We start from the raw sequence: 144179 nt of genomic DNA, 5'->3' as shown, positions 1-144179 counted from the left end.
AAAAGGGTAATTTGTGAGGCAATGTCTGTTGGCCTTGGCATAAATATTTATTTATTTATTTATTTATTTATTTATTTATTTATTTATTTAATTATATTTCTATACCGCCCTTCTCCTGCGGACTCAGGGCGGTGTACAGCCAGGATAAAACATAGCATATAAAATTTAAAAACATTTTAAAAACAATTAAATAAATTTTGGCCTGAATTTAAAACAACCCAATTAAAACCAAAATTCGATTAAAAAACTGAGAGGATGGGATCAAGCCAGCCCAGCTAGATGGAACAAGTTCGTCTTCAGGGCCCGACTAAAAGTCCGGAGGTCTGATATCGTGCGTATCTCAGGGGGCAGGTCATTCCAGAGGGCAGGTGCTGCCACAGAGAAGGGTCTCCCCCTGGGGGTCGACAGCCGGCACTGCCTGGCCGACGGCACCCTGAGGAGGCCCTCTCTGTGTGAGCGAACCGGTCGGTGGGAGGCTATTGGCGGCAGAAGGCGGTCTTGCAAATCTTTGAGTGTCTCATTCAAAAAAATGGGTGAGACCAAGAGAGTTCAGGAATTTTGGGAGGTGAAATAGTGTCTGCCTTAAGCATCTGCTTAGAACTAGTTTCTCTCCTGATGAAATTACCCCGGATAAACAATCAGCTTGCCAATTCAAGCCATAATGGGAAAACCATCCATTTATGGTATTTAATGCATAATTTCTTTTGAGCTTAGAGATACCCTAGTCTTTTGGGAGCATGCTAGGAAAAGCATTGTCCAACAAGCAAATGGCAACAAGCAGACAAGGTCAGCAACAAAAAGTACAATCTTCCCCATGCAACTATGGTACATTCTGGTTTATTTCGTCTCCTGGATATACAGGAGGAGTGCGAGAACTTCAGTTTGGACCTTGGTGCTGAAAAGTCCTCCTTAGGACTTTCATGATAAATCCTGCCTCCCTTACTGTTCTCCTGGAAATTTTAGTATCCACTTCTTTTAAAGATGTCTCACACAGCATAACTGTAATACCTCAAGAGGACAACTCATTAGCAGTGGAAAAGATTTATCTTATGTAAAAGAAACAAATGTGCGTCTAATGTCAAACGAAACGACATCCTGGATAAACTCATAATAGGTCTTTGTCCTAAAGTGATGTCATGAAAGTGGAGGCTTATACTTGCCTTTGATAGCAAAGGATAGCTTTACTCCTCTGGCAGTCTGACCGATCATTACTAATCCACTTCCTGCTTTGTATGACATTCAGTGCTGCCTATGGGGGAGAGCTGATATCACCTTTTCATTTAGGTAGGGCTTTCTCTCCCCCCAGAGTTTCTTAAGAAACAGTATCTACTACACCAGCTGTAACCAGGTCCATGTATTTTAAAAGGCAATTCCTGTAATATTGAGGATACAGGTAGATTCTCAGAAACTCTTCCCATCCTGCTTACAATCTTTGTGAACTGCTGTCTTCTGGCAGAAGATACAGAACAATTAAAACTCGGACCACACGTTTTCTGAATAGTTTTTATCCCAGAGCTATAATTGCACTCAACAATGAACTAAAGGGCCACCATCAGTGAGCTGTTGGACAGCATTACTTGGTCTGTTGTGTGGATGTTTCGGTGGTTTAGGGGTGGAGAATTGTGGTGGGAGTGTGTTTGGGGATTATTATGTGTGTTGGACCTGTCTTTGGGTGTTAAGTGAATTTCGTTGTATGGGTATACTGTGTATACACGTACAATGACAATAAAGTTGTTATTGTTATTAAACATGAAACTCAGTCAACTGAATATTCAAAAATGCATCACAAATACCATTGACTGGTGCTAATGGTTGATACGGGTTGCTATATTATTATTATTATTTATTGGTTAATCTTTAGTGAGATTCACAGCCTTTGAGGCTGGTTAATAGCTCAGCAGCTCGAGTCCTAACCAAGGACCTAGGAACTGTTAAGGTATCGTCGGAGGATGTAAGCTGTTCCGAGTAAAGTGGTTTTTTGTAGAGTCAAAATGTTCAAGTCCGGCAAATTTAGAATTTCTAAATAGCGGGGTAGCCCTTTGGGTATTATTATTATTATTATTATTATTATTATTATTATTATTATTATATCTTGAGTTATTCATTTAGAAACTATTTAGTTATCATGGTGCAAAAAAAAAAGTGACTTACAATTGGTCCTTGCACTTATGACCATCATAGCATCCCTGCAATCATATGATCAAAATTTGAGCCTTTACCAAACAGCATAGATTTATGATGGTTGCAGGATCCTGAAGTCACATGACTGCCATTCATGATCTTCCCTGCTGGCTTCCAACAAGCCAAGTCAATGGGAAAAACCCAGATTTGCTTAATGACTGCAATGCTTCACTTAATAACCATGGTGCTTTGCTTAACGAGGATGGCAAAAAAAAGGTTATAAAATGGGGTGTGACTCGCTTAACAACTGCTTCACTTAGCAATAGAAGCTGCAATCCCAAATGGGAGTCTAAGTCAGTAGTGAAATCTAAAATTTGTTACTACCGGTTCTGTGGGTGTGGCTTGGGGGAGTAATGTGACTGGGTGGGCGTCGCCAATTTTTTTTTAAAACTTTTAAAACCATTTTTTCTACAACCTCTTCAGCGAAGACATTGTAAAAAAATGCTTTCAAAAGGCTCTGACGATCCCAGCTGACTTGCCTGATCGGCAGCGGCTTTTTTTCTTTTAAATGCCTCTGACGATCCAAGCTGAACCGCGCGATCATCAGAGGCTTTTTTTTTTTTTTTTTACTTTTAAAAGCATTTTTTCCGTGGAAGAGGTTGTAGAAAAAATGCTTTTAAAAGTAAAAAAAAAAAAGCCTCTTGATGATTGTGCGGCTCAGCTGGGCATGGTGGGGGGGGTGGGCGCAGGAATTTTTGCTACCGGTTCTCCGAACCATCCGCCTCCATTGCTACCGGATTGGATGATCCAGTCCGAACCAGGAGCATTTCATTCCTGGTCTAAGTCAAGGAATGCCTGTACAATATACAATAATTAAAGGATGGAAATAATGCATTCGTCTCTAGTAAATTCGCTTTTCTGCATGCATGGGGACTCACACAGCTGAGAAATGTGTAAGTCTTCTGAAGCTTGCCCTGAATGCACACTGAAATGCAAAAAATGTGCACATTCATTCAAAAATAATAGACCGATTCACATATTTTTAAGGGGAAATTACTGGCACAAAGATGTAGAGTCAGCAGTTACCCACAAGAAGGCATCTATTGAAAGAGAAGGGTATAAATATATCTATAAATTTTCATGAGAAGGCTTTTGTTTAAAAATGCTCTCAAATGAAGAATGAGAATGGAGCAACCCAGTTTAAGGTTGGCAAAACGATGGACAATTGAGGGATTCATTCATTCAGAGCACTTTTGAACATTATGGATCCCGGATCTGCGTACCTTCCGTCGCGCGCTTAAGACGTTCCTATTTCATCAAGCTGGCCTGACCTAAATTTTCCTCTTTTAAATGGGAATTTTAAGTTTGGTTTTAAATTATTGGGGTTTTAAAATGGTTCAGCCAAATTTATTTAATTTGTTTTATCTCTATTTTAAATTTTGTATCTATATGTTTTATTTTACAGCTGTTCACCGCCCTGAGTCCTTTGGGAGTACGGTGATATACAAATTTAATTAATACTACTACTACTACTACTACTACTACTACTACTACTAATAATAATAATAATAATAATAATAATAATAATAATAATAATAATCGGAACAGCTTACATCCTCCGACGATACCTTAACAGTTCCTAGGTCCTTGGTTAGGACTCGAGCTGCTGAGCTATTAACCAGCCTCAAAAGCTGTGAATCTCACTAAAGATTAACTAATAATAATAATAATAATAATAATAATAATAATAATAATAATGGTTTAAACCAGGGGTCTCCAACCTTGGCAACTTTATGACTTGTGGACTTCAACTCCCAGAATTCCTCAGCCAGCATGCGCAAGTCGTAAAGTTGCCAAGGTTGGAGACCCCTGGTTTAAACCATCTCGTGGGCAACAGGATGTCTCTCCTTGTGCTCTACTAAAGTGGTTCAGTGATCCTTTATTTCTTATTTAAAGCTTATATTATGCCACAAACCTATTTGCCTAATGGAATCTTACTAAGCTATTATTTCCCTTCCTGTTAGTCAGCCTAGCTAACTACATTGCCTATTCCTGGCTTCTGTATTTGCATGCCACTAAATTGACTACCTCATGTTCGTTTCTATCTTTCCTACTTAAGCATCTTTTAAATCCATTTAAACTCCAATTAGCCTTGTTTTGTTTTTTTGGAGGGGGCAAGTTGTGCTGTGAATTCTCAGGAGCAAGTCGGTCAGTGTGACAATCAAAATGAGCCAGACAAAACATGTGATCCATCTGAGATCTATGTCAATTATTTATTTTCCCTCTTTTTCTAATCAAGGGAAATGCAGATGTCACACTAACTTTTGATAAAGTCTGCTGAAACTTAAGGTTACTCAGTGACCTGCACCCAGCAGTGCTGCCAAATTGGTTCCTCCTCCCCCTCCTCCTCCTCCTCCTCCTCCTCTTCCCCCTTTTGATAAGGCACTCTGGGGAAATGTATTAGTGTCAAGCTATGATGTTAGCAGCAAGAGTGTTGAATCAGTAGAACATAAGGACAAGGCTGCCATCCTGTGGTTAACCTAAACCTTGCTGCTTTTAATATTACTATTGCTAACTATTAATCATTTGTGGTAGGGATGCGGTGGCTCAGTGGCTAAGGCGCTGAGGTCAATCGAAAGGTCAGCAGTTAAGTGGTTTGAATCCCTAGTGCCGCATAACGGGGTGAGCTCCCGTTACTTGTCCCAGCTTCTGCCAACCTAGCAGTTCAAAAGCACGTAAAAAATGCAAGTAGAAAAATAGGGACCACCTTTGGTGGGAAGGTAACAGTGTTCCATGTGCCTTTGGCATTTAGTAATGCCAGCCACATGACCACGGAGACGTCTTCGGACAGCACTGGCTCTTCGGCTTTGAAATGGAGATGAGCACCGCCCCTAGAGTCAGGAACAACTAGCACATATGTGCGAGGGGAACCTTTACCTTAATCATTTGTGGTAGCTAGCAATATAAATAGAGACACCACATCTGGGCTGCCAAAATCCAGGTAACCACCAGATGATGGGGGAAAAGGAAAAAGAAGGAAAAAGGGGGCAAGCTGTTGCCCCCACCCTGTGGAATATCTAACCCCCAGAGGTGAGCTCCTCCTCCTCCTCCTCTTTGCTTAAATTGGAAAAGTAGACTGAGAGTCACACTCCAAACCTGTGGATGACCGTGGAAAAAGAGTGGCCGGCAGGCAGAAACTGAACTCAATGTGACTTAAAGTTAAATGCACTGGAAGTAAAAGTTCTGCACTAAGATGCATTTAGCCAGAACTGGTGCAGAATTTGGCTTCTGCTTGAAGAGCAGGTGGCAACCATGGCCAAGAGATCACTTACACTTGTGTACCAATTGTCAGCCCCTCTAGGTAGACCAGACCAGGAAAACTTCCAAGGGAAGGTTAGAACTACTTTTATATGGTCATTATAAAAATGTTGTTGAGACTTTGGAAAGAATGAAGAGAAGAGCAACAAAGTTGATTAGGGACCTGGAGACTAAAAGATATGACAAACAGATGCAGGAATTGGGTATGGCTATTCTAGAGAAAAGAAGTCCTAGGGGTGACATGATAGCAGTGTTCCAATATTTGGAGGGCTGCCACGAAGAAGAGAGGTCAACCTATTTTCCAAAGCACCAGAAGGCAAGACAAGAAACAATGGATGGAAACTAATCAAGAAGAGAAGCAACATAAAGCTAAACAGAAATGATCTAACACTGAGAACAATTAACCAGTGGAATGACTTGCCTTCACAAGTTGAAGGGGCATCATCACTGGAGGCTTTTAAGAAGAGACTGGACAGCCACTTCTCTGAAATGGTAGAGGATCTCCTGCTTGAGCAGGGGGTTGGACTAGAAGACCTCCAAGGTCCTTTCCACCTCTATTGTTCTGCATTCTGGTGGGGGTTTGCTAAATCATTTGGGAAAGCCTGTACTATAAGGTAGGGCAGCTACAGTGCTTCTGAGGTCCCATTAAGTGGCAGAATTTAAAGAAAGGGACTTGGACTGTAACTACCCTACAGGGGTGGGTTCTACTTACCTTTATTACTGGTTCGCAATGGGATTGCGTTCGTGCGCTTGTCTATGATGACATCCGGGGCTGTGGGTGGAGCCTCCCAACGGTTTTACTACCAGTTCTTGCGAACCAGTCTGAATCGGGGGCAACCCACCACTGCTACTCTATCCAATCCGGTAGAACAGGTAGGTATTCTCAGAGAGACGCGGCCTCATAAATAACTGCAAGTATGGCATTTACATTGTCAGTACTCTATGATGGCCATCAATGATATAGAGAAGAAGCTATAACGTGACTTTGTAAGAGACAGGTTAAGTGTGTGCAAAAGGGCTTGAATGCAAAGCTAGACTTGAACAGGGAGAAAGGGACTGCTGATACAAATAACCACCACACCATAACCAAAAGCAACAGGAACAATGGGAGATGAAGAAAGTTCAGTGGCAAACATTGCCTGCAAAAATTAAAAACCCCTGGCATCTCCAGCTAAATGGAAATGGGTAGTATATGGAATAAAGTTCTGCTTAAAACTCAGTCTACATATTATGGTACAGAGAGAGAAAGAACTTGATGTGCAGGGAAGCTCCGAGTTGCTCCCAGTGTGGCTTTTTGCTCCAAAGAGGGCTGACTAGCCATCTGCTGGAGATAGTTTAGAGCTGAGATTAGTCTTGATAACCCTTCCAAGTTTATAATTTTGTGACAGCGTGACAAATTCTCTGTGTATACATATGTGTGTGTGTGTTGTGTCAGGCTGACATTTCATATCTTTATAGAGATGATACCCAAATGTTTATCGTATTAGGTCATGTATGTTACTCCTCTAATCTAAATAAATTTAAGTTTAAAAGGAGATGGACACTGTCCAGGAGCAACCACTAAAAAATTAAGATTCTTTTAAAAAAATAAATAGGAAATGATCCTTTGATTGTTTGATCCAAACATCTGACAAAGGCTTCTATAAAAAAAAGTAGAGAGGCCTTCCTAAAGTTAGTTAATTAATTTTCCATATATACATCCAAGTTTCCTTTTTTTAAAAAAAATCTTGCCATCGTTTCTTTTTCTGAAGCAGATAAAGTCCATTTATACCTCCTCAAGTGAAAATACAATCTTTCAAATTCTTTTTTTTAAACTCTACAAATCAAGTTGTCATAAAAGTAATTATATCCCAGATAAAACATTAGGCTGACAAAAAAATATGAATATTTTTTGAATCAAATAATCACATGATTAAACTGATCAGTTTGTATTGGTGCTGAAATAATTAATGAAGCAAGTCTTTTTTTTTTTCCATCTGCCTTCTGAAGGCCAGAATTTATCTCCTGAGTTTTATTCCATCTTAAAATCCTGAATATTTCATTTTTTCCCTCTTAAAGAAATTGCTTTACAGGTACCAAAAAAGCCAAAAAAAAAAAAAAAAAAAGCCAACAACAAAGCAAGGCCACAAGAGGCAAAGCTAACCTTATCCTGCTTTAGCCTTCCCCATGATAGACAGTGTGGTCTTCTCTGGCTTAAATTCTCAGCCAGGTTAGATATTGAAGGTCCCAAAATTCTCAACCAATTTTCTGGAAGGCAATTATCTTCAGAACCATCACCACCCTTGCAAATCCTGCTTGGGGTTTCAATTGATGATTTTGGTTATATAAGTCACACTCATCTCCTTTCTTCTCTTTATATTCATTCACACACACACTCACACACACACACCACACAGATGAGTTAATATAGAAATTATTAAATATTATTATGCCCATTAAAAAAGAAATCATAGGGCTCTGTAGTGAAACGTTCAAGCCCCACAATTTTCTCTGTACAACATGCAGCCTTCACAGTACAGATGCCCTCCGTCTGTTGTGATTTTCTTTGCATCTCTTTCAGATGGCACATTTGTCTATATTTCACACCCTTCTGGACACAGTGACAGCTGCTTACAGACTTTAAGTATCTGCTTTCTTGTTTTAAATTTTTACCCTCATATGGTAGTTTGATTAACCACACCAAAACTTAACAAATGTAATAATAAAAATGCAATTACTACTCTCAGTGGTACTATTTAAAATAGCGCATTTTAAAAGCAATCAGACTGAAAATTTGCAGCCTCGTTTGGATGCGTATGGATTTTTTTCCCTTCAGTTTTCAATCCTTTTTTTTGTCTTTGAAGTGAGCTACTTACCATTAATAGTCAACAAACCTAAGCACCGTAGCAAACTCTAATATGCATTTTTGCACTCTAATATTCTCTGTCAAATCTGTGAAAATCTATGCAACCATTTATTTTTAACAATGTTCTTGGATTTCAATGTCTTTCAGTGTTCGTGATGAATATTTATTCTAGCTTGCCATCAGTTTTCACGGTGTTGTAAAGATAACCAAAGGTCAGATTCCTTATTTTGAGCACTTTATTATCTAAATTCACATGGAAGGAAAGGAAAGGGAACGGTGGAATAATAAAGAAACAAAGTAAAGTTACTTCAGCGACCCATATGGAAGCTGAGAGAGCACAAGAAGAGCTATAGAATATTTTAAATCCCCCAAATTGCAGAAATAACAAACATTTCACACTACCTCTCCCTAAAGACTATGTAAACATCTAAATTTATGTGAATGGGTCAATATGTTCCAAATAAAAGGTTGCTATGAAACTATAAAACAAGCTGGCTGGGAAACTCTGGGATTTGCAGCCCACACATAGAATTATAGAATTATTAGAGAATTCTTTATTGGCCAAGTGTGATTGGACACACAAGGAATTTGTCTTTGGTGCATAGGCTCTCAGTGTATATAAAAAGAGAAGATACATTTGTCAAGAATCATAAGGTACAACACTTAATGATAGTCATAGGGTACAAATAAGCAATCAAATCATAGTAGGAAACAATCAATATAAATCATAAGGCAACAAGTTACAAGCATACAGTCGTAAGTGGGAGGAGATGGGTGATAGGAATGATGAGAAGATTAATAGTAATGCAGACTTAGTGAATAGTTTGACAATGTTGAGGGAATTATTTGTTTGGCAGAGTGATGGCATTCGGGAAAAAACTATTCGTGTGTCTAGTGGTTCTGGTGTGCAGTGCTCTATAGCGTCGTTTTGAGAGTAGAAGTTGAAACAATTTATGTCCAGGATGTGAGGAGTCTGTAGATATTTTCACAGCCCTCTTTTTGACTTGTGCAGGATACAGGTCCTCAATGGAAGGCAGGTTGGTAGCAATTGTTTTTTCTGCAGTTCTAACTATCCTCTGAAGTCTGTGTCTCTCTTGTTGCGTTGCAGAACCAAACCAGACAATTATAGAGGTGCAGATGAACATCTTAAAGTTTTTGAAATTAAGAACGCTATTTTGAAGCATAAGTGACCATCAAGGTGTCCATGGCCACCCACCCACCTAAGTTTTTGCCCTATTTCTCAATAACTTTTGTTTTTTCTGTTTTATTTTTTAGGTTCCTCAATTTAAATTTTTATGAAAAATTATTTCCAAAGCAAACATACAATTTCATATTTACTTCCAAAAATGCCTCTGGGCCTATTGATGTGTTTGGATAGTAAAAAAAATTCTGCATTCCAGAATTTTCTTTCAAACAATGCCTCGCACCTAGAAAAAAGATCTAAATTGGTAGAGAATAATCCATGTGGATTAGAGAAGGTAAGAGGAGCCTTTAGTTACTAACTTCCTTTGTGATAGGAAGGAGTTTGGTGAAATTTTAGTATCTGCGGTTCTATCCATTTGGAAGGCACTGTAGAAAATTTCTCTCATTGACCAGTTACATTGACCAACGGGAAACAAGACTAGGGTCTTATCCTATTTCAGACTCATCAAATATTAGTAACCAGATGTTGTTCTATGGAATTCAAGTCTTCTGCTGGGAATTGAACTCATGGACCACTGCACTTTATATAGTCCATTAGCTTTAGGGGCTATTCTGGTTTTGGCACTTGGTGGTGTTACATGAAGAGGTTTATAAAATACACGAGAAAGGTATATATAGTTCACCTTCCCATATGTTCCCAGAGAAGAAATATATACTTGGTTCCATTATATTATCTCCCCATGTAGTGATGTTTGACATGACTTCCATCTCTCTTGGGGCAGGTCTGTATTTTTATATAATGTATATCTTGTGTGGTGTTTTCAGTTATATGAACCATTCAGAGGGAAGCCCTGCTGTACTTTGCCAGCATCCTAAAACAGGAAAGCTCATTTTGTTGAAAAGGAATCCAGTAGTTGTCAGTCTGGAATGGATGTCCAGAGCATTTGGCATCCTCAAGTCAATTGGCTTACTGCTCTCTCCACCATGAGCTACTTCATGGTCAGAAGCAGGAGTATATTTCACATCATTCCAACAGGCGTCACGTTCAAGTGCCCAGAATAAAACTGGTGCTTGGATACTTTATTACAAGTCCATAGGAAGAAAAAGGTAGACCGCAGAGCTAAATGACTTAGAAAGGATTGAATTAATTACAATACATTAAAGTTAGAATGAAAAAAACAAACACTGAGATTGTTATAGCAATGCTCTACAGCTAAATTAAAAACCTAATGGTGGTGTAAAAGCAATTAGAACTGTGCCTTCAACCCCTGTGGATCTTTGGTTGCAGGAAAATCATTAGATATTTGATCAAGGTAATTTGCTTTCATATTTCCTAATAACTGGATATCAAACCTTGTAGAGGTCAATTAATAGATTGTATTAGCTTGCTTTAGCTAAGGCGGTTAACCAAAATCTTTCCCAAACTTTAATGTTTATTTAATGTTACAAAAAGGAATCTTATTCAGAGCATTCTTCTTCATTGCAATCTAATCAATATAAGAATGTTGGTTTTATTCACATGTTGGTTTTATTTATTTATTAACACCCACTGTAATCCCTAAATGCCCAAGAAATTAGTAGAATATAAGCAAACAAATCAAATAAGCAAAGACCCTTTGCAGGATGTGGGCCTATTATATTGAATGATTAATTTCAGAAATAGTTTTTCTGAAATTTCCTGTATGTTTGTCTGGCCTTCTTAGAGAAAGGGTAAGCTTAAAAAGGTACTTTTTATACATATGAAAGAATGAGTTAATAATTCCAGAGAACCTCTATAGAAATTCTATAGAAATATGGCAAGCAACAGAAGAATCAGCAAAAGTTCTAATCAAACTACCAGTATGTCAGAAAATCAGAAGAATGATTGGCCAACAGATTGGAAGAGGTCCATCTACATATCAGTATCAGGGAAAGGAAGCAATAGAGTATACAAATTATTGCACAATATCCTTAATTTTGCACACTAACAAAACAATGTTTAGGATCATCCCCTGAAGATTACAGCACTACACGGAAAGGGAGATATACCCAAATGTCCAAACTAGCCTTAGAAAAAAGATGAATAATAACTTTGCTCTGTTGATGCTATAATACTAGGCCAGGTGAAAGAAAAAAAAAGGAAAAAACAAAAGGAAAAAAGATGATCAGGAGCAAGGTTGATGGATATAGTAGTAGCAATGAATGTAAGTCTGGAAGATCTGAAGAACCAAGTTGGGGACAGGGCATCCTGGAACATTATCTTTTGATCACTAAAGTTGACTTTGACTTATATAATCAATCAATCAATCAATCAATCAAGACATATATGGCATTGTATACACATTTGTGGTAGATCTGGCCATTTTTACCAACAGTTAAAGAATAGTGACCTGCAGAAATCTAGATTTGAAGGGGAGAAAATGATTCAGAGGGCACACTCTTTGCCCCTGTTGGCACTTCCTCAAAGAAGTTCCTTAAAATAGCCACATGATTCCAGGAAAATATACATTTTATTTAAGAAGATTCTGGTGGGGAGACATGTATACAGGTCCCATGCTCTTAGCTATTCTTCCTTTTCAAATCTGGATCCCTGAACAAGCAATAGAAGAAAATTGCTATTTTCATTTCCTTCCCCACGGGGCCAGGTCTCAAAAAGAATGCTTCTGTGCTAAGAGCCAACCAGCTGTTGCCAGACACTAGTACATGACTGAAACTTTTGTATGCCAGAGCCATATGTGTGTTTACCAGCCTTCTGCTAGCCCATCCTGTCATTAATGAAAGAGTAGCAACCAATTATGCAAAACGTATGCAGCTTTTTAACTCTGTCTGGACTATTTTAATTGGCTCTTTTTGTTGCTGTTGTTTTGTCTTTCTGGTGATTTATAGAGCTATGACTTTGGGCTTCTGATTTATGGTGGAATGTTCTTGCATTCTAAAACCTACAAAATCCTTGATGCCTGGATCGTTTAGACTGAAGAATGGGTTACAGATTCGAAGAACAAATGAGAGCTCCAGCTGATTTGTTTTTCACTTTTGAAAAAAAGAGACGCCCTGATTTTTGTAAGGCAGAACTTGGCGTTTCACAAGAGTCAATTCATCCATTATCAACAGAGACAAAATGGAAACAAGAGACACAACAGGTACAATAAAAAGAAACACAACCTCATAAATTTCTTTTCAAATTTAAAAGGATTTTTTTGTGTGCCAATAACAGGATGAAGAGATCTCAAGTTGTACCATACCTGTCCTGGATTTCACACACATGCACACATGCAAAACACAATGCACACACACTGATCCAGGGCTGGTAACTTAATATATAATATGTAGACTATTTCGTCAATTAAAGTCTGGGTTTAACCTGATCATGTATCATCCTCAGAAAGAAATACATTGTTCAAAGGGTGATTTTCAGCAAAGACTTGAAGTTTATGTTAAATAATCCTCGTGAATGATGACACAAGTGTGCTAGGAATGACTCTTCACCTTGGAATTTCAAAACTGCTTTGAACTTGAAAAAAAAGTCCCAAAAAATTATTGGAAGATGGGCCAGGCACAAATCTAACAGGGCTTCACTCAGTGGTGGCAGTTTGTTTTAAAGCAAAGGTCACAAAAATAGGTAAGGGAAGGGAGCTGTTTTATCCTTGCTGGGGGAAAAAACAACCTGCCTTTTTATTGAAGATGTCTTGATGGCTTCCCTCTTGCTCAATCTTTCCCCCGAGTGACGGGTGCAATTTCATTTTGTAAGGCACTTTTATTTTTCAAAAACAAACAAACAAACAAAGGATGGTTAACCAAGAGGGACACTTACTTCAAATGTTCAGCCTTTGTTGGCTATTGATTCCTAAATATCGGGAGTTGCTTTTTAGCAGGCCACATTACTGGATGCTGAAACAGAAATTCTGGTAAACTGAAGCTACCATCAGTTTGTCTAAAGATATTAAAGAGAGTTTGGCCAGTCATATATTCTTTTCTCATTAGAGAAATATCTCGTAGGCATTAATATTGCAATCATTTTTAAGTGTCCATTAATCTCAGTGTAATATTCATTTTAACTACATTGATTTTACCCAAAGAATCAATAGATGTTTTAATGCCCATTTGTATCTATCGATTTATATCTTGATATGAAATGTATTTATTTATATGAATGGCTCCATTGTTAGGTGCCCATTCCTATCCTCTTTTTACCTAGGGTTGGTATATTTGTTTTTATAATTTTAATTTTAATCTGTATTTCTTATTTTTATATTGCTTGTTTTTATATTCGTTGTTCAATGGTTATATGCCACTCAGAATCATGTTTTGTAAGATGTGATCATTAGGAGTTGAAAATGACCAGATGGCACATCATCATCATCATTTATATCTTAATGTATATCAATATTTAGAAATTTTCAGGCAACATCCATCTCTCTCTCTCCCTCCCTCCCTCCCTCTCTCTCTCTCTCTCTCTGTCTCTGTCTCTGCCCTAGTGCTCTCGCTTTTGCTCTTTCTCTTTTCCCCCCATGTATGTGTTCTCTCTCTCTCTCTCTCTCTCTCTCTCTCTCTCTCTGTGTGTGTGTGTGTGTGTGTGTAAAACATTAATGGATAGCAGCTACTATGCAGTAGAACATATGAGTGTACTTTAGAGAGAAACATATGAGTTAGGAGCATAAGCTTTAAAAGTACTCTGAAGCTTGCATGGGAAAAAAATAATAAAGATAAGCTTTATTTAGGGAATACAGTCCAAGTTCTGTTCTCATAAACATACTCTACTGGAATAGAAGGATTGGCTGGGAATAACTTTACCAGACTTTTGATAAATTGTTTTTGATAAATTGTTGCCATTTTGTGAGAATCTCATAGGACATTTCATAATACCAAATGTGCCCACTGACTCAAGAGTTTTGACTACATCTGAATAGAATCCAGTATAGCTATACCTTTAATGAATACCAACTTCAGCCTGTTTGATTGAGCTAGACTAGTAAGCAATAGCCATGTCTATGGGAAGCTCTTGAGGAAAGAAAGGAAAAAAACTGTTTTAAAGTCTGAGATTTTTAACTGTGTTGAGTTTCAAAAAAATTTACATTTTGAGAAGAGACCAGCATATTAATCCTGATGGATAAACTCTTTAAGAAGATTAAAGGTGTAATCACTGTAAACAAATTTGAGATTTTTCTGCTAAGGGTTTCCATAGGGCTATCAGATCTGGCCTGGAAAATTCAGGACGAGTGAAAGCACACTTTAATGGGCATTCATATGCAGGCCACATCATAGCTTAATTCTGAATTGTGATGCAAGGTAGTATAAGGAAACAAAGTTCTACAAAATGAAAAACAGAAACAGATCCCAGTTGTCTTATTTGAATGGAAAAGGAGTTCTATTTTCACCAGACAATTCAAATATATTTTGACTTCTCCACTAAAGCATTTCCAGCTGCCACACAATTTTAGGTATCTAAATTTTGAAGAACACTTTTTATGTTACCTGAACTTCATGGATGAGGAGACTCTGGAAAACTTCTCTCTACAAAATGGTATTTCCCTAAATATTTTTTGCATCAATCTCCCACACATGAAATAGAGAAGCATATCAAAGGAGAAGTAGGAGAAATCAAAACCTACAATTACTACCGTAGCACCTTTGAAGACCACAAAGAAGTAAATGGGAAGTCTTAACATTACTGTTAAATTTCATAATTTATCCGTTATGAAAGTTAATTAAAGGCTTATTGTAAAATAACGTATAGAACTTTTTGTTTCCCACTGCAACACTATTCTGGTTACTGCAGTAGATGTAGAGCAAAAACTGCCCTATTTTGCACTGATTTTTCTCTCCTAGCATTTTGCCAAGAAGCTCAGCATTCACAGAATTAAATACCTTCCTCTTTATTTTACCCTGGGTTGCAAAAACGGGACAGAAGAAATGCAAGTACAAAAGCTTAAGTGAAAAAGAGCACAAATCCCACTTCTATAGATCTGAATTGTTTAGGAATTCTAGAACAGGGGCTGGTCTCCATTGTCCAGTTGCTGATTCTCTGCCTTCCTGCCAAAACTATCACCAGTTAAAAATAAGAACATTTGACTTGCTCCTCTCTGGCTAGCAGAAACCGCAATGCAGATCTGTTTGAAAAATGTATGCTTCTTCTGCCTCAACTTCATTGTGCTTTTCCTCTTTGAAGGGGCATATACTTTAATAGTGTTAAACGTGATTCATATCATTCACTTTCCCTTGGGATTATATTCCTTCTCAACAGACAAAAAGCTCGACATAGGATTTAAATTAGACAACAGGAACTATCACTTTCCATGCTATTACCCTAATACCCTCCCTCCATCTCTAGCTAATAAACTAAAATTAAGCAAAGGGTCCATTACAATTAGAGCTGGCACACTTGCATTTTATTACTAATAAATTGTAGCTTCCTGCAGGAGAGAAAAAAAAGTTATTTGCATTTGAACACTGATCAGTCATCTTACAATGCTTTGCTATAGTGTATTTGTAAAAGGTGTTTTAGTAATTAGGATAGAAATTATTGAAACCAGATTCCAGACTGGTTTTTTTCTAACTCGTCTAAGTGTTTAAGACAGGCTATTCTGCAAAGCCTACGGTGCACATCAGATTAGTATACTTAAAACATATACAGTGCTTTTAAAACATCCCAATAGTATGGCTTTAGTTTGGGCTCCATCATTTATCATGGTAGAACATTCAGAGTTTTTCAGATTTTGTTCTTTTGGAACATGGAGTGTCCTGGATATTTCTGCAGCACCCAATCTATAGGAATATTCAAACAGAAAGTTCTAAATGTTTTGTCCTTAGCTTTGTATTTTACAAAATGAAATTATTCAAAGATTGCAAAAAAATGGTTTTGCCAGCACATGTAAGTAAAAAGGCTGTATATCAGTGGAAATTCAAAATAGCAGCCAGTTTATATAGTTTTGATCTTTTAATGTGCCTGAATCTCACAGAATTTTTATGGAGCTTTTAAAACAGAGGTCACCAACTTTTCGGACCTCAGGGACCACTGAATTCATAATTTTAAATCCCGCGGACCACTAATATGATCTGTCTAATGATCAGCTGGGTGGGCATGGCTAGGTGGTCATGTGATTGGGTGGTCATGGCCAAATCGATGTCACTCGTGTCGAGGGGCATCTCGCCAGCCTCTACTCACCCCTCCCTTCCCAGCCACTCCTCCCCTCCCCACCTGGGCTCCTTAGGGTCCCAACAGGAAGCAGTTGTTGGAGCTAAGCAGCCACCATGAGAAAGAATTGGCAAAACAGCTGGCTCAGTTCAAATTGGATCTGACCGAAAAGGAGGCTCAGTAGAAGCACCTCACTGAGGACTATGAGCATAGGCTTTCCAAGCAGAGGGAAGGCCTGCAGGAGTGCAAGGCCAGATACCAGCACCTGCAGGCTGAGATGGTCAGCCAGTTCCAGGCCATGATGCAGTCCCACTGGAATGAGGCCCTCTGGCTCTTCACCACCAGCGGCACTTCCCTTCAGCCTTCGTCCAAAGCCCCATACCAGGAGGCTGAAGTACACCCTGAGTTGGAATTTCTTTCCCCCTCTGACCCACACAAAAAGACCCTGAAGGGGGAAACTCTCTGCAGCAACACAAATGTTCATTGCATGTATCCAGTCCAGTGGCCGTAGTTTGAGGACCCCTTGTCAGGGGGGCAATTAATCCCATTCTGCTTTTGGGTAATTGCACCTTGATTAGAGAATGGATTGTGATCTTTCCTTGAAGTATACTTTAAGAAAACCAAGATATATTCTAATAAGCACATTTTATTATAAAGAAGTAAAAACATCTTACTAGCTAATTAATTACATCTTGGTAGCATTCCTGCCGGACCTCTCTTGGCCAGAGAACAAAGAAAGAGAAGGAAGAAAGTGAAGGAATGTGGACATGCGCAGTTAGCTTAGAGATAAGAACTTGGCAAGCTACGGTAAGTCTGAAAGTTCAAAAATAAGAGCTCATCTGGTAAATACAAAAACGCAGTGACACCCCTGATTTAGTGCAATATAAAAAATGCAAATAATTTTTCTACGGACCACCAAAATTTTCTCGTGGACCACCAGTGGTCCACGGACCATTAGTTAGTGACCGCTGTTTTAAAGGTAGGTTTGTGATTGTTTCTCAGCTCAAACCAAAACTAAACCTATCTCTGTGACTTCTTCAAAATCTTAAAAGCCATTTTAAAGTGATACAGAAGTCATGTTCTTCCTAAACATCAATCTTTTCTTAAAATCATTGTCATTCTGCATGTTTAGTGGGCTGAAATGAGGATCCTCAAATGTCTTCAGCAGCTCAGGTAGAACAGCTGCTTGTTAAATGATCTGAACCTAGCAAATCAGAATGTGAAAGAGTCTGGAGTTCAATCCTGTCAGGCTCAAGGTCAGGATTGACTCAGCCTTCCATCCTCTGAAGCTCAGTAAAATGAGGACCTTGGCATATAAATCTGGGTGCTATTATTATTGTTCAATAACAGTGGCTTTTGTGCATGTACAGAAGGCCCTGTGAAATGGATTGTCATTGTGGAACACCAAACCCTTCATACCATGGCAAAGCACAATAGACTTCTGCTAGCCAGAGTGCCTTCTAACAGTCACCCCGAAACTAAGAGCCCCAAGAAATCACAAATTCATTTCCGTAGACAATGAGTGAATGTGTAAGGATTTTGATCCTGACTGCCTAAAATTCATAAATTGTTCAATATATTATTAAATGGAATTAACTTAAACAGCACTGAAAAAGAAAAATAATACCCAGATTTATGGATTGTTTCTTTCAATTTAATCTGTTATGACAGGTCAGTGGAATTAATTTGCAGTTCCTTATTGTAAATCAAGCGAAGAGGAGTGATCATTTAGATCTTTAACACATTAGTCATTATCAAACAAACTGGTCCGTTTTCTTCTTAGGTCATCTTTCAAAGAAACAGAGCAACTGCACTACATTTATCATAGCTTCCCTGAGGGTTTCCCCCCTACCCCCGCCTCAAATTCCACCTTAAATTTGGATCTTGCCAAGATTGTGATTCATCAGAACAGCAAAGCACTTGGCAACTTTGAAAATACAGGTAATCCTTCTCTTATAAACATAATTGAGCCTGGAATTACAGTTATAAGAGGTTAGGCTGCAAGTTGAGACATCAGGAGACTGGATCCAATTTTTTGACATTTTTTGCAGTGGTCATTAAGTGAATACTCCATGGGCATTTTTTTTTTTTGCTGGAAACTGGAATTAAATGCTAGAAACCAGCAAAAAAAAACAAAAAACAAATCAGTCATGTGACTATAGGGCCCTGCGAACAGCAATGAAAGGGAGTTAGTGGCCATATGCCCAAAATCCAATCATGACCATGGGGATGGGGGACGGCCATCATAAAAAACAGGTGCTAAGTAGCTCTGGGGACATGCGCCATAATTTTGAACTGTCATTCAGTGGATGGTTGTAAGATGAGGACTTCTTGTATCATTAATTTGTCCCTAAAACTAACAAGAGATTTCAGTGATTACAATAATAATAATAGATCATTATTGTAATGTTATGTCATGTAACTTAACTTGATTTTTCACAAATTCTTCACTACAGAGTTTTGTGAGGGGATTGTATTCAAGAGAAAGGCTAAAAAGGGATACTACACGTGTACTGTTTACCAGTAAATATTATTTTGCCACTATAAATATTTTATCAAAGGTCAAAAACTACACACTATATGTAACATCCTGTACCTTTACACTAATTTAGAAGAAATATAACTTCCGTCAAGTTTAAATTCTATGTATATTCACATAAATTTTATATTCCCAATATTGTATTCATAATTTGTATGGACATAGGGATGTAAGCAGTATCATGCAAAGTTCAAAAACTTTTAACAATTTTTTAAAAAGTCTTAAAGCAGTTATGAGATGGCAATGATTAATGCCATCCTACAAAGGCATTATTTTTAAAGCAAGAGTTCAGAAATACCCAGGTTTCTTTAAAAAGTAAATAAAGAGTTGTCAGATCATTTTCAATAGATGCCTATAGAAATTAAAATTTCACATTTACTCTAAATAACAAAGGATAGGCTCTGACTTTTAGATGTAATGAAAGCAGATACAACTTATCTCTATAACTTAAAAAAACCCATACTCTTAATGTTAAAATCTGCATAGGCAAACATTATTTTATTACCCTTAAGTCCAGGTTTCCTTAGTAAGCAGATGTTATGGAGAGAGATGAAAAGATTTTTAAAAAATATTTCTTTTTTTTTGCTTTAAAAAAATAGAACCAAAGATAACCCATTTTTTTTTTTAAATAAAAAGATCTGGATAAAATAATTTGATTATGAAGACCCACCTAGGGCATCTTGGATATAAAAGTATTATTTATTTAAAGTATTACTAAACTATTACTTATGAAGCCTTTGGCAAAGCTAAAAAATGATTGAGAAGATACTAAACATAACTATATATTAATACTGTACTATATTGATGGCAGTTATTACAGAACAGAAACAGAACCTAGTTGGGCTTCTTACTGGAATTTAGGAATCCACCTTGGGAACAGAATAATGGCCTAGACCACGGGTGTCAAACTCGCTGCGTCATGTTGCTGTCACGTGACGCATCACAACTTTCTTCCCCTTGCAGAGCTGGGGTGGGCGTGGCCTGCATGTGATGCATCTGGCTCACGGGCCACCAGTTGGACACCCCTGCCCTACATAGAGCTTTATTTATCTTTAAAGTAGCTACATGCATATTTCTGGGCTCAACCATGAACTTTTATTGATCTATGTGACCATAAGTATCTAAATATAAGTGTGGACTTTAAATCCCACTTGTTTAAAAGAAAAGGACAGGGTAGGATGTATAGTGTATATCCAAATAAATTTTGTGGAACATTTTTTCTGGGATTTATTAGATTTAGATTAGATTTATTAGATTTCTATACCGCCCTTCTCCCGAAGGATTCAGGGCGGTGTACAGCAATATTAAAACACATATTTGCTTATAATAAGAGATGAAACAATGAGAAAAGGTGCAGTAGTATCACCATGCACTCTTCAAAAGGCAACATTCCCTTTCCACAGATATTTTCCTGGCAAATGGGAAATTATGGACCAATATCAATAAATAAAATTTGGGTATATAATATGCCTCTCCTAAATATATGCATCCTTTTAGTTCTTGGCCAAAGACCTTAAACATTATTTAGGATTATTTACTTTTCACAAAGGATTCAATGAAAGAACTCGAGAAGCCAGTTAATACATGCTAAATGTTACATTAGTAATAACATTTAACTTGCATTAGGAATTGATCCAGATACACGAAAAGCTCACTCTGCCTGCATTTACATTATCATTATATTAAGGCAAATATTGCAAATGGGCATGGGAAAGTTGCCATGGTAACAAGCATTTAAGTGATATATTTTCTCAACTGTAATATGAAAACTACATAATTAACAATTGCCATCTCAGTTGTTCAATGACTATCTTCAGCATCTCCTTTATTGGAAATAGGTTGCATTGCTAGTTTTGGATTACAGTATCCTATTCTCAGAATTGTCTGCAACAACTGAAGTATGCCCCCTAGTGGTTGAAAGTGAAAATATTTAATTGCTGCACTCAAGGTTTTTTTTAGTTGAGTTTTATTAACAAAGGGACTTCTCAATTATGAATGTAAGTCACATGTTGACCCAAAGTGTGCAAAGAACGTCAATCTCAATTGTGCTGAATAGAAAACAAAGCTAGATGAGAATATTTTTTCTGTAACAATACTGAAAGACCAGTTCAGCTACATACTTTGCTGCTGTTACATTTATCTGTGGGATATTTAAATATCTATGTGCTTAAGAGGGAAGCACATAGTGCTACTCTCTGAGCTTGATTGCTTTTTTGCAGACATTTTATTACCCAAACTAGATAACATCATCAGTAGAGTGAAATGTCTGCAAAAAAAAAAACCCCAACCATGCTCAGAGAGCACAAGCAGTCCTCATTTCAACCATTACATTCTCCTTTTTTGGTGCTTACGAGTCTTTGCATCAGTTTATATATTAGCAATACTTAAAACAGCATAATCGTGTAAGACAACTGCATTATTTAGACCTATATGAATAATCTCTGCTTCATCTGGAGCAGCGTATCCTTTTCTCTTGATCATGTATATATCATAACGTGTCAATCTGACCTGACCGAAGCCATTTTGAAGCTTCAGCGTTGCCAAACTGAAGCTGAGGGATGGGGGGGGGGGAATAGAAATAGCTGGGGTTTTGTAGCCAAAACAAAATACTTTCCCCTGGGAACCAAGGATATTCCCACAGGTGGCCAGAGAGCAGTGAAGTTACCAGGCAATCAGATGGCACCTTGATTGGACCATGTGACTGATTGGGAAAGGGGGAAAACAGGGGTGAAATTAAAAAATTTCCCCTATCGGTTCAGTGGGTGTGGCTTTTTTGGGGGGAGGTCATGTGACTGGGTGGGCATGGCCAACTCAACATCACTCACATCGAGGGGCTCCTCACCGGCCCCTCCCCTCCCAGCCACTCCTTGTCACGAATGGAAGGAAAATGGGAAGAGGAATATTCCTGCCTACCATCCTTCCCTCAGTCTGTGCTGAGATTGCGGAATGGATGACAGGCAGGAAAATCCCCTTCCCCATTTTCCTGCCTTTCACAAAAACGGCTCCATTCCAGCTGCTCCCCCCTCCCCCTCCCGGGGATTGCCTTAAAGGGACAGGCTGCAGCAGCTCCGTTCTGAATGGAGGGAGAAAAGTTAGCATTCTCTCTGCTGCATTTAACATTGAATTCTGTAGAATATTGAGCGGCCGGAAGAGGTGAGCGGCAACCGGCCGGGCATGGGTGGGGCCAAGGAGGGGTAATTACTACCAGTTCAGCGAACTGATGCCCATAATCCCTAGCGGTTTGCCCAAATGGGTAAAAACTGGTAGGATTTCACCCCTGGGGGAAATCTTTTACTTTTAATGAGGTGAAAACTGTGGGAACCTTCAGAGTCGGTTTTCACCAGTCTGTGTGAAAATGATATATCCAATAAAACTATTCTTTGAGGAATCTCCCTGCCTCGTAGTTCTGTTTGCTATGGGTGTATTACTTGGAACCCGGACAGTAAGTTGGACAAGCATTTCACCATGTACCATATTTTTCTGAAGCACAGAATTGATTTATGACACCCCAACACCTCATTTGCTCCCAATACAGAATGTGACAAAAATTATAAACTTTTTTTTTCATTTTTGAGAATAGCTGAAAAGTGTATATTAAGGCTTGAAGATTTTGTGGGTAGGGTTTGGCCAAGGAACAAAACGTATTTTTTAATGATTTCACATGTCTTACAGTATTCATTTCAGCCTACAATTCCCTTCCCACAATACAGCTCCAAAAGGCCCAAAGTGTAGATCTGGCTACTCATCATGCATTCCCAAGGCAGGTCACAAAGTCCAGATATGAACTCCAGGTATAAAAATGTTGCACCAGCAGCAGGCAAACGATTCAGGTGCTACGTGAGCTGACAACTGGCTTCTAGGAGCATTTTAATGATTCCATATAGCTGGCTGAACTGTTTGATCTCAAAACCAGCTTATTTAATTTCTTAAAGGTGATGATCAGAATGTTCTTGTATTGGACTACACTATGAATTTAAATATACCTTATTTAAACACATCTAAAATCTTTTCGTGGGATTGTAAATTTTTGATGATGTAGTCTGATTTTGACTTACCTGTATTCATCTGTATTCAATTCATCTACATATTTTCTTTTAAAGTGTAAAAGCAATTGAAAATTAAGATATATCACATTCTGTTTTCTAATTTAATGGACCTAAAGAACAGTTAAGTACTCATTTGTTCCTAAAGATAATTTCTTCTATTTTGATGGACAGGGGCTTATTCCAATAGAAATTTAGAACTACCATTTTTACAATATAAAGCTGAAGTCTTAAATTAATGAGGTATCATTGGTATTATGAGCTACCAATGATGAGTAATATACTTTAGACACATAAAAATGATTTTGAGAACTAAAAATGAATACCATCACATAAGGCTTACAGAAAATACAAAGCAGCCACAATAAATCTTTAATGACAAAGTTGACCATCAAGATTTTACTCATTTTTTCCAAATGCCAGTCTTCTTTTACCAACATTGAAAAAGAATTAAAAAAAGTCCAAATCTAAGTCTTTCATTTGCCAAGTATTTTCCTTTTCTATTGCTCCACAAATGACGAATAGTGCTGAAATGGGCACAATCCATTCAATTTAAGCAAATGTCACTAATCACTTCTACTAGGATAGAAGTACTAGGATAGTATAACGCCTGGATAAAAAGTAGTCGTTCTTATTTTGTACAGAAATGCAATTTTAAGCACAATTTTTCATTTATTTCCAAAGGGAATCATACTGGCAACCTGCACTTATATAACACCATTTACATATCGCCTTGGATAGTGGTTTTCAGCTCAATAATTTAAGGGTTAGATATCGATGTCTCATCTTGGAATGTGGATCATAAGTCTTCATGGATATCAGATGAACTTGTATTTGCTGATGTTTTCTCTTCTGTCAAAATGAATAAATCTTAATTAAAAGTAATTCCTATGCAGTTACACTACTGCTATTGCCTAGTATTCAGAAGTGCCAATGCTTGTGTGGAAAGTGTATAGATGCGCCCAGGGAGAGCAGTGGTTTATTTTTCTTTACGTTGGCAAGATACCATTCCAGAGAGACCTTGTCTACTCTTGTGCTGGCAGGAGAAATGGAAAGCCCTTAAAAGCACATGGAATATTGTGCATAAGGTGGAGGTCTTGCCATATTTTTTTAAAGCAGCCAGTACATCTACTGTGTTTCTCCAAAAATAATAAGGCCTGGTCTTATTTTCTTTTCGGCCCCCCAAAAAGCACCAGTTCTTATTTTCAAGGGATGTCTTACCTCCTTGCCTTAGGATCACCGCAGCCATGCCTGACATGCCCTGACACCTGTCATGCCACTGCCCGACTTCTGTGGCTGCTCGTGGCCAGATGCTGCGAGGCTCGTAGGAGGCTGCATGGCACATTGTGCTGTTGTGCATGTGAGAGGCGGCATTGGTGCAGCCCTGCTGCATTCTACTGCGAGCAGTGGCACCGGCGTGATGCACCATGTGCCGTCTAGCCATGAGCGGCGGCACCAGTGCGATGCACCACATGGCATCCACCCGCAAGCAGCCGAAAGCGGCTGCAGAAGAAGTTGGGCAATGGTGCGACAGGTGTCGAGGCATAGGCCTGGCTGCGGCAATCCTAAGATAAGTGGGTGCAGGATGCTCCACCCCACCACTCCCGTTCTAGCTTGATTTTTACACCTGCGCCTCATTCCACCTCATACAACCAGATGGTGGGTGGGGATTTATTAGAGTTTATTTTGGAGGTAGGTCTTATATTAGGCACAGACGTGAAAATCGGGCTAAGGCTTGTTTTTTGGGTAGGTTGTATTTTCAGGGAAACACGGTATATATTCTCTTTTTAAAACCATATGAATGTAAACCCAATACATCAGTACTAAGAGAATAATGCAGACAGGAATGTACACTGTCATCATTAAATATTCTGCTATATAATTCACAATGTTGGATCTGCAAGGATGTCTATACTTACAGGTGGTACAGTCTAAGTTTCTGAAATCCTTACTGTGGATTCTTTGCTTGACTTCTAATACACTTCTTAAGCTGAACTTGACCGTACCACAGTTGAGACTCAATCGTGGCTTAAATAAATTTGGGGAGCTGAATCTCTAGCCTACTTTTTGGTAGATACTCGTCTGTTACATTGCATAACACAATCTTCTCAGCCCGACTCTTCCTTTTGTTCTCAACCTTATTTTAGCATTCACCAACCTGTCTTCTTAATGTGATGCCTTCCATGTTGGATAACCAACCTCAGAATTCCCACTCTAGTTGGAGAACAGGCTGGAAACGGTTAACTTAGGTTGACATAATTATTGGTACAAAATTACTATGAGTTTCATGGCAGGATTTGATCTTTATGATTTTGTTCAATACCAGAAAAGATACCAGGAATCAATCAGAAAATATAGTGATCAGCTTAAAATGTAAAAATATATATTTAAAGGGAAATGTAAGAACACTGAAATTTTCTTTGGATCAGTAATTATTACCACACCACTCTCCCCACTAAATCCCACTGGAAAGACAGTCACTCGCCTGCTTTTATGGATGGAACACAGATGCCTTCTTTGTCTTCAAAGCCCTCTGAGCAGATACATTTGTAACCTCCTGGAGTATTAATACAATTTGTATTTTCGCCTGTGCATACTTCTTCAGTGTGTAAGCACTCATCTATATCTACAAAAATGTATGGTAAAATGAAATTTAACAATATGCAGGTGAATTATTAAATAAAATTAACAGTTTCAAAAATGTTGTATATCCACGATGTTATAATAATCTAACCTGTGCATGTTTCTTCTTTCATTTCGTAGCCAGTTACACAGCTTTTACATTTATTAGGCCCTTCTCCTGTACATCCCAAGCAGCTGAGATCACATGCTAAAATGTAAAATAGAAATTCCATTACGATGGAGTCTTGGTCTCTTTGAGTGTAATTATTTGCTCGGAGACATTTCATTACACAACTAGGTAACATAATTGGAGTGAGTGTGGGGTTTGCTGCCTGTTTATATATAGTAACATGTCATTACATTTAACAGGACAGGCATGATTAGCTAGAGAAAATGCAAAATTAATGGACACACAATTAATGAGGCAATAGTTACAATCATGACTAAGGTATTTGTATAAAAATATTTGCATTAAGTTGGGTCCTCAGTCATGTTTCCCCCATTGAAGCGTATTAGGGAAATCTGAAAGTGCACACACAACGCAGTGTCAAGCCTTAAATGTCAAATGCAGTGCCATATCAAACTTTACATTTGAAATTAAAGTGAAGGTCCACTAATTATTTTTAAATTTTCACTTCTAACAATCAATTGGCCCTTTTGTTAGTCAAGAAATAACAAATTAAGCAGTCTATACATATTGTGCTTTATTTAGAAATAGTTAAAAAAAAGACCTTTGCAGGCGAAAGAACCATCTGTGTTCAAACAATATTGATCAGAATTGCAAGGAGATTCTTCTACTGCACATTCATCCACATCTGAAAAAATGAACCCACATTAAAGGTTATAGGCAGAATAATGGAAATGTTCAAAACTTTAAAAGAAATTGGATATGCAAGATAGTATTAAAATATAGATTGCACTGTATTAGTTACATTTAATCAAAAGTTAAATGGTCTTTATGATTTTCACACTTGTCCGCCTTGTTTCTTTTCTAAGAACAAAATGATCCACAAACAGGAATAGTGAAAGAAGAGGCAAAATAAATGAGAAGTACACAGATAAACTGTGAAGACTTCTCTTATACGCAAAACTAGTTCTGGCTGCTTAACAAATTATGGTTACAATATGTGAATGTATCCGTTTCTCAGTATTATTTAATGAATACAACTACAGATCATTTAATTCTCCCATCTTTGCCTTTATTTTAAAACTAAATAGTTAACATTATCTTACAAAGTAAGCACAGAGTTGGAACTTGATATGAACAAGCTAGAGAGCTACAATTTTGCTATATTTGATTGAAATGATTGGCAGCATAAACATCTATAGTGCATATGAGAAAGAGAAGATAATTATTTATCCTTTAGAATAAATTATTAGTAAATTATTTGGCAGATTTTTTTTAAAGAAGTATCACATAGTCATTCTTACCTACACAGGCTTCTTCATGTCTAAGCCAACCTTCTTTACAATCTTTACAGTCCTTGTTGGTTGCCCCAGTACATGTTTTACATGAATAATGACAAGCTATTAAGAGAAGTAACATTTGCAAGATTGTTATGGACATACAGAACTTTAAAAAGTTTGCAACTGAAACAAAAAAGAAAGCAACTGTACAAAAATTGCTTCTTTTTCACATTTTTTTTTTCATTTCTGAGTCATTTCTGGAATAGGAATTTTATAGCTATGTTTAAAGCTCAAAAAATATACAGGGGAAAAAAGGACTACTTTGCTTTTTATTTCCTGCTCACTGTTTTGAAACATTTCTCTGCTTTATGTATGGTATAATTTGCTTTCTTTCCTCCCACTGTATTTCAGTCAGGATTCCTTATTCATATCAAATCAGGACAGACATTCCAGTCACACCTCCAGAACACTTGGTAGAAGCACATGGAAGCTTAGCCATTGTGACTTTTCTCTTCTGCCACTGTCTTGCCTTCCAGTTTTGGGGTTTATTAAACAGGACCAAAACAGGAAAGAAAGAATAAAACACATCCATGTATGTATGTATCTATCTTTTCAGACATATCTGTCTGTTGTGCTACGCTATGTGTGTGTGTGCACAACTGTTTCAAAAAAGGATGACCATGTTATCCTTATTCTTTTTATTGCTAAAAGTTCAGGCCTTCAGCACAAAAAAGAGAAATGTGTGGTCCCAATTATTCATGATGTATGTTACCTGGGACTTATAAACAAGTAGGCTATCTATGAACTATTACCATGTCAATTTGACACTAAATTATTCGTTGGTCAATATTCTTCAAGACAGTGCAGGTCCTTGCTGTTCACAAGTATTTGTGACATATATTCAAATTGATAGGTACAAACCCAACAAAATTAGAACATTTGCCCCCCCCCAAAAAAAACAAAAAAAAAAAAACATGCAGGCAGGACAGTTCTTCTTTACGTTAACTCAGTATTTCGATCTTAATAAAAGTTGGCTAATGATCATGAATGCTCATTTCAATCTAAATAAATACCAGCACACCATAGATAACCTCAAGGAGTAACTGAAACAAGCTACGACCAGAACACACAAAAATTCTGATCTAGCCAAATACACTAAGATTGAAATATCCAGAATCATTGATCTTATCATTCTCTGCCTCATTACCTACTTTTATTTTGGGGACCAGAACACATCACCTCCAGTAGCCAATACCAAGATAAGCATGGATTAACACCAGACAAACTATAGAGCAGAAAATATGGAGATTCTTGGTGGTCTCTGAGTTTACCTTAACTTACCAAGGAGAAAACCACATCCCCATCAACACTGGCAGATATATATATATATATATATATATATATATACATATATACATACATACATACATACATACATACATACATACATATATATATATATATATATATTTTTCTTACTTCTTCGTAGGGTTTATGTGTGTTTTTCTTCTAGCCAGGTTTTCCCTACGTAGCCAAGGTTGCTACAAAAAAACCTTGGCTACGTAGGGAAAACCTGGCTAGAAGAAAAACATATATATATATATATATATATATATATATATGTTTTCTCAGATTTTCGCGGGTGTTTGTATGTAGGTCTTTGGTTATTCGGGTCTTCTCCCACGTAAAATTGGAAGTGTCTTGGCGACGTTTCGACGAAGTCTCATTCGTCATCTTCAGGCTGGTGTTCTCGGCTTCGTGCTTCCAGGAGCAATGTGAGATCGCAGCTGTCTCTTCCTTTTAACTGCTAGTGGGGGTGTGAGCTGATTGGGTGGGAACTTGGCTGTGTTCTGATTGGGTGGAGGTGTGTTCTGATTGGTTAGGGGCTTGGCTGTGCTCTGATTGGATGGGGGGGTTGGTTGTGCTTTGATTGGCTGGGGGTGTGTTCTGTTTGGGTGGGGGCTTGGTTGTGCTCAGCTTAGTCTGAGTTGCAGGGGGATTTGAGCTGGTGAGCTGCGTTGTTGTTGTTTGGCTTCGTGTTTTTGGCCGTGCGAGCTCTTCATGTGGGTGTCAGTCTGCTTCATGTATGGATTGGAGGGGTTTAAAGTGGCTAATGATGCAGCTGCGGTCTGGCTTCTGGTCCTTGGTCATGGCTCATTATCAGTGTGGGTTTGAGTCTGCTTTCTGCATGGATGTGTGGTGGTGACATCCTGTGTGGCTCTCGTGAGTGTGGGTCTGGTGTCATTCGTCGTGTTAGGGACTCGTTTGTCAATCAGGGCGGGTTTCCAAATGGCTGGTAGGCGGGTGGTATCGTCTCGTTTGTTCATGCTGTGTGGGCGTTTTTCTATCTCGATGGCTTCTCTGATTATTCTGTTGTTAAAGTGTTCAGTTTTGGCGATAGTTCTGGTCTTTTTAAAGTCAATATCATGTCCTGTGGCTTTAAGGTGTTGGACCAGGGAAGAAGTTGGTTCCTCTTTTCTGACTGAGTTCTTGTGTTCTTCTATGCGTGCACTTATTCGTCTGTTGGTTTGTCCGATGTATGTGGTGGGGCAGGCGGTGCATGGGATTTCATATACTCCTTGATTTTCTAACTCAATTTTGTCTTTGGGGTTCCTTAGGATGGTGGATATTTTTCGGTTTGTGCAGAATGCTGTCTTGATGTTATGTTTGTGGAGGATTTTGCTTATTCTGTCTGTGGTTCCTTTTATGTATGGGAGGAGGGCCTTGCCATTTTCTTGCTCTCTGTCTTGGATTTTAGTGGGGGTTTCTTTTTGGATTAGGTTGGTGATCTTATTTCTTTGGAATCCATTGGATGTTAGTACGTTAGTGAGAGTGTGTAGTTCGGTTTTTAGGTGTTGTTCGTCAGCTAAGCGTTTTGTTCTGGAAATGAGTGTCTTGGCTACAGAGTTGATCTGGGCAGGGTGGTGGTGTGAGAGTGCGTGCAGATAGCGGTTTGTGTGTGTTTTCTTCTGGTAGATAGTGTGTCCTAGGGAGCCATTGGATTTTCTGTAGACTAAGACATCCAGGAAGGGAAGTTGGTTGTTCACTTCTGTTTCCATGGTGAACTGTATTTTGGGGTGTAGGCTGTTGAGGTGTGTGAGGAAGTTGTCCAGTTTTTCTTTCCCATGTGGCCAGATTATGAAGGTGTCGTCCACATATCTGAGCCAGAGTTTGGGTTTGTGATCAGATTTTTCTAGAGCTTGGGTTTCAAAGTATTCCATATAGAGTTTGGCAATGACAGGTGAGAGGGGTGATCCCATGGGTGCTCCTTCTGTTTGTTTGTATTTCTGTCCATTATAGATGAAGTATGTGTTGGATAGGCAGTGGTTGGTCAGATCTAAGATGTGCTTGGGGGGGGGGGTTATATTTGTTTTGGATAACTGTCAAGGCTTCTTTGATTGGAACTTGGGTGAAGAGGGATATGACATCGAAGCTCACGAGTAGGTCACTGGGCTGTAAGTTTTGTTGCTTTATGATGTCTATGAACTGGAATGAGTTTTTTACATATGAGGCGATGGATTCTGCATAGGGCTGTAGTTGTTTGGCGAGAAATTTGGCTAGGTTTTGTAGAGGTGAGCCAATGGAGCTGACTATGGGTCTAAGTGGGGTTCCTTCTTTGTGTATCTTGGGGAGACCATAAAGCTTAGGGCATCTGGATGATTTCTCTCTGGGTATGATTCTTTGCTGAATCTCTTCGCTGATGGGGGAGGCTTTTATTTTGGATCTGGTGGTTTTTTCCAGGTAGGTGGTGGGGTCTGTGTTTAGGGGTTTGTATATGGAGTCTTGGAGTAGGTTGGTTAATTTGGTTTGGTAGTCAGATGTGTTCATAACCACCGTGGCATTGCCCTTGTCTGCTGGTAGGATTATTATGCTGGTGTCTTCTTTCAGGTTAAGTAGTGCTGTCTGTTCCTCTTTGGGTAAGTTACTTTTGGGTGGCTTGCTGGTGCAGAGGATGTTGGTGATTTCGAGTCTGATTCTGTTTGCGTCGTCGGGGTTGATTTTGGTCAGGCTGGTTTCAACTCCGCATATAATGGTTTCAGTGGGGATGCTTTTGGGAGCGACTGCAAAGTTGAATCCTTTGGAAAGGACATTGGTTTCGGCTTTGGTGAGGATCCTATCTGAGATGTTATGCACTGTTTGTTTCATGTGTGGCTGTGAGGGTGGAGGGGATTGTTTCTGGCGTTCTTGTAGTCTTCGGAGTTTGTTGGTGTGTGTGTCTGTCTTGAGGGTGGTCTGTGTTTCGGCTCTCCAGACGGCAAGTTGTTTGGATTTGTCCCAAAGTGCGGGGTGGATCTTGTTGCTGAGTTTGAGGTGAAGTGTGAGGAGATCCTTGTTGATTCGGTCTAGGAGGAATCTTTTTCTGTGGAGTTCATTTCTGATTAGGGCTAGTTCTGTTCTTTTCAGAATGCGTTTGGTGGCTGCAGAGTTGGAGTGGAATTTCAGTTGGAAGCCTGTGGGGATTAAATTTTGATCTCGGCAGTTGCGTAGGAATGCAAGGTCACATAAAATGGAAGCCCTTATTGACAAACGAGTCCCTAACACGACGAATGACACCAGACCCACACTCACGAGAGCCACACAGGATGTCACCACCACACATCCATGCAGAAAGCAGACTCAAACCCACACTGATAATGAGCCATGACCAAGGACCAGAAGCCAGACCGCAGCTGCATCATTAGCCACTTTAAACCCCTCCAATCCATACATGAAGCAGACTGACACCCACCATAAAGAGCTCGCACGGCCAAAAACACGAAGCCAAACAACAACGCAGCTCACTAGCTCAAATCCCCCTGCAACTCAGACTAAGCTGAGCACAACCAAGCCCCCACCCAAACAGAACACACCCCCAGCCAATCAGAGCACAACCAACCCCCCCATCCAATCAGAGCACAGCCAAGCCCCTAACCAATCAGAACACACCTCCACCCAATCAGAACACAGCCAAGTTCCCACCCAATCAGCTCACACCCCCACTAGCAGTTAAAAGGAAGAGACAGCTGCGATCTCACATTGCTCCTGGAAGCACGAAGCCGAGAACACCAGCCTGAAGATGATGAATGAGACTTCGTCGAAACGTCGCCAAGACACTTCCAATTTTACGTGGGAGAAGACCCGAATAACCAAAGACCTACATATATATATATATATATATATATATATATATATATATATATATATATATATATATATATATATATATATATATCTTTTTTCTTTTTTCATAGGCTTTTATGTGCATATTCTTTCTAGCCAGGTTTTACCTATGTAAACTTAGTTGTTCTTCAGCCCTAGGTTCTGTGAAATCTCATTCACAAGTTCTTGGGCCCTTTTTCTGCTGCCAAACTGCAACTCTGTGTTGCTTCCTGGGAGACCCATTCTGCTGCCAAACTGCAACTCTGTGTTGCTTCCTGGGAGACCCAGATAGCTATTTCTACCTCTTAAGGCGTCATCAGTGGGCCACACCCACTTCCCAATTATCCTCCCTGTAAAAGGCATAATGTATCTTTTTTCTTTTTTCATAGGCTTTTATGTGCATATTCTTTCTAGCCAGGTTTTACCTATGTAAACTTAGTTGTTCTTCAGCCCTAGGTTCTGTGAAATCTCATTCACAAGTTCTTGGGCCCTTTTTCTGCTGCCAAACTGCAACTCTGTGTTGCTTCCTGGGAGACCCATTCTGCTGCCAAACTGCAACTCTGTGTTGCTTCCTGGGAGACCCAGATAGCTATTTCTACCTCTTAAGGCGTCATCAGTGGGCCACACCCACTTCCCAATTATCCTCCCTGTAAAAGGCATAATGTATCTTTTTTCTTTTTTCATAGGCTTTTATGTGCATATTCTTTCTAGCCAGGTTTTACCTATGTAAACTTAGTTGTTCTTCAGCCCTAGGTTCTGTGAAATCTCATTCACAAGTTCTTGGGCCCTTTTTCTGCTGCCAAACTGCAACTCTGTGTTGCTTCCTGGGAGACCCATTCTGCTGCCAAACTGCAACTCTGTGTTGCTTCCTGGGAGACCCAGATAGCTATTTCTACCTCTTAAGGCGTCATCAGTGGGCCACACCCACTTCCCAATTATCCTCCCTGTAAAAGGCATAATGTATCTTTTTTCTTTTTTCATAGGCTTTTATGTGCATATTCTTTCTAGCCAGGTTTTACCTATGTAAACTTAGTTGTTCTTCAGCCCTAGGTTCTGTGAAATCTCATTCACAAGTTCTTGGGCCCTTTTTCTGCTGCCAAACTGCAACTCTGTGTTGCTTCCTGGGAGACCCATTCTGCTGCCAAACTGCAACTCTGTGTTGCTTCCTGGGAGACCCAGATAGCTATTTCTACCTCTTAAGGCGTCATCAGTGGGCCACACCCACTTCCCAATTATCCTCCCTGTAAAAGGCATAATGTATCTTTTTTCTTTTTTCATAGGCTTTTATGTGCATATTCTTTCTAGCCAGGTTTTACCTATGTAAACTTAGTTGTTCTTCAGCCCTAGGTTCTGTGAAATCTCATTCACAAGTTCTTGGGCCCTTTTTCTGCTGCCAAACTGCAACTCTGTGTTGCTTCCTGGGAGACCCATTCTGCTGCCAAACTGCAACTCTGTGTTGCTTCCTGGGAGACCCAGATAGCTATTTCTACCTCTTAAGGCGTCATCAGTGGGCCACACCCACTTCCCAATTATCCTCCCTGTAAAAGGCATAATGTATCTTTTTTCTTTTTTCATAGGCTTTTATGTGCATATTCTTTCTAGCCAGGTTTTACCTATGTAAACTTAGTTGTTCTTCAGCCCTAGGTTCTGTGAAATCTCATTCACAAGTTCTTGGGCCCTTTTTCTGCTGCCAAACTGCAACTCTGTGTTGCTTCCTGGGAGACCCATTCTGCTGCCAAACTGCAACTCTGTGTTGCTTCCTGGGAGACCCAGATAGCTATTTCTACCTCTTAAGGCGTCATCAGTGGGCCACACCCACTTCCCAATTATCCTCCCTGTAAAAGGCATAATGTATCTTTTTTCTTTTTTCATAGGCTTTTATGTGCATATTCTTTCTAGCCAGGTTTTACCTATGTAAACTTAGTTGTTCTTCAGCCCTAGGTTCTGTGAAATCTCATTCACAAGTTCTTGGGCCCTTTTTCTGCTGCCAAACTGCAACTCTGTGTTGCTTCCTGGGAGACCCATTCTGCTGCCAAACTGCAACTCTGTGTTGCTTCCTGGGAGACCCAGATAGCTATTTCTACCTCTTAAGGCGTCATCAGTGGGCCACACCCACTTCCCAATTATCCTCCCTGTAAAAGGCATAATGTATCTTTTTTCTTTTTTCATAGGCTTTTATGTGCATATTCTTTCTAGCCAGGTTTTACCTATGTAAACTTAGTTGTTCTTCAGCCCTAGGTTCTGTGAAATCTCATTCACAAGTTCTTGGGCCCTTTTTCTGCTGCCAAACTGCAACTCTGTGTTGCTTCCTGGGAGACCCATTCTGCTGCCAAACTGCAACTCTGTGTTGCTTCCTGGGAGACCCAGATAGCTATTTCTACCTCTTAAGGCGTCATCAGTGGGCCACACCCACTTCCCAATTATCCTCCCTGTAAAAGGCATAATGTATCTTTTTTCTTTTTTCATAGGCTTTTATGTGCATATTCTTTCTAGCCAGGTTTTACCTATGTAAACTTAGTTGTTCTTCAGCCCTAGGTTCTGTGAAATCTCATTCACAAGTTCTTGGGCCCTTTTTCTGCTGCCAAACTGCAACTCTGTGTTGCTTCCTGGGAGACCCATTCTGCTGCCAAACTGCAACTCTGTGTTGCTTCCTGGGAGACCCAGATAGCTATTTCTACCTCTTAAGGCGTCATCAGTGGGCCACACCCACTTCCCAATTATCCTCCCTGTAAAAGGCATAATGTATCTTTTTTCTTTTTTCATAGGCTTTTATGTGCATATTCTTTCTAGCTTTTATGTGCATATTCTTTCTAATCTTGAATGACATTTCACAGAACCTAGGGCTGAAGAACAACTAAGTTTACATAGGTAAAACCTGGCTAGAAAGAATATGCACATAAAAGCCTATGAAAAAAGAAAAAAGATACATTATGCCTTTTACAGGGAGGATAATTGGGAAGTGGGTGTGGCCCACTGATGACGCCTTAAGAGGTAGAAATAGCTATCTGGGTCTCCCAGGAAGCAACACAGAGTTGCAGTTTGGCAGCAGAATGGGTCTCCCAGGAAGCAACACAGAGTTGCAGTTTGGCAGCAGAAAAAGGGCCCAAGAACTTGTGAATGAGATTTCACAGAACCTAGGGCTGAAGAACAACTAAGTTTACATAGGTAAAACCTGGCTAGAAAGAATATGCACATAAAAGCCTATGAAAAAAGAAAAAAGATACATTATGCCTTTTACAGGGAGGATAATTGGGAAGTGGGTGTGGCCCACTGATGACGCCTTAAGAGGTAGAAATAGCTATCTGGGTCTCCCAGGAAGCAACACAGAGTTGCAGTTTGGCAGCAGAATGGGTCTCCCAGGAAGCAACACAGAGTTGCAGTTTGGCAGCAGAAAAAGGGCCCAAGAACTTGTGAATGAGATTTCACAGAACCTAGGGCTGAAGAACAACTAAGTTTACATAGGTAAAACCTGGCTAGAAAGAATATGCACATAAAAGCCTATGAAAAAAGAAAAAAGATACATTATGCCTTTTACAGGGAGGATAATTGGGAAGTGGGTGTGGCCCACTGATGACGCCTTAAGAGGTAGAAATAGCTATCTGGGTCTCCCAGGAAGCAACACAGAGTTGCAGTTTGGCAGCAGAATGGGTCTCCCAGGAAGCAACACAGAGTTGCAGTTTGGCAGCAGAAAAAGGGCCCAAGAACTTGTGAATGAGATTTCACAGAACCTAGGGCTGAAGAACAACTAAGTTTACATAGGTAAAACCTGGCTAGAAAGAATATGCACATAAAAGCCTATGAAAAAAGAAAAAAGATACATTATGCCTTTTACAGGGAGGATAATTGGGAAGTGGGTGTGGCCCACTGATGACGCCTTAAGAGGTAGAAATAGCTATCTGGGTCTCCCAGGAAGCAACACAGAGTTGCAGTTTGGCAGCAGAATGGGTCTCCCAGGAAGCAACACAGAGTTGCAGTTTGGCAGCAGAAAAAGGGCCCAAGAACTTGTGAATGAGATTTCACAGAACCTAGGGCTGAAGAACAACTAAGTTTACATAGGTAAAACCTGGCAACCAGGTGTATGAGGGCATTTTTAAAATCAAAGGTTATATTTTATAATTAAAAACATTTTATATATATAATAAATCTTCAATGGCACAATTAATTACATTAAATTGATGTATTGCCCCTTTGCCCATTAATACATGGCTCAATCACCATAACATTGTAACCATTTACCTACTATGCTAACTGAAATGATTATTAGGCTGTACAGTACTATACTGCATTTGTTGTGCTCAATAATACAAATTGTTTCCTAAACATAAGGAATTAAAAAAATTGATTTAAATTGAACTGTTGAATTTTACGTACTCACTTCATCTTTTTGTATATTAATTACATGCATATTAATACCCACCAAGTATTTACTACAAAAAAGATATGTATGTATGAAATCTAAGATGCTAATTAATGAATCAATCACCCTGAATAATATAAGCATGTAAACATACCTGTGCAAACAGAATGCGTATCATTTCTGTAAGAGTTGTAGAATCCATCAGAACAATCCAAACAGAATTCTCCTTGATACTCCTTTTTGCACTTGCATGATCCATCACCCCCTCTAGTGCCATCTCCATCACAATTGCCATTTCCATGGCAAGGCTTTTCTGATCCCCCACGACAAGCTTCAAATAAGAACATGTTACATCACAGGTAAAACGAAATGTTTTGTTACTGTTTCTCTTGCTGTAGCTCAAGCTTAGTATTGTTATTTGTACGTTTCATGATGAAACCTATCAAGACATTTTATCTTTGTTTCAACTAAAAGTGTCAGAAATATTCAAACTTGTTTAATAACCACCTGAAAGCTCTGCAACTTATTATCTAGGTTATCTAAGGGACTGCCTCTCACCAATTTCTTCTACTCATCCTAGCAGGTAAGTAGTAGAAGCAGGTTGCAAGTCCTGTCTGCTAAGGAGCTCCATCTGACGGGACCCAGGAGACGAGCCTTTTCTGCTATGGCACCTGCCCTCTGGAACATTATTAAATCTGAGGTGAAGTTACCCCAACCGTTGTGGACTTTTGCAGAGCCCTCAAAAATATTGTTTTAATCAGGCCTGCAGACAATAGAGAAACCACACATTGGTTGTACCATATATGACATTCTAATTAACCCTCTTGCAATTTTGGTTTTACTTATGTTAACTGTTTACTTGGTTTTTATATTTGGCTTTAATAGTTGGCTTTATTGTATGCTGCCCAGAGTCACCTTGTGTGAGATGGTGGCCATATCAATTTGATAAAATAAATAAATATAATATGTGGGATTGAGAAATAAATATAATATGCGGGGTTATTCCCATTGGATAACTCCAATTTTTACTCACTTACCCCATCCCTACCCCTTAACTTATAACGCTTATGTATGAATAATGTATCACTGATATATTGCCTTCTTTTTTTGCACCACAAGCACAGGAAAAATAACAAAATATTTTAAAAACAGCTCCCTCATCTTAATGTAGAAGACAAATATCTGGTGATATATCCAACAAGCATTTGCTCTTAAATAAAGCTATTATTAGAAATCTAGTTGCTTATTGCATTCTTCATAATCCTTCCAAAACTTAAAGTAGTTCATTTAACTGATTCCATTCCATTACTTTCATTGTCTATCATCTCTCTAGACAAAAAAACTGATTTTCAGCAGAATTCACAACACTGAGGGCACAAATAAAGCTTAATTAAAGAGCCTTGATAGTACAGGGGTTTAGTGCACCCTGTTATTAACACAGCTGCCTGCAATTTCTGCTGGTTCGAATCTCTCCAAGGCTCAAGGTTGACTCAGCCTTCCATCCTTTCTAAGGTAGGTGAAATGAGGACCCAGTTTGTGGGGGCAATAAGCTGACTTTGTATAAAATATACAAAAGAATGAAGGCTATTGCTTAACGCATTGTAAGCCGCCCTGAGTCTCCAGAGAAGGGCGGCATATAAATCAAATTAAAAAAAAAATTATCTATATTAAAACTATCATATCATATCATATCATATCATATCATATCATATCATATCATATCATATTAAAACTTCCAGTATTTATCGATTCAACTTTAATTACCAACACAGTCTGGTCCATGTGTTCCAACAGGGCAGCAAACTTCAATTGTTTCAATACAAAGCCACTTAAACAAATCAGGGTGATTCTTCTTCCTGTAAGAATAAAATAATTCATAAATATAACATCTGTTCATGAATTTCATGCTAACCTGTGCAAGTTACATACCAACATAAATTTCTGCAAAAAAGAGATCAAGAGATCAACTACAAATTGCCACTGAATTCCAAAAGCCAATAATGTAAACACTATGCAAGATGTGTATATATTATGAATTGTTAGCCACTTTTGCTCGGCCATTTCAACCTGTAGTATCCTATACACAGCTTGGTCTCCTGATCCAGAACAAAGAAGTGAGCAACTGGCAATTGTACAAGTGAACCAGGGTATTGCAGTATGAATGTTTCCTACCTCATTATAACATTCATTTAAAGTTCATTTGAGAACAATGGGATATTTGTAAAACAACTCTTAACAGTTTGAGAATCTAATGTCTTAAATTATTATGCTAGATCTTTTTAACTGCCTTTTTAACAATACAACCTACTTTTTAAGGGGAACAAAAAGACCAGCTAACTTCCCTTGGTGCAAATAGTATGTTGTACCACAACTACCATACCTGCACTGGCCAGGTCTGCGAAATTGTTTTTGAGAAGTTGCACAACAATTTCCTACCAGAGCATCAGATGCTATAATGATCCACCTGGATGTTAAGCTAGACCCATCATTATTTCCAGCCATACTTTAAAAAAACAAACAGTGGATAGTGAGCTTGAATTTTGTATTGTATTGTCAATTGCTGACTGATCTCTGTTTATATCCATTTGCAACCTACCTGTTGCAGTATTTGGTCTAAGCCCTAACTCTAAGCATCAAAGTTAGGCATAACTCTAACTCTATAAGTACGATGTTAACTATACTATCTATCGTACTTCAAAAATCTTAGAATAAAATCCTGAGAGGTCAGGAAGTGCATCAGATCAGGGGTTCAACAAATGAAATATTGAACAAGATACCCAAGAGAAAACTAACTTAGGACATACTCTTAGAAACACAAGGCATTAATAATTACAATAATAACCTGTGTGAAAAATGGCAGCAAATTAAAAAGGACAAGGGAAGAGCAGAAAGCTGGATTTAGCAGTGAGAAGATCTACCTTGAATTTTAGTATCAACAATAATTTCCTTTATTTATTTATTAAATTTATATATCTCTTTTTTGCTGTTTGGGGTGATTTTAGGTGACTATCTATTTAAACTGAGAACAGAAACCAAATTATGGAAGTTTGACCTAAGAATAGCAAGAAAGTGGGAGAGAATAGAATATTTTCAATATTTACAGCAAAAACAAAAAGGATATTTTTTTTAAAGAATAAAGGGACTTTAAATTGAAGCTACAATCTGGTAATTAGTAACTGCTTCATTTGAGGAGAAAGTCATAATATCTTTTCAGCCCCTCTCATATTTAAGATATTATTAAAGTTTTCAGTAGTTCTGCAGCAACAGCTGGAGACAACTGACAACCTCGATGCATAACACACACACTCAGAGATACCCACATACACACGTATTGGGCATAATAATCTTTAACAGCAGAATTTTACAAAACAAAATAATAGCTACATGGGTAGACCTTTGTCAGTGAAGTCTATGGAAATGCCATTAAGCTCAATTATCAGAAGAGGACAAGGAAGAGGCTTTAACTTAACTTAACCAGGGATCACTAATCAAGGGCAAGATATCATTACAAATGTATAAAAGAATGAATTAGTATGAATGCATGTTCCGCACAAACATACACCAAAACCCTGAACATATGTATTCAATAAAATTTTTTGAGCAAAATGTAGCTGTATCTCAGGACCAAAAACTGGTTTGTAGGATTTGCAGCTAAGTGATGATATACAAGGAAGAACAACTTGCCCTTCTGATCCCAGGTAGTGCTGTCAGGGCTGGTAGTTAGATAAATTCTCTTCTTTAGTTGCAAATGTAGCAGATGCGATCTGGAATTGACAAGAACCTTATCATGGAATCCTAGGAAATAATGTCTAGAATGCTTATCACGTGCATTACTGTAGCATCTAGCAGCCATGTATAGCAACAGTGATGGAAATCTCAATACTAAATGCCATCAATAAAGAATATGCCAGGCTTCTGCAGGATATTGAAGTTTGTTGACAAAACTTTAAGAATGATTATATCCATCCACTGATGATGCAAAAACTCAGGGTAGTCTCCTGTCAATGGATATATCAATTTAATGCAATAAGCCATCATCATTTGCTTTTCCTTATCAGCAGATTGATAAATTACATTGGAAATATATGTCTCAAGGGGACACTTCAATGAATGTGTCTAGGACTTGAATGGCACAGACTTTCACTAGTCTATGCCATTCATAAAGCACCTGCCTTGTTTTGATGTTTGTACCCTAAGTGGATATAGCCAACCGGATACCCTCCAGATGCTTTGGCATGGTCATTGCTGAAGAATTATGGACATAGCTGTCCAAAGGTTCTGTAGGGCACTGAGTAATCTACCACTGTTTAACAAGGTGTGAGGAGAAGGGGGGAAACAGCTGCACTAAATGCAATCTACTTTTATTCTGCACAAGGTCTTTGAAAATAGTTTTAGATATTTTAAAACCATTGGCACAACACAAATGCTGCAGCAAAAACAAATTTATCCTACTCATGTAGGTTTAACTAAAGTATATAGTAAATAAGCATGCCTTATCAATTTAACAACAAAAGGGGAAATATGTTATCAAACTACATCTTAAAATGGGCTTTTAATGCATTTAATATTACTTTAGATTACCTACGTTTTAAAAAATCCCTACCTTTACCATGCACTTCTTACAGCCAATATTTAAAAAGTATTATTGCAGTTTTACTTACCGTTTGAACCACCAAATTTCTATATGTTCTTCATGCTCCTCTACCATATTGTTGCATTCAAAGTTACTACTGTCACACAGATTTTCTATAATTTCTACAAGACGAATTTCACTACATAAAAAAACAAGAAATGAGTTGATTTATTGAATTCTGACACAGTGCTGAAGTGTCCATAACACATATCTAAAAAAAATCAAGTGTTATTAACTTCTATATTATATAATCTACAACTACAATGTTGAGGAATATAGGCTGTCTAGAAAAATGAAATATAAACAAACAAATAAATAATCAATCAATCTACTATTTTAAGATGAAGTAGCTTATAATAATAAAATATTCAGCATCCCAAGACTGCAAAACTTTGAAGAGTTCTCCGCTGAAGGAAACTCCCTGCATGGAAGGTTTTCAGCTACACAGCTAACCTACAATGAAACATCACCATAATGCAACAAGCCACGTTTATCTGCTTTTCCTTATCAGCAGACTAATAAAATTAAAATTAAATTACATTGGAAATACAGATCTTAAGGGGACACTCCAATGGATGTCTTGTATACTTTCCACTGTACTGTGCCATTGGCTGTGACAAAGGTTAAAGAGCTCTTTTAGGCAGTACCCAGAGACAAGAGAGAACCGTTTCAGCAGGCAGCAGCAAGTTGCAACCCTACTGGTTTCCCCATTGATTTTCTGGGGAAGCCAGCAGAGAACATTGCAAATAGCAATCACATGATCGTGGAGCGCCAGTCCTAAGTGCAAACACACAAGCACACAGATCCAAATCACATGACCATAGAGGAAACCTATGTTTTGTAATGGTTGGAACTGCTTACAGGCTATCATATCCTTTCCAAGGGCACAGTTAACACATACTATTGAGCCAGGCTAAGATTCGATATTGGGATAAAACTCAAATATTAGAAATCCAAATCTTTGGTTAAGACAGAAGCGCCTCTTCCGTGCCAAGGTGCTGAATTGACAAACGGTATTTGACGTAGGTACAGAATTGTAAAAGGGCAAACTGACCCTAAACAGATACATCTGGTGTTTAATGTTTATTGCACCCCAAATGTCATGTAGATTTCAGAGAGAAAATATTGTTTCCCTTACTGTCCTCTTTACTGCTTGTGAGGCGTCTTCTAGCCTCTTATCTCCTTTTGTTATGTCTTGAGCTCCGGAGCTGAAAGCCTGAGCCTGTGGGAACAGGGCTGTTATGTCTTTCCTAGAGATAGATTAAAGGGTAGCTTCTACGTGTGAAATGCATCACTCTCTGTAATACTTTTGTCTTTAAACTGTATAAATACATGGCCAGAAGAAGCCATCGGCGTTCAGACTTTTTCGTGGTCTTCGGACTGTTTGAACCTTGCGCAAATAAAAACTCTTTCCTGCACTGAAGAGCTTGTCCTAGTCCGTCATTTTCCTGCAACAGCTGGCGACTCCGCCGGGACTCAAACCCGGAACCTTTGAATTAGAAGTCCAATGCGCTATCCATTTTTCCTGCAACACTATCACTGTTCTGATTGAGAATCACTGATATATATGCTCATTATAACATAATATAGATAGTTCTTAAAGAAGATTTAGGATTGGGATTTGAGAACTATAAGGGCTGGAAAAAATAAGAATTCCAAAAAAGCAATCTTCCTTCTTTTCTTTTCTCACCCGTTTCAATCACAGTCAAGATCAAGGCTAATTTGAAATTAGATTTTAAAATGATTGAATACAAGGATGACATGGAAAAAGATGTTAAACTGGACAGGCAAAAGAAACTAATGGATGTCTTAATAATTAATAGACATGTAGAAATAGCAAATCAAGAAAGTGACCTGGTAATTTTTTAAATATTGGAGTTACAAAAGAGGCTTATAAAAAGATTTAAAGAATTTTGTGAGAAGGGACAAAGAACAAATGAAAAGATTTCTACGACATTATTTGATGGTACTAAAGATCAGGATTGTTAAAAGTAAATGGAAGTTAGCTTATTTGATCTATTAAATTTGGTATGCTTTAACATTAGTGGAGTTTTACCTATATCAGGACTGAAATGGATATATAGGTTTGTTTAGATGTATAAATAAAAGTTGGGATAGGAGAAGAAATATTTATACTTGTGATGAAATCACATATTTATGTATTTCTTTTAATATATTTTTTCTTTCTTTTCTGCATCTTCTATTTTTTTTCTTTAGTTTGTATTAATCTTTGCTGTTATAATTGTAATCTTTAATAAAATTACTATTAAAAATGAACTGGCAAAGAAAACTGATGGAAACAAATGGATTCCTGAAGGAACTGGGGGATATCCAAAGGATTTGCTACAAGGCCCCATGGAAGCCTTAGTAATGCACTGAAACCAAGAGTTTCTGGACAGAATTGCATCTATAAGACCCCTCTCAACCCTTTACATCCATAATTCCCCATGGTTCATGGAGGAACTGAGGGTTCTGAAACAGTTTAAGAGACATCTAGAGCAATGGTCCCCATTTTCCGACTCCATGGACAAGCGGTGGCAGGTGGCAGGGATGGTTTTGTGTGTGCAACCTAATTCTGTGCATGTGCAAATGGTGCTCACCTACTACTTGCATAGACCAGTTCCCAATGAGACCCAGTCCATGGACTCTTGGTTTAGAGCACCGCTGGAGAAAAACAAAGGATGACTCTGATTGGATACAACTTAAAGCCGCTATTAAGGTCTATCTCATGGCAATACAAGTGGCAAAATAACACTATTTCTCCTCCCCTATTGCTTCTATAGAATTTCACCATTAGCCCTGTTTTGGATCACCTCGTCCCTCTGAGGCCAGGGGGGGCTCAGATGATCATGTCCAGGGTCATGAAGAAAAAAAATTGAACACCTGTCGGCTAAAATCACTTGGATTCATTCCCAGTTAGAATCCATGTGCGGAGCAGGTCCTTGTCACATGCTTAGGGAAACATCTTGCCCAGTAATTTGGAAACAGTTTGATCCTGTTGGCCTTAAGGAAGTGGACAGGATTCTATGCACTGTCAATGCAATCACCTATCAATTAGGCCAGTGATGGCTAACCTTTTTTCCCTTGGGTGCCAAAAGCGTGCGCGCACCCATAATGCAATACTCCTCCCACATGCCCCGCCTCTCTGCACATGCGTGCGACCCCCCTGCATGCACATATGACCGCTGCATGCGCGCACGACTCCTGCTCCCCCCGCACATGCAACCCTCCCCCTTTTGGCCTCACATCCCCAAACAGCACTGGGGGTGAAAGCCTTTGCCTCCCAAAACAGCTGGGGGGGGGGCGAAGTTTCCAAATCGGCTGGGAGAGGGAAAAAAGCCTCGCCTCCCAAAACATCGCTGGGAGGGGAATCTCCAGAGATCTGGGAAGGCACAGGCAGCAGAAAGTGAAGAGAAAGATAGGTCTCCCCATGCATGCCGCTTGCAGGGTAGACCCGAAAATCAGCTGGCCGGCGGGAAGCGATTACGCATGCGCAGTGGAGCTAAGCTAGGCGACGTCTCATGTGCCCACAGAGAGGGTTCCGGGTGCCAACTGTGGCGTGCATGCCATAGGTTCGCCATCACGGAATTAGGTTATCCTATTGTCTTTAAACAGAGTCAGGTATTTAACTCTAAATTAACCGCATTTCTGCTTTATACACCGTATTCAGTCCCAGGCATCTTGCTCTTGCTCACTGCAAAGCATATTAGCACACTGAGAAGAAAAATAATATCTGCTATACCTTGATTCATATTTTGATAATGTTTTTTCTTCCCACGCTGTATTGCCACCTCCAAAGTTCTTCTTTGCTGTGTCTGTTAGACCCTTCAGAACACAAGTTTGATAAAATGACATTTTTCAAAATATTGTTTTTACCACCAAAAAGCAGAAACTTTTTCAGAAAAGGTATACCCTAGCCTCAGTACATTATACATTATAATCAATTATATATTTGTAAAAACAAATGTTATTTTTTTGGTTTCCTTGTTTCTGAAGAATAGTTTATAGAGAAATCTGAAAGCAACAGGTTACTTTATTTCTACAGTTTACTCTACCAAGGTCCAGTAAGAAATATTTACAGAAAGTGTACATACAATACAGAAATGTATTATTCTGCAGATGAATTAACTTACTTTTTTGAAAGCTTTTGAAACTTCAAGTCCATACAAAGGGTAAGCTCTATTAATTGATATATTATTGCTTTTTCTACCTTTGCAAATATTAAGCAGCATTTTTGAACGCACTCTTTTATCAACATGTTCTGAAACCAGGAACAACCATTCAAAAATTCACTAGTGTCAGTGCACCTAACAGTACTAATCTTTCCAATAATTAATCCCAATATGGAAGATTTCTAATTTTGTACAGTTCTCAACAAATATGTTCTCAGGTCATAACTTACATGTTTGAGTTTTAAAAAGGTTGGAATCTGATTTTCCCACGTTACTTTCACATGCTATGTAACAGCCTAACTAAAATACATATCCCTATCTGTAACATCATAAAACTGAATTAGCAAGTGTTTTAACAAATACTTTCTGTCACGGTTTAAAATTTAAGGATTTTTTTAAAAAGAAACATTTCTAGTACATGAGAGCCAGTATGGTGGATTGATAAGAGGTGTTAGTACAGGTAGTTCTTGACTTATGACCATAATCGAGTCCAAAATTTCCACTGCGAAGCAAGGCAATTGAATCGTTTTAGTTTTTTTGCCACAGTTGTTAAGTGAATCATGCCATTGTTAAACAAATCTATAATTTCCTACATTGACTTGGCTTATTGGAAGCCGGCAGAGGAATGGTAATCACATGACCGTAGAAAAGTGTCATGTCATAAATACATGCTAGCTACCTGCTCTGATTTTTGATCAAATGACCATGGGGTTGCTGCAACCGGTTGTAAGTGTGAAAAATTGTTATGTCACTTTTCATTTTTTTAAACTTCCAATGGTCACTAAATGAATGGTTATAAGCAGGGGTGAAATCCAGCAGCGGAAATTTTGAGTAATTTGGAGAACCAGCAAATACCACCTCTGGCTGGCCCCAGAGTAGGATGGGAATGGGGATTTTGCAGTATCCTTCCCCTGGAGTGGGGTGGGAATGGGGATTTTGCAGTATCCTTCCCCAGGAGTGGGGAGGGAATGGGGATTTTGCAGTATCCTTCCCCAGGAGTGGGGTGGGAATGGAGATTTTGCAATATCCTTCCCCTGGAGTGGGGAGGGAATGGGGATTTTGCAGTATCCTTCCCCTGGAGTGGGGTGGGAATGGGGATTTTGCAGTATCCTTCCCCTGGAGTGGGGAGGGAATGGGGATTTTGCAGTATCCTTCCCCTGGAGTGGGGTGGGAATGGGGATTTTGCAGTATCCTTCCCCTGGAGTGGGGTGGGAATGGGGATTTTGCAGTATCCTTCCCCTGCCACGCCCACCAAGCCACGCCCATAGAACCGGTAGTAAAATAAATTTGGATTTCACCACTGGTTATAAGTCGAGGACTACCTGTCTAGTTGTGCTTTTTAGGCATGAAAGCCAGCTGGGTCATTTGGGGCCAGTTTCCCCCCCTTCTCTCTCTCAGCCCAGCCCACCTCACAGGGTTGTTGTTACTGCAGGGAAAACAAGGACGAAAGTTCACCTCCTGGAATTAATTTCTGAAACCTCCGTTAACGGACACAACCCTAACTAATAATGCTATTAAAAATAAGCCAGTACACAAGTATTTGTGGACAAGGAATACCAAGTAATTTGTTGGCGTTACCATTTTTTTTTTTAAAAAAAATTAGTTTTAATGAGGGGGCGGGGAAAGCCAACTTTCTCCTACTATGTTGGACCGTTAAGTGGAAGCCAGCTGTGGGCTGGCGGTTAAGGTCACCCTCCGCCCTCCTTCAGCTGCCTCAGCTTCCCTGCCTCTCCCACCTGAGTGAACCGGTCGACGATCCCTCGACAGGTGTTGCAGGCTTGCCGGAGCTTCTCCTCAGGGGAGGCCAGAGCCGGCGACGCGGGCGGGAAGGAGAGGAGGAGGAAGGCCAGGAGGTTGAGGAAAGCAAAAGCTTCCAGCCATCTCCTCCACGCAGCCCGACCGGCTTTCATGGCTTCAAGCAACCCCGCCAGCTTCGAAGGCCGGCTCTGCCACCGGCCCTCATTCAGAACCCTGGTTTTTTTTTTTTTTTATATATATATATAGACCCGCCCAACGTTCACTTCCAGCCAATCGTTGGGCCCACAGCGGAGACCCTCGCGCTGGGAAAGCAGGGCACGTGGCCCAATCGCGGCTCGCCACGCTCTGAGCCAATGAGAAACCCACGTAGGGGGAAAAAAAAAAAAGGAAAGCGAAGACCTACGCAGAGGTCTTCAAGCTTGGCCGCTTTTAAGACTTGTGGACTTCAACTCCCAGAATTCTCCAGCCAGCTATGCTATGCTATGCTATATTGTGTATACTATACAGCCAGTTATGCTGGCTGGAGAATTCTGGGAGTTGAAGTCCACAAGTTTTAAAGAGGCCCAAGCTTGAAGACCTCTGAGCTAAGGAAACCGAACCGTAGACGTACGTACGTACGTTGGGTTCCATTCTTCAGGATTGTGACGTCATCCTTTAGAATTTTTCTTTTTTTTTTTAAAAAAAAAAGCGAGGAATTATGAAGAGATCACCCCCCCTGTGTATATAAATCAGTTCCGTTGCAAGAAGTGGTGTTTGCTCAACCATTCATTTGGATTTTATTACTATTACCAACATCCATCCCAGTTTCTGGGATAACTAAGGCACTAACTAAGGATAACCGCCTATTAAGAAAGGAAATATAAACAGAAACCATCGTCATAATTCTGTAAAAAATAATAATAATAAACGCACAAAGAGAGAGAAGAAGATCCTTCCTACAGGAGATTGATTTGAATGGTGGAGAGGAGCCGTTGTTTTCTTCCTCTATCTCTCTCTTCCAAGGATCTCACCCCCACCCCCCAACCCCACAAGCCGGGGAGTTGCTGCTAGTAATGAGGATCCGTTCAAAAACATTGAAAAGGCCATGACGCTGCAGGGAAGCCGGGCAGGAGAAGGAGGAACAAGCGCTGCAACGTTTTGGCAACGGGAGAGAAAAGATTAAGAAGCAAGGCTCACGAAGAAGAAAGACCCCCCCTTTTTTTTTGGGATGGGAGAAGGGAGGAAGGGATGAGAAAGCCAGGCCAAATTGCAAAAAAAAAATAAAAATAATAATAGCTCCCCGATTCACTGGAGTCGCCTCCTCCCGTGTCAAATCCGGGCAGCGACAGAAGGAAACGCTGCCTCTTCCTATCTGAGAAGGACGCTGCCGAGGTAAAAAAAAAAAAAAGGAAAACGAAATAAAAGGCGGCGGTGAAAAACCTTTTGCGGGTGAACCGCGGAACTCTTTCAAAAAAAAAATGAGACCCCCGAGGAAAAAAAAGAAAAAGGGCGCAGGAGGAGCCTACGGGGACCTTCGGGGCAAGGCGCCGGGCAAGGCGAGTCACGTGACAAAGCCGACCCCGCCCCCGGGCTCCGAAGGGTGTCACGTGACCCCAGGTCGAGAGAATCCACGTGGGCGCCTTCCGGGTGAGTCCCGGCGCTGGAGTGGGAAGGAAGGGAAGGTGGGAGCGCTCGGCTGACGTGGGTCTCGGCGTTATGGGGCTGCTCCGTTTCCTCGGGAAGGAAAGTGGGAAGGGGAAGAGAGCCAGGCGTGGGAGTCTCGCTTCAGCGGGGAGGAATAAATCGGATTATTATTTTTTTTTTAAAAAAATATTTTTATTTATTTATTTATTTATTTTGTTTTAATTTATATGCCGCCCTTCTCCGGAGACTCAGGGCGGCTTACAATGCGTTAAGCAATAGCCTTCATACTTTTGTATATTTACACAAAGTCAGATTATTGCCCCCACAATCTGGGTCCTCATTTTACCTACCTTTGAAAGGATGGAAGCCTGAGTCAACCTTGAGCCTGGTGGGATTTGAACTTGCAGTAATTGCAAGCAGCAGATGTTAATAACAGTGCATTAGTCCACTGTGCTACCAAGGCTCTTTTGTCAAACATACATGATTACAGATATAAGTATAAACATGATTATGAATACAGGAAATGGATACGAATAAAATGGGGACAGTAGGACAGGGACGGTAGGCACGTTATGCATGCCCCTTTCAGACCTGTTAGGAATGGGGTGAGGTCGAAAGTAGATAGTCTAAGACCAGTGTTTCTCAATCTCGGAGTTTAAAACCTGTGGACTTCAACTTCCAGAATTCCCCAGCCAGCTCTGGCTGGGGAATTTTGGGAGTTGAAGTCCACAGGTTTTAAACTCCCTGAGATTGAGAAACACTGGTCTAAGGCAGAGGTCTTCAAACTTGGCAGTTTTAAGACTTACGGACTTCAACTCCCAGAATTCTCCAGCCAGTTTAATTTAAAGACTTAGCTTAAGTCGTAGTTTAAGTCTCTTGGAGTCTTAGCTTAAGACTCCACAAGTTTTCAATTTTCAATTTCAATTTAATTCAATTTATATGCCGCCCCTCTCCGAAGACTCAGGGCGGCTCATAATACATTTAAAATCCTAATAAAAAACATTTAAAAATTAAAAACATTAAAACTTTAAAGTCTTCAAGCTGCCAAGTTTGAAGACCTCTGGTCTAAGGTTAAAGTTTTGGGGGTTTGGGGATGAAACCACAGAGTCAGGTAGTGCATTCCAGGCATTGACCACTCTTGTTTGCTGAAGTCGTATGTTCTGCAATCGAATTTGGAGAGGTTTACCTTGAGTTTGTATCTATTGTGTGTTTGTGTATTGTGGTTGAAGCTGAAGTAGTCATTGACTTGTAGGACGTTGTGGCAGATCATTTTATGTTCTACGCTTAGGTCAGACCGAAGGCGGCGTAGTTCTAAATTGTCTTAAGCCCAAAATTTCAAGCCTGGTGGCATAAGGGATTCTGTTGCGAGCAGAGGAGTGGAGGACTCTTCTATAATTAGTTCTACAAATAGTTCTCATGAAGATGATGTTTGCAGGGAAATGTAAAAGAAAATTTGGAAATGGGATGAAGGTATCGGATCATTCTCAGCCATTGAAGCCCACGGGCTGGGGGTGGGGGGGACTTGAGCCTCTCTCTCTCTCTCTCTCTCTCTCTCTCTCTCTCTCTCTCTCTCCCCCCCCCCCTCTCTCTCTCTCTCTCTCTCTCTCATTCTTGGCCCAGCCTGCCTCCCGGGATGGTTGGGAATAAAACAAATGGAGAAGACTGCTGCAGTTGTCTCACTTTCCAACTGTTGGGGAAAGACAGTAGAAAACTCAATTAAAAAGGATTCCCCCCCTCCTTTCCGCTTTGAATTTAAAATATCTACCTGAAGTTTCCTTCAATTGCTGTCTTGTTTAAGAAATAATGAAGGAATCTTGCCTGCCTGGAGGGAAGGGAATATGCTGGAATGGGGGTTCAGTTTTTCTCCTGGTCCATGGCTTCCTTTATCCTCCCACCCGCTAGTAAAGTGACAGGCTGTTTCACAGGCAGGAGGAGGAAGTGTCTAGTGAGGCTCATGAGAGGAGGAGCCTTCCTTCCTTCCTTCCTTCCTTCCTTCCTTCCTTCCTTCCTTCCTTCCTTCCTTCCTTCCTTCCTCATCTTTAGTACTTTATAAGTAACTCAAGGCAGCAAACATACCCACCAATATTCCTTCTTTCTCTTTTCCCCCACAACAACCATCCTGTGAGATGGGTTGGATTGAGAAAGAGTGACGTCCTCAAAGTCAGACAGCAAGTTTCATAACTAAGCGTAAACTATAAGCTGTGTCTCCCAGCTCCTAAATCTAATACCTTAATCCAGGTTATTCGAAGGCTGGATCAACATTGTAGTTTCCCGCAGGTCAGCGGAGAGGGAGATGGGACAGATGCCTCCTGCTGCACTCTGCCAACCGAAAACTGGCCGTGTGGAGGCCCTGCGAGGCTGGTAGAGGTACTGCGGACTGGTCCTTTCATATTTCCAGGCTGGCACCGCAGGCCAGATTTAAGCACCCTGCTGGCCAGATGCTGCCCGCGGGCCTTGAGTTTGACACCCCTGCCCTATAACCATTCTAGACAAATGGCTGCCCAGCCTCTTAAAAACCTCCAGTGATGGAGCTCTGAAGGCAACCTGTTCCATTCGTTAATTGTTCTCACTGTCAGGAAATTTCCCTTTAGTTTTAGGCTGCTTATCTCCTTGATTAGTTTCCATCCATTGCTTTTTGTCCTGCCTTCTGGTACTTTGGAAAATAGGTTGACCCCTCTTCTTTGAGGAAGCCCCTCAAATATTAGAACAGTGCTATCATGTCACCCCTGTCCTTCTTTTTACTAGAATAGACATCCAATTCCTGCAACCGTTCATGTGTTTTAGCCTCCAGCCCCCTAATAACGGTATCTTTGTTTCTCTTCTCTGCACTCTTAAGTATAGAGAGAAGCTCTGCTTTCCCCCCGCTGGTCATCACTTCCTTGCCATGTTCTCCCATTAGCGCACCAATAGTTTCCTTGACTTTTTTCTTAGTTTTTACATCTTGGAAAAAAAAAACTTTTAAAATTATTTTTGATTTCAACTTTATAGATTTGGGCTATATGCTGGTATTCTGCCTTTGATATGTGTCCCTCTTTCCACTTTTTATACTTACCCTTTAGTCTTCCAGTTTATCAGAGACTTCCTTATGTAGCCATGCTGGTTTCTTCTTGGGTTTCTTATTTTTCTTTTTCAGTGGTATTGTGGTAGACTGAGCTTTAATCACATTTTTTTCAGAGTTTCTCAAGCTTACTGAGTTTTCCCCTTTAAGATTTTCATTCATGAAATCCTTCTCAAGATCTATCTAAGTTTATTGAAATCAGCTTTTTTAATGACTAAGATGCTGCTTTGATTTTGTTCTATGGTTTGTGTTTGTATTACATTGAATTCTAATATGATATGGTCACTCTCCTCCAAAGTTTCTTGCTACTTCAACCCCTTCTCCCTAAGTCTCTCTGGTATAAAATACATATTGAAAAATGGATCAATGGCAAACTAGAATGTTCTGATTTTAAGGTTTCTAAAGCTGAGAAATTTCAGTGTGGTTCCAAGATTTGACCTCTGATTGCTTCTGCACTTGGTAAACCTTGGAGAAGGGGGAGGTCCAAAACAGTGCCTATTTTTTTAATATCAAAAGGGGAATACTTTTACCTCAAAACATGTTTTCTGAAAGAACAAGGTGGTGGTATGATGTTTAAATGCCTTGTGCCTTTTTCAGTCCCTTTTTGCAGATGTAATTGACTAGTACTAGCAATGGGAGAGCAAGGTAGTTTGAAGGCCTAGATTTAAGAACAGAATTGTTGAAGGATAGAATAGCAACCTAGAATTGTTCTAGGCCCTAGAAGGCCGGCACCTTAAACACTCAAAAGAGCCATTTGGACCCATTTCCCAACGAAAAGAAAACACCAGGAGCCACAAAACCCTTCCTGTGCCTGACTATTTCCTGAGCAGCCACAAAACTAACATATGTAGTTGAATGAAATGTTCTATTTTCTTCTGAAACTTTTCTTTTCTTGGATTTATCCACGGTTGGCCTACTGGGAGTTGAAAAGCTCAATAAATCATGTGCCGGTGGGTGTCGCACATTGGCGGTTGTTACACATATTTTGAGCAACAGAGAGCTGCAGCAGAGGGATGAAAGAGCCACACACAGCTCCAGAGCCACAGGTTGCTGACCCCTGCTCTAGAACAATTCTAGATTGCTGTTCTGTCCTTCAGCAGAGGAGAGCAATAGTGTAATTGGAAAGAGCAGCCAGGAAGCTGCTACAGTTAAACCTAGCTTCATTAATCTTCAGGAAATAAGTCAAAGCATTTACTGACAGGTAAAATGTTAGTGCTTATCCAGGTCTGATCTTCGTTTTGCTATATGCTCAATGACTGCCTTATACGTCAGACATTTTTTCTCATTCTGATTTTTTTCTCCCCAAACTAATAATGTAGATGGGAATTTTGGATACAGAATGGCTGAGAAGAAACCTTCGCATGGGCAACCATGGCTGCTACTACTGATAGTTGCTGTTGCCTTCGTTCACTTAGTTGTGTGCCCATTTACAAAAGTAGAGGAGAGCTTTAATCTTCAAGCTATACATGACATTTTGTACGAGAAGCTGGAATTAGATAAGGTAAATCTTGTTACTTTCTGATTGTTCTCTTTTAAATTTAGTTTGCTACAGAGTTATTTTCAAAGCCAGTCGCATCTTAGCATTTGTAATTATACTAATACTCTATTGTGCCCAACATTATTATTGCCTGTCATATATTTTTACATGAATATAGAAGAATAGAAACAATAGCTAATCATTTAGCTGGATTAAAAGAAATTTGTGCCATCGTGGATTATCTGATTGAGGAATTATCCAGGATTAAGTGTTTAATTCTAGTACTTTGTTCACCAACTGTATTAAAAAAAACTGCTGGGTAATCTGCAGGCCATGTGTAGCCTCTACTTACCCATATATGCAGTCCTCAGAGTTCCCCATGCTTTTTGATTTTTGGAGGCATTGTTATCTCCTCATTTATTTTCAGTTAAATCCCCAGGAATTATTCCACTGGTGTCTTCCGTATCAATTTTGGGGCAAACATTGATGACTAATTTGGATTACCTTTGCTCTTTCCTAACTAAAGAAGTATAATAAAATTATAGAATTTCTTTTTGCAGTTATTTCTATATATCTGTGTTATGGATTTTTTTATTGCAGTATGATCATCATGAATTTCCTGGAGTTGTCCCGAGAACATTCATTGGTCCAATTTTTATTGCTCTTCTTTCCAGTCCAGCCATCTATATATTGTCCCTTTTACAAATATCAAAATTCTACTCCCAGCTGATAGGTATGAGATAGAGCCACGTTTCTTTAAGTTTTTTTTTTATTGCATTGTAAATCATTGTAATTTCTAATACTGTTATATATAGCCAAAGTCACATAGACTGTGAACATTACCTGTTATTTCTATTACAGATAATAAACCTGATTTTTCATTGTTATTCATGTTATTTTGCCATCAGTCCGAGGAACCCTAGGCTTGACAGTGATTTATGCCCTATGGCGGCTACACAAAGAAGTGAGAAAGCAGTTTGGTTTTACTGTATCCCTGATTTTCTGCCTAATAACAGCTACTCAATTCCACCTGATGTTTTACTGCACTCGTACCCTCCCCAACGTATTTGCGCTGCCTATTGGTAAGTACTGAGCGTGCTTTTCAAAACCTTCCTTGATGGGTAAATAATGCTAAAGCACTGTTCACAATGACATGTAGCAACAAGGGTTGTGATTGGCTTGAGATGTTGTCTTGCCCACCGCTGAGAAGGCCAGCAGACACAAATGCCCTCCATGTCTGAGGTGCATAAATCAAGAATGGGAGTCGCTAAACCCACCAAGCTATAGGATGGGAGCAGTGGTGAAATGTAAAATTTGTTACTACCGGTTCTTTGGGCGTGGCTTGCTGGGGTGTGTGTGTAATGTGACTGGGTGGGCGTGGCCAACTTTTTTTTTTTTTTACTTTTAAAAGCATTTTTTTTACAACCTCTTCGGCCAAAGAGGTTGTAGAAAAAATGCTTTTAAAAGGCTCTGATGATCAGGCAACTCATCTGGGATCGTCAGAGGCTTTTAAAAGCATTTTTTTCCCCTACAACCTCTTCGGCTGAAGAGATTGTAGGAAAAAATGTTTTTAAAAGGCTCTGACGATCAGGCAACTCATCTGGGATCGTCAGAGGCTTTTAAAAGCATTTTTTTCCCCTACAACCTCTTCGGCTGAAGAGGTTGCAGGAAAAAATGTTTTTAAAAGGCTCTGACGATCAGGCAACTCATCTGGGATCGTCAGAGCCTTTTAAAAGCATTTTTTCTACAACCTCTTTGGCTCTGACGACCCCAGCTGAGCCACACGATCAGAGGACTTTTTTATTATTTTTAAAAGCATTTGTAGAAAAAATGCTTTTAAAAGAAAAAAAAAAGCCTCCAATGATTGCGCGGCTCAGCTGGGCATGGGGGGCGGCCAGGGATTTCTGCTACCGGTTCTCCGAACCACCTGCCGCCATCGCTACCGGATCGGGCTATCCGGTCTGAACCGGGAGCATTTCACCCCTGGATGGGAGACCACACATTTTTGAACTCCCTTCCCACTACAATTATTGAAAATCAGAAACATAAAATACCAGGAAAAAAGAGAACCTAAAATAGGCTTAATATTATTTAGTAACCATCTCCACTCCCAAACACAAAAGGTAAAATAAATCAGGAAGTTCTGGCCCAACTAAATTGAGATCCTTACTTCAACCTGTAGCACTCTCTCTCTTTAGAATGGTATGTGTATCCCCCACCTCCAATCATTCTCTTCCAATGGTGCAATTTATAATCCTACAATATGCTTTAAGTGGAATGAACTTAAAAAATTTATTGGAAGTTTGATTTTGATTATGTAGCAGGCTTGTTACTATATTTTTCAGACTATAAGATGCACCGGAGTATAAGACACACATTAGTTTTTGGGGAGGAAAATAAGGGAAAAAAAATTCTGCCTACCAGCATCCATCTGGCTTGCATCCTTAGCAAACAACCTGGAACAGGTATATTAGCTTGATTCAGCATGAACAGCTGATTGGTGGGTGGACCAGCCTCCCGGAATACCCCCAATCAGCTGTTCCCAGAGATGAATTTTAGCAACAGGTTCACTGGTTGTGAACGCATGCATTTGAGAGGCTGCGTTTTAGCCCTCTGAAAGCTCAGTTTGAGAGGCTGCGTTTTTAGCCCCCGAAAGCTCTGTTTGAGCGGCTGCATTTTAGGCCTCCACATGCCCCGTTTTTGGCATCACATTTTCAGGTGGTGATCGGCGGCGATGTGCTTTGGCAATCACTGCAGCCTTGAATGGGGCTTTTGGAGGCTGAAAATGCAAGCCAAGGAGGGGGCAATGGTCTGTGGCAATGACTGCAGCCTGGAACAGGTATAAAACGCGATGCGCGGAGGCTGGTGGGTGGGGCCGGCAGGTGGGTGGGACTACATTTGGTGTATAAGACACATCCAAATTTTCACCCTCTTTTAGGAGAGGAAAAGTGTGTCTTATACTCCGAAAATACAGTAACTGTTTTGCTATATTTAGATCCTGACAATGACCAATAAGCTAAGTTACTAATACCCAATTTGTCTGTTCATTTGTTAATCAGTTTTACTAGCAGTTACATCTTGGATGCAACAAAAGCACCGCTCGTTTATTTGGTTCTCAGCTTTGGCGATCATTGTCTTCAGAGCAGAGCTTTGCATATTCCTGGGTCTTATGCTACTGATCACTCTATTGAATAAAAAACTCTCCGTTATGAAAATGCTTTTCTATGCTGCTCCTGCAGGGACTTTTTGGCTAGGTGAGTGTGGTTTTGAATTAGTGGGATTTCCTTCAAAAGTGGCTCTTCTAAAACTACATTGCAAAACTTTTAATGACATTACTTCATTAAGTGTTGTACCTTATGATTCTTGATGAATGTATCTTTTCTTTTATGTACACTGAGAGCATATACACCAAAGACAAATTTCTTGTGTGCCCAATCATACTTGGCCAATAAAGAATTCACTTCACTTCTACTCTACTCTACTCTACTCTACTTCTCATTTTAAAAGATGGAAAAATTCTGCACTTGGTTTAGTGTGCAGTTATATAGTCCTTTGTGGGACTCTGCTCTTTGTTCATCAATTGTGCAAGTAGATCATCTTAGTCTGTGGACTTAGTTATCTTATAAGAAGGTTTAACAGTAACAGAGTTGGAAGGGACCTTGGAGGTCATCTAGTCCAACTCCCTGCTCACACAGGAGACCTGTACTAGGGATTCGAACCGCCAAATTTCCAATCTTTCTGATTGACGAGCTCAGTGTCTTAGCCACTGAGCCACATAGTCAGGTCCTACAGTAAATGGCAATGTATTTAATACAAAAGAGAACCAGCCAGTTCTGTTGCACATAGAGGCTCCCTTGCTAATTCGAAGTGGAGCCCTGGGTGTCTCCCAAAGTCCTATCTGAATAGCAGATCTTGCCTCCATGTTTTTAATCCTATGAAATCAAACCAATGTATTTAACCTCAGGCAGAAGGGGCAATAATTACAGCCCCTTTCAAGTCACAGCCTTGTGATTCTGCAGGCTGTGCAGTCAAATCAATATTTCAGGTAATGGGCTGATTTCCATCCAGTTCTGGAATGACAGTCGTATTTATTGGTTCAAGGCATGTTGAACTGACGTTGAAGTGATTTTTGCATAGCTCCTCACTTTTGGCTCTTTTCTCCTTTTAGGACTCACAGTGGCTGTGGATTCTGTGTTTTGGAGGCAGCTCTTGTGGCCTGAGGGAAAAGTACTTTGGTATAACATTGTCTTAAATAAAAGCTCCAACTGGGGAGTATCCTTTTAAACATGGAGGAGATAGAATTCTGTAGCACAATTTAAATGAGTTCAATATTCACAATGTGAGAAGGAATAACTGGAAATAGCTAGATGAGGTAAAAAGTCTTGTCATGAAAATTCTTTATTTTGCATCCTTTCCAAGCCACATCACTTTCTTGTCATAGCAAGAATTGAAATTTGTATGGAACTAAATCTTAAATGTCTTCAGCCATTTTTATTTCTTACACCTGATTCCACATTTCTCATCTTATTCTCCTGATATCTGTGGATACCTTTGGTCGTAGAAAATTGTTGTCATGCAAGGTTCCAGCTCCTATAGAAGGGTGTGAGTATTGGAATGGAGAGAATAGTGATGGGCTCAGTGGCTCAGGCCAGTTAATACTGGTTTTGTTTTGTTTTTCAGCCCAAATTTGTCACTTTCAAAGTGACACGGAAATGATCACTTATAAAAAGGACATGATCATAATTGGTGCTACAAAGTTCACTTCACTTAATAGGAAGATTCATATCAGCCTTAAAACAGACTTTCTCTCTTACTGAATCTGGAGCTTTAAATCCTCAGAAGTTGCACACAAGTGACTGAATTTCAAATGGCTGCTTTCAGTGTTGCAAGCTCGGAACAGTAGTTCAAAAGTTTGAACATCCCAATGTAGCTCATTCTGTGGCTTGATATTGTTTTAATTCTCCAAGCTAGGAAGATTCAGAAAGCACATTGGCTAATACAACAGGAGGCACAGATCCATCTTTGCTGTCATGTGCAATAAAGTGAGGTAAGGGACAGGGTGATAGTGGGGATGAGTTAAGAAAACATACAGTGGTGCTTAAAAGTTTGTGACTTGTTTAATTGCTTTCTATCCACTTTTAGGAATTGTGTAGAGGTTAGATCATGTTTTATGTCGTACTTATATAGAAATAATGACAATTCAAAATGGTTCACAAGCTTAAGCATCATTGTGTACTGTTGTTTACATAATAGGTATACCTTTTTTTACCTTTTCCTAATTGAAAATTAGAGTTCACAGGTTCCAATAAAATCCCCATTATTTTTGCATCTTTTGTTTTTGTTTTTTTAGGCTGGTTATCAAACGAAAGTATGCATTATTCAGTGCATGTACCTTGTGTTATGCTGAGTTTTTTGTTTTGACAAATTTCCAAATGGAAAGGGGTACATAAGGCAGAACAGTACATAACCGATAGCATAATTATAATCTTTTGGATTGCCAAGTCCAAAAGCTATGTTGTCTTGTTCTTCAACCAGCTTTGCAAGCAGATAGCAAAAAGTGTGCATTATGAAAAAGGCTTCAATTTAACAGACGAAACGGTGTTTTTGTTGTTATATTTATAGATTTTGTTAAAGTGAGTGTATTGCCGCTTTTTTTTGCTGGTCTCAATTCTATGCTTGTTGATAGGGGCAGAGTCCACAAAGGGCGAAAAGGGCCTCCCCTGTGCACCAGAGGCCCTATGGAGGGTCCATTTTTCACCCTCCCAGAGCCTCTGCACGCGCCCTGCACTTGGGAGAGGTGGGGCGGGGTGGGTGGGTCAGCCAGTCCTTGGAACAACCGGTTTGGTGAACCAGATTAAAATTAACATCCGGTTTGCCCCAACTGATGCAAACTGGCTGAATCCCACCCCTGGGTATCATATTGATTGGGGAGGTCATATGAGTGAGCAACATAGTTTGGGAAGGGCGTGACTGGGAGTGTAAGAAATGTCACTGCGTTTTTGTATTTACCAGATGAGCTCTTATTTTTGAACTCTAAGACTTACCGTAGCTTGCCAAGTTCTTATCAGTAAGCTAACTGCACATGTCTACATTCTTTCACTTTCTTCTATCTTTCTTTGTTCTCCGGCCAGGAGAGGTGGCCGGGAAAGCTTTGCCAAGATGTAACTAATTAGATTAGTAAGATGTTTTATTTTCTTTATAACAAATAAATGAGTTTTTCTTAGAAAATATATCTTCGGGTTTATTTTCTTAAAGTATGCTTCAAGGGAAAAGCCTCGATCCACTTCTCTAAATCAAGGTGCAATTACCCAAAAGCAGAATGGGATTAATTGCCACCCTGACAAGAAAGGTGCTGTGTGAATCAGGGAGTTGTTGGGAGGTGGCACAGGTAGGGAGAGCGCACATGGTGGGGGGGGCATGATCCAGAAAAAGTGTGTGAAGGCTCCTTTCTCCTTGTTCCTTCATTTCTCCCTTCCTTTCCCTTTGCAGCAGGTGACTGCTGCTGGGTTGGAGAAGGTGTGAGGTGTTGTGGGACTGGCTGGGAAACTGCCACAGAATGTTGAAAATGAAGATTATGTAATCGCAGCAGAAGCCTAGCGGTGTAGCAGCAGCAGCTAGTAGCATTGAGTAACCATTCCCTTTGAAGTCATGGGTCCCAAATTTTGAATGTATTCTTAAGTTAGCCCATTTGAGGTACCTCAGTTCAAAAACTGTTAACCTACGATGCATTGTATCTCAAACAATGGAATTCTGCTAAATCTGTGATTCTCTTCACACAATGTATTGTGTGGTTTTGTTGGTTACATAAAAGTCTAGACTTAGCTCACGAGTTCTTCAGTGACAAATTAGGGGCATCTGAGGTGAGGTAATTGGGAACGGGGATGTTTATGTGTGGGTGCATTAGCATACATGCTTTTTACTTTTTTCATACAAGTACTAAAAGAGGTGATTTTGTATTTCACTGTATATATTTTATAATGTTATGTGTGATAAAGTAGCTTATTTATGCAGCAAAGAAACCAAAACATAAGAAAACATTGAAAAACAGGTATTTTTTCTAGAAAGTTTAAAGTGGCTATACGATGTTCTAGACCAGTGTTTCTCAACCTTGAAAGCTTGAAGATGGGTGGACTTCAACTCCCAGAATCCCCCAGCCAGCGCTGCTGGCTGGGGGATTCTGGGAGTTGAAGTCCACCCATCTTCAAGCTTTCAAGGTTGAGAAACACTGTTCTAGACAATTTTAGAAATGTACAAGATACCACACTGAGAAAATTATTAATTCAAATAGTCATTTTTAATTTAAAAAAAATCCTTAACTGTCTTTTTAAAGACCTCGCCATTTTTATGGTATTTTTATTCTGCCTTGCCTCGCGCTCTGGGTTGCAGTATTGTATTTCTACTACTAGGAGCAGTAGACCGAAGATGTTGGATATTAATTCTACCCTCACTTGGTTTTATTTTCTTGTATTCCTTTCTCCCACACAAAGAGCTGCGGTTTATAATATACACATTTCCAGTTTTGAATATAGTGGCTGCCAAAGGCTGCTCTCGAATGTAAGTATACTTGCACATAATATATTTAATTTCTGTTTCAAGATCTTGACTTCATTATTCACCGCTTGCTAGTTTACCAATCATATTGTTCTCCAAATAACCTTGATAGGAATTCTGGGAGTCTTAATCATCTTGTGGGCCCCGGATTGGGAAAGGCTGACTTGGAATAAAAGATTCTTATTTTGTCATTCCCTCAGGGCACCAGTCACTTAATATTGGCCTTAAGACCTGATGAGAGTGAATAAGATGTAAAATGGATGAAGAGTGACATTTCCCACGACCTTTTGGATTAGAAAATATGCAAGCTGTTTAGTCCTATGAATTTTAAACCACAGCAAACTAACCTCTGCCTTTACAAAGGATGGAAAAAAAAATCCCCATAAAAACAAATCTCATTTTGTTAGTGCATATTATATATAGTAAATTCTGCCCCCCTGTTGCTCTTTAAAGTCCAGTAAAACAGCAGTCCGAAACCTTTCTGGCTCCATGGATTGGGAGGAGGGAAGGGATGGGGGAGGGGGGAGAGGATCGTTTTCCATGCACAACTTAATCCTGCACATTTGCAAATGAAGCTTTGCATACTCGCCTACCACTCGTGTTGCCCGGTCCTCAACAAGATCCGCAGCCGAGGGGTTGGGAACCTCTGCACTAAAAGTTTGAACTTCTTCCAAGATTGCAAAGTTTTACTTTCATTTCTGTCTAATCAGGATTTATTATCAACCTGAATAAATTGACTAGATCAGTGTATAATATTCTAAATCAGGTTGATTTTGACCTGTGTTTTAGAGCTAGGGTTAATTGCAGTTTAGGGTTTGAGTATCATGCTGAAGCACACTTTAACTGAAGACTGACATGCAAATTTCAGAGCAGAATTGTTGTGCATGTAGGACGTAATCCCAGGGCTCTTGCCTCTGACAGTAAACAAGTTCAGTACAATACAAAAATGACATTTACAGTTCATGTCACCTAACGTTCAATGTGATCTTTCAACAGCCGTGTATTGGAGTCGGAAATATTGTGCCCACTAAATACGCTATTTTTCTTTCCTACACAGTCTAAACAATTACAAGAAATCATGGTTATACAAATTAGGCACTCTGTTTGTTATAGCACACCTCTTTGCTAATGCTGCTTACTCAGGAGCATCGCTCTATGTGTCCCACTTCAATTACCCTGGAGGAGTTGCTATGCAAAAACTACACCAGCTGGTACCTCCAACAGCAGGTGAGTAAAACTGGGTTGATAAAAAAAAAGTCACCTGGTGGCTTGGTACCTTTTCAAGCCCCTTCTGCAGATTGAATGAAACTAAACACGCGGGGCATTTTTTTTGTTGCTGCACTCTGTGAGGTTTCAAGAGATAAAAGTGGCAGCTTTAAAGCTTGTTCTTTTAAGCCTTACTCTGCCTTTTCCCATTTTGAGGGTGTGACCTGTGATAGGGTGTGAGGAAGACAACACAGCCCACAAAGCAAAATAAGTTGGAAGGCCCTATGATTTTTTTTTTTTTAATTTGATTTATATGCCGCCCTTCTCCGGAGACTCAGGGCGCCTTACAGTGCATTAAGCAATAGCCTTCATACTTTTGTATATTTTATACAAAGTCAGCTTATTGCCCCCACAAACTGGGTCCTCAATTACACATTTGCGTACATTTTGAACCCCCTGTGGAATTGGAGGAACCGTGCCATGAAGGCAATTCATGGCATGGTGGTGCAGTGGACTAAACTACTGTTAAAGTTCAATTCTCACCAGGCTCAAGGTTGACTCAGCCTTCCAACGGGAGCTCACCCCATTATGCGGCACTAGGGATTCGAACCGCTGAAACTGCCGACCTTTTGATCGACAAGCTCAGCGTCTTAGCCACTGAGCCACCACATCCCTCTATGATGTTGGTACATATTATCAATTAGCTTCTTTAACAATGGTGACAGTACTGGGAATGGAGATTGTTAACTGTGATGTTAAGAAGTACATGCACTTTACTATGAATAATATGGCAATGCCATATATTTTCTTACATTCAGATAGGGATTGCCATATAATTTATATTATAGTGAGGACTCATAAGCAGGCAATAGAGAGCTACCCCTATCCTTCTATTGTTTCTCTGCAAGTGGTACTTGGAGGCATTCTGCACCCACCCAACCCAGAGATGATGCTAAACAATTATCCCTTAATAGACTTGTCCTGCTTGGATTTATCCAATCTGCTTTTAAAGCCATCTAAGTAAGGGGCCATCATTGCTATGTCTTGGCATAACAAATGCCAAGAATTATTTCATTCTGTGCAAGAACTGTTTTCCTGTACCTGTTCTAAGTCTTGCAGCCACTTTCATTTGATGACCCCAGTCCAGATAGTCTTCGACTTACAACAGTTCATTTAGTGACCATTCAAAGTTACAACTGCACTGAAAAAAAGTGACTTGTGACCATTTTTTCACACTTTGCAGCATCCCCATGATCATGTGACCGAATTTCAGATGCTTGGCCATTTTAGTTCATATCTATGACCATTGTTGTGTCCCAAGATCATGTGATCGTCTTTTGCGACCTCCTGACAAGCAAAGTCTATGGGGAAGCCAGATTCACTTAACCACCGGGGTTACTAACCTATCAACTGCAGTGATTCACTTAACAACAGAGGCAAGAAAGGTTGTAAAATGGGGCAAAACCGTAACAAACATCTCACTTAACAACAGAAATTTTGGGCTCAGTTGTGGTCATAAGTCGAGGTCGTATTTGATCTTTGTATTCTGACAGTTGGCAATCAAGTGATGGAAAGTTTGTCATTCTTAGCAGAGCCTTTGCGAAGCTATATAGGAAGGGGTTTGCAAGGGCTATGCAAGTAGCTGCCCTGAGTCTTCGGAGTCTTCGGAGAGGGGTGGCATATAAATTTAATTAATTAAATTAAATTAAGTATACAGTAACAGGCATGTGGTGAGCTCAGCAAAGAATCTTCTCAGACAATACATTGAGGGTTATTTTGAATACTCAATATGGCTGTTTCAGAGCCTCTTTCCAGATATCCAAGCAGTGAAAGAATGAACAGGAGATAACTTCCACAGAAAGTGCTGTTTTCATTTTGTTGAGGCCCAAAGGGATTTCTGTCAGTAAATAAGTCACTAGATGTTGGTGCTTCTCTTTTTTTTTCCTCACGTGAGCTGTTCCTTTAATTCATTTTTTTTTTAAAATGGGCTAAATTCTAGGTTGAGCACCTTATTCATTAATTTTAAGTACGTATATATATTCCACACCTAGCATCTCCAGTACAATAGGCAGGCCAATGTTTTCTACTTCAGTTTTTGGAATTTAGGATTTTTTTTTCAAAGAATACAATAAATACAAATCCGCAAGCTTGCCCATGAGTATAGACTGGAATCTCTCCTTGCTTTCACATATATTGGTTTTGGGTTTTTTTTATTTGTTTTGTTTTGTTTTTCTGCAGATGTTTCTGTCCACATTGATGGGGCTGCGGCACAGACTGGTGTGTCTCGATTTTTAGAAGTCAATTTGGATTGGAAGTAAGTCTATTGTGTGTGTTTGTATGTATAAAGGAAGGTTGGTTTTTTTTTTTTTTTTTTGCAGTTTGTTATATATCAGAGGTGTCCAACCTTGGCAACTTTTAAGAATTTTTGACTTCAACTCCCAGAATTTCCCAGCCAGTCATAGGGGAATTCTGGGCATTGAAGTCCACAAGTCTTAAAAGTTACCAAGGTTGAACGCCTCTGTTATATACAAATGAGATGATCATCGTGATGATCTCTTGCTCTTAAATTTATTTTTGTCTATTCAGGGCTAATATTCTTCAAACTCTTAGTCAGAATGTTGCCTAGGAATTCATCAACACACAAGGAAAGGTCAAGTTGTCTATTCCTTGTCTCCTAATAGTTCTTCTCTTTCCAGTGAAGATGAGGTGCCAAGCATAAAATAGAAACCAACATGCAGATAATCTAAAACTGATACCCTATTACAGTGATGGTGAACCTTTTTGGCACTGAGTGCCAAAAAGGGAGCACGCACACACGTCTGGGCCACAACCCGGAAGAGGAACTGTCCAGGGCGCATGCGTGTGCCCGAAAATGAACATCCAGTTTCAGCTACTGAATTTCCTGTTTCAGCCAGCTATTCTTTCGGGTTTCTGATACGCACGCACGATGATCAGCTGGCTGGCGTGCATGCTCATGCAGGAAGATGGAAGACCAGCTCTCCCAGTTTCCGGCACTGCCACATGCAAAAAAGCCAGCTGATCGTTGCACACGAATGCACACCAGAAACCCAGAAGAAGAACAGGCTACGCTGTGCGTGCCAGGCGACATGGCTCTGTGTGCCACTTCGGGTACGTGTACCATAGGTTCACCATCACGGCCCTATTATATACATCAGAATAAAAGAACCTGTGACCTTCTAAACATAACTACAACTCCCAGGTTATCCTGGTGAGCTTAACCAATAGTGGACGATGGTGGGCATCGATTTTCAGCAACCTCTTTGAAAGGTCACAGATTGTCCACCTCTGATTTCCTAGCAAGGTTGGGTAAGGCTACTTTTTAAATCTCATTAGCTTCTGTGAGGCAGGAGTGTGTAATGAGTGGCCTCCAAACTTAGTTATTGTTCATCTCTGTAGCCCTCTATTACATCACTATTACTCTGACCATTTTGAGGTGGAAAATCACAACCATTGTACTGCAAACCTAGTACAGGGAAAAAGCTCCACTTTTTTCATCACTATCCACCTCTGCCATTCCAAAATATTAAATATATAATATTTATAATAATACCAGACATCAAAATTCTGCCTAGCCTGATGCATGGCCTAATAGCCTCTTGTCCTAGATAAGGACATTTGCTTTCTGTATTCCAGAGTGTTCATTAGACCAAAGGGTATTTATATTTAAACAGATCCCCTTTAATTTGAGAGGTGTGTCAGAAATTACTTTTGTGTGTCTTGGTTATTTAGTTTCAAATGAGGAGCTCCTGCTTTTATACAAGATATGTACCTAAGTTCAAGCTACCTCCTGGCAAACCACCAATTAAAAACAAGCTTTTTATGGTTTCTTTACATTTTGTTCATAACATCAAAGTAATTTTGCAGTTGTAAGCAGATGTCTAAAATTGTTTATTAGATTTTTGCAAACAACAAAGGAATATATTTTTCAATTACTATAAATCTGGGATACTTCTGTGTGCAAAGGTAGAAAAACTTGAAGTTCACCCTAGATGTTGCCAAATTACAGTAATAGAAATCTGGGTAAATAGGTTGCATATTCCAAAATCAGGGTGTACTACTCATTCAAAAATCTCAATCATCAATTAAATATCATTTAAATATATTAAATGTCACAGAGTCTGGTGGCGCAGCAGACTAAAGCACTGTTATTAACATCAAGCTGTCTGCAATTACTGTAAGTTCAAATCTCACCAGGCTCAAGGTTGACTCAGCCTTCCATCCTTTCTAAGGTAGGTAAAATGAGGACCCAGATTGTGGGGGCAATAAGCTGACTTTGTATAAATATACAAAAGTATGAAGGCTATTGCTTAATGCATTGTAAGCCGCCCTGGGTCTCCGGAGAAGGACGGCATATAAATCAAATTTATATATATATATATATATATATATATATATATATATATATATATATATATATATATATATATATATATATATATATATGTTTATGTAAGTTTATATATATGCATATATATATATGCAAATCCACTTATTTGTTTTATAGCTTCTCTTTCTGTTTAGGCAAGCATTTGGGATACCTAAAGAGGTTTAAAAATATTAAAACAAATACTAAACTAATTAAAAGATAAAACCCTGGATAAAAAGATATGCCTTTATTGCCTTTCTGTACACTGAAATCGTGGTGATTAAATGCAGCTCCAGAGGGAGCTTGAAAGAAGTTCAGGAGAAGGCCTTTTCCTACATGCCAGTTAGATGAATCTCTGACAGCAAGGGCATTTTCAGAAGGGCTTTCCATATAGATCCCAATGATTGGTCATGCTTCTCAATGTTAATACCAACAATATTTGCCTTATAAGTAATAGGCTATGTTTTGGCATGGGTACTACATGACCTCCATAATTTGCACAGGTTTGCAGCCTTCTGGCGACATTTTCCATTAATTACAACTAAGTTTCTGGATGATTTTCCATGCTAATCTATGCAAGGTATTTCATAGAACTTAGGATGCCCAAATTTGACTCATTTGGAAGGTCATGAGCCTTACTTGTGCAAATTTTCTCAGTAGAGGTGTCACCTGCAGTTCCACTTGGCAGCAAGGAGCAGGTTGGGCACTCTGGACTCCTTACTTGATCTATAGGGGAAGTGTAGCCTCATCCCCAAAACGTTGAATCTCAGCCATTCAGTTTTCATTTAACCAACCGCATCTTTGCTGTGCCTGGATTTAATTTCAGTTTGGATAATTTCAGTCTGTTAATGAACTTAGGTATCAGAGTTGGATGATAAAAAGCAGTAGAAACAATATCATCAACAGTATCTTGTGAATGGGAAGTACTGACTTTTGGTTAAAGGAGGCTTAAGTGTCTCTTAGAGAGAGCGAATTTGGCATAGTGGTTAAAGCACCACTTTAACCACTTCATATTCCTTGAACCCTACACCTGTGATGGCGAACCTATGGCATGTGTGCCAGAGGTGGCACACAGAGTCCTCTTTGTGGGCACAAGCACTGTCTTCCCAGCTCAGCCAGCTGATCATCAAGTTTCTGATGCATGCATGCACCATCCAGCTGGTCGTTGGGTTTCCAGCACTCGGGGGTGCGTGCGCGGGCGTGCATGTGCGTGCACTCCTTCCAGCTTGGGCGCTTTGTGCCTAAAAGGTTCACCATCACTGCCCTACACCAAAGCTCCAACTGACCTTCCCTAATTATTTTATATAGATATTTGAAGAGCATGACAGATCCCCATGAGACACTAGTCTCTTTCTGCACACGATTCAGCAGAAAGGACCAGAACCACTGCAAAGACAGTGGAGAACAATTCCATTATTGAAGAAATCTGGGAGAACCACTAGGCCAGTATCTTGTAGTTTTTGTTGTGGGTCAAACACTAAGGTGTTCATAACAGTCTCAATTCAATTTCTTGGCTGAAAGTTTGATTGAAATACATATATTTTGTAGGTCAAGAGAGGGTTTTATTGTTTGTTTGTTAAGAGAGTTTTGTTCCTTGCTATTTCTTGGCAAGATTTTTTGGGAAATGGTGCCATGTCCTTCTTTCTAGGGCTGAGAGAGATTGGTCCCAGAATTTGTGCCTAAGATGTGACTAGAAGTCATTGTCTAGCTTGGTGCTTTAACCACTATGCCAAATTCGCTCTCTCTAAGAGACACTTAAGCCTCCTTTAACCAAAAGTCAGTACTTCCCATTCACAAGATACTGTTGATCACTTTTCTTAATCTCTATTCTGGTTTGTTTAATCAGCTAAAAGAGAGCAACACACAAATAAACAATTGTTAGTCCTTATCCATGCACATTCTCCTTGAAGTCAGTAACCAAAAAGAATACAAAATAAGACAAGTAATTGCTAAAGTTACATCCTTACAATCTGATTCAGTGACTGCTATCCAGACCGCTCTATATCCTCAGTAAGTAGTGATATAAATTGTCTAAAATGAGCTACCAATTATTCTGGCCATCCATCCACATTGCCTGAATATTATGGTGAAGGAAATACCTCACAAAATAGAAAATCAGTTGTAGCCTATTCTGTGTAGACACAACCACAAGCAGAGAAGTAAGTAAGCAAGCTGCCTCAGAGGATCTCAAATGGCCTTTCAGGTAGCCTACATTCCATGCTTGATCTGAGGGAGAACCATTCTATTATTTCATTTAAGACTTGATGATCAAAATAAATTCATTGGAACCGGCTGATCTTTAATTCTCTTGCATAACAAAGCCTTAAGAAAATTACAGACATTTTATTGTCTTGCTTTGAAGATGGTCTGCAGTAGGTTTGACATAAAAGTTGATTCTGGCCAAGATTGATGCTCTTAGCATTATAAGCTTTGATTTGGGATGAAAGGATTTATTCGGGTCAGGAATGTTAGAATAATATTTAAGAGAATCTGTATTCTAATAACAGCTTAGTCAAAGGGAAACACTGCCTGAAGCATTGGCCAGTTGTTTAGTTTCACCCAACAGCTAGCATAAAGTTCTTGTTTCAATTAAAAGGTAAAGCTGACATTTCAACCTGGTTACTAATATGAAACTGGAGGAGGAGGAAATTTTTGTAGATGATGGAAGAGAGGCTCCTTGGACTATACTCTTAAGGCCACATTTGCACAACATGTTAAACCACTCCGGTTAGTTAATGTGAATGCATATACTACGTTCTTACCTTAATAATTACATCAGGTTAATCGGAATGCACCACTTCTCTGTTGTTAATTGTAATACAAAAACATTGGATAGTCACCATGTCTGATTAATAGTACTTAGAATGTTAAAACATGGCCATTTGTTGGTTTGTAGATGCTTTTGCACCACACCTTTATCTACTCTAATTTATGTGAATATATAGTTCCTTTAGTAGGAAGTGTGACTTTTGAAGATGGAATGTCGATCACTTCTGGTTGACGGGAAACCCTGGTTTATTAGTTGAGTGCAGATTTTAGTTAGTGTTAATGTTTGCCTAATCACAGGGAGTCATCCACCAAAGCTGAGCTGTGAATGGAACAGGGGAAATGAGATACAGCATGTGTTCACTAGTTTAATGTACTAAACAAATTGTATGACATTTATATGCATGCTCCAGGGACTTGGAGATGCCATGTTATTTTCATTGCATATGTTCTTCAGTGAGACTGGAAGTTGGCAGACAAGAATTTAGCAATCTGGTAGCTCTTAAGCTCATAAATATTAAAAGGAAAAGATGGATGGGAGCAGAACAAATACCAAGCAAGACTGAAGGCATTAATTGGTATGATTAACTGGAGCCAGCCAGTCAGGCTCTCCTATTAGCTCCTTCAGTCTCTGTCCTCTTTCCACAAGAACTATTCTCTTCCATCCTTTTCACTGTTGAAGGATGCTGAGATTGTCAGTGCATGAAGACAGAGAGGTTGATTGGAATAATTTTCCTCCCACTCAAATTATCTTGCCAATGAAGCAGGAAGATATATACAGACACTGAAGGCCTGTAACAGGAGCTTTGTTAGAATGAAAAAGACTAAGGATCTTGAAGTAGCAAAATGTAAGATTCATTCTGGAAATTTATAGAATTGATTGAAGAATCAGTTGGCTTGCAAAATTCTTCTGGAAACAAATGGTAGTGGTGGCTAATAGTTATTTAAATGTTTAGACCTCACTCAAAACCCAAGTGCATGGGTTCATTCCATATTTCCTTTTTGCCAAATTCATCAGCTCTGGGCAGTTGATGCCAAACTCCAGTGATGTGCTTTCTAAATTGTGTACAATTCATAAATTGCTCATTTTTACTTTGTGTGTTCATAGAGAACTAAATCCATTGGATTATATTGTTTACTTATAAAGTCAGATATAAATTATATTCTAAAGCCAATGAAATTCTAGGTTGCATTAACATAGGGATAGAATCAAGGTCATATGAAGTATTAGTACCATTTTATAAAGCCTTAGTAAGACCATACTTAGAATACTACATCCAGTTTTGGTCACCACATTATAAAAAAGATGTTGAGACACTCGAAAGAGTGCAGAAAAAAGCAAGGATGGTTAGGAGGCTAAAACAAATGAAAAACAGTTACAGAAATTGGATATGTCTAGTCTAGTGAAAAGAAGGACTAGGGGTAACATGAGACTTTTATTTTTATTCTGTGGGGAAGTAGCTGGAGAAAGTTTGCTGGTTGTTTCATTTGTCTGAAAATCATACCAGTACCATCAGTTTTCAGCAATTACATTCAGAATAAGCCCTAGGAAATGGTTGGGGGCAGCTTGTAGCCCTAAAACTGCAAGTAGCCATCCCTGATCAAAATAACTCGCTAGACAAAAACTCCCAAAATCCTATCCAATAAGCTGTGTTGCCTCTAGGTGTTGGGAACTTGTTTCAAAGAATAGAGAACTTAGAAGGTAACACAAGAGACATACTTTAACTAGATTTCCTTTGGCCATCACTAGTCTTCCTCTGATTGCCATAGCTACAATTGGGGGTAGCTCTGTCTCATTCTACAGATCTATTTTATTTTTCCTATAGCGTTCCATTACCTATATCGGGTGTCAAACTGGATTTCTTTGAGGGGCAGAACAGCATTGCAGTTCTCCCCATGGGCCAGCTGGGAGAAGGGGGGGGGGAGACGAGAGAGATGCCTCCTGCAGCACCCTGCCAACCAATATGGAGGGGGGTGGACCGTGCGTGCCCACCCAGCCCCCGTGCCTCAATTTCTGCCTCCATGGCCTCCTGCAGCACTCTGCTGGCCAAAAGCAGGCCACACCAAGGCCCTGCGAGGCCCCCCGTGTAGCCCGTTTTTGGCCAGCAGTGTTGCTGGAGCCAGGGAGGCCAAAAGTGGGCCAAGGGGAGGCCACCCCGCAGCCCGTTTTGCCTGGCAGAGGCACCGTGGGCTGGTCCTTTGATATTTGCAGGCTGGGCCCACGGGCCAGATTTAAGCACCCCGCGGGCCATATCTGGCCCGTGGGCCTTGAGTTTTACACCACTGACCTATGTATGGTATGTTGCTTTTTTGTGGCTAATAAATGATTCTGAACCACCAAATTCTTAAACCACCTATTTCTGTGCCCATTCTGTTCTGTATAACCTGTTTGCCATTTATTCCAACAGTGATGGAATTACTTTACGTACAGCTTTAATACTGTATGTACTGCCTTCCCTTCCTGTTTTCTGCCATGGTTGATGTGATCCTATATTAAAAAATTCAGGTTCTTTAACAAAGTAATCTACCATCCAGTTACCAAATGCCCTTTTAAGAATCCTCCCTGCTCTATGTAATTATTTCCTGCTTCATGGTTGTTTCCTATATTGTTTTCATAACGATCCTTCCTCTTGCTTGGCTACAACCTATGTCTCCTGAATGTGGAGTATGGCTCAAGTCTTGACTTACCTTACACTGTTCATTCTCTTACAGATATGACAAAAGGGAAGACCTCAAACCGGGCAACCCACTTATGTTCTCATATACACATGTACTTATGGAGATGAATTCAGCTCAACTGTCACATTACAAGACAACTCACAAAGTTCTTGCGCATATTCCTGGCACCAGTGGAATTGGATTGAATTTTACTGCACTGCCCCCTATTACTTTAAATTTGAAATCCAAACTAGTATTGTTGGAAAAGCACCCTGTTTCTTTTGGAAAATAAAATTTGAACAAGTTTGAAATAGTTTTTGCTAGAATTGTGTTACACGTGAAAGATCAATACTATTTGATCCTATTCATTTCGCTTATGTGAAAAACTTTGATATAGTATATACTGCACGTAATGCCAGCTACATTTCAATCGGGGTGAAATTCAGTAGGTTTTGACAGGTTCTGGAGAACCAGTAGCGGAAATTTTGAGTAGTTCGGAGAACCGGCAAATACCACCTCTGGCTGGCCCCAGTGGGATTGGAATGGAGATTTTGCAATATCCTCCCCCCAGGAGTGGGAGGGAATGGGGATTTTGCAGTATCCTTCCCCTGGAGTGGGGTGGGAATGGAGATTTTGCAGTATCCTTCCCCTGCCACGCCCACCAAGCCACACCACGCCCACAGAATCGATAGTAAAAAAATTTGAACTCCACCATTGATTTCAATACAAAGTACATACATTCAAGACATGTTTTCATATAATTACATAGGAAATATACTAGTTATTTTTATGTAACACTATTGTGTGGTTTAATGTTTTCACATTGTTTTCTACCATGTGGAAAAATAGCACAATGTGCTATTTTGGGCCACAGTATAAAATTCTTATGTTGTCCATAAGCGAAAAAATCTCATATACCTAAACCTGAATGTCATTAGGTTCAACAAAATCTGGAAATCAACGGATGCTATTTATTTTTATCTGTTGGGTGGTTTTGCTCATAGACAATATTTGCATATAAGAGAAGGCCCATCATGTCATCCTGATAACATTTCTTAACCAGGTTTTCTTTTGTCAGTTATCAGCTATGGAGTAACCATAAAACAGTTATGGGAAAGTCAAGCTGGCCTTTAAAGTGTTAAGAGATAGCCAAGCATAAATCAAGAAAAATAAGACTGGATGTCAAAAAAATGCCATGTTTTAATTTCTTACAGGTTTCTAAGTGATAACTTCCAAATGAATAGAGCTAAATCGTCAGCTATACTGACTGTTCTCACTGGCCAGATGAAGCAATGGGTTAGAAAGTATAATTGTGGGATGATCCACAACTTGTAATTGAAGATATGCAAGAAAATATCTTACATAACTCTTAAAATCATTCATTTTTAATCAGTGTATCTTGGCACAGTAGAGTGCAAATTGACTTAGACACAAGAAATACCATCCTGTAAAACTGGTTTAACTACACTGATGTGTTCTCTTGTATGCTATTGTACAAGTTTAATCAATTTTGTTGTTGTTTTACATCAAAGAAAACGACGTCCTCCTTGATGTACAATTTATCTATTCATAGAAGCTGCTATTATTCAGACGGCAAACATTAACTTTTCATAAAAGCCTATGTTTAAAACCTGCAAAACTTATTGGGTATAGTCATCTTGTTTTGTACAACAGGCCCTGCTAAGAGTCAGCTACTGGAAGGTCAAAATACTACTTGGTTCCTTCTGGAAGAAAGTACTACCCTTTCTGCAATTGCCACTTGGCAATTATTTAATGTGAATTGAGGTGTTCCTGATGTCTTATATGTATAATCAGCTATGGTATGAATACAGTCTTGTGGCATCTTAAAAACAAACACATGTTCATTATGAAGGCTACTGCAAAGAAAAAAAAAACATCCACGAAAGCTTATAATAAATGGATTGCCATTCTATAAACTAACACAAGATTGGGGTTTTTTTGGAAGGGGAGAACCAGCATATTTCTATAATTATGGTCATAGCAGTTAAAACTGGTACTCAAAGAAATTATACCTATGAAATGTTAAATAAATGACTAGATATAGGGAATCTATCTTCTAGAATTATATTTTTAGGCCTTAAATGTCACCTTTAGGCATATGAAATAAATAGATGTGTATTTCCTACCGTGTTTTCCTCAAAATAAGACATCCCCTGAAAATAAGCCCCATTCGGCTTTTGAGCACATGCCAATAAGGCCAACTGTGCTTATTTCAGGATTCAAAAAAAAATATAAGGGTCTTATTTTGGGGGAAACACGGTATTACTGAAAATTATTTTTGGCCAAGACTGTTAAAACTATAAGGCTCGATGCAGTATTTTGACCTCATTTTAAGATTGTTTCAGAATATTTAGTTTTCTACACTAACTGAAGTATGTGAAAGTATTGTTTTCTTTATTATTACATTTGAGCTGTGTAGATTTATGTTAACGTTAGTCGAACTCTATCAAAGCAACCCAACATACCTTGTTACAAAGAATGAACTATTGTGGCCATGAGTGCTGTTACCCAATAGCCTTCCATATTTTCAGTTTTCTTACTTTTTAACTAGCCAAAATGTGTAACTGTGTAGCAAGTGTAAAGTTTCATTTTGTTAACCATGTGAGACCCACACATTATATAAATAAGCACGTGAATTCTATAAACCCAAACATTTGTGGCTACTGGTGGTTATCGTTTCCCAAATGTGTAAGCTAAATGGAAGAAAGGAGAGCCAATTTAACCACCAGAGCTATTTGGAACAAGAATCTCTCAATGGCATAACAATAGCTCATAGCTATGTGTACCCACTGACCTTATCTCAAGTTGCTGTCTAAAACATAACACTTTCAGTGTCAATGCACCACTGCTGCCTACAATTCTGACAATTTTAACATGGCCTGGTTTTATCTTAAATTCAGTAGAGGAATATATATAAATAGTTAAATTGAGTAAGATTTACCGTATGCAGTCATTTTTTTTAAAGCTCAATATTGTACTTACTGAAAATATTTCAAATATATTTGGGCCATACTGCATCATTACATCAGACATCTCACTGTATGGGAGACAAATACTACAACGAAATGTTTGATTGAAAGAACTGTAGAAACTTGCCTTCTAATTTTTACTCGAAAAGATATATCCAGATTATTGCCATACACTTTCCAGAATCACTAAATCCCCATTGCATTCTAAGGAGGAGGGTGGGGGGAAATGGCTGATGTAGACTCATTCTCTACAAATTGCAAATAAGATGTTTAATTTCAGAAACTGAATCCATCATTTATAAATACACTAAAACATAATAAATGCAAAAATTAGCCAGAGGTACAGTACAGTATTTTAACAAGACTACATCTTTCCTAAAAGCTGTAGTTAATTTCCCAAAGAATTTTATCAATGCATTGGGTGATGAGAAGAGGATGAGAAATATTCTTTTAAAATGTGGACAGCAAATGCAAATGCTGGCTATTCTTACCTGCTGTCTGAGGATTATTAAAATTCTACAATATCCTACTTGGCTGATAGACACTATCAATTATGGTCAGTTCTACTATATAACATTCTATGCAAGATTCCTGTCTATGGGCTGTGCAAATTCTTCAGGTGCATGTGAAGTGCTTGTGCATGCAAGGACAATCCGATGCAAGTCCTGCGTGTTCTGAAGCACCTTTTCCAAAGTATTTGCACAATCTTAGAAAGGATATTCACTGAAAATCAACTTTGTGTAACAAATAATGGAAGAATGCCATATATAATTTTCAGTTACATGGGAAACCTCAACTATTTTCCCAAGAAGTAATGTTTAATTCATTCAATTGTAAAAGACTTGGCATGATGCCCTTTCTTTATATATTTTTTTTATCTTTCAATGCACTGCATTAAATAACAAACATTAATTGGAAAATTTTGAAAATAAACACCCAAAAACCTTATAAATACTCAAGCTCTAATTCAGTTACAGTGTAAAAAAAACCTGAATAAAGACCATGAATGGCAAATTTATAGATTACTGTATAACTGGTGTTTCTTAATAATTCTAAGTTTAGTCAAATACTAATTCAACCGCCATCTTTAGTACATACATAGTTGAACATAAGTACATTAAGCCTGCAGTTAAAACCTGCTAAATAGGAAGATGGCTTCATTTCCACCTTTATATACAGTTTTTTCTGCAATTAAAGCAATGTTCAGCTAATATACAGTACCTGGTTTCTGTTTTTTTTTTACATAATTGAATAAAAAGCTACATAATAGAAGTTTTTACATCCGTTTTGCCATTCTATTCAAAATGTTTTAAAATTTCATTTACAATATTCAATCAAAAGCTACATTTTTTTTAATAGTTGGGACAAAGACAAGGCTAATTCTAATAGGATTTTTTAAAAAAAGAAAATGTATATACACTATATCTGGCCTGAAGGACTACTGATAAGGCACATGTAGACATAGAACTGAAAAATATAAGTTTCAAACAAGAGGCATTGATTAGCTGTCATACATGACCCCTAAATGGAGCAATTAAGTTACAAATATAGTAATTATCCAGTGAACAACAAGTTTAGACTGGCAGCCTGTTCATTAATTTCAATACTGGAAGTATATCAAAGGAAGATTTACTTTCAAAAATATAAGTTTTTCAAAGTGTTCCATTGTTAGTCTTGATTGACTAAAGCTGATGCTTTCATTGGATGTACTGAATAATCTCTCTGATGGAACGATGCTTGGAGGACAACCTAGGAATCGAACAGCCAATTTTGACAATACTGGCCAAGATGATTTCTTAAAATTCCAGTAAGTGAGGGGGTCATAGTTATGCTCAAGCACTTCTTCCTCCAGGTATAAAAGCACCATTTCCTCTGGCAACTTAGTCTTTTCTTTTGGAAGTTTAGCTTTTTTCATATCTTCCATCAGTGACCAAAGACTATTGCTCCCGAAAGAGATTTTAGATGATGAACCTATACCACAACCATTGGAAACTGGTTTATCATCATCTGAGGTAGCATTTAGTATTTCTAGCTCCCTGATTAAGTCCTGTTTATACTGTTCTGCTTCTTCTTCTGTGAATAAGGAGGTCTTATAACGAGGGTCTAAAAGTGTAGCAAAAATGTATCTTGGATCGTGGAGTATGGAGGATAATCTACTCACCATAGCTTCTTTTAAGGACTTTAGCATAGTATCTATGCCCATTGTTTCCTCAAACAGTAGTTCAATTTTCCGGTTTAGAATATGAATCATTGGAATTACTTGGCTTAAAGTGGACATATGTGTACTCATCTCTCTACTTGCAACTTCAAATGGTTTGAGTGCATGACAGACAGACTGCATCACTTCCCACTGATCACAGCTTATTAATTCCCTGAAGCTACACTCTATAGACATTTCATCAATAGCTCTTTTCTGTTCAATTAGCCTTTCAAGCATATGAAACGATGTATTCCATTTTGATGGGACATCTTGGATTAGCTGGTGCTGTGGCAAATGATATTCTTTCTGCAGCTCTGCCAATTTCTCTTTTGCTTTTGATGAGCGGTGGACACGTTCACATATCTTTCTGGCAATGCTAAGCAGGTTCTGAACCATCCTCTGGCTTTTAATAGCTTCATTCACTATGAGATTCACTGTGTGACAGAAGCATTGCACACTTGAATGTTCCCCTTCATTTAAAGTTTTTCCTATTGTCTGATTATCTGTAACAGTAATCCCAATCTGTAGCCCAATTGATGTTATCCAGGTTTCCCACCAATATTCTAATTGCTTCTGAATGCTGATACCATTATAGTCACAATCGATCTGTGAAACATTTAATAAAGCTGAACAATGGTAATCTTCACACTGAGGCCGAACTCGTGACCCAAACGTTACCCAGTGAGCTGTGAGAGTTAGATATTCCCGAGTTTGATTGCTCATCCATATTCCAGAGGTAAAGTGGACTACACCACTTTCAGCTTCTTTAAGATGCGAAACAATTATTTCTTTCACACTATCATACATATCAGGAATCGCAGTATGAGAAAAATAAGATGGTGAAGGCAATGAATACTGAGGTTGCAAGTATTCAAGCAATCTATTAAAACCAATATTATCTACAAAAGAATATGGCTGAAGATCAAGTGCAATCATTTCAGCAACAAGACTCGTAATTTTTTTGGCAACAGGATGCGTGTCAGAAAACTTGTCAGTGGTTTCATCAAAAGATGAAGATCCCAAAAGATCTGTGCTCAGAGGTACGTGATTATTTGTAGAAGAGGACAATACTGGCTCTGAGGCATCTGGTTTTAGGACATGATTATGAAACCGTTGTAAATGTCTTAAAAGGCAACTGGTACCCAAATTGGTTGGCTTTTTCCCTCGACTTATTGTACGTCCACAGTGCATACATATTACTTTAGTTGAATCTGCAGAACAAATTGAAAAATGGTTCCACAGTTTTGAGGTCTTTTTGCTACTAACAGGAAATATGACTTGAGTTTCATTAGTAACCATTGTGGGCAAGTCAGTCAGTTTTGAAGCTGAACGTTCTGCAGAAGCCAAGGTAGCATAAGGAGAATTTGCTAAACTGGCATCTATAAAGTTCTTTTGGATTCCTATAACTTCAGGATGCCGCCTGTATAAGTGTCTTGTCAAATAACTTGTGCCTAAATCACCTTTTTTCCCATGGTTTAACATACAGCTGCAGTGTCTACATATAACTTTTAAATTATCCCCTGGAGACAAAGAAAAATGATTCCATACTTCAGATTTCAGCTTTCGCATGATGCGTTTATTCTGATGGAAAACAGAGCCATGTTGCAATAACAATGGGCTTTTTTCAGGAGAAGAAACTAAAGAAGCTTCCCCTATATCTTCGGATGATGAAAACAATGAGGAGTCCTCCATCAAAGTATCTCCCAAAGGAAGATTGGAATTATTTTCTTCAGCTATTCTGTCTGGAGAAGAGCAAACAGATGTTGGTTCTTTAGCTAATTTTCCAGATGATACAGAACTTGGGTCTCCATCTGAAGCTAATAAAGGTGGTAATAAAGTTGGAGGAGCAGAGTACAGAGGGGGTATGCTTGAACCTCCTCCATTCTCCTGTAGAACAATAGAACGATGAGCTCTCCACATGTGCCGTATTAAGCAGCTCGTTCCAAGATCTTTTCCATTCTTTCCTCTGCTGAATTCATTCATACAGTGAATGCAGACAGCTTTTGAGTTATCTAGAGGAGATAAATAAAAATGTTTCCATACAGCAGATCGTCTCCTTGAGCCAGATGTAGTCTTAGGAACTTGAACAGTTTTCTCTGCTATATTGTCCACCATTTCTTCACACTGACTGTTGGGCAGATGTAGTGACAATCCAACACCAGCTTCTTCTTTATTGTTCTTTTCACTATGTGACAAATCTGAAGGTATTTCTTCAATAGAAACTACAGGAACAGATTCCTCCATAATTTGATCTGGGGATGGAATCTTAGAACAGGGTTTCTTAATTAATTTTATAGGAGTTAGCACATGAGTTAAATCTCCAGTATCTGCAGGCTGAGGTGGCAATAATAATGTAGGAGATGAAGAAAAGGAAGATATAGCTGGTATATTTCCATTTTCCTGAATGAGTACAGTTGGATGAGCTCTCCTCACATGCCTCATTAGACAACTTGTGCTTAAGTCTTTCTCATTTTTACCTCGGCTAAATTCTTTCATACAGTACATACATATTGCTTTGGTACTGTCTCTAGGAGATATAAAGAAGTGGTTCCAAGCAGGTGACTTTTTCCGGGAGCTTATGTTTCTATTTGAAAGAAGACTCTGTGTTACAGCCTCCATTGCTACATCATAGAGAGTACTGCTATATTGGGAAAAAAGAGAACCATAATCATCCTCATTCTCTGCAGAGATGAATTTATCTGAATTGTTGCGGACAAAATTCTTTTCTCTGTCATCCTGTTCATCACTGCTGTCAATCTGTCTTAGATCTTCTTTTTCAGTTTTTATATCTATTGTTTCTAAAATACAATTACTATCATCTTCTGGTTCCACTTTTAAATTGTTGATTTTATCCATCATCAAATTATCGCTGATTTGTGGAGACTCTGCTATATTTGTATCCATGATGTGAGCTCAGTTATTTCCGCTGTGTATTCATATCTTAATGAAGATTTGGAATTCAAATTAAATGCATTTTAAATCATGTAAAAAGATAAAGGTAAAACAAAAGGTTGTGTTTTAGGCCCTGTTGTCTGACTCCCAGGCTATTTAGATTTCCAGATTATATATCATTCTTTATAGTGCTGGCACTATATCCATTGTGTTGCAAGGTGGGAAGTCAAGAAATAGTTGAGTATACATTCAGTTCTATCATCTGCTCCTATCATCTAGAAATAACAGAAAGAAAGAAAGTTAAATGTCACACTTCCAAGTTTAATTTATTCCCTTAAATAAGTAATAATCTGCTTATTTCTTTAGTTTTAAATTAAGGGAAAACAGCAAGCAACATATTTTGAGACAAAAAAAAAACAAAAAACAGCACTGTAGTTATTTGCATTCATTGTTACTCATGGTGAGAATTCAAAGATCTAGTTTAGGTTTTTTTCATGGGCAATAAATTTTGCTATTAAGGGTTCTATATTTATGAAAACATTATTTTGCCATTTTATTAAGGCCTGTGCTTATGGGATGATTTGGAAATTGCAATCAGAACCGTTTTCCATTAAAAGTACCATATCCATTTATCTATATATCTATTTCTACATTTAACCATTAAATAGATGACAGATAAAAATATATGTCAACTATATAAACACAAATCTCTCTGAATGTTGAACATATATTCAACAAATATAATAATAACAATATGTTTATCACAGGCCCAAACTATCATTAGCTGTTGGCTTTGTAGAAAGGAAAGAGGAAATAGGAGGGACTATTGCAATGCTTGTTTGACTGAGATTTTTTATTATTATTATTTTCCTCTTCCCAATCCTCTTCAGCAAAACCCAAACAAGAATAAATGAAATTTTCCGGTGAGCTGGATCCAAACCTTTGTGTAAATGCGTTTTTAAACATCAATACAGACAAGGAACTAACTACTCAGTTTACCTGACATGAAGCAAGCAAAGAGGTTATTTTCAGTTCCTACCTTCATAAATTTAGTTCCTGTTATCCGTAATCCCCCCTGCTCAATCTGGATAGCAAGTTTGGATAAGGTAAATGTATTAACTGAACAAATATATTTTTGTTTTGTATCATTATAGTAATCCCAATAGTGGATTCAATTATTTCTTGATGTTTGAAATGCACTAGATTTATAGGCAGAAAGTGGGATATCATCATTATCATCCCATTTCTGTGCATAATTTCATGATCTATTTCTCTCTCCTACACCACTAGCTCTAGAATATTTCCTTGTCTGCTCATGTTGCAGTCCTATATTTTGGCTTCCTATATTTTGCTAATGGTCTATTTATTATGTTTAGTTTCCAAAATGCTGACTTTGATGGAACACAATGTGGATGGAAGATAAAAAGTGAAAAAAAGATATGCTTTCTTCTCAATAAGTAAGAGATTAAGGAACAAATAAAACTGCAAAATATAGCTAACTGAAATAAATTAGAGCAAAGGAATTTACCTCTCATTATGACTTGTAAATGTTTTACTCTATTCAACAATGCTTATCATATTATTTCACCCACCTCGTAGGTTTCATCCTTCTAATTAGGCCTCACATGAACTAGGAGACAAAGTAACTCTCACACTTTACTGAAAGAAGAGATCAGCATTTTCTTCAATCCTGTACAAAAGACAAATAGCATTTATGTTACTATTTTTTCATGTTTCTTTATTACTACTCTTTGTAGAAAACTTGATGGACGCATCTCTCCCCAGGCAATAATGATTTAGCTGTTTCAGATGTAATGGTAAGCATCTTCTTTAAGTGCTAGGGTATCAGACTCCTTTTTCACTTTCTGGATCCTATGGTTATTTAATTATGAAAATCTGCAATTTGATAACCTTGATTGTAAAAATATATAGAGTGTATAATCCTCCATATTTAGACAACAAAGAAATTGTGCTTGTAAAATGCCACAATGAAAACCTCCATTCATGCATTCTGTGTAGGGAAGGAGAAAGAAAAAACACACACAACAAAATACTGTATTCTCATCACAAGTAATGATTTATTGCAATTCTAAAGATGGCCTACATATTACTAATTAGCAATGTGAATATAAAAACTGAATAAATTACATTTGAGTCAAAAAAAAAAAAAAGAGCTCAGTGTTCTACCTATCTATCATGGTAGAACATTTAAGAAACTTCTAATAAAGGCTGACTTACAAGTACTGATTTCTTATGATACCGGAACAATTAAAATTCTCTAAACATTTTGTCAAGCTACTAAAGTCAAAAACAGCATTGTTACAAGAATTATTTATTCAAAACTATATTGATTTGGGCCAAGTTTAAAAGGATAGTTTTAATCAGTTTCCCTATGTACCTGTATTAGCGGAATCTTGATGTTTTGATCAAATTATACTGGGAATTACATCATCCATCATATTGAACCCAATATAAAATGTCAGACTTGTTCTTTTAATACTTTTATTAACCAAGATATATTATCCTTCCTTCTGTGAATCAATTGCCCATTTAATTTATGGAATACCATGATGCAAAATAACCTGTAATATAAGAGCCAAAGCATTTATTGCAACTTATTTTTATTCTCAATTATAACTGCTTGGTTGATGTACCAAGATTTGCTTCTGACTTTGCTAATTTTCTTTTCTGAATAAGGTGGCTAAAGATGTTATGGTTTTATAGTCTGCATGAAAGACTACAATAGGAATAATAGTAATAATAGTAATAACAATAACAACTAAAGGTAATAGTAATTATTATCCCAAGTGAAAATATATGTAATAGATGAAAATATTATTGGAAGAATACTTATATAGCAAATTATTTATCCTAGTCTTCATCATACATCTGAATGAGGGAGTAATAAAAATATTTTAAATAAAACTACTAAACACATTTTCAGAAACTTCAAACAAGATACCTCTATTTGCTAGCTAGTCGTATTTTTCATAGGAGAAAAATACAAGTTCTATGCAAGTATTTTACTTTAGATTTTGGGCCTGAAACTACACACATACTCAAAAACCATAGCTTTTCATGCTTTTCACTGCTATGCTAAAATTCCTAGTAGCTACATTCGGATAAGCCATGGTTCATCATAAAAGGATGAACTTAGTCTCTGCACTCTAGGACCTAAGGACGTAAATTTAGAGTTTCATATTTTCTATTTTTTAAATTAATGATGCTTGTTACATTTTCCAAATCTGACAAACTGTTTCCAGTCTTATGTATTTTATGAATGAAACCCAACTTTTAATGTTTTATCTATGTCAGGTCTGTCAAACTGGCGGCCCGCAGGTCAGATGAGTCACGTACAGGCCACACCCATCCCGGCTCCGCAAAGGCTAAAAAGTTGTGATACGTTGCAATATGCGATCGAGTTTAACACCCATGATCTATGTATATAACTTGCTAGATTTATATCCTATGGCAAGAGCTTAAGGTGATATAAATGTTTAAAAATGGTAAACTTGCGGAACCGCCTACTACCACCAATAGCCTCCCACCGGCCGGTATGCTCTCATAGAGAGGGGCTCCTCCGGGTGCTGTCGGTCAAACAATGTCGACTGGCGGCCCCCAGGGGGAGAGCCTTCTCTTTGGGGGCACCTACTATCTGGAACGAGCTCCCCCCGGCGATACGGAGGATCCCGGATCTGCGCACCTTCCGCCACGCTAAGACCTTTTTATTCCACCAGGCGGGCCTGGCCTAACTTTCTCCCTCTTTTTAAATATTTTTTAACATTTTTTAATATTTTTAATATTCAAAGTTTAATTTGTTTTAAATTGATTGGGTTTTTTTAATCTGTCTGGGCCAAACTATTTAATTCAATTTTATTTCTGCTTTTTAAATTTTGTATGTATGTATTTTATTGTTGGCTGTTCACCGCCCTGAGTCCTTCGGGAGTAGGGCGGTATATAAATCAAATCAAATAAAAGTAAAGTAAAGTAAAGTAAAGTAAAGTAAAGTAAAGTAAAGTAAAGTAAAGTAAAGTAAAGTAAAGTAAAGTAAAGTAAAGTAAAGTAAAGTAAAAGTAAAAGTAAAAGTAAAAGTAAAAGTAAACGTTTTGAGTTTTGATAGGTTGACCTATATTTAAATAAAAGGTTTGGGTCTTAGAGCTGAGTTACAACTTATTTTTATCAGAATCACTGTAAGTTATGACTTAGAGTTAATATTATGGCTTTTACCACCACCTTATAGTAATTTAAGATAATTAAGAAGTAAATGCATGCATTAGCTTAATATAAATTTCAATATACCAAATATTTTAGAGTATACAAGTTATTATCCACTTTTGTAAAAATATACAAAGGATAAAAGTTCATCTACAAATTAAATCCATTATGGTAGTTGTATTGAACATAGATGCAAAATAGATATGTAACTGGGAAATTATTCTCTTAGAACAGTTGTATAAGTTGGTTTAAAAAATACTGTATGTATGAAAACAAAGTTAGAGATTTATTTTCTGAATTAATATTTACCTTTCCAACAACCCCCCCCCACCTTTTTTTAAATAGGACAATTTAGGCAAGGTTTCTCTATATAGGTAGTCCTTGACTTACAACCACAATTGAGCCCAACACTTAAATTGCTAAGTGAGATATTTGTTAAGTGTGTTTTGCCCCATTTTACAACCTTTCTTGCCACATTTAAGTGAATCACTGAAGTTGTTATGTTAGTACCATGGTTGTTAAGTGAATCTGGCTTCCCCATTGACTTTGCTTGTCAGAAGTTTGCAAAAGTACATGATCCTGGGATACTGCAACTATCATAAATATGAATCAGTTGCCAAGCATCTGAATTCTGATCACATGACCATGGGGATGCTGCAATGATCGTATGTGTAAAAAATGGTCATAAATAATTTTTTTCAGTGTCACTGTAACTTTGAAGGTCACTAAATGAACTATTGTAAGTTGAAGACTACCTGTATTTATTGCAGAGCTACCACCTAAAACTTGTCTAGAGAACGCAAGGATACTTCTAATTGAAGATCTAGAAACAACTGGAAGGTCTGAATGGTGAAACAAGAAAAAAAATAGAATGACAAAAATGGAATATAGTATAACAATGAAGTGCAAAAATGAATACTTTCTATAAATTGAATAGCTAAAGAGTATAGTCTTTGCTAAACATACATATAACTTTTACTGGACTGAAGTAGTTCACATTCTACAATATAGACACAATCACCTTGAGATTGCAATTGCATTTTACTAGTTCCTTTTGTAAAGAGTCCCTAACAAGAATAGCTATGTCTTAATGCTCTTGAATGAATTTTGTCATTTAGTCAGGATGGTGAAAGGTCTGATATTTTCAACATTTTTTTAAAGCTTGTCTTCTTTCTGGAAAGGATTCTAATTTATGCCAGTAATTAAAAAAAACCATATGAAGAAAATATTGAATTTTAACTCTTTATTTTTGTTGATTTCTAAAATAAATTCTAATTCAATTAAAATTATAAACAGCTGGCTACAATCCTAGGTTAGATTGTCTATGAAAAAGCTCTATTGAGCAAGGCAATATATTTTTCTGAGCAAACGTGACAAAAGATTTGATGTATTTGTGACAAATCTTATTTACTACAATTCAGGTTGTAATCAAGTGTGGGTATGTGGAGGTTTTATTGATTAGAGTGCCTATGTCCAGGAAGATGTGGCTAGGATGTATATTAGCAGCAGTTACCTACTTTTTTCAAGACTGAGATCATGGAGTATGTAATTTTGTTACATACTCCATGATCTCTTTGTTTGTGCAAGTTCAGTAATTTTTCTCTCCCACTATCTTCCCTTTTCTAGAGGTTTACCCATCCCTCTGAAGTAGCAGTCTTTAGATTTTAACACAAAAAAATTCACATTTCATTCATCCTAAATTTTAAACCTTGAAAAACTAAAAAAAATGTCTGTTTAAACAGCTATGTAAGATATTTATATTGGAATCCTAGGAAAAAAAATATGCTGCACAAATCAACTATTTTTCCTGCCAGTAAATCTCAAACATGTTTTTAAATTCTTATAGATCTATTCACATTTATGCTATTACAATGATTCAAAAGACATAGAAAAAAGTCATGGAAGATTATTTCAATATATGATTACTGTGGTGAGATTTTTATATGCACATAGATGGAAAGATTAGGTATTACCCACCATGGAGGAATAGGGTTAGTTATTGACAGAAGTTGCTAAATGGCCAAACTGACTTGATTAAAGAAATGTCATTATTGATATTCATCAATGACTAGAAACTGCTTATGGATTTTTTGAAGAAAAAATGGTTTTGTAAGCATGGCATCTTCTGGGGTATTTGGGGGGCTGCATTGGATCTTATATCTTTCAATGATATATCTCTATTTGCTCAGTTACATCAATAATCCTCTTGATGATTTTATCTAACAATCTACTCAAAATTCTCAATCATCAAAGATTTTTTTCCACAAACTTTATATGGGAAGCATTCCAATTGAAAATGCCCTGGATCGAATTTGAGATAATTTACTTTTTATTTATAAAATCAGACTGGTTACTAACTAAATACTAACTAAATACTCCAATCTCTCTGGGCTCCAGAGTGACTTCAGTTTCCTACAACAGCACTTTCTTCCACATCTGAAAAAAAGACCACTTTTAGGACTGTAGAAACACAAATACTGCTATGTAAACGCTGGCTGGAAAAAGGTAAAGTTATTGTTATTATTAGTCATCTAATCCAGGGGTCTCCAAACTTGGCAATTTTAAACCTGGTGGGACTTTAACTCCCAGAATTCCCCAGCCAGCAAAGATTGACCATTATTATTGGTCATCTAATCCAGGGGTCTCCAACCTTGGCAACTTTAAAGCCTGGTGGGCTACAACTCCCAGAATTCCGCTGCCAGCTTTGCTGGCTGGGGAATTCTGGGAGTTGAAGTCCTCCAGGCTTAAAGTTGCCAAGGTTGGAGACCCCTGGTTCTAATCAACAGAAATAAGGCCGGAAAGTCCTTCCTGCCTCATCTGCACTCTTCAAAAGAGGATTTTTCAGTCAGGGCCAACGGAAGTCCTCATTCAACTTCGGTCCAGGAAAAGAAGATCTGGGCTGCTTTTAAAAGGCAGACAACCACCCGCCTCTCCACCTTGTCACGCCAAGGGTCCCCCCCCCACCACCACCTGAGTTGTTGACAAAGGACGAAGGGTGACCGAAAAAGGGGGGGGGGAGAAGGAAAGGTGCGGTGTCGCTCCACCCAGCATGGCTCAACAACACCCTCGTTTCCCTCCCCTCCCCACCAGCAGCCATATGGCCACGAAGTCTGTCAAAAAAAAAAAAAAAAGAGAGCGAGGAAGGCAAAGGACGACATAAAATAATAATAATAATAATAATAATAATAATAATAATAATAATAATAATAATAATAACAATAATAATAATAATAATAATAATAATAATAATTGGGATGAAGCCTCCTCGCTTGAAGGAGAGGAGGAGGCAAGGCGAAGGAAGAAGGGGGAGGGAGGGCGGCCCTGCTTTACAAACGGACGGTTTGTGAAGTGCGGGGCCTGCGTGGATTTCTGCGGGGAGACAAAATGAAGCCCAGACAAAGCCGGGGCGCTAGTTCTGCGCACCCTGAAAAGAAAAGTGCGGCCTTCCCAAAAGGGGAAAAGAAGGGGGCGGGCGGGTAGGCAGGAGATGGCAAGGGAGACCCATCGGTGGCCGTTCTTCGAAGGGACCCCACGGGAACACCCCCCCCCCCCCCCCCACTGAGGCTTCCTCCCTGCCCTCAAACAATAAAGGCCGGCGCACGCACACACGCGAGGGGGCAGCGCACCCGGGCCGGCGTTGGTTTCCTGCGCCCGGCCGACTCCCAATTCCACGGCGACCCTTCCCGACTCCCGGGCTGGGATGACGAAAGAGCTCCGTCCCTCAGCGGAAGGATTCCAGCGTCCCTGCCACGGCGGTGGCGGAAAGGGAGTTTCGGCTGTTGGGGGGGGGGGAGGAGGAGCAGGAGACAGGCACCGCGCGTACACCGTCTTCCCCTCACGGGCGGGTCTTTGCTCTCCTCACCTCTCTTTGCAGCGCCTCCCGCTCTACCTGCCGGCGCAGAAGAGGTTAACAGGAAGGTTCGAGTATCCCCGTCCCATTCATTTTTCTCACTCGCTTTGTCTCCCGCTACCGCGACACTGAACTCCGACTCCCCCGGCTCGGACGCCCCGGCTCGTACTACGCATGTGCAACGCTCGGGGCAGCAGCAGCAGCAGCAGCAGCAGCAGCAATAGCGGCAGCAAGGGAAGGCGGAGCCAAAGGCATGGCACGCAAATCCGAGCGGCAAGCCCAGACGGCGAGAGAGAGAGAAGCGCGTCGCGACCTCCGTTGGCCGGGTGAAAAGCGTCACGCGCACGCGATCTTCCATCGGCGCAGCCGTGCGCGTCACGAGGGACGTCGCGTGCTGTCGTCATGGGGTGGAGGGAGGTGGTGGTGGGGGAACCAGGCAAAAAGTGAAGAGCGGGCTGACAAAATGGTCGCCGTCGAGGAAGCGAGAGCGAATGGGGAGGAGAACAGTTTGTGCTTCGGAAGACTGAGGGTGTGTCAACCGAAGTTGCGAGCGATGGATCCCTTATTCAGAAACGGATGCTGAGTGGACCGCCGCCGTTTCCTCTTCGGAAAGAAAAGGATGCAGAAAATCATCTCCGATAGGGAACGGACACTTGTTTCCAGAACTGGTGGAAAATCTTACTCTTTGCGCGCGTCTCAATTGCTCTCTCTGGAGAATAGGTTACTACCTAGATTTCGGCTCCTAGGTATATTGTTTTCATGGGCCGGATGCCATACTCTGCTTTTTTTTGGGGGGGGGGAGGAGGTTTCAGGGATGAGAGGCTGTATTAATCACTTAAAACGGGGGTCTCCAACCTTGGCAACTTTAAGCCTGGAGGACTTCAACTCCCAGAATTCCCTGGGCAGTTTTGCTGGCTGGGGAATTCTGGGAGTTGAAGTCCTCCAGGCTTAAAGTTGCCAAGGTTGGAGACCCCTGACTTAAAACACATATTTTGCCCCTTAATATCGCCAGGCTCTCGATGCAAAAAAAACCAAAAACAAAAAAAACACCTAACTGGAATTAATGCAAGGATTGCCTCGCGTTTTGTACTTCCTTAGTAATTGATAAAATTCTTCCTAGTGCTGGACATTAAGCTGCTCTTTAATATACAAGAGCATTTAAAAGACTAAGTATTTAGTAGGGTTAGTAAATAACTGGTATTTCGGAACTTGCTTCCAAACTATCCAGGTTTACGTTTTAATTGTAGTAGAAAAATTGGGATTCTACATGACCAGTGTACTTGTAAACACTTATAAAATATTCTCTAAATGGCTGAGAGAAAAGGCAAAAAACTTGTGTTTTTCAATTGTTACTAGCTTTATTTTTATAAAAAAAAGCTAATTTGATATATATACTTCAAGCCCAATCTCATGCACAAAATTCAAAGGCTGCTTATTCATACAAGTGTCAGTTCTGTGAGCAAAAAGCCTTAATTTCCTTTCCAGTTATTTTATTTGTATATAAATCAAATTCATAAACTATGAAAGGGTACTGCCCTAACATTAATAATGTAAACTAGATATGGAAGAGAATGGATAGAGGGCAATAGGTGTGGAAAACTGAAAATACAAACACAAACTTCATCCTAACTCTACTATTAAAACTATGAAACACTTACAGTTGCAGTATTAATACAAATAATTCATTCGGCTTTATAAAATACATGTGTTTAAATCAGCAGTCCTATTGTTGCTTGTTAGTTTGAATATGTTTAGTGTTTTACCATATGACCACTACTTTGGGTGTAGAGATGTAAAACACATATTTTATCTGTAGGTATTTTTTTTATTCCACAGCTATGTATTTTTCATGAAGAGACATGTATGTTGACTAAATATACAGAATTCCATCACACTGGATTGAACCATGTAATTATCAGATTACTGCTTCGTTCACTCCCAGACATTTGTCTCTTCAGCATTTGAAGGATTCTGTATTAAGAGTATGCCTAATATAACCATTATGATCCATTAAAAAGAATATGCAAAAGCTTTTGTTCATTTACTTGTTTGACCAGTTGTATTCCTTTGGGCTTATACCAAGATAAAACATCAATATTTTTTATTTTTGTGAGACATATCACTACAGAATTGTTTAATATAATTTTGCCTTTCATACATTTCAAAATACCAGGAACATATATGTAGATTATGTTTAATTAGTCTTTGAAAATCAGGTTTAATTAGTCTTTGAAAATCAGGTGTAATTGTTGAAAGTATACTTAGTTTTGTAGAAATCACCAGACAAAACTGGATGATTCACAGATTTATATATTTTAACCCTTTTATGGTCATTTGGTCTGCATGCTTAAAGCCTGTCATTTAAAAATAAATGCATACATTTAATTGTATTAAGACCTCTGCTTTATAGTTAAGCTGCAACCTATTTTGTCATATAGTGGTGTTTCTTTTTATGGTAAGCCTTTCAGTTGATAGTGGGAAAGATACAGTTAAAATGTAAATGTAATCCTATCACTTAGAAAGTATGGTTTTCTTTTCATATTTAGTGATCTTTGCTTTGTAAAGATGCACTGAATCCACAAACACTTTAAACCCGAAAGATAAAGTAGTGAGAATTGAAAATTAACAGTTAATTCTGAAATGCCCCAAGTTTACAAAGAGAGAGAGAGAGAGATAGGAAGTCTGGAAGCAACTACAGAATCTACAAAGTGGTGTGAAAGAATTTTGATATTTGGAAAATCTATTATATTAGATTTTCTTTGATGAAATGTATTTCATTGTGTGCTATTACCTTTTAGGATATTGCAGAAGCTTTGAGCATTTTTCAAATAACATTTAGAAATGCATTTCAATTAATAGATATTAAATCTTTAAAACAACATGGATTTGTATTTAATATAATACATTCCTAATACATGGAAACCTGATTACTGTAGTTATTAAAATGTAAATTTTAGCATTAAAAGGCTTATTTTACTTACTACAGTTTCTATACAGCTCTAATTAGGCATTTTCACTTTCAGTAAAAGGTCATAATATTTTCTTAATATATTTTCTCTAATATTCAGTTTTTCAAGAATGTCAGTTCATAGAGGTGATATTCTATTTTTTTATTTGCAAACAATAAATTTGCATGCTTTAAAAAGACCTAGATATTATGCTGATCTATTATTTGAACAATTGATCAGTAGGAAAATTTTGCAAAAACTTCAGAATAGCTGTAAATGTGTATTGTGATCACAATCCAGCTTAAATTGTTCTTACTAAAATTTGTTATGTTGCTACACTTTAATTGTATGGTTGTGCAATGTATGGTTGTGAAAGTTGGACCACAAGGAAGGCTGAGCGCCAAAGAATTGAGGCCTTTGAACTATGGTGCTGGGGAAGACTTCTGCGAGTCCCTTGGACTGCAAGGCTATCAAACCAGTCAGTCCTAGAGATCAACCCTGACTGCTCTTCAGAAGGCCAGATCCTGAAGATGAAACTTAAATACTTTGGCCACTTTAGAGAAGGAAGGACTCGCTGGAGAAGAGCTTAATGCTGGGAATGATTGAGGGCAAAAGAAGAACGGGACAGCAGAGAATGAGGTGGCTGGATGGAGTCACTGAAGCAGTAGGCGTGAGCTTAAATGGACTCCAGGGGATGGTAGAGGACAGGAAAGCCTGGAGGAACGTTGTCCATGGGGTCGCAATGGGTCGGACACGACTTTGCAAATAACACTTTAATTGGTCCTGATAAATTTTACATTTCTTGTGCAGTTCTCAGCTGTATCCAGTGATTTGTTTTTGCTGACAGAATGACATCTATGAGATAAAGGAATTCTTCCTCATCTTGGAACATCTGAGTTGGGTACGCAGAGATTGAAGCAGGGGTGAAATCCAGCAGGTTCTGACAGGTTCTGGAGAACCGGTAGCAGAAATTTTGAGTAGTTCAGAGAACCGGCAAATAGCACCTCTGGTTGGCCCCAGAATGGGGTGGGAATGGAGATTTTGCAGTATCCTTCCCACAGGAGTGGGGAGGGAATGGGGATTTTGCTGTATCCTTCCCCTGCCATGCCCACCAAGCCAAACCACGCCCACCAAGCCACACCCACACATCCGGTAGTAAAAAAAATTGGATTTCACTACTGGAATGAAGACATAATAATAGAGAGTGAAGGAAAAAAAACGGGAAGTTCGGTTTAGCATTTAACATTTGTCTTAAGACTCCAAACAAAAAAACCTATATTGTAACATGAAGATAGTATTCACTAACACTAGACAACATATGCCCCATTGGGTCATGGATTTTGGACACGTTCTGTAAGCCCACTTTAGGTATCTGGGTTCAAAAATTATTGGCTTCTTGCACTACTTTCTCCAGTTAAAGGTCAGGTTGAAAGTTTTAGTAGTATGTAGATAGATTATTCAAGTATGTTTTCCAGTTCAGAGTTTTGCTTGTGATTTTTAGAAAATCACATTGATAGTGAACTTTTGATCAATTCTGCCAAAAGTTGAAATAGATTTGAATCATTTATTCAAGGCAAACTTCCCTTTTGATTAGCTGAAAAGAATATCTGATTACACAACTAAAACCACTGCCTTATTTTGATTAGTGTGATTTTGTAAAAAAATGAAAATGAGGATAGCTAGTCCAAAATATTTGTATGCTTTAATTTCACACTGACTTATCTTTATAACATCTCTTCATCGTATGTGCATAGAGTTGCATGGAAAAGTTTAACTCTTGGTCATATGGTATGTTTCATTTTACCCCAAAGCATTTGCATGATACAAAGTTAAATAAAACATCTTTCTGAAGGTCAGAATACGTACTATTTATATGTGGTTCATTGATTCAAAATAATGAACCACTAATCAAATATTGCAGTTCTTCTAAGCCTGCCTACCTGCTATAGGCACTTTCTTCAATAATCTCAAAGCAAATTAATTATGTAATGGAAAGAATTGGCTTTAAAAAACTAATTCATTTAATTGCCATTTCATTTAAATAATGTAATTATGTCACAGGAAACTATTAAAAGATGGTATAACATACATACAAACAATCATCCAGTCTCTGACAACACACATCTAATCATCTGTGTGGATGATACAGCAGTGGCTGCATGATAGGGAAAACGTATGATAGGCTTCTTATCCTAATTATCCTAATCTGTTGAAGAATTAGGACAATATTACACTATCAACCATTTAAAGCCCAACCCAAGCAAGATCCAAGTATGTGCTTTCCACCTCCGAAATTTAGATGCAAGGGAAGAATTGGATGTTATGTGGCAAGGGAACAGACTACAGCACTGTCCCAACACCTAAATATTTCGGCGTGAAACTTGACAGGACACTCTCCTTTAAACAGCATTGCCTGAACACTACGGAACAATATCATCAGGAAATTGATAAATTACACATGGAGAACTCAACCATCTACACTACACACATCAGCTTTGGCCAAATCTGCCCAAGTGAAACAAGCTGATAGTACCATCAAAGAAGCATTATGGTTAGTGACAGGATGTCTCAAATATATACCAATTGAGAAATATATCCTTTTGCTGGCATTGTCCCACCTAAGATCAGGAAAGAGGTGGTAGCAAATGCCAAATGAACTAAACAAGAGAATAACCCTCGACATCCTCTGAACGGACATGCCCTAAACTCAGATTTAGGAACAGCTTTATGGCAAGAAAAATCATTGAGGATACATAAGAACAAAATCGAATTAAAAGATGGATGATGACTGTCAAACAAGGAGTAACATTAAAGAAGGATAAAGCTGAAGGATCCAACCTCCCAAATATCACTTTTTTTGTTGTTAGTTGCGAAGTTGTGTCTGACCCATCACAACCCCATGGACATTCCTCCAGGCCTTCCTGTCCTCTACTATCCTCTGGAATCCATTTAAGCTCATGCTGACTGCTTCAGTGACTCCATCCACCCACCTCATTCTCTGTCGTCCCCTTCTTTTTTTGCCCTCAATCTTTCCCAGCATTAGGCTCTTCTCCAGTGAGTCCTTCCTTCTCATTAGGTGGCCAAAGTATTTGAGTTTCATCTTCAGGATCTGGCCTTCTAAAGAGCACTAATATCACTTACTTATAATATTATAATATTATATATAATATTATATATTATAATATTCTAGTATCACTTAAGAGGACCTTGAATAAGGTGACAGTTGAAATGCCTAAGTGTAAAACCAATATGCACACATGGAGCCTCTTAGCAGATAACATGCGACTATGGAGAACCAAAGAGCCCAGCCCATCTGCTATCTCTGCTTCAGAAACATGTACCGATCATGACTTATTTTTGCCAACAACAAAGCCAAAAAGGTGGCTTCATTCTGCCAGTTTAAAGTTAGACACAGAAGTAGTGTTTGCCTGAGCAGCACTATTCTTTCTTCCCAGAATTAAAACAATGTTTTATCCCTTTCCTTAGGTAAAAGTTACCTATATTTGTAAATGTTCTTGCATGTTTCTGTCAAGATCATTTCCTTTACTCTCTATAACCCCTCAACCTTATATGGTAGATTAATTGAAGACAGTGACTAGCAGCCACCCAATAGATAGTCCTTGACTTACAGCAGTTCATTTAGTGACCGCTCTTTTTTTCACACCACCTTGGTAGCAGCCCCACGATCATGTGATCAAAATGAAGATGCTTGGAAACTGGTTCATACTAAATGACCTTTGCTGTGTCCCCAGGTCATGTGATCCCCTTTTGCAACTTTCTGACCAGCAAAATCAATGGGGAAGCCAGATTGACTTTTAACAACTTTTGTTACCAACTTACCAACTGCAGTGATTCACTTAACGACCGTGGCAAGAAAAGTTGTGCAATGGGGAAAAACTCCCTTCACAGACGACATAAATTGCGGTCCTAAATCGAGGACTACCTGTAATAGGAGGAGCACATGAATTTTATTACAGATAAGATCTGGGATTCCTGCAGAGGCCAATTTACCCTATGGAAAAGCAAGAGCCTTGGTAGTACAGGGGTTTAAGGCACCCTGTTATTAAGCTGGTTATTAAGACCAGCTGCCTGCAATTACTGCAGGGTTCGAATCTCGCCAAGGCTCAAGGTTGACTCAGCCTTCCATCCTTTCTAAGGTAGGTAAATTGAGGACCCAGTTGTGGGGGCAATAAGCTGACTTTGTATAAATATACAAAAGGATGAAGGCTATTGCTGAGCACATTGTAAGCCGCCCTGAGTCTTCGGAGAAGGGCGGCATATAAATCAAATTAAAAAAAATAAGAGGAAATGGCTTCTGGGAAGAGAAACGCAGGAGTTCCCTGCTCACGAATTCCTCAGCAAGTCCCGTCTCGGCTAGTCAACCAGAGTTAATCCCAAACCATCATCCTTTAAATTGGAGTGAACCAAAATGGCTCCATTTCAACACCACCACATTTCAACAAGGCTTAGCTTTCTTTAACTGCCTTTTGGCTTTTCAACCCGGCAAGTTTTAATAGCCAACCAGCAAAACAAAACAAAACAAAACAAAACACATACACACAACACACACCACAACCCACCCCGCGCGAACTCCCGCTCCCTCAAGCATTTTATGTCCGCCGAGAGAGAGGCTTGGAGGGGGGGGGAGAAACCTTAAACCTTTTCCCCACGATGATTGGCTGATGGAGGGGTGACGAACTTCGTGCGGGTGGGGGGAGGAGAGAGAAGGGAAGAGGAAAGCGACCCGTTGGCTCCGCCCACAAAACGCGCGGCGTCTCGTCTTTTGCCGTTTGCGTCGGCGTCGTCCGCGGGGCTGGGAGGTGCCTGGCGCCCTCACGTCCTGCTCCTCCTCCTCCTCCTCCTGGCCCCCCCAGCGCGCTCCCTCCCTCCCTCCCCTCCCCCGCCGGCGCGAGCGCTGTGGTGAAGCCGCCGCATTGTTTGTGCCGAGGGGGGGAGGAGGAGGAGGAGGAGGGGAAGATTCTCGGCCACGGGCGCCTCCGCACCCAACCCGCAGCCGGACTGCGGCCCTTGGCGACGCGCTCCGCCTCCCGCCCCGAATGCGTCGCTGCAGCCGGATCCAGCAACCACCACCCCCTCCTCCGCCGCCGCCGCCGCAACCGGGAACCCGCGGGCGGCCGCGACGGCGCGGGTTATCCGCTGCCGCCTCGGTCTCCCTTCCGCCGGGCGCTAACAGCCGGAGGAGCGCCTCCGCCGCCGTTCGTTCAAACCCAGCTCGGTGTCTCGAGTAAAAAAGGAGGAGGGCCTGTCAGCCGCGTCCTTGCGGCTCCCTCAGGTGAGCGCTGGAGACCTCGGGGCGGGGTGAGGGGAGGTTGGGGAAAAGAAACTGGCCGGCTTCTGGCACGGCCTCTCGAGTCGGCTCCGCTGGGCCGAGAGAGTTGCGGAGGCAGGACGGCATTGGGCGGGCGCCATGTTTGCGGCCCGAGTATTGTCCCGGCAGGGGTGGGGAAAGCGGGCGAAGGAAGGAAAGGGCGCGCCGGGGGGCCGCTGGCGACGGAGGAGGCTGGAGAAAGAGTGGCTGGGCCTGGTGCGGAAGGAACCATTCTGGGAGTGTTGTGGGGGGGGGGAGGACGTGGGGGAGGGGAGCCAGTGGGGTCTGGGCAGGAACCATCGGCGCGGAGGCGGGGTGTGGGAGGGGAAAAGAGGCGTGCTCCGGAGCCATTCAGCGTGTGTGTTTATGTCACGATGGGCGCGGACAGGGCTGGGAGAAACCAATGTTTGGGGCTGGGGGGGGGATGACTCGTGTGGGGCGAACCATTCTGAGAGAAGGAAGGCATGGCCGCTTCAAGTTCTTCTTTTTTTTTTTTTTCCGCCCTCCCCCGTGCCAGGGATTCAGTTGCTCGGGAACTGGGGAGAAAATTGCTCTCTGCGCCTCGTTTCAGGCATTCAGATCAGTTTTCTTCCTCGAAAGGGTTAGGTTTGATGACGTCAAGGGGGGGGAGGATGGATTAATTTCTCTGAAGATCACTTTCACTTTTTGGGTGAAATGCAGTTTGCCCTTCCATTGACTTGGTCACTGTGCCCACAAGTGGGTTCTGCCCGCCACATGGGTATAGATTTGAGGGTAAACATGTAAGGGGATTAGGTTGCTGGAGTTACTAAGAGTAGCATTGATAGATAGGGTTCTCCTCTGTCCAGAGTGGTTGAGAGTTGGTTGGCATGAAAATTTAATAAATTATTATTCATCTGAATGTATCTTTTAAGTGAACTGGGGAAAATAGTGTTCCTGTTTTTGTATTAAAGAGATGATATCAGAAGTTCAGCAAATAGTAAAATTTGCATATTAGTGTTTTTGAGAATATTTAATGCAATAGTCATTTTGATCTAATGGTTAAGGAACTAGGCTAGAAAGCAGAAGACCAGAATTCACGTTCTGCCTTGGCCATGAAAGCCAGCTGTGGGACCTTGGGGCCAGTTACTTTGTCAGCCCAACTCATTCCACAGGGAAAATAGGAGGAAGATATTTTTGATACATTCACTGCCTTGGGTTATATGTAAAAAAAATAATAAAAGCAGGTTATAAATAAATAATAACTTCAGTTGCAAGAAGTGTTGACTGTTATTGCTTCAGTTTAATAATTATGTTGAATTCAACCACATCTGTTTGTTGTCTGAAATAATTTTGACAATGTTTGATTTAAGCATTCTCTGAAGTTAATACAGATAGTTTATGTTGTACAGGTAGACCTTGACTTACAGCCACAATTGAGCCCAAAATTTCTGTTGCTCACATTTGTTAAGTGAGTTTTACTCCATGTTATGACCTTTCTTGCTAGAGTTGTTAAATGAATTGCTGCAGTTGTTAAGTTTGTAACACTGATGTTAAGTCAATCTGGTTTACCCATTTGCTTGTCAGAAGGTTGTAAAAGATGATCACGTAACTCTTGGATACTGCAACTATCATAAATATAAACCAGTTATCAAGCATCTGAATTTTGGTCACATGGAGATACTGCAGTGTTTGTTAAGTGTGAAAAATAGTCACGTCACCTTTTTCACTGACATTGTAACTTTAAATAGTTGTAAATTGAGGACTACCTGCTTGGGGTATGTCTGCATGCTTAGAACTGGGATATCTGTCTTACTGGCTGTAAAATTATAATAATGGCCTACCGTAAAAGATTGTTTAAGAAAGAAATGTTGGGATGAACTGTAGTGTGCTTTGTGTTTGAGAATGAAACCTGTTGAAATCTTATATTCTATTTTATAAGCATAAAATTACATTCTAAATTGCTACTTGTAACATACTTTTAAAGTTGTATATAGTTATTTACAAATGTAAAAGATTACCGTTTTTGGTTAGAAACTAAACTTGGCTATAAGATGCTATTTTAAAAATAAGTAAATCATAACTTTTGATTTTTGTAAATATTTATTTTGATGCAAGATTTGTGAATACATTGTTGTACAAATGGAAATATATATTAAATAGCCCATGGAATAAATGTTAAGTCTATGGAACTCTGCACATGCTATTATTTCTTATCACTATTTTAACATAATTTCACTTAAAATATATACTGTTTAAAAAGTCTTTTTAGTCTATAGCAGCTTTATCAGTTCTTGATTGCTTAGCTATTCTACAGTAATTGGTATTATGCATTACCTATGACAGGAATGCTTTCAAAAACTAATTTTAAAAAGTTATATGGTTAACTGTGTTTTAGGATTCTATATTTTTTAATAAAGCTTTATAATGAGTTTGAAAAGTAGAAAGAAATTGAGATTCTAATCTAAGTAAATTATGAGCATAAATTAATGTCATTCAGAAAAACTGGTACTATGACTTAAGACATAGTTTGCACATGCGCCCTGATATAAATTTTTACAGGAAGACGTATAAACTTTAGAGAATTAGATGGAAGTTAGAAATCCAACCCTTGAACACTGCAGGATTCATCTTCAGTAGATGACTCTTCCTGAAAAACAGCACTGCGGTGTTACTCAACTTTCACAACTTAAAGATATGTGTGGAATTCTGAGAGTTCAAGTTGAAGACACATCTTCAAGTTGCCAAGATTCAGAAATGCTGGTCCAGTGAAAAGATTTAACTTATTGGCAGCTCTTAAATTTATGATAACCAAATGGTTGAGTAAAGTTTTAAATGTAGTTTATAGTGTGTTGGTGATTCATTTGGAACAGAAGATAATTGAAAATTATTAAATATATTTTCCTCCTAACAGTTTATGTTTTTGCTTATTTGTAATTGTAATTGGTTCTTTGCTGAATGGGTACAGAATCTTTATAGTGGGAATAAGATCTTATTGAGCTTTGTTCCATACTCTTCACCAACTTATTTACTGGTAATTCTATTTGCTCATGTTCCTTGACTTATTGGTGTAAGGGAGCTCTAGACAAATGTCCTGTTCTGTTCAGTGTTCTTGAGTACTATATATCCATATGCTAAAGTTTGAGAGGGGAATTAATTGGGAATAGCAGAGCTCTATAGATATGTCTTAACGTATAGTCTTTATCTGGGTACTCTTGATCAGAATGGTCCAAACATGAATTATTTTTCTACATGTTTTAAATGTGTACTTTAAGTCTAATCTACTTCACATTACAGTACAACTTTTCCAAATAGAATACATAATATATGTGTGGTACATAAGGATTATTATTTGTCCTATCTTGCACTTTTGTTAAAATAGAATCAACTGCATCAGTGAAACTTTCCAGAAAAAAATTAGAAAAAATGAACTCTGATTGACTCACTGGAATTACATTTAGAGTTTTCATCCCTCCCACACACACACCCCGGAAAATATTTACACCAATTCCCACTCACCAATAGTAATGTGATTTTGGTCTATTTTTCTTGCCATTTTTAGTTCTACTCTCCATGAAAAGGTTTCCAGGTTTTTTTTAAACGCACTCTCTCTGCGTTTATAAGAAATCGATTACAACAAAGATAATTTCCTCCCACTATACTTTGGGAATGAAAGTCTTCCATGGACAGTTCCTGATGTTACTTGAGCTGTTGTCATGTGTGGGCAAGCAAGACTGAAAATTAAATGATAACTGCAGTAATGCAACAACATAATATGATCTGAGAACATCAAAAGAAATAGGGAGCTACATCATTATTAGAAGTTACTTTTTGGTCAATTACTATTCCAGATATTTTTTTTCTCAATTGTTTCTGAGGAGCCGTGAATAGCTGTAAGTGGAGGACTACCTGTATTTCACTAATGAAGTCCCACTTGGAATACTACATCTGGTTCTGGTCACCATGATACAAAAAAAGATGTAGAAGCCCCTAGAAAAAGTTCAGAGAAGATCATCAAAGATGATAAAGTTTCTGGATTGCACAATAAACAGCTAAGGGAACTAGGTATGTCTAGCCTAATAAAGAAAAGGCTTAGCCATCTTCCAGTACTTGAAGGAAGGGAACAGAGTGTTGATTTGTTCTTCATAGAACCTGAGGACAGGCAAGAAGCAATGGGTGGAACGCCTCAGAGGAAGAATCAATGTGGAACTAATGAGGAAAGTGAAAGTGAAAACAATCAGTGGAACAGCTTGCCTCCTGGAGTTGTGGGTTCTCCATTGCTAGACATTTTCAAGAGAAGATCAGACAACTATTTGTCCAGGATGGTATAAGTCTCCTGCTTTGGGCAGTGGGTTGAACTAGAAGATCTCCAAGGTCTCTCCTAGTCCTCTATAATTCTGTGATACGGAAAACAAAACTAATTTGTGAATGTCTGTAAATGAGCTTTTAAAAGTAGGAATTTCAGAATAATTTAAGTTGCTTAATAATTTTAAGATAATTATACTATGGATAGACTTTTATCTTTAGACCATTTTTTTTTTCAATTAAAGCAGTGTTTTCTATTCATTTTGTCTCAAAAGTTGTTCCTATAATATAAGAATATGTTTCTAATGTAGGATAAAGGTAGATACTAATATCAATTACTATAATTGTAAAACAGATGTGGAATTCTTCATTCTAAGTTGTGTGTTTTGTTTTCTAGTACATATTTTTCAAAAATGCAGGTACTAGCCTTACCGTTCAAGAGAAAAAAAGTAAACTTTCCTGTTTTTATAGTATAGTTCAAGCTTACTATTTTAACAATCACTCTTTTAAATTGTAGGTAATCATTACCAAATGAGGAGGAAAGGAAGATGTCATCGAGTATCTTCAGCACGGCACTCTTCTTCTCCATGCAGTATTAAACGGTCCCCTACGAGAGAAACCTTAACCTATGCCCAAGCGCAAAGGATGGTAGAGATAGAAATTGAAGGTCGCTTACACCGAATCAGTATCTTTGAACCCTTAGAGATTATATTGGAAGATGATCTTACAGCCCAAGAATTAAGTGAATGCAACAGCAATAAAGAAAATAGCGAGAGGCCATTGGTCTCTCTGAGAGCAAAGAGGCACAGAAACAATAAAGTTAAAAAGAAAAGTGAAACTCTCCCAAACACACATGGCATTCCACCCACTGCAAGTACTCTTCCAGAACCAAAAGTGCATGTTGTTGAATATAGCCCACCTTCTGCACCTCGTAGACCTCCAACCTATTACAAATTTATTGAAAAGTCCTCAGAAGAACTAGATAATGAAGTAGAGTATGATATGGATGAAGAAGATTATGCATGGTTAGAAATAATCAATGAGAAGCGAAAAAGTGATGGAGTCTCAGTTGTATCACAAAATATGTTTGAATTTCTTATGGACCGTTTTGAAAAAGAGTCTTACTGCGAGACTCAAAAACAGGGTGAACATCAATCTTTAATTGACGAAGATGCAGTTTGTTGTATTTGCATGGATGGAGAATGTCAGAACAGCAATGTGATTCTTTTTTGTGACATGTGTAATTTAGCAGTGCATCAGGAGTGTTACGGGGTGCCATATATACCTGAGGGCCAGTGGCTTTGCAGGCAATGTCTGCAATCCCGTTCAAGGCCTGTAGACTGTGTACTGTGTCCAAACAAAGGAGGTGCCTTTAAAAAGACTGATGATGATCGGTGGGGACATGTTGTGTGTGCTCTTTGGATTCCAGAGGTTGGATTTGCCAATACAGTTTTTATTGAGCCAATAGATGGAGTCAAAAACATTCCCCCTGCCCGATGGAAGTTAACATGCTACCTCTGTAAACAGAAAGGTGTTGGTGCCTGTATTCAGTGCCACAAAGCAAACTGTTACACAGCATTCCATGTTACATGCGCTCAAAAAGCTGGTTTGTATATGAAAATGGAACCCGTGAAAGAATTAACTGGTGGCAGCACAACATTCTCAGTGAAAAAAACTGCATATTGCGATATACATACACCACCAGGATCTGTTCGGAGGCCTCTGAATATTTATGGAGAAGCTGAAATGAAAAATGGCCTCTATCGAAAGGAGGGCATGCCCAAAACCAGGTCTACATCAAGGATCAGAAAAAAAGCTAAAAAGTCAAAGAAAACACTAACTGAAACATGTGCGGTTATGCCTGCAGTATCTGCTCCATGTGTCCCTCCCCAGAGGTAAGAAAATATTTTTTTTTGCAGTTGTCAGTGTTACCAACTTATTAATGAGAAGCAAAAATTAATGGTTAATAGGCTTTTTCAGGACAAGATGCACTAAAGGCTCCAGATTATTAACAATTAAAGGAAATGAGAAATGGTCATTCTTTTAGATTTTACTTTAGCAATAAATTTCAGTCATAAATGGTTTTCATTTGTTTTCCTTGTGTTAATTTGGAATAGGTAAGCCTGGTGACTAATTGAGAATGACTGCTAGATATGTATTAGGGCTATGCAGTGTTTATGTTTCAAAGGCAGAAAGTTGCCCTGGAGTATGTGGATTTGCATATGTAGCACCTGTCTGTAACTCATTAAAATAAAGATTTTTCTTTGGATAATGCCACAGCTGCAAAGAATAGCTACATGATCCTGGGAAACAATCCAGCTCTTTAAGGAGTTGCTGTGTGAGTGCTCAGTCATGCTCCAGAGCATCTTTTTGCCTTTGAATCTGAAGCTATGCAAGCCAGAGGTAGGAACATAACCCCATCCTGTTGTTGTTTCTTTTCATCTGGTATTTGAAGGCATGTTATTTCCAATCTGGAAGTAACACTGACTTTTCAAGACTTAAAAGCCTTGATAGACCTGTTCTTCATGCCTTTATCCTCTCTTGTTTTAATACCATCCAGATGAGTGACCGTAATCACGTCTGATAGTAATGAATTTCACAAGTTAATTATATAGTGTGAGAGGAAGTATTTTCCTTTCATTTCTACTAAATTTCCTTTCAGCTAGTTTAGTAAACTGATCCTAAACCGTATGTTTTGATTTTTCCTTGTCTATATTTAGTATTCCATGAAAGAAATTGTGCATACTTTGATTATGTCCCTGATCAGCTGCCTATTCCAGCTATTTGGAATTATTCAATTTTGTTTAATAAACTATATGGTGAAGCATTACATGTTTTCTTGTGTATAATTGATTTTAGTAATATGCTGCTTTCAAAAACACATATCAGTTTATATTTATATCAGATATCAGTTTCTAAATTATTATTCAAGTTGCAGACATATCTTATGGAGAAAGAAGAAGGGAGTTGTATTGCATTTTGTGTGCTTGCTAAGAAGAAACAAAATTTTGTCCTTTACATATTTTGCAATACAGCTTCCATAATCCTACATCATTGGCATTGCACAGTCTGGCTATTTGGAAAACAAAATATTGTTTGTTCTTGTGTCTTATATCTTAAATATATCAAATATTTAACTCTTCAGACTTCCAAAATGTTTCTAGAACTTAAGTGAACTTCAAGTACAAATTTATAAGCTATGAAACAGATAACTTTAGCTAATGTACATTGTTCCTTGTCCGTGACTTATATTTAAGCAGAACAAAGAAATTCTTTTTGTAGTTTATTTAGTTTGATACTTGAACAGATATCTATAGTTTGTTTCCTTTTTGGCAGGCAATACTTTGAAGTCAGGAATAAACTATGTAGAATTGTATTATGATATTCCTTACTTGATTTCTAACAATTTTCAGTTTATGTTTAATGTAACAGCAACTTTAGAACCTTTTTCTGTACATATGTGTTCTGGATAATTTAATACTAAGAATTTAAGAATATTTTAAAATGTTTATTGAACTATTAAATGATAATGTGCTGCTAGTATTAACTAATATGAATATGTCAGGCAGCTCTGCCTTCAGGTTTGTTAAAATAAAACAGTCTTGTACTTGCACGTTACAAATTTATAAAATCTTTTCGATTGGAATACACTCGATCGGAATACATCAGGAGCAAGGCTTGTTACTTTTAAATGTTATTTTAAAATGTTGTCCTATTGAAAATTTCCGTTCTGAATGTCCTTGGACTAATAAGAAAGACTTTTAAGCTAAAATATAATAATTGTGTTGTTTCTCAAAAATGAAGGTAGTTTGTAATCTACTTTTTAAAAAACCCTGTCCTTTCTAGATTGTAAAATAAATACTGCTCAGAACTTAATAAGTATTTGTAGATAGTGTTAAATTATTAAACCCAGTGAAACTAAGAAGGGATATAGGGTTTCACAATTCATTATAATAAGAGATTGGGGGAGCAAATACACTTTATTCTGGTAGCCAAGTTTCCTCTAGACTGGAATTCTCAATATTATACTAAATTTATGGAAAATGCTTCCCTTCACAAATAGCATTAGTTATTGTTTGGGGAACCATAATCTGAAGGGGGGAAATGGATGATAATTATGTCTTTTTTCATTTATTTACTCAAGTGTATAAAGCCTATTTCTTATAAGTTTGTTTTAATATCAGTTTTTAGTACTCATCTATAATTATATCTGCTCCCAGTGGTGTTTTAATTGTATTTATTTTTTCAAATAGAATACTTTATTATCTAATTCAGTTTATACTGAGAAATAACTCTAGGAAATAGGGTGCACCTGTTAGTAAACTTAGATCAGGGGTCTGCAACCTTAAACTCTCAAAGAGCCATTTGGACCCATTTCCCACAGAAAAGGAAACACCGGGAGCCACAAAACCTGGGTGTGGCCAACTCGAAGTCACTCACTTCCACTCACATGACCCCCCCGGCCACGCCTACCCAGCCAGTCATTAGGAAGAGAACCGGTTGTTAAAAAACACCGGGAATAAAAAAAAAACCCTTTTGACATCTCCCTCTCCCTCTCCCTCCCCCCTCTCTCCCTCTCTCTCCCCCCCTCTTTCTGTATCTCTCTATGTCTGCTTCTCTCCCATGCTCTGTATCTCTCTGTCTCTCCCCTGGCCGCTTCTCCATCCCCCGCCGTCACCCTTAGCTTCTCAGGCCAGGCAAGGAGTGACTGGGAGGGGAGGGAGAGGGGTGGGGCCAGCCAGTGGTGGGATCACTTGACATGGAGCCACAGCAGAGGGCCCAAAGAGCCAGATGCGGCTCCAGAGCCGCAAGTTGCTGACAACCTGACTTAGATGAAGCAAATAAGATTGGAATAATAATAGAACTAGAGGATATATCAAGCAGATAGATAGCCAATTGCATAACTCATCTATCAGCTGAAAATTAATCTCTAGGAAATCAAGAAGATGCTATGAAGGTTTCATGAATTAAAGTAACTCGATGGTTGATATAGGTACCATACAAATCTAATAAATAAATAATAAAAGTGACTGACAAATATGTATGAACCTGTGGTCTAAAATCTTCCAAAAATAAATAAATTTAATTGATTTAAGTATTGTGAACTTTTATGCAGATCTGCCTTATATAATGGTAATGATGAAAGCGGTAAAAAATTGAGTTAACACAATTTGTAATGAATTGTGTCATTTATTTATTGAAGGTGTGTGTATATATATGTGTGTGTCTTCTCAGGTTTTCGCGGGTGTGTGTATGTAAAAGGTTAAAATCTCGGGTGTTTTCCCACGTCATTAGAAGATAGGCTGAGATCTCAACAGGCAACCAGTGGTGTTGTGATGCCTACCAGAATCCTTCCCTCTTTGCAGGTGACAGTTAGTAATAGAGAACCAGAGAAAGCTGGGCCTTTAACACGCAGTCAGGCTGCAGCTATGATAATGAAGCAGAAGAGAAAACGGTTGCCCTCCAATCAGGACACAGAGTTGCAGGCTAACCAGCATACGTCAGCAGCAGCGAACAGAGAAAAGCGACAACTCCAACCTTGCAGCATACCCACAGCTTCTAAACTGAAAGTAGGGGCCCGATGATGACAAGTTAGAGAGCTTGTCGAAACGTTGCCAAAAGAACTTTTAAAGTGTTGGTTAGGATTTTAGCCAAAGTTTTAAAAGACCTTACAAAGTGTTTTGTTAGGATTTTAGAGGATTTTGAGCTGGGATTTTAGCCAGGATTTTAAGATTTTAAGCATTTTAACTAACAGACTTTTAATGACATGGGAAAACACCCGAGATTTTAACCTTTCACACACACACACACACACACACACACACACACACACACACACACACACACTTCAATATATATATATATATATATGAAGTGTTTAAGTATTGAGCGTTTGTTTGGTAACCTTACTCTGGAATGTTAAATAATTAACAAAATTTGTAATGAATATATATTCTTTTACTTATTGAAGATTTTTGAATATATGAATTGTTAAGAGTTTGTTTTGTAATCTTACTCTGGAGATCTGAGTAAATACTTCAAAGTATAGAAGAATTAAATAATGTGATACATCAGATTTTGTAGTTTCTGTATAACTGATAATAGTATTCTGAACCTAAATAATTGTAACTGATTCCCCATGCCAAAAATGTTACTATATGTTTGTTTAGCATTCTTCTTTAATATAAAATACATTTTTTAAACTTGAAGGGATTTCTACCAACAATTTGTGACACAAGTATCTAATATTAGAGAAATAATTGAAAAAAAGTATCTTTGCACCAAGTTGTTCTTTGGATACAGAACCATGTGAAGATGTTTGTATAGTAGAATATTTTTGAAACAACAATAAAATCTGGTCAGATTTATAATTAAAAATATTCTGTGTTTTATTTTAAAATACTAATACTTCTTTCTTTCTTTCCTGTTTAGATTAAATAAAATTATGAATCAGGTGGCAATTCAGCGAAAGAAGCAATTTGTAGAAAGAGTCCACAGTTACTGGCTACTTAAAAGGTTGTCCAGAAATGGTGTTCCTTTATTGAGAAGACTGCAGTCCAGCTTGCAGTCACAAAGAAACACGCAACAGGTATCTTTATTTCCTTACTTCACATATGATTAAATTATTTGGCATATTTGAGCTAATAATGTATGGGTACAATTATCCAGGACCACTATAATTATGAATAATATAAATTACGTGAATGCTTATATTTTACACAAGGAGTAAATATACGGTATATGAATTAAATTAAGTGTAAATACAAAATTGACGTGCTGTGTTTTACATGAAGAAAAAGCATTGCCAATTTTGTACTGAAGGCAAAATGTACTAACAGTTGTTTTTGCAATAGAGTTATTAGCTACTTAATGTTACAATTAAACTAACAAATACATGATTTTTTTTTCTTTCTTAAGAGGGAAGATGATGAAGAAACACAAGCCTTAAAAGAGAAATTGAAGTACTGGCAAAGACTCCGTCATGATCTTGAAAGAGCACGGTTGTTGATAGAGCTTATACGAAAAAGAGAAAAATTAAAAAGAGAACAGGTATATAAAGCTGTTGACAATTTTGTCTGAGTTTACATACCTCAAGTTTCACTTGGTAGTGAATGGAAACGATAGGGCTGTTTTTCCTGTAATGGGAGAGATTTTATTTTCCCTTTTACATCTACTGTAATAGCAAGCACTGTAGTGAGGATTAATGATATCATCTAGGATGGTAGAAGGAAGGGACAGCAACGTTAGATCATTTATGTCATTGTTTAATCACTTTCTAGAAATAATTGCTCGTATGTTCTTGCACTGCCCCTTCTAGCAAGTCCAAGATTACATCTCTTCTTTAAGTGCTTAGGCTGGCCATAGCAGTAGTGTTTTTTTCTATTAACAGATAGAAAGTCAGTTGATACCTTTGTGAAAGGGGGGTAATTTTGCTCATTCCATAAAGAACTAAGACTACTTTTTTAATATTTTTTTCTTTTCTCTTTGTACTATATCCAATTACCCTATTCTTAAAGCCTGAGTGTTAGTAATAATCATAATAGGAAGCATTTCGGAAGGAATAAGTCCATCAGAGAAAGCCCTGTATTCTTTTGAATTTCTGAAGCAATTAGAATATAAAACATAATTCAACATCATTTCAAGGTTTGGAGCTATAGAGAAACATAAGTCTTCCCCCTGACTTCAGGAATTTGGAAAGTATAATCTGTATAATTTATCTAGGCTTTCCAATAGGCAAATTATTGTGGCAGCGTTATTTTCTAATAATCAGCATCCTTTTGGCCTTTTAAAAATAGCACAAAATTACTTAATTGTGTGTGTGGTAAACTAAAACAAGATAAAATTAACAATGGAAGTATTTAACATAAATTGAAAACAAAAGTGAGCAGTACAAAAGAAATATATTGAAGTGATTTTGTTATATAAAGAATGACTAAATATCATATTGTTAGTTAACTTCAGAGGTCCACAAAAGTGACCGCAATTGGAACCAGCAACTCAGTAATTAACAAAATAGTCATTAAGTAAAAAACACATGACCACAAACTGTTGTTAGGATTTTATTTCAGCTTTCCTTTGCTATACAGCATCAGAAGGATAGAAACCTAAATGGCGAAGTCAGCTCATATAGCCAGAAAGGCTTTCAGAACTCAACTCATAAGGAAACCAAGTAAAAAGGAAAAAAATCATACAGCCCCTTTTTCCCACTCTCCACCCTTTGGAATGCTTACCGCAGTGCTGTGATAATTATCAAAAATAGAATTAATGTTTGGGTTTACATTCATTGGAGAGGATGGAATTAGAAGGCAGCAAGTACATCAGTGGTGGGTTGCTCCCGGTTCTGTCTGGTTCTTTAGAACCGGTAGTAAAAGCGGCGGGAAGCTTCGCCCACCCGCCCGGACGTCATAATTGATGATCTTGCGCATGTGCAGAAGCTTCTGCGTATGCGTGCGCTCCCATTGTGAACCGGTAGTAAAGGTAAGTCGAATCCACCCCTGAAGTACACAATGAGGAATACACATTGAAACTAATCAACTAGGAGACACTAGGAACCTAACAAAAGCCTTTAATGTGAAACTGATAAATTGTTAATTTCAGGCAGTTGCTGTCAGCCAATAAAGAAAGTTAGTATTTTTTAGGGATGTGCTGTATTGTCAGGTGGTGATAGCTTGTTTCGTGATCTCTCTACTCTTGGTGGGAGTGGGGTGGGGAAGGGGGAATGGGTCAGACACAGGACAATGTATACTTAACTGACAGTAATGGCAAATGTGATAAATGCTGTGAAATCTAAATTTAGGCAATGATTGCAAAGCTACTTTTTCATCACCATAACTATGAATGGTTCATGTCTAAAGCAGTTGTTATATAGAAAGTACTTATATATGTATTTAAGAATGTGAATTAGCTGAGAGAAAGGGGAAAGCAGAAGTCATGGTTGGCTGGAATTAATAAGATCCTCAAGACGATCAGAAGAGATAAGAATTTTAAAAAACAAAATAAAAACAATGTTTGAATTGCTATATGAATCTGGTAGTCTCGGGTTGTTTGCAAAGTTATTAAAATATGAGGTATTTAAAATATGAAGTATTATGTTGGCATTTCTTTAGCTTATTATTTCTTATTTCCATTCTATATTTTGCATAATTTTGCTTACCCCAACAATAGTGTTACCCACTACTGCAACTATAGGGACTCCCTCTTGTGTATGAGTGGTACAACATAAATGATTGCTACTTGTAGAATTAAGTTTGTTTTAATATATATAATTCTAGTGAAGGTGAATTTTGGTTAAGCTTAGTAAATATTTTTTATAACCTATTCTCAAAGAAAGAAGGAAAAAATCATTCTTCTTTGATCAACGTATATACTATATATTAAAGATTCCTGTATCATCATATCTACTAAATCATTGTTTTTTTAAAGTGTAGAAAAACAATCATTTGTTGTAAAAGGAGGGGAAATCTGAATACTCAATATATAATTACTATTATATGGTTATTTTTTGTTAAATTGTATTTCAGAATTGATAGCTTTAAAAACCAAACAACAATTAGACTTATCTCCTTTCAATACCAAGGTTAAATATGGTGAAGTTTACTAAATCTTTTAAGAGAGCATTATAGTTACATGTCAGATGTAACTCCTACATGTCAATTTGCCTCCTACCGGGCTTAACAATTTATTAATAAATGCTAGAGTTGGATTTGTTAAGTGATCAAGTGCACTATAAAGCATGTAATTAAAGTCTGAACTGACCAAGTACATGCTAAATAAATAATTTCTGCAGTACTGTATGTTATCTATATTTTCCTGTGCTATTAAAAATTATGCACATATGCATATTCCTTCTGCCTATAACTTCATTGTGAAAGTTTCATTGCAATGGTAGAATTTATCACTAAATGTAGTTTTAATAGGTTTGAGCTTTAATCATGATTTATTATAGCAGCAAAGTAGCCAGTGATTGTATTTTGATGATAAAATAGATTATAATTGTCCTCTGTTGTGCAGATCAAAGTGGAACAGGTTGCCATGGAGCTTCAACTGACTCCATTTACTGTATTATTGCGTTCAGTACTGGACCAGCTACAGGAAAAGGATTCTGCTCGTATATTTGCTCAACCAGTGAATCTTAAAGAGGTAAAATTAAACATTTCTGATATATTGATCCAGTAGAATGTAACATTCATTGTCCAGTAGAATGTAACAGACATCACATCTGTCATTGTTTTGACTGTAAAAAAGTTTAATAAAATCTAACTTAACTACATTAAATTTAGAAAAAGAAAAGCAGAATTGCTTCAGTAACTACTTAAATTCTGTAGGCATATAATATTAATATCTGAGAAGAGATTAATATTTTGAATACATAGTTCTGGATTATTTGACTTAAATGTCTTTAAAAATAATTTTATCAAAGGTTTACAATAGTACTATCTAAAGAAACCTAGAAAAATAAACAGAAAAAAATAGAAAGTGAAGAAAAGAAAAAAGAAGTCAGAAAATTTAAAATTAAAAGAAAGAAAAGTAAGAATATGCTAAACAAAACAGAAAAATATATAAAGAAATGACTTCTCCCTTCATCACAGTATAAACAATTTTAATAATACTACCTTTTTAAAAAATACAACAAATGGTCTCTTCCATATACCATCTCTTATCTGTAATAAATTCATAAAATTTAGTCATATCTGTCCTGATTTCAGCAAAAGTCCATTAAGGGTTACCACAGATAACCACATATTTATTTTGACTAATTTTATATTCATTCCATTTACTTCTAACAATCTTGCTCTTAATCCCTTCAAATAAGTATTTCTTTCCAGTTTGTCCTTTCTCATATCATTCTACAAAGCTTCAACAAACCTTTTTTTTCTTTTTGTAAATCCAGTATAGGAAAATTATCCAGGTCACTCTATTGGCTTTTATCTGTATATCCCTTTTTATTATTAAGACAACAATTCATTTCTTTTGTATGTCCAGCATGACATCTTTTTCCATGTCATTCCTATAACTTGTTTTTAAAGTTACTCATTTTTAAATTTATTTTCAAATCAATCTCAATTCTGTCAGGCAATATTTGATCCTTTTTTGTAGCATTTTTAAATACAGTCTACAATCTACAGACACTCTTAAAATTAAGTTCTGGGTCCATTGTTCAAAAACATCCTTTAGTATGTTTTAAAATATTTTGCTTCATTCACTGTTAGTAAGACAAGTTTGAGTGTTCTTTAATTGTAATTTTTTATTTTCGTCTACTTTTATCTACAAATAGTCCTGGAATAAAGACCACAGTTTGGACAAGAATTTCAATCATTAGGATTGTAAGTCAAGTCGGACCTAATTTTTATGACCATTTTTATGATGGTCGTTAAGTGAATCATCATAGTTATTTAAACAAAGCTTCAGTTGACACAAACTCCGTGATCATAGGTGCAAACCTATTCTTGTGAAATTCTTTTGAAAATCTGAAAAAAAGCCATCTGTTACAGTCACATGACCTTAGGATTGATCTGCGATCAATCATAAATGTGAGATGGTTGCCACGCCCCTAAATTGCATCATGTGAACATATAGGTGTTGCAATGGTTATAAGTGTGAGGGTTGGTTGTAAGTGCATGGACCAGACTTTTTTCAGTATCGTGATTACTTTGAAACAAACAGTTGTAATCTGGGATTTTTAATGTCTTATTTTACGCTTTGTTAAGAATTCAAAACCATTTTCACATGGGAAAGATTCCTTATAATTAATTCATTTATATGGATTTTAACCCATTTATAACTTTCTAACATCAAAGATTCACAGATAGTCTTTGCAACCAGCCTTGAGATTTGAAGCTCCATCACTAAGCAATACAGTTGTTAAGAGAATGGTGCCCAATTTTGCAATTTTTTTTTTTTGCCATAATCCATAAGAGAATCATTACTGTTAAGCAAGTCATATAATTGTTAAGTGAATCTGGCTTTCCCATTGATTTTGCTCATTGTATGCTCTCTTGGAAGGTTGCAAATGGTGATCACATAACCCTGGGATGCTGCAATCGTTGTCAATACATGCTGGTTTCCAAGCAGTCACATTTCCATCATTTCACCATGGGGAAAGCTGCAACAGTCATAAGTGCAAGAACCAATCATAACTCAGTTTTTTTCAGTCCCATTACATCTTTGGACAGTTACATGAATGACCATAAATTGAGGATTACCTGTAATCACCCTTTTACTGAAAAAAAATTAAGTCCTTAAATTTTGAAACTTCTTTCACTAAGGATTAAAGGTAACTCAGTGTTATAAAATCCAAAGGTTTCTAATAGCTTAAATCTAGTTAACAAGCAGTTTCCAAAAATGATTTTAAAAAATATGGAAACCCAGTGTTCTTTTGAGGCACCAAGCCATAGTTTGAGCAAGATGACTATTCCTTCATCTTCCAGAGTTCTAAACCCACCAGAGACTGTTATCTTCTGGTTTCCTTGTGAGGAACAACTGTTTCAAACACTTGTGTGTGATTTCAAGTCCTCTTCTTGTCTGGAGAGGAATTACAAAGAAGCAGTCTACTTGCTGACTCTTCATTCCACTATGGTCATCTGCTTCGCTTCAAACCAAGTTGCTTTGTTCACCATTTCTTCCTTGGAAATACAGGCTTTAAATGTTAAAATTAACTTAATTAGGTTAAATTAATTTTGATACAAAAAAAAATGCATTTAAATATAGGATGCTTAGAATAAGATGCAAGAGTCAAGTTCTAAGTGTCAAAAAGTGTAGAATAAAATCAGGCCATTTTGGTTTTTCTTAAAATTTTCTAATAATCCGTTGCAGTTTTTCAAAACAGTCTTTTGAATTTCAGTATATTATTCAAAGAGCATATAAGAATGTGCAGAATATTCTATGCATAGAACTGATGGTTTTGTGCAGCCTGTGTTCAGACTGCAACAAACATGTTGAGACATGGACAGTTGTCCAGAATGTGAACAGTAGGAAAAAGATCAGTGGAATGATGTAGCATGCAAAGTCTAAGGGAGGAAAGGGAAAGCATTATTGGGATGATTTGGGAAAGGTGGACAGACTATCTGGACATGAGTGGCACCAGGAGTGTTATTCAGGTAGTAACACTGAACAAAAAGAAGTAAAGAAAAGGAAGTAATGTGTTTATTAGGGAGTGTTGCTGATCAGTTAAATATTAGCTCCTGGAATTAGATGACCCAGAAGGAATGAAACATACAGCTAAGGAGGAAGGAACATAGGAGTAAGATGCTCAGACAGACATGCAATAAGTACAGAATGCATCAGCCTTGTTCTATTTATCCTATAAGACCCCTCCAGATTTCTCTTGGTAAAAACCAGAATGATTGACATCTTGCAGAATTCGGTTCATCTGGATTGAAACCACAACACCCCACTCTCCTCCCCACACCCCTACCCATCCCACCCCCGTACTAAAATGGTGTAACTTTACTTTTGAGTTGCAGTGTGTTCAGTGCATGGAACAAAATACATGTTTTGGTTTTATGCATTCCATTATTATCTATCCATACATCCTATCTACATGTCTTCCATTTAAAATCTGTATTTCAGGTTCCTGATTATTTGGATCACATCAAACATCCCATGGATTTTTCTACTATGAGAAAACGGTTAGATACCCAAGGTTATAAAAATCTCGATGAGTTTGAAGAAGATTTCAACCTTATTATTGAGAACTGTATGAAGTACAATGCAAAAGATACAATATTCTACAGGGCTGCTGTGCGGTTAAGAGATCAAGGAGGTGTTGTTTTGAGACAAGCTAGAAGAGATGCTGAAGCAATTGGATATAATAATGAAACTGGAATGCACTTACCTGAACGGCCTAAACTTGAATCTCCTCCACCTTTTACCTGGGAAGATGGTAAGGAGATAAATGTCAACTACTGCAGCAATATTTTCACATTTTTGTATGAACAGACATATTTTTGCATGTATATTCTACACAGTAAATGAACACTTTTAGGCATGTTCTTCTACATTCTTAGGCAAGAATTGTACATATTTAACTCTACATAACAACAATCCTGTACCACAAATTGTTTTAAAATTAGTTCTGCATTTAAAACAATGTTGATGTGGATGGATTACTATTAATAAGAAAAACGGAAAAGATGAGACATTCTTTGAAGTATCTCTGTGTTATGTTGTATTATGTGCTTTTGAACTGCTGCTTGGAAGAGACTATTTGCTTCATGAATGGAATGCTTTTTTCTAATGCTTAAATATAACTTTTCTCTGTTTTCTTCATTGTCTATATCTCTCTACTTCCCTTCCTATTGTTTCTTTCCAATTTGTCATCTTTATATTTATTTATTCATTCACTGTTCTTTCTGTTGGAAGATAGTGTCTCTATATATCCCAAGCTGGTTTGTATGTGTGAGAGAGAATGATTGGTGTAGGCAGGTGTGGATCAATTAATGTAGTAAATGGAGTATCTTACTTTACAGATTTTTTTAATTGGTAGCTTTTAATTACATAATATATTTATTGGGCAAGTAATAGGTTTTTTTAGATTTTTCTAATATGGAATTGCTAACCTAAATTCACATGGCAGGGAAGGTGAATTTTACAGAGCTTTGTTATAAATTCTTTCCTTAAATTTATATTTAGTATCAAATTTATCCTTTCAGAAAATGTGGTTTGGACTGCTACAGTGACAATTTATCAATTACTTTGCAATGATGTTCCAAGAAAGACCATTCTTTAGTTCAAGGCTCAATAGTCAAACCTGGGATCTTATCTTTGTACTGTTTATACAATTAATATGAATTCCTACTTGAATACCAATGAAAAACAAAAGCATAATGGCAGGTCATTAATTCAGTTTAGTAGATTTGTAAAGAATTATTGATTGCCTTATCTTAATTTATTTACTGAGAAGGACTGTTGGAGTAATGTATGTTCTGCATCATTAAATAAGTGCTGCCCCAAGATGTTAATGTTTCATAATTTTTGGAATAAAGTTCAACTTAATTCAGAGCTATATTAGATATAAATGTCTCTTCCAGAAATTAATTGCATTTTCTTTTAATAGAATGGCTGGAGGCCTTTATTGCTATAGAGCTTTGTACTATGAAAATAAAATGAAACAGGCTTTGCTTGAGGCTGCTTAGTATCTTGGATAATCATGCATATATAGCCTGTGTGTTCTAACACCACGTGACACATGTTGAAAACATTGAAGTAATACTTTGAGATACAAGAATAAACTGCATGAGTGAAACAGAAATCATTTTTGGCTGCTTAAAATTAAAAGCTGATTTGAACATTAACTTTAAGGCAGAGGTTAGAATTGGCCAGTTCTTACCTTGCAATGGAGTAAGTGGCAACTATTTGTGTTATGCTTCAGGAGTAAAAATCTATACACAATGTGATTTTTGGAAAAGTGATGCTCTCATTAGTAGTAGCATACTCCATATTGGATTGCTGCTGGAGGAATGCAATCAATATATCAAGTTTATGTATTAAGTTAGTTGATTGCCAGCTGAGGTCATAGTAGCAGTATTATTTGTTCTTAAGGTGCCACGAATTGAATTTGAAATGTATGCCATCCAGCTTTTTATGCCAGCAAAATCATTCCACAAAGGCATAGGGAGATTTAATGTTTTAAAATAATAACTAGGATAGAACTTCAGGTCCTGTCTTAATGTCAGATGCTGCTTTAGTGTTTGCCGTGTAAGTCAATTGAAATAGCAATCTAATATCTTTTGTTTTATTGAGTATCATTGTGCAGCAGAGTCATGCTGTTACTCATACTATAGAAAAGTATTGTAAATGTCTGTGTTTTAATTCAGTGGATAGGTTACTGAATCCTGCCAACAGAGTGCACATGTCTTTGGAAGAGCAGCTGAAAGAATTGTTGGAAAAACTTGATCTCACTTGTGCAATGAAATCCAGTGGGTCTCGGAGCAAACGAGCAAAGCTTCTAAAAAAGGAAATTAACTTGATTCGCAGCAAGATAAGTCAGCAACATCATCAGCCCCCTCAAATAGAATCAGGTATTGGAAGTTTTGAAGAAGAAAATGCAGTAGTGGAACACGAAAGTGAAGAAGAAGGTAAGAGACATCTTGATTTAAATCATAATAGTGCATTCAGAGGGAGAAGGTTGGGGGTGGATAGAAAAGGTAATTTACTATTAGTTGTAAAGTTTTAGAAGTCCAAAACAGTTCTAAATAGGAGTATAAGGGGTATTTTTTGTGACTACATAAATATAGCTTGAAATGATTTTTTTTTTATTTTTCCCTACCCAGAATCAAAAAGTATATTTAAGTGGTAAATTCTGAATCCTTGAGAAGAAATATCCTCCTTTCCCCATACTCTTTTTAGGGGAGGGGAATGGAGATTTTAGAAATATTTTAGTGGTCACTATTAATACCTAAATTTACTTTAACGTTTTAGCATAAATTTGTTGATGCATTTAATAAACTTGCAGAGCAACTCCATGCATTTTTATTCAAAATAAAAATCTGTTCTCTTTTGTAGAGATTACTCTCAGGTAATACATGTAAGAGTGCAGTTTCCAAAATGTTAATTTTCTACAAGGAGAATTGTAAATATGTTCAATACTAGAGGAGACTGAAATGCAAAATGTTTTAGCAATATCTTTGCATTTTATCTAAAAAGTAGGAAAATGATGTAAATAGAAACATTAGATGTTATAGAAAGCAAAAGAACGCACATCCAAGACAGACCCGCAATCACAATACTAAATATTTGGAAATCTAGTTGATTCTTAAGTAATTTATAATCTGTAAGAGGTTGGTGGTGGTGTCATAGCCAGTTTAATGGGAGAGGTGAACAGGTTTAAAAAAATCCAAATTGTTGTTCTAAGTCATAAAGATAGAAGATGCAAGATTTTTTTCCCAGAAGACCTTTTTATAACCTGATACTTTCCAGATTTAATAGTTGACAACAATTGAAATTGTGAAATTCCAGTGTTTGCAAATTGTAGTGCATGAAATAGGAAAACTATTCTATTTTTTTCCACATACAATCAAAAGGCACCAGAAGTACAAAAGTTGTAAAGACCCTTTAAGCGCTCTCATAAAGAAGCCTGCATCCTTTAGGTAGAATATACACAGAATTATTGAATGCTATAGATTGTCTTATAGCAAAATTTTGATACAATATAAATAGAGTAAAAAGAATGGTCTTTCATTACACTCAAGGTGAGGTTTTTTGGTTGTTTTAGTGTTCTATCAAATTGTCAGGATTTTCATCTTCAAATGGGAAGAGTAGAAAGAAGGATTCAGATGTTACATTTTCCCCCTTTGGCCTTCATTTTTAATATTATAGTATGTGAAGTATAAACCACAGTTTTGAGTGAACATGTGCAGATCAAATTGCATTCTCGCACAATAAAAGATAAATGAGATTAAAAAAAAAAATAGCCATACGTATGCAGCCTTGTTTAGTTATTTCCAGGCTGAAGCTGCTGATAACATTCTACATAGCAATCATTATTAATAGTATAATAACCGAAGTTCACATAGCAGTAAAATGAATTACCATATGAATAAAACAGTGACAAATTCTAATTCATTAGAAAAGGCCAGTTTTTCCCTTTAGAAAAACTCTGATCACAAATTTCTTAAAGTATGTTGATTAAATATCAAAATTACTCTAATTATATTCCAACTTGAATGGTGTTATTTGAAGAGAAACAATAAGAATAGGTCAAAAAGATAAGCATAAAATAAGGTAGCTAAATAGTTCAGTATACAGAACAGTATGGAAATTATGGCTATTAAATTCAGGTACATTCCTTTGGTGGGATTCATTTGGCTATGCCTTTCTTATTCTGTCACAGAGATGATACCATTACTAATATTTCTCTAAAAGTATGTATTCCCTAAAGGTGTATTGGATAGTAATATCATTATCAGTCATGGCCGTACACTTAGTAAGCTATATATTAATTGGTAGGAATGTAAATATCCCCCTTTATAAAACATAAATTTTCAAATTAATCAAGTTGATTATTTAAATGTGAAATAATTTTTTATGGTGGGGGCTTTTTAAACCTCTGCAAAATAAAATAAAAAGGTTAAGACACAAAAAGTCAGAGCTCAAACTCTGTGTTCTGAAATTATTTTCTCAGCCAAATTATTGTAGAGGTTAACATCTCAAATTGGGATTCAAATAAATTCATTAATAAAATTGTATAATAATAAATTTGGTTAAATTGTTCAGTAATTTCAGTGTGTGTATGTTCAGATACCATGTGAAGACTAACTTTTGTAAGGTGTTGTCTGGGTTTTTTTGGTTTGTTATCTATACAAAAAGCATCCACAGTAATAAAGCCAGACTGACATACTAACAAGAAAATTATAGAACTAACTACCTTGTTTATGTTTTTATCTAGTCAGTTTTATGCATGTAATACAGGTAGTCTGATTTAATATCCATTCGAAATTATGATGCACTGAATGAGGGAGATTTAAGATGGATCTTTGTAATTGTGGTCATTGCAGCATTCCTTCGTGGTTGCCATTTGTGATCTCAATTACTGACTTCTATCAAGCAAAGTTAATGGGAAACCAGCAGGAGACAGCAAATGGCAATCACATAACTGTGGCACAATACAGTTGCATGGTATTCACCTAACAGTGGCACCTGGAATTGCTGGAACTCCTGTTAGATGGTCGTGTAATGTCACACCTTATGACTGGGTTGCTTAGTGATGAAGTTCCCAGTCCCAGTTATCATTGATAGCAAGGAATACCTGTATTCCTTGGAAGGAATACTAAGTAAGAAAATTCTAAAATATTCTAAAATTCCTGATACAAATCTTCTGAAAAGAATCTCTAAAATATTACTTAAATAAATAAATAAATAGAAGATAAAAGAGGAATTGATAAGAATTAGTTCTCTGAAATATTTTAATGTGTTCTGCCAAAGTATTTTAATTTAAGTAAAGTGAAAATTTGTCATATTTATAATATTGTTTTCTAAATACATTAATTTGACCCCTATTCTTTTACCTAAGAACTGCTAAAAAAGGAAAATACATAAAGTACATATAAATATACATTCATTCAGTGCATTCTACTGAAGTAGAAATACTTTTATAACATCAAAAGGCAAGAATACTACGGTATAAATCTAATATTTAAATATTCAAATCATTGATATGAAGTCCATAACACAAAGAATTCATAATATTGGTTCCAGTGAGAGTTTCTATTCCCAAATAATGACATTGAATATGAAAGCCAATCTTTTTTTACTTTTAGATCATTCCCACATAAATTTAGTCATTAACTAGGACAGATAGTTTGTTTAAAGTTTACATACATGAGATGCTTTACTTTGTATCAAACAATATTTACTGCGGGCTACATATTTGATACTAAGTTTTATGTAGTAGCTCTTATAATTACCAGTTTTCAAAAAAACAACTTTATTAATTTTTTCAGGAGATAAATCTCCCCCTAAACTTGAACCATCAGATGCATTACCTCTTCCTTCAAACTCGGAGACTAATTCAGAGCCACCAACCCTCAAACCAGTAGAACTCAATCCAGAGCAGAATAAATTTTACAAAAGAGTAAAATTTGACAATGAATTGTGTAGTACTTCCATTGAGAAAGAAATAAACGGACACACTCCAGAACATTTACTTGACAGTAATCTCAGTGAGTCGACTGTTTCTGCTGTAGCTGAGTCATCAACTGATGTAAACAGACGTACATCAATTCTCTTCTGCAAATCGAAAAGTGTAAGCCCCCCAAAGTCTGCAAAGAACACTGAAACCCAGCCAACTTCTCCACAGCTAGGGACCAAAACCTTTTTGTCTGTAGTCCTTCCAAGGTTGGAGACACTACTGCAGCCCAGGAAAAGATCAAGGAGTGCATGTGGAGATTCTGAGGTGGATGATGAGTCCCCTGTAAAGCGTCTGGATACAGGTAAACATTTGCTTTACCTACTTTTTGAAGGTAACCTAGATAACTATTAAATATATTAAATAATTTATATTGAATTAACAATATAAATACAGAATGTGATTTATTTGGTGTATCTTTTATCAGATTATTTTTTTTTATTAATGTCTAGCTCTACTTTTTGGTACAGTAGGTTGTTGGTCTGCTCTTGAAATCTGTGTTTCCTGACTTTATATAGTTCCCTTTGTTTCTAATGAATAGAAATTATTTTATTTAAAATTCAACTGCAAAATACATCCATGTCCATGTCACAATTTAATAATTATTTCTTTTTTGGGGGGAGGTGAATTCCATGACATGGTATTTGAAAATGTATATGTATGTATCTGTGTACATCTGTATATTTAGTTGTAGGTATAGATAATGTTTCCAAATGTGCTTTTGCAGGACTGTATTAAATAGATTTTGTATTTTCTGTGACTATGTTTTATGCAGTGTTTTAGCTTCTAATGAAAGCTAAAAAATAGGTGTCCTCTGTATTGATAACACTAATCTGAAATCTCTACAAATGAGTGGGTAGCAGACATCTTAATTACTATGTTTAATTTTAGCCTAGATAATTAAACCTATACTGTTCATAGCCCTAATGTGATAGAAATTCATGTATGACTAATTTTATCTCATTAAAGTCAGAATGTTTGGTTAAAAACGTGTTTATAATAGCAATAGCACTTAGAGTTATATACCGCTTCACAGTGCTTTTACAGCCCTCTCTAAACGGTTTACAGAGGCAGCATATTGCCCCCAATAAATGTGCTGTTTTCTAGATACTGTTAATCTACAAATGTGCTGTCTGCAAATTTATTTGACTTTTTATTCCTGAAAACAAATGACTTATATCATGGAAATCAGTTATTTTAGTATTCAGAGTCTACCAATCAATATAAAATGAATGCAAGAAGTCCGTGTTTCAATAAGTAGGATAAAATAGTTGATTATTGTTTTTATTTTTGGATGTAAACTTACATAAGTTCCTGTTTAGAAATTATGAATTCTACCTTTGAATTTGGATCTGTGAACCAAAATAGTAATGACAGGCTGAGTGTTCATCATCTATTGTTGCTTTTATACTGTATGCATTTTCAGATTGAATGTACTCTCTAAATCTGTGGACCTTACTTAAGGTTTTCTTTGAATAATTGTCTGAAAATGTACAAGCATAAGTTGTACATGCATGATAACATTGTAATGATTTAAAATGAAAGTTTATATATTTTCAGAATTTATGACAAATTTCATAACATAATTTCAGAGTAAGTTACAAGTCAGAATAAAATATAACAAACTGAAACACAGCATGTAACATTACAAAAACAATGTCAATCTTAGAAAGTATTAGTTTAAATCTAATTCAGGTAAAAGCTCTTGAAATAGAAAGGGTTTCAATTCTCTCCAAAAGTTAATAAAATGAGTAGAAGATTTTTTTTAAAAAAAGAGAACAATACCCAACAAATCTAAATGACTCTAGATTTATTTATTTTTTTATGGTAGAAACCATACATAGAGTTCCCTTAAATTATTTCACTGTCTTTCACAGAAGGGAAATAGAAAACAAAATATGTAAGATCTATTGTGGATTTATCATATTGAACTGAATTCAAAACTGTAAAGGTAAAATGATGCAAGTTTCTTAGAATTCCTGTTAAAATATTCCTACTTTAGGAATGAATCACTTTCTGCAGCTGTGGGGAGAAAAGAGCTTTTTTTCCCACCTTATTATATAACTAGGATACTAGAGGCTATGCTACACCACGGGTGTCAAATTTGTGTTGTCATGGCATCACATGATGTATCACGATGTTTTCCACTTTGCTAAACTAGGTGTGGGCGTGGCCAGCGCGTGACGGATCTGGCCCACGGGCCACAAGTTTGAGACTCCTGTGCTACACAAAAGGCTGTATTTTTCATCTTCTGTTTTGGGATTTTTGTTTTATTTTATTAATGTATTACACTTGTTAAAAGACTTAATGCAATTGATGGTTGGTGCCAGAAGTATTCCTGGGCTGTGTTGTGAGATTTGGGGTTTGTCTGCAATTTGGGGGTCTGGCTGTCCATGTACTGAATGTCTTGCAAGTGCCATAGAGGTTAAAAAAATATGATAACTTCATGGCACATGAGCATTATCTTGACCTAATATAATAGGATTTTAAAAAAACTGCTCAGGTAAGCTTTCAAAATATTTGAGCTTCTTACATATAGTTATAATTTTCATATTTCATGCAACTGCTTATTTAAATTGCTTTACTATTTTAGAAAGGCAAAAAATAACCACAACTTGCACTGCCTTCCTGAAAATACAAAAGCAGAATTGTACTTGGTGAACAATGCTTTTAAATTTGATGCTTCATACCTGCATGTATTGAACCATCAAAGAACTGTTCTATTCTGTTTCTGATAGTAACAGGCAGGGTGGATAAAAATCAATGATTTTTTTTAAAAAATCAAAAAAAACAGATTTTTTTTATTTAAATCGGATTTTTTTTATTTTTATCAAATTTATTTTAATAAAAAACTTTTGGGGTAAAAATCTATCGTAAGATAGTTTTCTATTTAAGATACATAAATAATTTAGTTTATTCAGCATGAAATGGAGCTTAGTTATGTAGCATGAGGCTGTATATTCTGCAACACTGGGACTATCGGTGAGTCAACAGTGGGTCAAAGGAGTAGCAGAGATGACAGTTGCTCTTTAAAAATTATGATTTAAATCGAGTTGATTTAAATCAAGCCTTTTTACTAGTGATTTAAATCATGATTTAAATTGTGATTTAAATCAACTCGATTTAAATCAAATCCACCCTGGTAACAGGCCACATACTTACTTCACAAGTAGGAGTGATGATCTTTCTCTGAAATAACATAGTGCTATGATGTATATTAAGTGAATTTTATTGCTTTATGATTTGAGTAACATGATTTTAATCCATTTTTTTACCTGCATTCTATAGAAGTTCTCAAGCGTGATCAGAGCAGCATACTGGATTTAAACCAGTATATGGTGGATTGAATCATGCTTTGATTCCATTGAATCAATAATATTTAAGACTGAAATACACTTCTAAATCGACTCTAATGTATTGTGTCTTTATGTAAGGATTTGGTTACTGGGAATGCATATTATAGTAAGCAATTTTGTTGTTTGGTATTATGGTTTTATGACAATTATGAGAAATGTTCCACTTAGGTGTAGAGGAAAAATATTATTTCTAACTGTTCTATTATTATTGCTATCATTACCAATATTTCTAGGTTAATTTATATTTGAAGTATATACTTGTACTATATAGTTGGGAGTAAAAGAAAGAGAATTTTATTTTACCTTAGAACTTGAGTTTTCTGATATATTTATAAAGTGCCTCCTAAAACTTGGTAGTCCTTGTTCACAGACCATTCATTCAATGATCAGAAAGGAAACTTGTGCCTGTTCTCAAAAGTCGTTGCTGTTACAGCCACACCCATCCCATGATTGCACTTCAGGCACTTCGGCCAGCATACATTTCATAACACCCATGCTATTGCTAGGAAATAAAAACCCAAAGCAGCTTTTCCCTGAGCTGGATAGCGCCAATGTACCTTAAGGCCAAATTGGCTGTATCTGGCTGGTTTGCAAAACCAGGGTGGCGGTACAGAAGCATTTTTTTCCCCCTCAGTGCAAACCCAGCCTCAGCCCTGCCCAGAAGCTCTTTACAAAGAAACATCCCTTTGTTCTACTCTGGTTCAGGGAGAGGCTGCTTTGTGCCTTTATTTCCCCCCTTCCTTTTTTTTTCCACAGTGCAAAGCCAGTCCCATAAGCCCAGGAGCATGGCATTTTGGTGCGTGTGGGCTCAGGGAGGACCTGCTTTACTTTTTTTTCTTTTTCCCCGGTGAAGCCGGCGCCATATGGCCCAACATCAGACTGGACATGTCTTGGCAACAGGATCAAGAAGACAGTGGCAAAAGTCAGCTGGGGTGGGGCGCAGGATGGCAAAGGACCAAAAAGGCATATAGGAGGAGAGATTGATGGGGTGAGTTGCAGCTTCCCTGTGTTCACAAGTGCATCAGCAGTTGACACCTAAAAAGTATGATCCGGGGATAGATAATATAAACAAATGTATACAGTTGAGTGTTCGGGAGCACTTCAATATAAAGCACTGGCCTCCTATGATTGGATAAATACTGAATGAGTGGTTCATGTGTTCTTGGGGGGGTGTTCCCTATATATTTCTCGATAAAGATGGAATACATTTACCTTCTAGACTTCCATTCTGCTTTGTGTTCAGGATCTTTGGAAACAGATTTGTGTTCAGCCTTATCAGTTTGCCTTTTTGTAAAATAAGCATTTTTGACTCAATACACTTTATGGCAGACATTTTAATAAACAATGCTTTCTAACAAGTTAATCCTCCAACTAACAAACTAACCCTCTAAAGCAATATTTAACAGTTGTAGTTAACATCTCTTGCAATGTTTTGTTCAATATTTTGAAAAACAACACATGTGTAGAAAACAGATACCTCTAAACAACAACAAAATATTCTTATGCCTTTGAAGTTCAGTAAGCTCACAAAACAAACAGGGAATGTAAAACATTTGAAAGGCAGTCTTGCAGAGCACATTGATATAAGCAAAATCCCTCTCCTTGAAGTGTTAAAATGATCATGTCCTCCAGAGAATTTTTTATTTCCTTTCAGATCTTTCCCTGCTTGCCTCCATAAGTGTGCGCATGTGCAGAGCCTTTGCTGATGGGTGCTGCTAATGTGTTTTCTCTGAATATAAATATTGGTACCTTTTCTGGTGCTTGAAAGATAGTTTTACTTTCCCATTCTCGTATAGCTAAATTAGCTCAACTAGTTTAGTAAACTGAATACATTTTTAAAAAAAGAATACAGGAAGACTGCTCAATTATAAAGTGACCCCATAATTGTTAAGTGGTATGTAGAAATGAATAAAGATTAAGTCCAGGGCTTATGATCTGCGTTCCAGCAAAAGGATTTCAAGGTTAATACCCAGTGTACTTAAACTCATATAAAGAAAATAAATTTAGTATAACTATTCTCATTTTTTTTAATCAAACAAGATTGTTAAATAAATACTTAGGTTGGATAATAACAGTGATTCCTGCTGTCTTGGGGGGGGGGGGAGAATATGATAAGGATATCTCTGGATTTCCAACATCTGTGCAATCTTTTTTATATAAAAAAAGTTCTACATCTTTGTGTTCCAATTGTCAGAACTCATTATTACTAAACATAGTGTTAGCAAATGATGTGCCTAATATAGAAAATGTCACCTTTCTTTTGTAAAAAAAAAAGTTACAAATAATGATAAAGGTGCACAAAGGGCATCTTACCTTCTCTTTGAACAATTGACAACATCAAGCCATAGTATTTTTTTAAAAAAATATCCTGCCTAAAATCATGCATTATCAAAGTACATTCCTATATATTTAAACTGCTTTATAGGTTCAATTTCTTATCTATATTAAAATACTTAATAAGTTCAATTTCTTATCTATTATTTACATACTTAGGAAGTTCTTTATCAACTATATGTTTTAAATAGAAGTTTAGAGGTAAATTAAGTAATTTTAGCTAAATTCAAGACAAATGTATTTTTCCTTTATATATGCTGAATGAATTAGTAGCTTCTAATAATCTTAAATGTGTTACCATACACCATATATGCTCAGGATAGTTTCTTAGGTTTTCATCACTAACATTTCTTTCTCTACTATTGTGGCATAAGGCGAATTACTAATATTGACTATTAAATATAGAAATAAGTGCACAAGTGTATCATTTGCATTTTGTTTTGGAAAAAGAAATCTGCCCTCCTCCAAAATCAGCCCATGATTTTTATTAAAATACTTTTAACATTTTCTCCTGATGCCAATTTCAATAATGAGCAGCAGATTCAAAAGAGACTGTTTCAGTCCATTGTATCTGTTTTTACTATTTTTATATTCTTTTAATAGCTTTATCATTTACTCACAGAACTCTTCTCTGTAGATAGGTTAAACATATAATAAAGAATAGTAAAATACATGGATAATTCGCATAGTTTTTGCTAATCTTGCTCTGAAAACTGCTGGGAGGAGGGCTTATTTATATCAAGCTCTTTTCCTTTCAGTGAGACTAAATGGCTTTTTCACTGTCTTCCAGGTTCTCATATTAACTAATATGCTGACTATTTATCTATTTGGATCCTAATTATTTTCTATTATCCTGAACACGGACTGGAATTCAATGTAATGATCATTTTGGAACGCAGAAAGACAATTACATTTCAAGTAATTATTTTGGATCATGTTGGAGACATCAGCCACATCCTTATAACAAAATCAGTATCTTGAACACTGTTGGAGGAACTCTTTGATATATATGAACCTATGCTCTTCATTCAGTATATTTTCCCATCTCCGTAAGTTATAAAATTGTATGTTGCAATCTATGTGACATAAATTGGCTGCAGGTTTACCAATCCCCAGAATTCTTATCTTAGATATTTTACTTGTGGGTTGATTGGTTAAGAATGTTCCTTTCCATTATCATTCCTTTGCAAACTAATTCAATCTTCCATCAGCCCAGGTTTAGACTTCACCAATAATGTAACAATTTTACACTTTATTCACTGCATAAGGTATGAATATCCACACAGCATGCAATAAAAACACTAATAGTTTGGTTTTTTAAAGAAAATAAAGCATGGTTTTATGCATATACATTTTTCATGCATATACACAAACTCTTAAGTTGTAAAAAATTAATTATAGAAATTTCTCACGTTTTATGATTTAGCTAATGTCTACATAAACTAACTTAATCCTGTGTGCTTCAGTTACCCAGAAAACAAGTAAAGTAGCTTTGTGCTATTTAAAGTAGATGGGCATAATTTTCCTAAATTCAGCATCTCATGTACGACTTTACAAATGTTAATAATTTTACCTTTATGTTTCCTATATTATTTATGCTTGCTTGTGTGGCTGTGCTTGCATTTTTTAAAAATTTATTTTGCTTTTTCATTTGTTTCAAGAGGGATCAGTAGAGAACACTACTCTGGTAATCACAAGTTGATTTAGTTATGTACATTTCAAAAGGCTTTGTTAGCATTGTTAAACCTTTTTCATCGTATTCTCATCCTCAATACAATTTAGTTAGGTAAAAAAAAAAACGATTTCATTCCGTATGTGTGTGTGTTTTGAATGTCAATAAAACAATAATTTGTTAAAATAAATACAATTATGCTATGATAAGGAAAATATTTATAATTGCTGTTACAATTACTTATTTCAACCTCCTGATTTCAAATGCACATGCATACATTGCCCCTTAAATGTTATATGCCTGAATGCTAATATAGTTATGTGGAACAGTAGTAATATAAAAAGAAATCTTTAATTAGCTTCCTGTGGGATGATATTGTGTAGGTAAAAATCTTATTCTTTAGAAGGAAGATTTTATGGGAATTTTTCACAGTGAATAATAATAATCTCAGTTAAATGTCATAGACTATTTTTTCTTAAAATCAAATTAACAGCTGATTTTGCTGTTACGAATGTTGTTTTATCTAGCTATACCAAAGAATGAAGTGTGAAAATATATATACACACCGACACATGCATACATACATGCAAAAATCATGAGATAAGCCCTTGAATCAAAGACTTATGGATTGGGACATATTTTAGGTAGATGTGACAGAACATCTGATAGGCAGAAATTGAATTTAGATGTGCAAGTCGATTGGTTTCCTGGCGGGCAGTCCTTGAAATTTTCCAAAATTGTTTGAAATGTCAGCAGTATACATTTTCTAGATTACTTTCCCTCTTCATTGTTTTAAGTCAATCTCTTAAATAGTTTGTCAGCTAATCCAAAATATGAATGGAACTATAGATAGACTATATCTGTTCCCAGCAATTGGTATATTTTATATTTTGCATTTATTTTGAAACTCAGCAGCTATATAAAATAATACATATTGTAGACTATACCATAGAGACATAGGGAATAAAATATTTTTTATGGATTTAGATTCATTTATCAAATTGGCTAAATAGGAAAAAAGCATGTAAATGCTTTAAAACACAATGTTTTATTGCTAGATATTCTTTCTAGGCTTCTGAGAAGGATACAGTCTTTCCACAGTTCCATCTTCTCTCTGTGTGTGTATTTGTACTGTGGTCAGAGTTATGTACCGTGTCTTGCATTAAGAAGTAATTGTAACAATAGGAATTATTTTTCCCATTTGCATGATGATTTAGGAATATAATTGTTGTTTCTGTAGTATCATATTTACTAAAATGCATGCACATGGTAACTGTTACTGATAATGGAAACAACTTTACCTTTATGCCATTGTATAGAGTGGGCATAGGTGTAGGTATAGATACTGGCATGAAATGTATGATGTTAATACTTCTGGAAACCTTTTAGGCAACAAGCAAAACATGTTTATTTTGCTATGAGAAAATGTCTACTTTTAATATAGAGAGGACAGTGTCTGCTGCCTGCTGTCATGCATTAATCTGTATTAAATACCGAGCCAAACTGTAATATCTTGCTAATAGTATTCTTGTATTGCTTCTTCCTCATATATGAGTCCATGTGTTTCTTTTGGCGTGCATATATTATATGGAAATTATAGGAGACAGGGTGGAAATCTGAATTTTATTCAGCAGGATCATGTACCCTTGGATTATTTTGTTGTATGGGTATCACATAGTAACATCCTTTTAAAATAGTTGTTTAACAATGAAATATTGGAAATATTTCATTTATGATACATACTTTGGTGCCTTGATTATTAGTCATAAAAATTCCTTCATTCTTTTTAGTACTTGCTCAGCGTATCAACATATCCATAATAACCCTGCAAATATTTTCTTACTATATTAGATTTGCCAGCCTCTTTTCTCAAATTTAAAATGGTCAAATCAGTTTAGGTTAAAGATGTTTGGATTCAATGAGTGTTGTTGTACTGTTTTGTATGAGATAGCGTGTGTATACAATAATAATGCTGGATGATGATGAAGATGATGATGGTGATGGTTTTAAATTTATGGAAATAAACACTCTGCTGACTGTTTTTGATCCAAACATGAGGTGAGAAGTGGAGAACAATGACTTCATTTTCTTCTGGCCAGTGGGGAAGAATAATCTATGGTGGTTTATACTGAATATTACCCACATGTTTACAGTTTGTGATTACATGTTTTCTAAAGTGGTAATTGAATGAAGGGTTTTAGTTGTGTGTTGTTTCCTCTAATGTGATTCTTCAACCGTTATTTCAAGAGCATACTGTTCAACATAACTTGCAATTATTATTTCCTTTGACTGATGTCCTTTTTGTCACCTGTGCCTATAGATCATCTAAAGTTTTTTTTTTATTTATTAACATTTTATCCTTTCTTTTCAAACACTACAGCTCTGTTAATAGAGACAGTAAAACATGCATATTAATGTATATTGAAATTAGTATGAAACTTCAGCATCCTTCCAAATTAGATGTATTTTTTTTTCTTTGTTAACGTGCCAGGCCTTTCAAACGGTTTTGGAGATGCTAATAAAGAGTCAGAAATAGCTGACACTCCAGGAAGAAAAGTTGAACCTCGTCGCCGTTGTGCATCAGAATCTAGCATATCTTCAAGCAACAGTCTGTTGTGTAATTCAAGGTAAAAATATGTTTGCTTAAATGAAAGGATGCTCAAAATACAGTGGAGGGATCAGCAGTATGGAACTTATAATACTCTAGATGGAATCCATCACACACACAGAGTGAGAGAGATTCAAAAGTTAAAATTAGTTAAAAGTTAAATTTAGAAAATTAAATACCTCTTAATGTTGCATAATGTTTATATACTAACAAACAGAAAGAAAGGAAAGAGAGCTTTGCAATTTTGTCTGAGATGGATTTTAGTCCTTAGTATAAAGCTCAGAATTTTTAGTTCTCAAAGCAAGCAACTTTTTTGCTAAGTTAGCTAGCTTTTCTTATCAGGGATTGTAGGCATAGTTTGAAATTTAAACACCTTTAAAAAGTGCTCTGTGTTATTTTGAATTTCTGAATTAGAATTGAAACAGTTCCTGTTTGCCCTTACAACTTGAGCTACCGAATAGTAGAATGGACATAGGCCTATTAGGATAGTTTTTGGATCTCTGAAGAAAATAATACTTTGGTGATTTCTAATACATTTTAAAATATGTGTAGTTTTAGCCTGCCAAAATGTGGGAAAGGTAAACCAGCGCTAATACGAAGGCACACCTTAGAAGACAGAAGTGAGTTGATATCATGCATTGAAAATGGAAACTTCGCAAAAGCAGCAAGAATTGCAGCTGGTAATTGACATATTTTCATATATATGTATGTGTGTATATATATTTATAAGTATTTATCTATCTCTATAGCTTCTAGTTTGCTTAGTAATCTAAAAGGCCTTGCCTCTACAGACCTGGGCATCTGGACTCACTGAAATGGATAGCTGTCCTTTTTTATATATACACCACTTAATGCCATGGTGTGTAAAAGAGTCTCTTCAATTTGCATGTGTTTTCTTAACCTCACTTATGCTTCCTTTTGACTGATAACCATGCATATAGTCCTTGATTTATGCTAGTCTCTTTGCAACCATTCAATGTCCATTTATGGCCTTTTGCAGCATTCCCAGTCATGTGACCACAGTCTGTGATGTTTTGCTGGAAATCAGTATTTACTTTTGGTTTCCAGCAAAAAACAGCCATTGCAGACAATGGCTTAATGACCATTTGATGATTGGTGCCAAAAAAAAAAAAAAAAAGGTTGTAAAATAGAGTATGGTCAGGTGATGATCCACTAAACCAGGGCTGTCAAGTTCCCAGCCAGTGGGTCGAAATTGTCACACGCCCACACCCATGCCCGGTTTAGTGAAGGGGGAAAAAAGTCCCGATACGTCACGTGACACCGCTGTGAGTTTGACTCCCCTGCACTAAACAAATGACGTGACTTATGACTTTAATTCTGGGCTCAATTATGGTCATAAACTCTCTTAAATCTTAAATATAACAAAATTATTTTCAACTTATCTTTTTGTAAACACACTCAATAGCTTTCATAAATGTCATTTCCTTCCTTTAAGATATGTTGTGATAAAGTTTTGCTAATATTACCACATTTTGCTCAGTTTCTTCATGGCTATTTGTCACTTATTTGACATATATTAGAAATCCTATTTGTTTTATTCAAATAAGAGAGAACAAAGATTTGGCATAAGCCAGAAAGGTCAGGAAGCTCTTATAAAGACCTAGTGTGTGGTGCCCGCTATTGGAGGTGAACAGTATCCCTGAAAAAAAATTAAGATTAGATCATCATTTGATGATATTTTTCCTTTTCTGCTCAGACATTTTGTAATAGTAGGACAAAGATTTGGATAGTAGTAGTCGGACAAAAATTTGGATTTACAGTCATGTATGTCAGTCAGGTAGAGGTAGCGCTGCTCCTCTGGTTTTTTGGTAGATTTTTTAAAAAAATATTTTTATAAATAATGCAAACATAATGCAAACATAAATAATACTCCTTACTCCCCCTATATTCCCCACAACAAATCTGTGAGGTGAGTTGGGCTGAGAGAGAGAATGACTGTCCCAAAGTCACCCAGCTGCCTTTCATGCCTAAGGCAGGACTAGAACTCAGGGTTTCCTGGTTTCTAGCCTCCTGCCTTAACGATTAGACCAAAGCAGCTTTAAAAATGCCATGTCCAAGTTTTAAGAGATTGGAGGGACCAATTATTTTACATGACTATTGACCACTCATCCTTTTTTTTTTTTTTTTTGAGGATTTTGGTGCTATTGAGATTGTGTGATAATTACTAAGGGCCTTGAATGAAGTACTGTACTTTTCGCTTCATAAGACATACTTCCCCCCCCCCTCCCCGAAAAAAAAAAAGTGGGTGGAAATGTCTGTGTGTTTTATGGAGCGAATATGGTGAATAACAGCCGAGCTGCAGCAACTCAGGATCCCTTTACAGTGCTGAACCCCGCCTCTTCTGTCTTTTTCATTGCCCGCCTCTTCTGTCTCTTTTCCGCAGTGCAGGAGTCAATAGGCAGAGCTGGCACATTAGAGGACACCTACCTATGGTCCTCTCAGGCTCCGGTTCAGAATATGTATTTTTTTTGTTTCCCTCTTCTAAACCTAGGTGCGTTTTATGGAGTGAAAAAACACAGTAGATTATTTGGATACTTTTCTCTCTGGATTCAGGCCTAGACATGGAATGAAAGTTTCATTGGTTTAATATGCCCTTCTATGTCCTGCATGTTCTTTCAGTGGCATTTGACCGTGGTATCTTTTGCAATCACCTGCAAGGAAGTTTGTGCTGTGTTGCTTCATCCTAAATGGACATTTTTGGTTGCTATTGATAAAGGAGGTGATGTTAAGCTCTAAGATATTTCACTGTGGGATGCTTCAGGTGGAGCCTATGGCCTGAAAGACTTTAGCCCAGCTTTAACAGGTGTCCCAGTTGTGGTCTTTTCTAGTTCAGGATGCTCTGGCAGTAGTAACTCGTGCTTTCCCATTTTGTGCTTGAATTACTGTAATATGTTTTACATAGAGGTACTCTCTTAAAGACAATTCAGAAATTTCATCTGGTCCAGAATACAATTGGTTCATAACCATTACAGCAGGGTAACAGCAGTTTTGTGAGATTTGCAATGGTTACTGTTGGCTTTCAAATCCTCTTTGGATTATTAGCCATAAAGCTCTATCTATTTTGGTGCCTTGTTAGTTTTGGGACTATGTTGCCTATAAATGGCCCCATCAATCCACATAGGCAGAGGGGGCAAATAAGAGTCTTTCATAAATCAAGATGAAAGGAGCTAGAAATTAAGCCTTCTCAATGGCAGACCTCTTTCATTTATACAGTTGATTCAGATTTCAGTGCTTATGGTTGTATATTAATTTTGTTTTATTGTGAACCATCTATAATTGTACTAGTCAACATAGAAATAGTTGTAAATAAATGATCTGTGCATGCTGCAATTTGGATCCAATTCAGTGAGTATTTTCATGCTCCACAGTACAGGTGGCAGATTTCTGTTAGCAAATAATCTTTCTGTGATTATTTTCTCTATTAAATATTACACTACAAGTAGTCCTTGACTTATGATCACTCCCTTAATGATAGTCAGTTACAATGGTGCTGAAAAAGTGACTAACAGTCTATCCTCAAAGTTATAACCATTGCACCATGGTCACATCACAGTTCATTCATTTTGGCAACCTGCTTGCATTTAAAACAGCAGCAGCATCTTACAGTCATACAATCCCGATTTGTGCCCCTTCTCAGCTGGCTTCTGACATGTAAAGTCAATGAGAGAAGCCAGATGGCTCAAATTCACTCCACCACTGCAGCGATTCACTGAAGCGATTCAGGTAAAAATGGTTGTAAAATCAAGTCCAGTCATCTGATAACTCACTTAACAACCGCTTTACTCGGCAGACATAATTCCTGTTCCAATTGTCATAAGTTAAGGACTACTTACAAAGATTTGGTTTAAGACAACTTCTAAATCAAACTGATTTTTAATCATACTAGACAGCAATAACAATAGCATTTAGGCTTATATTTCACCTCATAGTACTTCATAGCACTCTCTGGGCAGTTTACAATGTAGAAGAGTTATTTGCATATTGCCCCCAACAATCTGGGTCTTCATTTTATTAACCTTGGAAGAATGGGAGGCTGAGTCAATCTTGAGCCCCATCAGAATCTAACTCCAGACTGTGGGCAGAGTTTTCCTGTAATACTGCACCTAAGATCTAAGATCCACCAGATCTTAGTTCATATAGGACAAGAAAAGAGGTTGCTTAAAGTTGTTTCTTAGTTTCTTCATCCTTTTATTCTCAAAAAAAGCATCCTGAATTTGTCTTTCTATCATCTTAACCATACACATCACAATGAATTCTTTTCTAAAATAACTTTCTTCATTTTAGAAGTTGGACACAATAACATGTGGATTTCAACGGATGCTTCCAATTCTGTCCTTGAACCTCTAAAAGTTGTGTGGGCCAAATGTAGTGGCTATCCTTCCTATCCAGCACTGGTAAGTTAGCACTCCCATCAACAAAACTTTTTGGGAAAACCCAATTTATAGAGTAAGGATCTATTTATACTGTATAGAAATGAACTTTCATTAGGGATAAAAACAAGTATCCTGTTACTCACATCTAAAATTTAGTATGTAATTTCTTAATTCCTAATGTGATAAATAACTTGTTTTTTGAAGTTGTCAGGATGTAGCTCTATCTGCCATGTAGATTCAGTTATACAAACTTTTAAAAATATGTATTTTGTATATCATAAAAAATAAGCCAACTTGCACTCATAGACAGAAGTATAAGTGCTTAATGAAATAACAAGTTTGTATCTGATTGCTCAGACAAACCTAAGTTTAAAAAAAACTTTCTGAATCTATTTGGAATACATTGCATAGCTAAACAAAATTCTTTAGATATGGATGTGTGTATATATACATTCACATACATCTGCATTTCACATCTTGTTACTAAATGAGAGCAACATTCTACAAAGTAATGCAATTGGTTATATGATAATTTGTTCACATGCCATTTTTTAAGAACCTCAGTAAATTGAATCTTAGGATTATATATAACTTCATGTTCAAAGGCAAAATACATGTAGCATTTTCTGCAACTCTATTAATATATTTTCCCAGAAGAAGGCAGTTATTAACACCCTGTAAATGTCACAGCTGGAAAGTTCCAGATAGCAGCACATTTTTGTCTTTGAATCCCAAACTCCACACACCTGTAATGTATTTAGGTTTATGTCTACTGGGCTAAATATTAAGTCTGTACAGAATTAATTTACATCCAGTATGTAAATCTTTGTCAGACAATCCCTTTACGAAAGCAGACTTCAATCAGGTCTCTTGACTTCCAGTGGAACATTTGAAAGTGCTTGAGGAAGAGCTATGAGGAGGAAGGAATGGAAAGAGTGTGGGAATTAGGTTCTGAGTTAGAATATATCAGGAGAGAGATGTTGGTATACTCAGTTCTAGATTTCACATTCATAAGTTCATAGTAATATTAATATTTACATATTTTTGAAGAAGCTTTAAAATATCGCTAGTTATTTAGTATTGTTTGCCTCTCCATTTTATAGATAATTGATCCTAAAATGCCTCGTGTTGCTGGTCATCACAATGGTGTTACAATACCAGTGCCACCCCTTGATGTATTGAAAATTGGTGAACAAATGCAGACCAAATCAGATGAAAAACTTTTTTTGGTTTTATTTTTTGATAATAAAAGAAGTTGGTAAGTAATTCTTCCCTCACCTTAAAATATTTTTTTTCTTTGTAAGACAAATAGATACTTATTGGAAATATTCTTTGATAGGAAATGATTGCTCCAAATTTTGTATTAGAGGAGCAGAGTGTTGTGAAAGTAAACAGTGTTTTTTAAGTATAAGTAGTCTGTGTAAGGACTTCCGCCTTTAGCAACCATCTGCAGTTATGACTTGGATGAAAAAGTAGTTTTGTAACCAGTCCTTGCCTTTACAGCTTTCACAGATCTGCAAAGCAAAGGACAGCTGAAGGAATATTATAAAATTGAGATATTTCATTTAATTTTTCTTTTTATATAATAATTTGTATTAAAGTGTAAAGCTTGTAAGGTCGTCCTTGACTTATAATCATTTGTTTAGTGGCCATTTGAAGTTACAACAGCAGCATAAGTCACTGTAAAACAACAGCATAAGTTATTGAAAAAAGTGACTTATGACCATTTTTCACGCTGACGACCATTGCATATCCCCATGGTCATGTGATCAAAACCCAGATGCTTGGCAACTGGTTTATAATTATGATGGTTTAGTTTAGTTTAGTTTAGTTTATTGTCATTGCACATGATACAACGAAATTAAATGCCGTCTTCAGTGTACATAAAAATAAAAACACAAACATACATCCTTTACATTCTGTATAATTGAAATTGAATACCCGATATTGCACTATACCATAGAATTCAGTATGGTTATTGCCCTGGGATAGAAGCTGTTTTTCAGCCTATTTGTCCTTGTTTTTATTATCCTGTACCGTCTGACAGGTGGTAATAGTTCCAAAAAAGGATGCCCAGGATGAGAAACATCTTTGAGAATGTTTTGAACTTTCTTAATAGTTGTAGTGTCCTGAGGTCATATGATCATCTTTTGCCACCTTTTGACAGGCAGAGTCAATGGGGAAACCAGATTCACTTAACAACCATGTCACTACCTTAAGAACTGCAGTGATTTAATGGGGCAAAACTGAGTAACTTTCGCTTAGCAACAGAAATCTTGGGCTCAGTTGTGTTTGTAAGTCGAAGACTACCTGTACAAGTTTACAAAGTAATACAAACAGAAGTACAGAGAAAAATAAATATGTGTTTGTGTCTGTATGCTTGTGTGTAAGATTACTTTCCTCTCCCTCCAGACAAGTTCAAACATATGTAATTGATCACCCCTGTGTGATATTTATTTCACTTCACTTTGCTGTAGCTCCTGCTGTCTAGAATGTGACTTCCCCTCCTCCCAATGTGAAGTTAGCCTTATCCCCGTTTGCGTTTCAGGAGTTTTTGAAAATGTGTTTTTTCCAGCAGTCTTGGGGATCCCATGGGAAGCCTTTCGGATGATTATTTTGTGTTTTGATGTTCTTTTTATTTATTTTTTAAGTTTTCAACAGTTGTGATATTGCAATATTGTTTTAATTGTATCCTGCCCAGAGACACTTTCAGTGGGATGGGGGAATCATTTAAATTTGTTAAACTAATGAATAATCCATAAATAACATGAAATATGATTCCCATATTTCTTCTAAAAGTTGTCACTAAATCATAATCTAATTTGATTGGATTGTCGGATTTTTTTTTTTCAAATTTAAAATGAAACAAAGTTTAAATTAAACCTTGCTCTTGTCTTGGCCCCATCACATTTGGAACTGTAGCAAAGACGTAAGTGCTTCACCAGCCTCCAAAAAGTATACACTGTTAGTTAAGATAGAAATTTTAAAAAAGTATTATTGGAGAAGCATTCAGTATTTTTTTATTATTATTTATTATTTTTTATTCCAAAGTCATTTTTAATTCTTTTCTTTAATTTGTTTACAGGCAATGGCTTCCAAAATCCAAAATGATTCCACTTGGGATCGACGAAACAATAGATAAATTAAAAATGATGGAAGGTCGAAACTCAAGTATTCGTAAAGCTGTAAGAGTTGCTTTTGATCGTGCTATGAACCATTTAAGTAGAGTTCATGGAGAGCCAGTCAGTGACTTCAGTGATATTGACTAACATAGGTTGTCACCAAGATATAAACAACCTTGTGTAGAGAACTACAAATTAACCTCTTTGTCTACAAGAATGTATTGAAGATACAGCTCAGTAATCATTGATCCAGTGGCAGAATTCTGCAGACTAAACTGGTTGAGCAGCTTCTCTAAATCACCATTGCCATATTGATTTAAAGTTTTATCATTATGTTGCTGTTTCAAGCATTTCCATTAAAATATATCTTGTTCATAGTGTTTATAAAATGTATATATATGTATAGTCAGCTCTTAACTTATTCTGATTTTAGATGTAGCTTTTTAAAATTTTCTTTCTTTTGTTTGGGAAAAAGATAGATTGTCGCTTCCATTTCTTTTCACATAAAAAGAAATACATAGGCACCACTATCCAGCATTAGGTGCTAAGGGACTTTTTAAGGAAATAACATCAGATTGGTTTAGTAGATCATATATTATGATGCGGTGCTGCTTATGTAACTTTTTTGTGATCCATAGTTTTTAACAAGGCCTCTGAATGTTTGACTTCGCAAAAAAAATCATTACTCTTTGCACAAAGTACCACATACCTAAACTGTAAATTTATGTCAACAAATAAATATTTTAAATAAGGAATTACATTATTTTGGAGGGTACTTTGTGAGAAATATAACGGGAATAAAATTATGCTATATACATCAGTTGAAAAAAATCTCTGAAAACACTCCACTGTTGCCCAAGATACCATTTTAGACATTTTTTGTGATTATACAACACTGGCTTAAAGCTTGTTAAGTGTATTATTTCTCACAAACCCATATCTCATCTATCTCCCCTGAATTTTATGTGCCTCCCTGTGTTATATTTATTGTAGAAAATGTATTACTTTGCTTTATAAAGAGAAATAAATAAGAAAAGTATATTGATATACATTTTTATACAGGCACATAAGACAATTTGCTTTGAGAGAAAAAGTTGTCTTGAAAATGGTTGTATAAAATAACTTGATGGGTTGTGTGTAATTTGACTTTTTTTGTAACTTGTAATCTTTGCTTCAGTGAGGGGATTTATGTAACTTTTAATTTTAGAACACTTTGGTAGCAATAGAAAATTTGGATACATTTTTGTATGGTACATGTGATGTATATAGAATTAGTACTTTATTTTTATTTCAAAGAGGTAAAGCATTACATTTAGGGAAGGAAGTGGTAGGGTGGGTTTCCATTAATATCTTTTATATTAAAAAATAAAGTCAACTATTGATTGTTGTAGCTACTTTCTTTCTATGTTCACTGGGATACTGAATTTGTAACAATGAAAATAGCAAGTATGTTTTCAATGTGATTTATAATGACTACGTTATTTATAAGTGCACTGCGTTGAACTCTTCGTTGATAATTTAAATACTGTACCAAGGTATATAATATGCAACACCAAATAATGCATATGAATGCACGGAATATTTATGCCCAGCTTTTTTTTCTTAAATAATGGGTTAGCAAATATGGTAAAGCCAATACTTTTAAAATCTTTTAAAACCGTTTCATTGGGTATTCTTCATTGTAAAACCTGCTTGAATCTTTATTTTAAAGCTACAGCCAATTTTGGAATAGTTTCTAATGTTTTTATTCCCTATGGTTTGTAATACCCCCTTCCCTTAGAGCTTGAAATAAAATTCCTTTCTCAAATTATACTTTTGTCATGCATTTGGCCCCTTAAAATGTTTTCCAAATATCCAGAATTGTTGAATTTCCATTGAATCCTAGTCCTCATGATGGAAATTCCTCCAGCTTTTTTCTTAAGAGTTCATTTTAGCATAAGGATCTGAATAAAGAATGTATACATTCACGAACTCTAGGCAATATTTCATAATATTTCAAACATATAGTTGCTGCAACCCAAGTTTTATATGTACATGTAATCTAATACTCAAGTGAATGTAATTGCTACAAGAACTCTTGGATTTATTTGAAGTTTTCTTTGATAACAAGAATTCAAAACTTCAGCTATAAATGAGTAGAAATATTAAGAAATAGCTATATAAAAGGTGCAGAGGATGGGTTCTAGCACAAGTCCAAAAGCTCAGAAGACTAAACTTCTGGTCCCGGTGACTGACCCTGATTAGATCCTGCTAAATGCAGAATTGAGCTAGGCTAGAAATTATATTTTATGTTTTTGGTTTTTTTTTTTTTGGTTTTTTTACTAATGCACATTTTGAGTTTATATACAACTCCTACTTCACTCTTGCTAGAATTCTTACTAGTCATACTAAATAAACCCATATTAGTATAAGTTTATACAGTAAGGATGAGTGTAGGTCTACATCAATTTAGACATATCTTTTTTTTTAACAGTTTGTTTATACGTTTTCTCTTTACATAAGTGCTTTGTGAAGAATGTATTGTCTGGATCAATTATTTTACATACTAGTACTTTTCCTGCTCCTAATTACTACCTCTACTATCCAACCATTATCCAAAAAGTCCCATATTTGAAAATATTCTGTATCGTCTTTTTCTTTTATCTTTAATGTCAGTCTATCCATTTCTGCACAGTCTAATATTTTTTTAATTACATCTTCTTTAGGTGTTTCTTCATTTTTCCAGTGCTGTGCAAATACAATTCCTGCTGCTTTCAAAACATATAATATTAAGTACATATTCCCTTTATCATACTTTTCTGGTACTATACCTAACAAAAATATTTCTGGTTTATAATCTATATGCTGCTTTAACATAATTTCTAACCATGTATGTATTTTTTTCCAAAATTCTTTTGCTTTTGCACATGCCCAGACATTAGACATATCTTTCATAAATACTTCAAAACCTGTTTAATTTATTGCCACTGTGTCGCTTAGAATGCCTAAACCCTTTGGCAGAAGAATGATTTTTGTTAAGATGCTAGGATTTTGTTCAAGGTAAGTTTTTTTTTTTTTTTTTTTAAAGAGATGCTGGTCACAATTATAATAAAAGCTGATTTTCCTCTTTAACCCATTACAGAATGAATGCAAAAAAGGCATTGTCTTACCTATATGATGACATTTTAATGAGAATTTGAAGTAGAAAGGAGATTGCACTTTTGTCATGCACTGGAAACGTTTTATTTTCTTCCGCAGCTACCTGTATGTCATCCAGATCTGTTCTAGTATTTTAGACTACAGCGACTGAGTTTGTGCATATTGGAACTGACTAATCGATCATACAAATAGTTTAGATAATGAACTGATGAGTTATGATTATGGTTTACGGAATTTTGTCAGGTTGGTTTCCCTTCAATTGCCATGATGGGTAAACACTTGCTATTTTTGGGGGTACAGGTACCTTGAGCCAGGTACTCTGTTTTCCTGAAAATAAGACATCCCCTGACAATAAGCCCAATCGGGCTTTTGAGCGCATGTACTAAAATAAGCCTCCCCTAGAAAATAAACCCTTCCCGAAAATATTTAAACACAGAGCTGGAAATCGGGTAAGACGGCAAGAGGAGCCCCATCTTGCTCCACACGCCCCAAAATAATAAGACCTCCCCAAAAATAAGGCCAAGCACTTATTTCGGGGTTCAAAAAAATATAAGACGGACTTATTTTTGGGGAAACACGGTTCAGGGAGTTGATAAGTCTAGCTTCTTATTGGCACAGGTTTAGCACTACGATGACCAGTTACAGGAACTAGGTGTTCCTAGTCAAATAAAAACAGGGTTACCTAGGGGTGACATGATAGCAGTCTTCCAATATTTCTCTGTCACAGAGAAGAGAAGGTTGACCTGTTCTCCAAAGCATTTGGGAACAAGACAAGAAGGAATGGTAGGAAGATCATTAAAGAGAGATCTTTAATTGAATTTAATTTTTGTAAATAATGCATGAATTATTGTCACAAGAAAAACACCACAATTAGCTGTTGAGTGAAATAATTTTGTATGTTTTTAATGTAATAAAAGTTTAATAAAGTGTTTAAAAAAAGAGAGATCCAACATAGAACTAAGGAGAAATGTCCTCACTGAGATCAATTGATCAGGAGAAAGACTTGTCTCCAGAAATTGGGGAGTACAGCACTCCCATCACTGGAGGTTTTCAAGAAGAGATTGAACAGCCATTTGTCTGGAATGGAATAGGATTTCCTAGAGAGTTGGATTAGAAAACCTCCAAGTTCCCTTAAAACCCTGTTATTTTATGTTCTACTCAAGAATTACTCTAAAACTATGTTCAAATGCAATCAGCAGCAGCTGACAAGTGTGGGAATAATTATGGTATGAACCAGAAGAGGGAGCTCTTGCTTCGCCATGCAGCTAATCTCAATGTATTAGCACTGTTGGTTAGCATCTGTTCAATTTGATTCAGGTCTCTGAGCTGTCAATCAAAGCAAAATAGTCCTGAAAGCAGTGCTAGAAGTTGAGAGGTGGGGATATGCCTGAACTGGTTTGAGTTAGCTGATCTCACTGCTTAGATTTTGCTTGGTTGCACCACCAGTAACAGAATAGTTCATGGACTATCAGATCGTTATCTAAATTAAGACCTGTGTATAATTGGGACAATTAGCAATTGTTGGAGATCAAATGAAGCTGATGGCATGAGGACACAACAGAAAAAAATATATATTGTGTGTGAAAAGACACACACCTATTCTGCGGGAGTCCTAAGCAAGCTGAATGAAAGTAACTTATATTCTCAGGCTCATGTTAAACAATAGCAACGTAGACAATCAAATGGTAACATTGCATTGCTATATTATCTTGAAATGTGGGTTCCAATTGGACTGTGCGCTTAACTGATGTTTTTTTAAAAAATAAACCGATGTTCCAGTTTGATAGAAATGTTCAGTCTGCTAGATTAAAGTATTTACTCTTTTAGAAGATTAATTGACCAGATGCATGCTGTTACTAGAGCCAGTTTGGTATAGTAGTGGGGCATCAGGCTAAAAATCAAGAGACTAAATTCTAGTTCAGCCTTGGGCACAAAGCCATCTGGGTGACCCTGAGCAAGAAACTCAGCCCTGGAAAGAAAGCAGTGCCAAACAACTTTTGAAAATATTGCCAAAACAACTGCAGGGACTTGTCCAAGTAGTCTCTGAGAATTGGACATGATTGAATGGAAGAAAAAAAAATGCTGTTACTGTAAAACAATTGGACCATTTTTTTTTAGAATGCTCATGAGCAAATAAATAAAACTAAGCATTGAAGGCTTATATTTTCATACATATTTCAATCCTAAAGGTTTTCATTTAACCAAGTTGTAAATGCCACAATACTGAACTGAGAAAGGTAAAGACAAATTATATTTGACTTAATTTAATACAGAGTAATGAAACACAAATTTAATTGCTGCCCAGATAAGTCAATAATTTTAAAAAATCAACATTTAACCACGAATGTTAAAAAAAATTCTGAGTGCTGAGTTCAAGGCAGTTTGAATGTCTTCAGCTCTGGTATCTTGGATTTCTCAAATTTTTCATGACTTCCACGTAAATTTCAGTCATCCGTGTCATGGGCACTCCACGGCATACCCTCTCACATTTCAAGGAAACTATGGCTTTCCTAATAAAATAATCATCAGTGTGAAGGCCTGCAATGAGCCTGGTGGCACGGCAGACTAAAGCACTGTTATTAACAGTTATTAACATCAGCTGCCTGCAATTACTGCAAGTTCAAATCTCACCAGGTTCAAGGTTGACTCAGCCTTCCATCTTTTCTAAGGTAGGTAAAATGAGGACCCAGATTGTGGGGGCAATAAGTTGACTTTGTATAAAAATATACAAAAGTATGAAGGCTATTGCTTTAATGCATTGTAAACCGCCCTGAGTCTCCGGAGAAGGGCGGCATATAAATCAATTTTTTTTAAAAAAAAAAAAACTGTTCACAAGCAGAAATGTCTCCCTGTCGATATTCTGCAGGAGTTGTTTCTCTTCTTGTCCACCAGGTGGCATAAACTATTTTGCCCACAAAGATTTCCTGTCTATATTGTTGACTAAAGTAAGAGAGTAAATTTAGAATAAAATTGTGTATAATTTATTGCGGATGCAGTATCACAGTGCATCTCCAAAATGTAAAAGGAAAAAAAAACAGCAAATAATTAATCCCCATTCCTAGTTGCCCCAAATTGATTGGTTGATTCATAGATTGATAAAAATGTTAATATTCTCTCCTAGTCCTAATAACTAAGAACAGCACCCATAAGCAATCTCCTAATATTGATAGAGTCTCTCTCTCTCTCTCTCTCTCTCTCTCTCTCTCTCTCTCTCTCTCTCTCTCTCTCTCTCTCACACACACACACACACACACACACACACACACACACACACACACACACCTAAAACACTCATACATCACCTTTACCT

General features: G+C 37.4%; 4 protein-coding genes across 10 annotated transcripts; 2 read left to right on the top strand and 2 right to left on the bottom strand.

The window, feature by feature from the left end:
- Positions 1 to 23459: 23459 nt before the first annotated feature.
- On the bottom strand, positions 23460 to 47428 carry CRELD2 (cysteine rich with EGF like domains 2). The gene is made up of 10 exons (XM_070946669.1): positions 47187 to 47428; positions 45021 to 45103; positions 41307 to 41417; positions 38410 to 38501; positions 36800 to 36976; positions 27174 to 27269; positions 26474 to 26557; positions 25855 to 25950; positions 25606 to 25746; positions 23460 to 23972 (listed from the first exon to the last, which is right to left on the bottom strand). Exons 1-10 carry the CDS (start codon positions 47358 to 47360, stop codon positions 23920 to 23922), a joined length of 1107 nt encoding a protein of 368 aa, XP_070802770.1. The 5' UTR covers positions 47361 to 47428; the 3' UTR covers positions 23460 to 23919.
- A 1237-nt stretch (positions 47429 to 48665) lies between these two features.
- ALG12 (ALG12 alpha-1,6-mannosyltransferase) lies at positions 48666 to 72226 on the top strand. Of its 2 annotated transcripts, none has more exons than XM_070947328.1 (10): positions 48666 to 48834; positions 53209 to 53390; positions 53967 to 54099; positions 54275 to 54448; positions 56426 to 56620; positions 57535 to 57638; positions 60697 to 60920; positions 61975 to 62144; positions 64362 to 64437; positions 71989 to 72226. In XM_070947328.1, exons 1-10 carry the CDS (start codon positions 48666 to 48668, stop codon positions 72224 to 72226), a joined length of 1665 nt encoding a protein of 554 aa, XP_070803429.1. The 2 variants fall into 2 exon arrangements, with proteins under 2 accessions (XP_070803429.1, XP_070803430.1); XM_070947329.1 differs by lacking the exon at positions 48666 to 48834 and adding an exon at positions 51134 to 51198.
- Positions 72227 to 75869: 3643 nt separating this feature from the next.
- On the bottom strand, positions 75870 to 80028 carry ZBED4 (zinc finger BED-type containing 4). Its single transcript, XM_070947516.1, has one exon. It carries the CDS (start codon positions 80026 to 80028, stop codon positions 76525 to 76527), a length of 3504 nt encoding a protein of 1167 aa, XP_070803617.1. The 3' UTR covers positions 75870 to 76524.
- A 15989-nt stretch (positions 80029 to 96017) lies between these two features.
- BRD1 (bromodomain containing 1) lies at positions 96018 to 139541 on the top strand. Of its 6 annotated transcripts, none has more exons than XM_070948016.1 (13): positions 96018 to 96322; positions 101139 to 102516; positions 107054 to 107210; positions 107540 to 107671; positions 110633 to 110761; positions 114191 to 114503; positions 116437 to 116697; positions 120445 to 120549; positions 130099 to 130234; positions 130768 to 130895; positions 134521 to 134630; positions 135713 to 135867; positions 137695 to 139541. In XM_070948016.1, the coding sequence occupies exons 2-13, from the start codon at positions 101153 to 101155 to the stop codon at positions 137876 to 137878; spliced, it is 3174 nt and encodes a 1057-aa protein (XP_070804117.1). In that variant the 5' UTR covers positions 96018 to 96322; positions 101139 to 101152; the 3' UTR covers positions 137879 to 139541. The 6 variants fall into 6 exon arrangements, with proteins under 6 accessions (XP_070804117.1, XP_070804116.1, XP_070804115.1 ...); XM_070948015.1 differs by having other exon boundaries at positions 120304 to 120549; XM_070948014.1 differs by having other exon boundaries at positions 120061 to 120549.
- The last annotated feature ends 4638 nt before the right edge of the window (positions 139542 to 144179 follow it).

This window comes from Pituophis catenifer, unplaced genomic scaffold, assembly GCF_029215685.1.
Source record: "Pituophis catenifer annectens isolate HBS135680 unplaced genomic scaffold, rPitCat1.0.hap2 SCAF_7, whole genome shotgun sequence".
Taxonomy (NCBI): domain Eukaryota; kingdom Metazoa; phylum Chordata; class Lepidosauria; order Squamata; family Colubridae; genus Pituophis; species Pituophis catenifer.
The sequence above is the reverse complement of the archived record's forward strand: the minus strand, read 5'-3'. Positions and strand labels throughout refer to the sequence as shown.

Bases quoted from the DNA above. Each gene is read 5' to 3' on its own strand.
- BRD1 (XM_070948014.1), top strand. From the start codon at position 101,153: ATGAGGAGGAAAGGAAGATGTCATCGAGTATCTTCAGCACGGCACTCT. The intron at 116,698-120,060 runs GTAAGAGACATC...TAATTTTTTCAG, and splicing joins ACACGAAAGTGAAGAAGAAG to GAGATAAATCTCCCCCTAAA. The intron at 135,868-137,694 runs GTAAGTAATTCT...ATTTGTTTACAG, and splicing joins TTTGATAATAAAAGAAGTTG to GCAATGGCTTCCAAAATCCA.
- CRELD2 (XM_070946669.1), bottom strand. From the start codon at position 47,360: ATGAAAGCCGGTCGGGCTGCGTGGAGGAGATGGCTGGAAGCTTTTGCT. The intron at 38,502-41,306 runs GTAAGTAAAACT...TTATTCTTACAG, and splicing joins GAAATTTGGTGGTTCAAACG to GAAGAAGAATCACCCTGATT. The intron at 26,558-27,173 runs GTAAGAATGACT...TCATTTTTTCAG, and splicing joins ACATGAAGAAGCCTGTGTAG to ATGTGGATGAATGTGCAGTA.
- ALG12 (XM_070947328.1), top strand. From the start codon at position 48,666: ATGAGACCCCCGAGGAAAAAAAAGAAAAAGGGCGCAGGAGGAGCCTAC. The intron at 54,449-56,425 runs GTAAGTACTGAG...TTTGTTAATCAG, and splicing joins CGTATTTGCGCTGCCTATTG to TTTTACTAGCAGTTACATCT. The intron at 62,145-64,361 runs GTGAGTAAAACT...GTTTTTCTGCAG, and splicing joins GCTGGTACCTCCAACAGCAG to ATGTTTCTGTCCACATTGAT.
- ZBED4 (XM_070947516.1), bottom strand. From the start codon at position 80,028: ATGGATACAAATATAGCAGAGTCTCCACAAATCAGCGATAATTTGATG.